Source organism: Brienomyrus brachyistius, chromosome 5 (genome assembly GCF_023856365.1).
Source record: "Brienomyrus brachyistius isolate T26 chromosome 5, BBRACH_0.4, whole genome shotgun sequence".
In the NCBI taxonomy this organism is placed as follows: domain Eukaryota; kingdom Metazoa; phylum Chordata; class Actinopteri; order Osteoglossiformes; family Mormyridae; genus Brienomyrus; species Brienomyrus brachyistius.
Genome location: NC_064537.1, coordinates 38,898,951 through 39,017,183, shown reverse-complemented (window position 1 = coordinate 39,017,183; position 118,233 = coordinate 38,898,951). Strand labels below are relative to the sequence as shown.

The following is a 118,233-nucleotide window of genomic DNA, read 5'->3' as shown; positions in this document are numbered from 1 at the left end:
AGTCTCTTGACTGTCATTTCTGTTACACTTGTTTGATCTCGCATTCTCACTTTCTCACTCTGGGGCTTACAGAGTGCTGTCCATCTTTCATCACAAATGTTCTGGACACTCTGAAACGTGACGACCTACCGTGGGATGGTGGGGGCACCAAGATGATTGTCCATTTACACCTTTAATTGGCCCTTTGGTTGGAGTACAACCCTTGTCAACCATTGGCCGATGATGCATAAATTAGCCAATGACAACTTAAGGTCTGCTGCTTTGATATAAATATACATACCATGGGGCAAACATACAGCCCATAGCTCAAAGTATCTTTATTGTCATCTCAGCTCTATGATGCATGAGTGAAATTTCTGTTGAATGTCTGTTTTTACATTACTCATTTAAATTCTGTTCTTAATTCTCAGTCATTCTCCTTGCCTCACATATCTCCTCTCATATAAACATTTAACATATGCTATAATGCATTATTGCTAACTTAATATCAGTTACTAATGGGAAAACACAGACTGAGTATTAGTATACATTTATTCTGACAACAGGGAAATTTGCTCTGATGCACAGATGCTTTCTGAAAGAATTATCCAGTGTAAAAGCTGACATGCTGTTTAACATAATGCATTAACAAAAAAATTCATAAACAAAAAAAAAACATGAACAAGTGATGTACAAACATGGCAATTAGCAAATTTTAGCACCACTGCCAAGTGGACAGCTCCCATTGCAGAGGGGAGGAGGGGTGAGGGAAATCGCTGTTTCCATGGCAACATTCCCACATGGAAAAAAAATCATTAAGTTGGAAAGATATTTCATTCAGCTCAGTGAGCTGCAAAAGAGATTCGGAGACTTGGGGGAATGTGTGTTGTGGGGAGGGAGTGGAGACATGGTAAACTGAGAAAGACAGGTGACAAATTTTGACGCTCACTGAAAAACACTTGATCATATTGATCGCCAGATGAATGTTAAAATGCATATGCTGCAGCCTCCCGATTGCCTGTTTGCTATCTTGAAAGCAGCCCACTAGATCAGAGACGGTAGATTGGAGTAGAAAGTCACCATCGCCGAAAGCCGGAAGCAGTGCAAACCGACTTCAATGAGCTGGAATGGGATGTCTGCCACAAAACACCAGATGGGAGCATTCTTGCTGCTCTACATCCGAAGTTAAGTAATTGGAAATGATAACATGCTTTAATAATGCCGAATGCTGTTGGAATCGTACAATGCAGAGTAATCTTAGCGTGACTGCGGGAGGCGTGTGCCCCGCACTGGCCCAGCATTTCACCCAGTGTTCCCCTGCTCCCCCCATATTGCACACCTAATATCCTTCCATAAAATATTGTTTTGAATCTCACCCATGTTTTGCAGCATAAGGTCACTCAACAGGTGTCTCTTCATAAATTTGACACATAAAGTGTCAAACATACATATTATGCAGGTTATGCACATGTTATTTATGTGTTATTATTTTGTATATTTCGTCCAATTCAGCAGGCTTATTATTTTATAGGCATTATTGTGTGAATCAGTGTATGTTAAAAATGAGTCCAAAAATATTTTTATCTTATAGCATATCCCAGCCATAGGTATTAATCAGCCACTGCTCAATTTCTGAACGCGGCTTTCGGAAACTATAGGCTTCGATCATTTTTGCATCGTTCTTGCCAGCGGGTGTTTGAGACATGGCTTGTTACCCTCCTTATATGGAAGGTGCGAGGTTTGTTTTTTTGCAGTTTCAAAACCACAAGCATATGTCTGCATTTACAGAGTATTTGTAGGATAATTCAGTTCAGCTAAAATTAAATGACGTGCATGTATGTATATAGTGCCCTCCTCAACATGCTTTCCCAGAGTGCTTAACACTGTAATATAAAAAACTGCACCTCGGATATAGCAGTAGCCGTAAATGACTATGATGTATTTGTAAATTTACGTGACAAAAAGCCAATGACAGACAGAATGGAGGTAAGTTTTCAGAAACAAAAAAGTAAAGGGAGGGAGTGGTCAACGGTGAATTGAGTCTCCGCCCCACAGGTCAGGCACGTTAAACTTCAATGTAAACTATGCGTTTGGGTGCCGTCGCAAATTTGGGAGTGGATTACTGGTTTCATTGGTGTTTTTCCTTTATTATGACAACCAGTGATGCTCAGCAGTTCAGTTTTTTAAGGTTATGGCCACTAAAAGGTGCTAAATTGTATAATGCTGCATTTGTAAGGTATAAGCAAGTGGAAATCCGGTGGATTTATTTATTGGATATCCCAATATCACAATTTGTTTGGTATAACCGGAAAAAAGTCCCACAATAAGGAACATCTTACATGTACAAGCAAAATGAAGTACATTTGAACCAAGGAGACCTGAATGGATAGTTGACACGAGTGTTTATTTGATTCAAGTTAAATGAGTATGAGAACAGTAATTTGGCAAAGCTATCTTGAACTATATTGTGATAATTATCAACATCGACTAACATAAAAAATGTTGGTCATCGGTTCCATCGACTTTGAAGCTGACAGATCTGGCTGGGCTACCAGGCTGGAGGCGAAGGAGCCAATCCCAGACCAGGACGGGGAGCCGAAGATGGTGGAGGGGAAGAGATGGGCAAACCGAATAGTTGTAACGGCAAAGTGGATTAGACTTACTCTTTACATAAAACCTTGATCAATGTGATTGGATTATTTGTCTACTTCATTCCTTTGGTCACCTTGTTTGAACTTTCGTATTCATTTTAATTTCATATATACACTGAACAAAAATATAAACGCAACACTTTTGTTTTTGCTCCCATTTTTCATGAGATGGACTTAAAGATCTACAATTCATTCCAGATACACAATATTACCATTTCTCTCAAACATTTCTCACAAATCAGTCTAAATGAGTGATAGTGAGCACTTCTGCTTTGCTGAGATAATCCATCCCACCTCACAGGTGTGCCACATCAAGATGCTGATCTGACATCATGGGTAGTGCACAGGTGTACCTTATACTGCCCACAATAAAAGGCCACCCTGGAATGTGCAGTTTTGTCTCACAGCAAAATGCCACAGATGCCACAAGCATTGAGGGAGCGTGCAATTGGCATGCTGACAGCAGGAATGTCAACCAGATCTGTTGCTCGTGCATTGAATGTTCATTTCTCAACCATAAGCCGTCTCCAAAGGCGTTTCAGAGAATATGGCAGTACATCCAACCGGCCTCACAACCGCAGACCACGTGTAACCACACCAGCCCAGGACCTCCACATCCAGCAGGTTCACCTCCAAGATCGTCTGAGACCAGCCACTCAGACAGATAATGCACGGCCCCATGTTGCAAGGATCTGTACACAGTTCTTGGAAGCTGAAAATGTCCCAGTTCTTGCATGGCCAGCATACTCACCGGACATGTCACCCGTTGAGCATGTTTGGGATGTGCTTGACCGGCGTATACGACAGCGTGTACCAGTTCCCACTAATATCCAACAACTTCGCACAGCCATTGAAGAGGAGTGGACCAACATTCCACAGGCCACAATTGACAATCTGATAAACTCTATGCGAAGAAGATGTGTTGCATTGCATGAGGCAAATGGTGGTCACACCAGATACTGACCGGTTCTGAGTCCCCAGACCCCCAATAAAGCAAAAAACTGCACATTCCAGGGTGGCCTTTTATTGTGGGCAGTATAAGGTACACCTGTGCACTACCCATGATGTCAGATCAGCATCTTGATGTGGCACACCTGTGAGGTGGGATGGATTATCTCAGCAAAGCAGAAGTGCTCACTATCACACATTTAGACTGATTTGTGAGAAATGTTTGAGAGAAATGGTAATATTGTGTATCTGGAATGAATTGTAGGTCTTTAAGTCCATCTCATGAAAAATGGGAGCAGAAACAAGAGTGTTGCGTTTATATTTTTGTTCAGTATATGATCATTACCGTTTCCGAAATTCATTCCTTGCCTTTCTCTCTCTCTAGCGGTTCATTTGAGACTATGCTGACATCACGTGGTCGTAAAGAACATTACACCTTAATATTACGATTCCGTTCACATTTATCCATTAACCACGTATTCAATCATAGCTCAATCCGTAGTCTGTCCCCGGAAGAAAGGATGTGTGTGTGTGTTTCCCAGAGTGCTTAACACTGTAATATCAAAAACTGCACACGCACACACACACACACACACACACACACACACACACACATATATATATATATATATATATATATATATATATATATTCATTCTACTGTTCACTAAGAATTATTCATTTTAAATGCAGAAAATGTCTATATATGCTTTTGTCGAGAAGTATGCTTTAAAAATCACTCATCAGGCAGGTCTGGGTAAAGTGTGTAACATATTATTCAACTGTGCACTAGGGTCGCTGGCACATCAAGTTGGCCCAATTTTAGCACCTGCATGTTTTCCTGAAGCTGCACTGTTCACTGAATCCAGGATTTTACCCTGAAAGAAAACAGTTACCTTAAAACCAAAGCATTTCAAAGTACATCAAATGTGGCTTTGATTCAATTCAATTTCGACCATGTTCAGCATATAAGTGAATAACTGATGAAAATCAAATACAAAATATAATATTTGCTCTTTTAAACAACATCACTGTTTCAGGACTTAATTTAAAAATATGAAACACGTTTTGGCAGACAGGAGTAGGAAAAAGAAATCGGATATGCAGCCCACCCCCAAAGGTGGCCCCGAAAGCTAGACGCTTCCTGATGAAAAAACATGAGGTACTGAGGTATCATTTTGTTCTCACTAAAAAGAGAATTATGTAATAATATTGGTCTGTGTATGTGGGGATTTGAAATGTGTTTGTGTAATGTGTGTCACTATGTTTCACATTTCTTTGAAAGCATTTGAGTTTTCAGGGTCTTGAATCTTAGTAATGACGGCGCTCTGGAGATATTCTAATGTAAACCTTTGGTTTTGCTTGTCTCCTAAAATACTTTTCTTCCTGCATTCTATAGCAGTATCTTCTAATTCTTTACCTACAGTATACCGCTTAGCCTCAAAGTCATTTCCAGGATGACAGCTTCCTTGTTGGCTCCTCACAGTATCAGTGTGACTATGGAATTATATTAATAATCTAAGTGACTTGGTGATAATTTGTTCCTCATACAATTCTGTCTTTCAGGCAAACCAAAAAAATCTGAATATTTTTTACAAATATACACCATGACTTCACAACCCTTCCAGCTATTGACCATCGTATTGACCTCCCAGGGGCATAAAATCCATCCATCCATTTTCCAAACCGCTTATCCTACTGGGTCGCAGGGGGTCCGGAGCCTATCCCGGAAGCAATGGGCACAAGGCAGGGAACAACCCAGGATGCGGGGCCAGCCCATCGCAGGGCACACTCACACACCATTCACACCTACGGGCAATTTAGCAAGTCCAATTAGCCTCAGCATGTCTTTGGACTGTGGGGGGAAACTAGAGTACCTGGAGGAAACCCCACGACGACATGGGGAGAACATGCAAACTCCGCACACATGTAACCCAGGTGGAGACTTGAACCTGGGTCCCAGAGGTGTGAGGCAATAGTGCTAACCACTGCACCACTATGTCGCCCTGGGGCATAAAATGTGGTATCAAATTATATCATGACATTTTTTTTGTTAGTCGATGTTGATAATCATCACAATAGTTCCCGTCATTATTTGTCTACTTCAAGGCTTCATTTTTGCTTACCGGTCCCTTTAAAATGTCCTTAAATAGATTCAGAAAGAGGGGACAAATTGAATGGACTGCAAACTGAAATAGAATTTTAATATCCCCGTTGTCTGATGAAAACCATGTGATCCACTTTCAGATAGTTTGTTGACAGATTGTTACTTTTTGCTATAAATGGAATACACCCATTCTTCTCTGTCTACCATGGGCATCGCCATCAATAAATCTGAGGGGGACGTGTCCCCCTCACATATCATATTTATTCGTTTGGACCCTAAGCCTAACCCCACCCCCACATTCAAAATGCTTCTGACGCCCCTGCTGTCTACTGATAACATTTAATATCTAATTGACCAATGAAAAGTTGATTTATAAAGTCATCCATTTAAGGAGAATCTCAACTCAATGCAATCAAAAATTGTGTATCTCTCACCACACTGACAGAGCATCAACTATGGCTGCAATATTCCGTGTAAAATATGAATTGTGTTTTTCTTTATTTCACTTATCATAAACCTTTTTATGAACCCACTTCCTGTCATGTGGTGTAACGCAGTTTTGTCATTTATTGATGCAGCTTTTATGGAGAAAAAAGGAGCACTTGGTTTGATCCAACGGATCTCCACACTAATGCAAACATGGCAGAATCATTGTCTTGTAAGAATGAGATCGCATAGGGATTGAGGAGGTAAGACCGCATAGGGGTATGAATCCAGATCACGATTCAGAAAGGATTAACTGCAGCCCAACTCAGAGCTGTCACTTGAAACCAGAAGAAAGTTTGTGCTGCAGTTTGCTTGTACTAGTTAACATTTACATTCATGACAGCCGTTTGTTTGAATTACGTTATATCGCAAATTTTAATAATTTAACATTGATGGCTAGATAAAATAGTAAGACAAAGCTCTGATTATATCCAAACATTTAGACTAGCCGTCGATAACCTACAGAGCTCTTAGAATATACTGTAGTGAACAGGGTGAGGAACCAACTTTGTGCCTTTGGAACACATGATAAAATCACGTAAGGTCAAGTTTGCTGACAGCAATCCACTTAAATCCATTGAAAACCTTAAACCCTTCACTAACCTCTGTGTAAAAGTAGATTAATTCTATTTGTGGTGTCAAGGGTGTATCAGTGAGTTTTTTGGTTTATCTCGTAAAACAGTTATAAAGAAAATGCGTTTTTTGCAATCTTGAAAGGTTACATTTCTGGAGATTCGTTGCTTTTATTGGATATATAAATCATACACACATACACACACACAAAAATAACACGTAGGGTGTAACACTAGTAATACGCACACAGTAAGGTTGCGTGCTGTAGGTTTTTTCTCTGACTGCCTCGCTGCTTGTTCATGGAATCAGGTTTGACGTTTCTGGTAGCGTTGTCACCCATCCCGAAAGTGAAAAAAAAAATTCTGCGTCTCATTTTTTATTAATATGGGACGTAATTTGTCCTGTATTTCTTCAGGTTGAAAGTGGAAATCCTAATTGCTGACGGCGCTGGGGGGTGGCATTCATATCAATTTATTATTGCTTGTTTTACATTCACCATGTATGTTTAGCATATTGCACCAGGATGTATAGAGTCCAGTTTTAGTTGGCACAAGTTTTCGACAGAGAATATACAGCACCAGTCTTGTGTATCCGACTTTAAACGGCAAAAAAATACAACACTACCACCATGTTTTTTTTCCTTGTTTATACATAATATCATTTATGTAGCTGCGTAGCTGCAGAGCTGCAGTTGTCTTCATCGACACTTGAAACTTCCTCTGAGGGATTGCGCATCTAGCCCATTATGTTACCAGAACAGCACAGTGGCGCACTTAACTTTTAGTTGTGTCTTGGTTGATTGATCTTAAAAGGGTACCGTATAATTGGTTGGAACTGTGTCAGTTTCTCTGATATGATAGCTTGATGTGTGCTCAAGCAATGTTCCTCATCAACAGTCTTATCGAAGTTTCTCATTTTCTTATTGCTTACATTTTATATGATGATAAGTTTATATATCATTTTATATTGCCCTGCCCTATACACTCAGTGAATTCTGCCACCCAGGGAATCTTTCTAGGTGTCACTTGAGTTGGAGTCCATGTATTGGCCCATTATGGATTGAACTGTATTTTGCTGCCACAGTTCCTGATCAAATGTATGGGCTGGTCTATACTTTGCCATCACTAAGCGATGTTGCTTCAGTTTTTAGTGCAATTTGTCTCACAGTTTGATCATGTCCAGATCTTCTCCCTTACAACATGTCTGCAAAGGTTGAACCAGATCTGTCAAATATTTTTTGAGTTATTATGCTAATGAGATAAAAGTACTGAAACTACCCTTTCTTTTTGCTATCACTGTGTGGTGCTCGTTCAGTTTTTGTGCAATCTGTCTTAAAATATGACCTGACCATTTTCAATTTGTCATCCCTACAATGTGCCTGCAAAGTTTGAAAAAGATTACTGCAAAACTTTTAGAGTTACTGTGTTCACAAGGCCAAAGGTCTTCTACAACTGCGGTGGTTTTCTTTTGTGCAACACAGCGCATATTTAAATGAAAACAGGTATAGATCTTCATATATATAATGGGTGCCACTTTACAACCCACATGAAGAGTTTATGAATGTTTCATAATCTGGTTATTAATTAGGTTGTAACATCCATCCATCCATCCGTTTTCCAAACCACTTATTCTACTGGTTCGCGGGGGGTCCGGAGCCTATCCCGAAAGCAATGGGCACGAGGCAGGGAACCACCCTGGATGGGGGGCCAGCCCATCGCAGGGCACACTCACACACCATTCACTCACACATGCACACCTACGGGCAATTTAGTAACTCCAATTAGCCTCAGCATGTTTTTGGACTGTGGGGGGAAACCGGAGTACCTGGAGGAAACCCCACGACGACATGGGGAGAACATGCAAACTACATGTGACCCAGGCAGAGAATCAAACTTGGGTCCCAGAAGTGTGAGGCAACAGTGCTAACCACTGCACCACCATGCTGCCCCTTTAGGTTGTAACACTTTGTAAATTATTAATAGACAATTTTAAAGAAGTTATAACACAGTTTTCTTTTTATTAATGAGTTACTACCATTTACAATTGGAGCCTTATTGTAAAGAGCTACCATATACTGTAATGTGTTTGTGAAGCAGTAATAAGATCCATCAAATATGTTTTGACTTTTGCGATGGTCTGGCCCCCTGTCCTAGGTTGTTCCCCGCCTTGTGCCCATAGCTTCCGGGATAGGCTCCGGACCCCCGTGACCCAGAAGGATAAGCAGTTGGAAAAATGGATAGATGGATGGATGGATGTTTTGACTTATCACATTCACAAGGTCAAATGTCTTATAATGTCTTACCCATATACTGTAATGCTGCTACAAAGTTTTAAAAAGATGCTTGAAAAACTTTCAGAGCTTTAACAATATGAATGCCTGTTTTGCTATCACTGTGGGACGTTCCTTCAATTTTGAGGCGATCTGTTTCAAAATTGAATCAGTTAGCAAAGTTGTAAAAAGATCTATCAAATGGTTTTTGAGTCATTGGCTTGCATACCAAAGTGTCTGGGGCATTAGTGGTGGACTGGTGCTAAAACCATATGTAGGCCTCTTCCTGGATGGCTGTCGGGAATACAATGAATTATTAGGCTTCTAGTGATTCTTATTATTTTGTCATATGTAATATGGCCATTGCTGCATTTTTACATACTCTGTAAAATGCTTTTTCACATTTAGAATAACATTCATCCATCCATTTTCCAAACCGCTTATCCTACTGGCTCGCGGGGGTCTGAAGCCCATCCCGGAAGCAATGGGCACGAGGCTTATATTAACATGATTTAAACAATTTTATCCATCAATCAACCCATCCATCCATCCAGTTTTCTCCCACTTATCTCAGTCAGCGTTATGGAGGGGACCTTCTGTCATGCCCGGCTCGTCCGCTCCTCCTGTGTGCCACGCCCCCTAATTACCCACGTGTGATTTCCTGATCCTGCCCAGTCGTGTCTTGTTTCCTGCTGCCTTGTTCAGTGTATTTAAGTCCTGGTCTCCCCAGTTTGCTTTGTCTGTCATTGATGTTTGTGAGTCAATGCCTGTTACCCGTCCTGTTCCCCGATTAAACCCCCGGTTTCCCGTATCCCGCTTGCCTGTCTGCTCCTTATCCGCACGATCGCCGCTCGGCTCGCGATCGCTGCCCACGACCCGTGACAGAATGACAGACCAAAAAGGGAAAACAGCTTCCGTAACTGAGGAAGATTACATCAGTTACGTTGAACAGCTGTTGTTTTGGATAGCCCAGCCCGGCATCCGGGAGGATTCCCCGGCGTGGGATCTCATTAGCCGGAGTTGGGATCTCCTGGACCGGATCTCCCTGGAAGAGGACGCGCACCTAGCGGAGGAGGTGTGCGCGAACTTCCAGCGAGTGGCTGAGCTCCGGACCGAGCAGTACGTCGCACCAAGCGAACCAGGGACTATCCTCCCGGCGTCCGCCTTTACGGACATAGCGCCGCCTCCCTCCACCACCGTGCGCCGGAGGAAGAGGAAGAAGAGACCGGCGATCGCCCCGACGATCGCCCTGGGGGCGTGCACCCTCGTCCCCACTTCTCTTCTTGGAGGTGATCGGGAGTACTTCCCAATCACTACAGAGGTCCCCAGCGCTACTAAGCTGCCTTCCCCAGCAGCTTCCCCCCGTCCGGAGAACACGCTGGGTCGCTGCGCAGCTAGAGCAGCCGTCTCTGCTGCTCGCTGCAGCCGTCGGACCTGAGGAGCTCCCTCCGCTCCTGCCACCTGCGGCTCCCGTGCGGCCGCCGCCGTTGCCGGCGGATCCAGCTCCCGTGCAGCCGCCATTGCCGGCGGACCCCGCTCCCGTGCAGCCGCCGCTGCCTGCGCAGCCGCCTTCGCTGCCTGCGCAGCCGCCGCCGCCTGCAGCTCCCGGGCAGGCGCCCCCACTGCAGCCAGCTCCTGTTCCTGACTGCGCTCCTGTTCCTGACCGCGTTCCAGTTCCTGCAGAGGCGCCCCCTCTGCAGCCGCCTGCTGCAGCTCCCGGGCAGGCGCCCCCTCTGCAGCCGCCTGCTGCAGCTCCCGGGCAGGCGCCCCCTCTGCAGCCGCCTGCTGCAGCTCCCGGGCAGGCGCCCCCTCTGCAGCCGCCTGCTGCAGCTCCCGGGCAGGCGCCCCCACTGCAGCCAGCTCCTGTTCCTGACCGCGCTCCTGTTCCTGACCGCGCTCCTGTTCCTGACCGCGCTCCTGTTCCTGTCCCGGCGCTCCCTCCGCCTGCTGCAGCTCCCGGGCCGGCGCCCCCACTGCAGCCACCTGCTGCAGCTCCCGGGCAGGCGCCCCCACTGCAGTCACCTGCAGCTCCTGTCAGCGCTCCAGTTCCTGACCGCGCTGCAGCAGCTCCCGAGGCGCCCCCTGTGACAGTTTCTCCCTCGCCCCGGCGAACTCGACCCCAACCTGGGGTCATGTCTGTGTCCCGTAGAGGGAGGGGACACAGACGCAGGGCTGGGGTCCCGCCCGCCCTGCCCCCTGGCTCGCCCTGCCTCGCCTGCGCTGGGGCTCGGTTGGCGCCTGCGGGTCCTGGCCCTCCGGGTCGGCTGTCGCCTGCGGGTCCCTCTCCGGTGCCTCGTCGCCCTGCCTCGCTCCCCTCTCCGGGTCCTGGTCGGTCGCCTGGGGGTTCTCCGACGGCGGCTCCTCGGTCGCCTGCGGGGCCCCTACCTCCGGCCCTCCCCCGGACATCGCCGCCTGCTGCGGCTCCCCCCTCCTCCGTGCCTTCGCCCTGGCCCCTTCCAGCTCCCTCGTCCCCTTCCCTGGTGCTCCCTCCTGCTCCCTCCCTGGCCCCTCCGCGGGTCCCTCGCCCTGTCTCCTCTGCCCCTTCTCGGTCCCCTTCGGCTCCGGCCTCCCGGCCGCCTGCGGCCCCTCCGGCTGCCGCCCGTCGCCCGCTGGGGCTCCCACGGGCTCCCCTTTGTTCCCCCGCCTTCTCTCCCTTCTCTCCTGCCCTGGTCCCTCCTTTGTTTGCTCCTCCTCCTGTCTTTCCTCCTTTCTCCGTTCCTCGTTCCTTTGTTCCTCCCGTCTCTGTTCCTTGTGCCCCGGTGTACCCGCCTTGCACTCCTGGCCCCTTTGTTCCGCCCGTTCCTTCTGTGTCTCCCTTCCTGGTTTGCCTGTCTGCCTTCCCGACCCTCTGTCAGGTTTTGTCTTTTGTCTTGTCCCTCGCTCTGTTTTGTACCTCGGTCCTGTTCCCTGTCCTGCGTTAATTCTGTTCTTGTTTTCCAGGTCCAGTTCTGCCTCGTCCCGTCCGTCGCCCCCTTCCTTGGCGCGCCCGGTGTAGCGCGCCTTTGGGGGGGGGTTCTGTCATGCCCGGCTCGTCCGCTCCTCCTGTGTGCCACGCCCCCTAATTACCCACGTGTGATTTCCTGATCCTGCCCAGTCGTGTCTTGTTTCCTGCTGCCTTGTTCAGTGTATTTAAGTCCTGGTCTCCCCAGTTTGCTTTGTCTGTCATTGATGTTTGTGAGTCAATGCCTGTTACCCGTCCTGTTCCCCGATTAAACCCCCGTTTTCCCGTATCCCGCTTGCCTGTCTGCTCCTTATCCGCACGATCGCCGCTCGGCTCGCGATCGCTGCCCACGACCCGTGACACCTTCAAATAATTTTCATAAAATTTTTTATTTAAATTTTGCTACAATGTTTGGTTTATTTTGGTCCAGTAGCTAAGAGATGTAGATCTGGAGACTACTTGTCAAAATCATGGCTTCTCATGCGCACAGTGTTAATCCAGTCCTATCAGCCCTGAATACTGTGTTAGCCAGCCTGGGGCTTCATCTGATCTAATATCATTTCTGAATTCAGAAAAAAATGAATGTACACGAAATGTGCGTATGATGCATCCCAGATGTGCAATCTATAAATGGCGAATGATCATTAAATTGTGCGCAGCTGAATGGTTTTAGAGCTCCACCTTGGAACTGCCCACTTAATAATATCATTAGCATATAAATTAGCTTGAATTAAAGTCCAAATCGTCTACTTGATAATGGCAAGCTGCAAAAAGTAGAATGTTAGCGAGACTGAAATCAAGGTCCCGTTGGCAGGGGTGCAGATACGTGCAGGACGCTGTTTGGGAGCCTTTCCAGAGGCGTTGCTACTAAAGATGTGATAATATCAGAAATTTGGTAGTCAGTACCAATACCAGCAAAATTCCACGATTTTCGATATCCAATTCAGTACCACGATAAAAAGCAAAACAATATATTCCATGTACTTCAGCATGTACTTACGAACATTATGATAACACGTTACCTTCAAGTATTTATACCAAACAATGCAAAAAGACATAAAAAACAAATAATAACTAAAATGAAACAACTATTGATATTATAAAATATGACACACAAGGACAACATTGGCATTGACAGTTATTGTTAATATTATGTGGAATCAGGCAGCAGATGACATGTTGGCTCTTGTACCCGAACATTGCCACAAGTAAAAGTGTGTACGCCAAGTCCGAACCCAACGTATTTTCTACATCAAAGACTATTTTTTTAAATCGGAACATTGGCAAGGATTTAACCGATTTAACACAATCTAAGACCAAGAACGTATTATAAATGAGGCCCGTGGCTTTCAACATCGAAAAACATGCAAATGCTGGCGCCTTAAAAAGTATTTTTAGCTTTCTTCGCTGCACAGTCCCAGCTAGATAAGGATGTCATGGAAAGGGCAGTCAGTCAGACAAGCTTATAATTATACCGGTGAAGCCGATAAATGCACCATATAAATAAAGAACTCACAGACTGGATACATGAGATTGAAAAAAGCAACATTTCAGTCGTTCACTTTATCAGACAATCAAAAATTAGAATACGGCATAATTTTTGAGCGCATATATGTATGTGTGCATCCTTGTATGTTTATATACATATAATAGTGGCTATACATACTAGAGCATATAATTTAATGCATCACAAGTGACTCCACCCCCCCCCCCCCCCACTCCACCACAATTTGGTTTAATTCAAATCAATTCCGGTTTAAATGTTTAATTATCATGAATTATAATTCTCTGTATATTATAGTCCTAATGTAGGCAGCAGGGAGTGGGAGGAGTTTTCTGCAGAAACGCTCAGTCTCTCACCCACGTGCATTTTGTGATTTTTTTTAATTATTGAAGATATGAGTTAGCGGCTACTCTCTCTCTCAAAAGCAGCCCTGGTTCCCGACTGATGTGTGCTGAAAGAATTTTCCCAGCTGTGCTGTAGAAAAAACACATCATGTTAGTCAAATCTATGGTTTTGCCCTACTTATAAAAAAGCTGAATCCCTTCTCCCCTCTCATACATCCTCTCTTTTTAGTCCCTCCCAAGGGCAGGCTTCACGGTTCTGCCTCAAACCTGCCCCGTCAGCACGTAATTCAATCTATAACCCAGCCTGAATGAGTAATGTAAGTGCACTGTTGTACAAGAATTTGCATGACTGCCTTGTGGATATATGCTATTTGAAACATTTTCTCATTTCAATTGTTGCAGTGAATTGAAAAAAAGAACCATGAGATCTTTACAAAAAATGTACGAGTAGTAAAATGAATTATTTTGTCTGATGACTAAATCCAATCATACTGCACCCTCCACATTACAAAATCCCAATGAGGGCTTCTTTCTCCTTGTACAGTAATTTCATAGACAGCTGGGATATTTAAACATAAATGCTGAAATTGAATGTACGAGCATTATCATGCCATGAAAAAAGTAACAAGTACGATCAAAGTAACAAGTTCAAAGTATCAAGTAAGATCTTATACTCTTAGATTACCAATTAATATATACAGTATATGTTTTTTTTCTCAGGAAGTCTGTATAAAATGAAGAACTGAACATGTTTGAGGACCTAGACTGACTTTGACTTTGAATTAGATAAACAGCATGTGCGATTGATGGATTGATGGGGAGATGAAAGAATATCTTACTAGTGAGGAATTAAATTGTGTATTTCCATTGCAGTCTGGTTTGCACTGCCTTTGTTTGGGGCTTTAGTTCATATCCTTCTGTTGTCCCACTTACTGTAGGATCATTGTCTAGCCAGAAGTGCGAAAGGCCGTGATGATTTTTTTTAAAGCATTTGTTTTACTGCCTGGGCTGGGCAGCTGTTTTGTAATGGGGCCTGTTGGGGGGGGCACTCATGTGTCTTTTTGACTGTGGTAAGGGGTTTCTGTACTTTTATCTTGTACCTCTTCTAAACCTAGTGTGTTGAGTTAGCATTTAATCAGTAATGAGTATTATTCAGTGCGATTACTAAGATACCGCTGGAAGACTATCATGAAGGAAAATGCTTCGACAGCATGGTGTGAAGAAGCCTTAACAACAATGAGATTACGATTCATTCGGCTAAATCACTTTTAACTGGATGACCACTTCAGTGTGTTATTGAATATTGATAATCCATGAAGCCAATGTTTAATCATCCCAAGACCTCAACCTAATCACCTGCATTGATTATTCCTCCTTGTTACTGTCATTGCAATTTATCAGAGGTAGGAGCTGTAAGTGGGATTGCCATTGAACTTTATGAAAAGATAATATTCCTCAATAGTTTGCTCAATAGAAAAGTATGACTGTGTTCCAAGGTATCCCAGGAATTTTATTCTCTTGATTATTTCCATTGTGTATATTCAATAATAATGTGCAAGGCAGAGCTCCACTGAGTCCTTCACGTATCTCTTTGTCTTTTTCATGACGAATATTTGGTAATAGTGATACTACTGCTGATGTTCTTGCATGCTTGATGGTGCCCGGAGAGTTTCTGAAGTCCTTTCCTTTACTTTTCAGCACCTGTCTTATATTATGAACAGGTTGAGTCGATCAGTCTTATTTATCACAGCCTCATTCCTCCTAGTGTCAGTAAAACCTCCCTGAACCTTTTGGAGATCTAACCCCTGGATAACACAGTACTTCACCAGATTCCTCAGAAAGTGTCTGTGGTAATTGCAAGAAACATTTCAATTAATCAAACTCATTATGAGGCGGGCTCAGGGAATGGCATGACAATGGCGAGGCTGTGATGCTGTTATGTTGGTTTGTGTCGTCAGTGTGGCCAGTGACTGTTGCCTTTAATTTTTAAAAGAAAAACCTTAACTCTTTTTTAAGCAAGGATAATATGGAAATGACATCATTTCATTAGGTGCTTCGTTTGGTAGTTAATGAATGACAGTTGATCATGGCGCCTACAGAAGTAGCCCTTCTGCCTGGCTGGTGTTCTCTGAGCACATAGATCTGGGGTCACATTCGCACCTGTGACCCTAGACTTATGCCTGCTGAGTCATCTCTTCACATTTTCTGAGGACAAAAGGCTGGAAACATGATACTTGCCCAGTCAGAACAAATGAGCATTATTACAAGTTTTGACACTGCAGTAGGAGAACATAAGCCAGATGTATCCTTATCTTCATTTGATGTTCTTAAGCATATTATCATGAATTGCTTTTACATCAGGCATTGCTAGGAAAGATCGCTAAGGTTACATGGGTCGTTATGCAGATCCGGGTCCATGGAACCTGGTCATGGTCTAACCTGCACCTTGCCTAATTCTTTCTCGCTAATATTTCTCAGGACCTGCTTTTGTGGTGTGACATTTCTTAAAGATATGTCCATTTATGCCATTTGTAGTCTTTACTGCCGCATTGTTTTTTTTACTAGCATGAGCAAGTTTATGAGCACTTACAGGACCAGAGCAGTGACTGACATGATGTATTATGAAATATATTTGTTATGGCACGAGTCACATTCATGCAGCTAGTTCTTTCATAGCGAAAATGAGAGTAAAACAAGCTGATTTTCATTTCTCGAATAGTCCGCTGTGTCATAGATTGAATAAATCGTTATCAATCGTTAGTAGCACTGCAGCCTGCATTTATTTTAAAATTTTGCCAAGCGTGACTTTAAGGTCAGAAAGCACATAAAGGGCAGATACAGTGTGTTGAAACAGTATGTCCTCAGTTGCACTTTTTTGTCATTCATGAGCTTTGGGACCCATGGTTTGTTGTCTATATTGCTTTCCTTCGGTTCTGTGCTTCAGGCCGTGACTTATGAAAAGCATGACTGCCCTCCTCTCTCGCTGGAAGGTCAGTCACTCTCCTGTCTGGTTCCTCTGGCTCTGCCCTCTACTACCCTCTGCATTTCCTTTGCTACACAAAGACTTTTTTGTTTACGGGCTTTCATTGATGCCTCTATTTATTTTATGTTGAGGGTTTTATTACTTCTTAGCATTGTTAACCGTACTCTCACGTCTGCCCTTCATCTCTTATTCCTAGAATCGCTGCCCTTCTCTCGATCATGGGCAAGAATAACCATGTTTTGAGCTTATTTTTATTTTCCTACACCAGGGTAATATATTTTAAGCGATACATGCATAACAAATAAAAATAAAACGCTAAGAAAATATGCGAAAAATTTTGAGGGTTTTATTTGATTTTTAGTCTTAAAAAACTAAAGTGGATTTTCAGTGTTTCTTTGTTCCTGCAGTCCTCTGTATTGCCTGCAGGTGGCAGCAAATCTGGTTAGGTAAAAATTTTTGTGAGACCCAGTTAAGTGACGGGAGGGGAGTCATGTGGCTGAAGATTACCGCAGCTGAGCTGCAGTGATGCTCTTCAGCCACTGTGGGGGGTGAAGTGCAGCGCTTTGATGCTCAGTGACTTGAGACTGTACCTGATAGCTACAGGAGACCCTGAAACAACTCAGTGCTCGGTGTGTCTCTGTCTTCCCCAGCAGTATACGGATATGCCATAATCATAACCATATCTTTCTGTGTCACTTCCTCAGAATCCCATTTCCAGACAGACGACAGAGTGCGGTTTGCGCAGTGTCTACAGCACCCAATAACAGTTTGCTGAAGTCTCTTCTCTCTCAAATGCACATTATATTTAGAGCAATAACAAAATATAAATAGGGTTGTACAGGCTTCTAAGGTAGGAAATGATTGTTGAATGATAAATCTTATAAATGTGTCCATCGTTTACTCTGGCACAGTTTGAAAGTGTTTATAATTCAGCAAATACTGCTATGATTTGCACACCTAATATTGACTTGTGGCTGCAAAAGAAGCCACAGTTAAAGACAACAGGAGAAACAATGTAAAAAGTCAATATGTTTACATTTGCATTTAGCTATTTAGTTTGGTCCAAAGCGAGATGCAGATGTGGCAGATCTCTGATACCTCACAAGCACACGGTTGTCATGGATCCAACTAGGTAAAAGTGCAACTAGGTTTCAGTTCCAAGGAGTGAAGTACCAAGTGCTAGCTAGAACTGGAGCAAGAGCTGCAATTCGTTACAAAACCTCACAAAAACCAGACAGTAGAGCTATTCAGATCAAAGACACCACGAGGACTAGGCTTCTATGAACTGAGAACAAAAATAAAAGAGGATCCAGTATTGACAATAGACCATAGACAGGAGATGGTAGATGTGGATAGAGCACGTCAGTGGTTGGATGAGCTGGTGAAGATGTTATTGGAAAAGATGGGTCTTCAAGTTATTCTTGAACGCTGAGAGTGACCAGATGTGGATGGGTAGCCTGGTCCACCATTGAGGAAACACACACAAGAGATGTGTGAAGTTACGCTGATTTTCATGTTGTGGAGGGGTCTTCAAGTGGAGTTGGCTTGCTGATCAAAGATGGGATGTTGGCAGCTCAGTGGAAGTGGTTGCCTGTAGGGAGTCAATGAAGAGAGACAGGGAGGGGGGCAACATGAGAGCCAACTGGGAATTTAATAGTATGCATTCTGTACAGTATTTAATATTAATCAACTATGTTTATATTTTTAAAGTCAAAACTAGAAAATTTCTCTCGTGGTCTATTAGAACGAGGTGTGTGTGTGTGTGTGTGGGGGGGGGGGTGGTTATATGTTATTTCATAAGCCCAGATCTGTGAGCTTTTACATAATGCTTTTACATAATGCAGTGGATGGTCCAAACCCATTATCAGATAAATCAGGCAGCCGGGGGGGGTCAAATTGCAGTGCCCCCGAAATGCGTATCGGTTTCTGCTGTGAGTAGTTTGTGTAAGTAGTAAATAACAATTGTTATTCAGTATAATGAAGAAGGAACTTTTTTTATTCCTTTTTCTCTCACTTCAACATTGGAGTGGAGCATTTTAAACATCTGCTCAAATCTTCCTGACATACCATGTTCAGACAGTACAAGAGTCCAGAAATTAGACTCATATTTAGATATATTTAAATCTTTCCCCTATCTACATTTTATTCACTACTGGACTTGACTATTCTAATGGTTCCCACAGAAACAGACGAACTGTCTGTCTCTCCTGTGCTTCTTTTTTAAGGGAGTCTTCTCTCCCTTAATAGACGGTTTATCTTTCCCCATGAGGGTGACTGTGTACATCTCACCCTGACTTGGTTTCTCCATGTGCTTCATGTTTTGACCAGAGTGGTGTCGGTCACATCCAGTGATGTCTCAGGCAGCCACAGGTCTGACAGCGACCAGGATGTTGGGAAAGGTTCCGAGGTTTGGCCCTCAGCTGCAAGTCGTCGGCAGGTCGCGGGCGGGCTAGGTTTGACGGGGACTGGAGTATTCTGGAGGAAAGAACTTAACAGAAATGGAAAACAGAGAGTACTTCCTCCCTTTCTCTGTTTTCTTTTTCTCTCTCACCCTCTCTTATGTCTATCAAGTCTCTCGACAGCCAGGCCATGGTGTGAGGAATAAGCATGGATTTGGGTTTTCAGCAGTCTTACAGCTATGCTGCAAAATTCAAGACTCGGGACCTTTGTTATGTACAATATCAGGTCATGAAACATCCTGTGCTTTTTGTTTTTTGTTTTTGTTTTTTGCACCGACCTACAACACGATGATTTGGCACAGCAAAAAATAAATAAATAAACAACCAAAAACTGGTCGGTGTTACTTTTGTCAAGCTCCATCATAAATTCTGCAGACACTCTACAGCAATTCCTCCTCACATATTGCATTTCCATAATATTTGTCTGATTTGTTTCAGCTTGCATGTAGATAATCCCACTTTAAGCTCATTTAACGCAGGTGATAGTAAACGCGAAGCATGATGTCATTTTCCACATTCTTGCCTGCGATTTCCTCAAACCCGCAGATTGCAGTGCTGGAAGGGGCTCGCAGTCTCTGCTGAGGCTGGCACTAATGAGGCAAAGCGTGAGGCTGAAGGCTCTCATTTCAACACCGTGTCTTTGGGCTCGTATGATGTCTGATTCCTTCATCTATCAAGATCCCCCGTCTCCTACATCAGGTGCTTTTAAATCTCCAAAGAATAAATGTTGACCAAAAACAAACCACTGAGGTGGTTATCAAACGAAAAGTGCCAGGAATGCTCATTGAATGACCTTTTCCCATCGGAAAGCAGACAGACACCTCCCTGCTGCAGGTACCTTTCCAGTACACTAAGGCTGGTCTTTCTTCTTCACTTCTCTGCAGATATTGCAGAATTGAGCACCGACTGCCACCACTGGCCTGCCTATGCCCTGCAGGGCGTCTGTGCTGCATCTCAATGTTTTGCTTAAGCGAGGTCTTATGCATCAGTCAGAGAGTCAAGTGTTAATTTTTGCAGCATGGAAGACCAGCAAAACTCACAACACAACTGAATTGAAGCCGAACCCACCAATACATTTGGTGTCTTACCCTTTTCTTATGCGGCAAATTGGGCTGTTTTGAAGAGGCGTACAACCTCATCTGGGTGTGACAGAAGGATAAATCCAACTCTGGCCCCTGAAATACTATCCAATTTTTCTCCTGTGAGCAGCACTTCAGTTTGGTAAGCGGTCTTCTTGATCATTGTCACTGTGGGAGAGCTGGCCAGTGAGAGTAAAAACTGCACAAGACCAGCAGATGAGCAACAACTCACTATTCACATCTCATATGCCTGCATTTAAGCAAACGTTGTCTTTACACTGAAGCGCACCAAATACCTGGCTGTCCGAAACACCAATATTACCATACAGTTATTATATTGTAAACAGTAGAGTCACCTACACAAGCTTAAATTCACTGTAAAGGAAGTTCCCAGGTTACAAATGAGATCTTGTAATCTTGTCTGTCTTTAAGTCAAATATGTAGATGAGTTGTGAAAAGAACAATACGGCACGAAATAATTAATGCTACTAATAATAATAATAAAAGTGACCACATACAGTACCGTACTGTTCCTTGAGCCAACAACCCGCTGAAGCTGCTCAATGTTTTCATAAGCATCACAAAGTAGCACATACATTCATTATTAGTTACCGTTATATTCAACTAAAATTTTTTATGTAATAGGCTTTATGACAATCCGTTTGTAAGTAAAAGTCTGTAAGTAGGACGTTCTTAACCCGGGGGCTGCCTGTATTATAAAATACGCCAGCATAACTCAATCAAAGCCATTAGCTAGGCCAGTACATTTAATCTGGATGGCACTGTACCTGTTTTATGGCTACCTGCTTGAACATATCCAACTTTGGAAGACGTGAAGCGTCCTAGTTGTTTAACAAACTAAAAATTTGCCATTAATGATATTCTACAACAATTTCTCTGATTGCCTTAACAATATATTTCTTTACTTTCCTTTTGGGCTGCAAGTCTTCTGCTTGGAGATTTGATGTTGAAGGATTTTGCTTTCCAGGGTCTGGACAGTATTTCTGCTGGCTCCCAGATGAGGCAGTCAGTCCATGGGGCAAATTTTTCCACTCGAAAGGTCAAAGTCATGCACAATTCCTCGCCAGTTGCAAAGTAAATACATTTGGTATCGCGGCTTCTTGTGCTTATTATGCATGTGCTTGAAGCTGCTGGCCCCTTTGAATGGGATCCTCTTCGGTGCAGAAATGTCATGCACTACTCAGCAACATGACAGCATGTCACAGCCTAAGGGACAGGAAATGACCGCAGGACCACAGCAGCAATACCAATGATAACAGAAATGATGTTTACACCTAAGGTTTTTGTTAAATATTAAGACAAAAATGTTTGCTCCCAACACCAAATGCTTTCTTTTATGTGTTTCATCAATACATATATTTTATAAAGCCAATGAAACCTATTGAACTGAAGAGGGAAGAATGAGTTGAATTGAAAGGGATCATTTGTTCATTCATACAGGGCTGTTCATCCTTGAGTAGGATTTTCTGTTGAGTGTGTCCAATTCCAGGAATGGCTTCAGTTTGAACAGGCGACCTTTGTTTTCTGTGGGACGGCTGTTTGTGTCCCCAGGGTCGTGTCACTGAAACTTAAATTCCTCCACCTTTCTGGGTCTCCCAAACACGAATGCCAGTGTGACGACCGGAGAATGACATGTGACATAACCGCTAATGAATTCCTCCCTTTTCTTGAAATATGGGTAAAAATGTAATAGGCTGTCCATCAATGCTTGGTGCACAACCAGTCATTGACATACTTTGAAAATAAATGTGAGGGAAGGTCCTGAGGAAGGCATTGCTCCTCATTGTCCTGTTTTCACTGCCACTGTTTGTGCTTGAAATCCTGTCGTGTGACATTGCCAGTGCTGCCCTCATCAAAAACACCTGAGCTATTTCCCTTTCTTCACCGCACTGAAAGTATTGCTCTCTCACCTTAAGTTACAGAAGATTTAACATACGGAATTCAGCACAAGTCTTTCATTCAAAAGGAACAATTTGTATTACTTTTTTAGATTAATGTAAAAGACCATTAAGCCTTTTATAAACAATGTATCATTTCTCAAACTTTAGGTAGAAAATATTACAAATTAAAACATACGCGCATTTCTGTCATGTAAAGTGACCTATATATTGTTGCACACACACACACACACACACACACTACAGGCTTTAAGATGAAATGCATACTGTTGCCTTTGCACTGCAACAGGAATCAGACAAAGTTACCCTGGATACCAGACAATTTGATAACTTGCCAAATAGTAAATGTGAATTGTAATACGATGATGCGAACCTACAGATACCAAATGCATCTATAAATGCTCGACATACCTGAGAAAAGAGGAAGCTGAGTTTTGTGTCATTTGTGCATCGTGGGGTTTTCTATCACAGTAGACAATTTGAAGACATGTCTATGTCACATTCATGCAGTGCTGGCCTTTGTGAATCTAAATATGTCTTCTTTGCCAAATAAGATCACTGCCAAACAGAGCCATCTGGTATAACTACTAGTGGGGAGACACTATCTGACACATTTGAGCATCTATGGTCACACAACATATGAGTATATTTAAAATGATCATGGGGCAACATTTTACAATAAGACATTTAATAATCGTTGGTCTTATCTATGCCTCTGATTTACTCTCATTGTCATCTAACAAGATCAATTAAAGAGAGTGCTAGATCCAAGTCCTCATTTTACGTGATATAACCCAACCCATGCCAAGACAATAATCTGCTTGTTTAATTTCAGTAAAAAATAATTTAATCTGACCATTCGATTTAATAGGAAGTCAGTCTATAAAAGATGCACAAATGGTGATAAACTCATCAATATATAATATCATCTTACTTAATAGTTAATGTGTAGCATACATCTTTCTGGCAGTTTATGCTGCTTGGTGTATCTGTGTGTGCACTGCCAGCCCCTCGCACTGCACACTGCTCTCAGACGAGCAGCTCTGCTCTCTCTGGTGTGTGTCCTTTGTGCAGGCTCTGCTTCGCACGTGGTGGTGGCTTTGCTCGGACTGTGCTGCGAATTGGAACCCGGTTTGAGCTACAGGGGCTTTCACACTTATAAACAAAGAGGAGACTGACACGCGTCGTTCTGGCTCACAGATCTGAAAGTGAAAATCAAAGTCTATTGACCCCGATGTTGGCAGTGCTCGCCGTGTGTTGCTTTGTGCTCCTGCTTGCTATGCATAGTCTCTTGCCCTCTCCCACCCCCCCCCCCCCCCCACACACATATTTTTACCTTTCCTGTGCCAAAGAAGCGAACCAACGGACCCTATTCAGAACCGCAAACAGCCCAAAGGCCAGGCTTGGTTCAGCACCACGGAGAGCGTCGGTGCTCGGCTCGGATCTTTAGATTCTGCTCAGGGGAGACAGAAGGATACACCGTGCTGAATTATATTCCATTGATCGCCTCCACCTCAACAGGCTGCAGCTCCCAGGCCTATTGGTGCCAGGTAGAATCCTGACCTTTGAGGAAAGAAAGAGTTCCAGAAACCGACTTCGGTTTATGGTCTGTTTAAAAAGGAGAACAGATCTTTTGGGCGGGGGGGTAAACAAAACAGATTGGCTAGCTCTCGGGAATGGCATCATGGTTGTGGTCTGGGTTGGGGGGTAAAAGGAAAAAGAACAAACAAATTCATGCATAATGAATGGAACAATGGGCAGGAGACTCCAATCGACATGGAAAAGCCGGACTGGACCCGATGGCAGCCAAGGCCCACCAGAAATCTCACAGACCAGGATGTGACATCACTGGGTTCTCACAGTACCTTTCATACACTGGAGCTACTCCAGGTCATTTCATTTCAGCAGAATGTCACCCCTGCATGTAATAGCAGAAGGGGAGCACCAGCCATATGATGCAAGATACTTCTCAAATTTTGTTGTACATCTCATCCAAAAAACCTTTCAGCATGGGGTGTTGATACCTCTCCACCTTCTAGAATGGCACTACCTGTCACCTTCTGTCTGATGTATCTGCAAAATGACTGATTTGGATACATCATGACTGATTTGGAAAAGTTAGGTAGCATAAAATGTGGGCTATCAGAAAATGCTACCTTTTTGGACAGGACCGCTGTGTGATGGGAGTATGTTCTGCAGATACTTTCTGGGTGTGATGTCTGTGGCAGGGCTGGCCAGGGATGAAGAAATGGGAAAAAAAACTGTAATTAGTCACCCAGACCAGGCTGGCTTTCCAAACTTAGGCTGTGGGCAGGCATGGATCACAGCTGTTTGAACTTTTCAAGGTTGAATCCACCCGCCATGCTTGAGAAATCCTAAATAAGCATACCTCCCGCCTTCGGGAAGTGGCGGCCGTGAGGTCTCTGCGTCTCCGCCTGACTGCACCATTCATTGCTGTACACAAAGATGTAATTGAGATGATATCAGCACAGGCAACACAAGGATGAAGAATGCTGCCCATTAATCAGCAAAATGTTCCCTGGCCCCATGCAAACCCAACAGAACTGTACTAAATATTTATAAACCAAAAGGAGTAAAGATGGTCGACTTTACAAGGCTGCCTCTGGCGATAAGAGAATCTGGTAAGAGCTGTGAGGAGTAAAATCAAGGCTGAGCCAAGCAATGTAGAAACCGAACAAAAGGAGGTGTGCGTTACGTAACCACACCTTGTTTATTGTTTAAAATCAAACAGGTCCATCTGGTTAAGATGCTAGCACATCGGACAGATGCACTCACTGTGAGATTATAAATTTACTCATAGTCAGGCATTTCAGCCAATGTCCTGCTGCTTAGATCTTCAGCTTGAGTAGATATAATGGGCAGCACTACAATGCCTGGTGGAGTCTGTATGTTGTGTTCTATGAAGTCTGTATGAACAAGGCAGTCCACGTACTGAATCTCCTGCTGGATAATAGTTTGTGCTTTTTTGCTCCAGAATAAACTAAGCCTTACAGGGGATTAGACAGGATTGGGTGTTTCTGGCGAATTTAGTAGCCACCCCTTCCAAGCTTTCTAGAGGTCAGCACAGAATATCTGAAGTGCATTTCAACAGTGTGTCGGCTGAATCTCATCTCCTCGATTTCCCTTAAAGGGCCCTCGCCATTTAGCGGGGAAACGTAGATACAGATGTAGAGACAAGCACATGCTTCTTGTTTTCTGATGTGGAAAAAAAAACAAACTTTTTTTTTCTCTAAATCTACTGTGCAGGTCTTGGTCCTGGAGCAAATGCTTTAACAATACAACCTCTAGGGAATGGATCAGGTGCAGCACATATCAAACCTTATTTTTAAATGCGCTTGGACCATCATCCCTTTGTTGTTTAATAAATCCTATGATTCACTATGACCATAATTCAAAAACCATGGGTGGACTGGGAAGCTCCCAAATAGAAACTCATAATGGGCTGATTTCTGCCCCAGGCTCCAGCCCAACGTGACCCTGTCCCGGATAGCAGTTGGAAGACAGATGGATAGATGAATAATTATTCCTAGTTTTCATATCGCACGGATCTTAAACTTTCGTTAAAGCTGACTGATTTATGTCTGCACCCATGTCCAGGGAAAGGAAATCGGCTATTAACCTTTCAAGTGCTTTGGTCTCCTCCAGTGTATCCAGCTAACAGGTTATGATGACTTGCTGGAGAAGCATTTCCCAACGGCTACTCAGAGCCAGCAACCATGCGCTGCTTCCATCACCTTCAGTTCGATCCTCGCTTATCTTTACCAATAAGAAATAAGTATACATCCAATAGGGAAAACCATAATCGATTCGACTGATGGGGCCCTGATGATTCTCCCCCTACAGGACAGCCAGGGTAATGCACACAATTATCCACCTATCCTTTTTCAAAGCCTGTTGTAACAGATGATGGAAGTTTGCTGTTTCTGTTACACATGGTTTTATGTTTTTTTCCATAGTGATTAACAGCAATCTAATAGACTCTATATAAGTGGTGTTATAAGAGTCATTCTTGGGTGGCTATTCGAGTATTTTTGGTGGGTTAGAATGTTTGAATTGAGTGGGAGGTTTGGGGGGGGGTCTCCTGAAGGATAACAGTTCTCAACCTGCGGGGGGGGGGGGGGGGGGGGGGCATTTTAAAAGAAGGAATGGTGAGTTCTTATGGGATGGGGTCTATTAAATCACTAATGAATGGTCACATTTAGTCTGTCTCTGTTGGGTGGGCAGACAATCGGTTTGGGGGGGCAGATGCACTGCCCACCTCCCTGCCCACCCACAGCCATGTCCATGCTTTCTGTCCTTACTCCTTGAAGAAACGGAATCCCCACAAACGTATGTACCCTTCAGCTGTATAACTCAGATATTGATGGATGAGAGATCATTCTCCCCCAAAACCCCAAGACAGAGCCCAAACAGCTTAGTACTTTCTAATTTTAAGCCCTGGCTAATGATGCCATCATAAATTGGGGGTGTTTCCTGCAGGACAGCGACCCGGGACATAGCATCACCACCATAGTGAGAGGGAGGTGTGAAATCACCCACCTTTCTTCTCGATGACAGCCATACACCTCCACCAAAGAAGAGTCACCAGAGGTGTAGGGGCCAGGGGGGTGGGGGGCGCAGATTTGCAACTCCCAATAATTATTTTTGCTTAATTAACTCCCCCCCCAGTTGCATTTAAATTATTAAGTTGTGTACCTTCCAATATCAGATTACCTGCAATGCCCTTGTGTGTAACTGCTACTTGTAACTGAAAATTGATTTAAAAAAAAAAAACAAAAAAAAACAACCTTTGTATGTAGTAGAATTTTTATTGTATATTTTTATTGTAAATATAAATTGTTCCTTTCTCAAATTTCAAATCTAAAAGTAAACTGATTTACTTTGAATTAAGAAAATACAAGGGGTTTTGCGTATGTTTTTCCTTGAGTTTTGCTAAGTGTCACTACACTGAAGAACAGTACTGTACCTTTCCCCGATGCTTCACTTGGCCTAGTTGTCAGTCAACCAGGACGAGTCGAGTAAAGAAAACAGCAGCGGTAAATATCAGAAAAAAGACTGAGGGAAGCCGAAGTCAAAGAAAAACAACTGTCAATAAAACTGCCGACAGGCTCCGAGGTGCAGTGTGAAGGTGTTATAATCTGCCTTCCTCAGAGCGCTGATATAGCAGAATTGCAAGGGCTTCGAAATGCAAAGCTCACAGTTTACAACATACAGAGCAGATTATAATTTATTCGGTGCAAGGAATATTCGGGCTGGATTCGGATCAAAGCGTCATGTTACCTCATGGGTGTGACACCCGGCAAGGAAAGTGTCTATGGAGTGACAAGGTCATTTTTATCGTTGATGGACATCTTTGGTATGAATTTTGTATACTATAGAATAGAATTCCTTCATATACATTGCTTATCTTCCTACAGATGCAGCCACTTCAATTTTCCCCTCCCAGCTGGCTGCCTGCCGGTTGCCAGCCAACTGCCAGCCGGCTGCCTGCCGGTTGCCTGCCAAAAGCCAGCCAAAGGGAGTAGCCCCCCTCCTTCTGGGGGTGTGCCTAAATTCTCGTCTAAACCTGCCCATTTATTCACTTGCAGGGTGTTACCATGAGATGGCGCTTTCTTTACAAAAACACATTTTAGTTGTGGTCACAAGTTTACATACACAAGTACAACAGGTATCAACCAGGATCTTTTGGTGGCCATTAGCAAGCCTCTGGCATAATTCTGGCTGAATATTTGACCACTCTTCTTTGCAGAAATTCTAGTTCATTTAAACTAGTTGGGTTCCTGGCACAGACCTGGCTTTTCAGCATAACCCACAACTGTTTTGATGCTTGGCATCCTGATCAGGAGTGACAATTTACATAAAAACATAAGAACATAAGATATTTACAAACGAGAGGAGGCCATTCAGCCCATCAAGCTCGTTTGAGGAGAACTTAACTAATAGCTCAGCAATAGCTCAGCAACTAATAGCTAACTAATTTGTTGTTCTAATATTCATTTATTGTTTTGTATTATTCCTGTAATATAATGTGATTGCATATTTTATACATCATCATTTAATCTGTTGCATGTTATAAGCTGCAAAAAGGGTAGTATTGTGTCTTTTCTTATAGTTTTGTTCAATTGCTAAGACAGAGTAGAATCTACGGTACTATCTCTTCACATACTCATTGCATTGCTCTGGAGAAATATCTTGGCATACAGCATTCATTGTTTGATCTTGTGTCAATTAACATAATTTGTTTATTTTATGTGGTTTTTACAATCTATTTTAGAAAGGGTCTTGTAATTTAGCAAAATGACATATTTCAGTTTTGACTGTTTTATTGGCAGTTTTAGGGTCAGTATGTACTTATGTGCAAAAGGTTTTTTGAAGCATTTAGTTATTGATTGCATTTTGTATGAAAGCAAAGCAAATGCTTAACAGTTTAGCCCACATAAGCTAATGTTGTGGTGACTGTATGAAGAGTTTTGAGAAAGCAACTTCAGTATTGCAGTATCTGTCTTAGCAATTGAAAAAAAACTGTAAAATTGACACTGCCTTTCCAAACTGGTGTGAGGAGCAGTGACAGACATTCCAGACTGATGGGCCACTGACAGTATGCAAAGGTGTGGTGACTCCAAAGTCACTTCAAAGTTGTAACACTTTAGTAATCAAACCTCACACAATTCTTTGAATGTCTCATTCACCTTTGTGTAGCCAGCCCCTATGTCTATAAGCTTCAGAGCTCAAACGTCTTGGCTAGAAATGTTTATAATGCGATTTTTCACAATTTGTCAGCACTACTGAAAATAGGTTTCGAAAAGTGTATGTTTAAAGTAGATTTTAACAAAAAAATAGAATAATCACATTAAAATGATCTCAGATTATTGGTGCTGAGTTTGTGCTGAATAAAAGCATTTGTGGCACTTTGGGATAAATATTGTTTAGATAAGTGAAATATTTTACAGTTTTTCTGAATTGCTGAAATATTAGAAATCATTTTGGGAACAAAACTGCATGCCAATTGCCAAAAGTCATTAAATCAATCACTTGGCAAAACTTTAACCCATGCTCACCTAGTTAGACACAATTTGCAGATCTCAGTCACCCTTTTTGCAAAACTCGAAACACATTCTCATTCATCAAAACACATTTTGACTTATGGTGAATTTTGATGCAAAATAGAAAACACAGGCCACAGAGGTTAAGCGCAGCGAGCACACAGTAGTCATTTAAACACAATGACTCAAAACTGTTCACACACATTTATAAACATTTGAAGAAGCCAAAGAGTGACTAGAACATGAATATGTGCCATAGGTGAATAGGAGCGGAATAGGAGCAGAATTTCAACGTCAAATTACAAATGGGTCACACAGAGGATTCTTTCTTTCCGTGAATCTGGCTAGGCAGTTGCACAACATTTTACTGTAATATGCCTCTCATTTGTTTATTTTTTGGACCAGCCAAGGTCCCATCATGGAAACAGGGGAAAATTCAAGCGGCTACATCTGTATATATGAAAATGGTATAATACTTGCAATATACAATGCTATTTCATTATAAATTTCATTTGAACAGTCCTTTCTAAACACAGTCGTCACCTGGATGAGTCAGAATACATACTGATGAATGAATAAATGACATGTTCACTGCTATAGTTATTTAAATCCTAACTGATCGCTATTCAAAAGTATCATGATAAAAATGAATTATTTTTAGACTTTTAGCATATAAAATTATACTCCCTGCTGGTTGTACTTCTAATATGTAAGAAGCCACATCCAGCAACGCTGCATAATGAAGAGATTCTCCATGTCCTTTGGCTCATACATAAACAGAAATCCCCAACATTTTCTTGCATATTACATACATGCATATACAAATTCACGCATCCAAACACAAATTGTAAACAAACAGATACATTCTCATACACATACGGGAAGTGATGTCAGTCCTTGTCTCCAAGGAGATGGAAACAGTTGCTAGGATACTGTGATACTGGAATCTCTTTCAGCCCTCTGTTTCTGTGTCCCTCACACAGTAAGAAACATTGTGCAGTCACACAATGAATTACTTCCTAAATCACGTCTGCATCTATTGATTATTATTTTAATCCCTCACTGTTAACAAAACAGGGTTTATTTCTGTTCATATGTCTGCAACTTTTATTTGATATTGTTTATAATGTCATATGCAATATAATTCTTCTTCTGATTATCCTGATTGCTGACCTGTTTGTATTAATTAAGTCACTTGTAAATTCCTGCCAAAAATCAGCCTTGTCTTGTGACTGCTACAGCATCATAAGCCATGCAAAAGAAGTTGCAGGTGTTGCTGGGCAACGCTCCAGAAGCAGGCAGGTAAGGGCTGTGGTCCATGTGGATCCGAGGCCATGCCCCACGCCTGCTGCCAGAAGGGCACGAAACTGCCACCGGTCCCACCGTTCCGGCTGCATTTACCCAGAGCTGTACTCACGCTCTCTGGCCAGCTGAGATGAGCCAGCAAGTGAAGTGGAGGAGAAAGTCATGGCGAGTCCCAGGGTCACAGCAGCCCCTGTTGCTTGTGTATGTACTGGCACTCAGAGGTTCACTGATCTTCATGTTCATGTCAGCACATGGTCTGCTCATCCAGTAATCTGTTTCGGAGCAGATGGTAGCATGCACACAATATTTAGTAACAAAAATGCAAGCATAATCAAAGGTGGCTGAAAATGACTCAATAAATGTCCCAAAACAGCAATAATTGGATTCTGAGTAACACGAAGATTCCCTAATTGGGCAAGCAGAAATGAATGATGAGCTCTGAGCCTATTGTGTCTGTTTGTTTACGGAATACTGCTGCCAGGTGTCCATCAGATCCGGTCCCTGTAGCTTTTAACTCAGTATGTTGTTAATGTCCTGCAGTTGGTGTATCACTGTATTCCTCACCCTCCCTCACAATGTCAGGATCAATGTCCTGCATTATCCATTGAGTCACATGAAGTATCCGTTTCAATGATAAGAGCGACCGAGGAAAGGGTTCTTATTCTGGTATGTTCACCTGGTGGAGACGCTGCAGTACACAAACACTGATACCAAGTGGAAACAGAAAGGCAGAAGAGATCAGGGTAGTGGGGGGGGGTATGAAGGGTTCTTTTAAAAAAGGAGAGAAATAAAGTGGGATGGACTCGAGGACAGAGAATTCCACAGAGGAGAAAGAAAAGATTGAGGAAGATTGAAAATTTAAAATGTGGTCTGTGAGGAGAAAAGCAGGAGGGAGGGAATGAGGGAGGGATATTCACTGCACCGTTGTGTGACTAGAAATTTAATGGAGGGAGGGAGGGAGAGAGAGAGGGAGAGACACTGGAAGCATAGGAATACAGAGGCAACTGACTTGAATATAATTCCTAGTCAAATTTTGAACACCGATTGTTACTGCATGCAAGAATAATTGAAAAGGGGAGTATAGAGAAGGAGATGAGGTGGGGGCAGGAAGGCAAGGCCCGAGCTAGGGGTGACTGCTTCAACATGAAGTTATCCTGCTGTCTCCTCTGCTGGGCACTGCAGTGAAAGGGCAACTCGAAAGGATTGGGGAGTGGTGGAGACAAACAGTCGAGGAGGCGAGGAGAAAGAGAGAGAGGCACACACAGACCCACTCAGTGTATGTGTGTGTTTGGAGGGGGGTCAGCTTGGAGGAGCGGATTCGGTCTCCAGTAGCAGTGGACTACGGCTATCTTCAAATCCAGGGGATTTAGTAATCAGGCTAGCAATAGTCATCACTGTCAAACTAGTATCACTACTACTGATAATAAGACTGTTGGATGAAGAAGTTTAAGGTTGCTTAGAATGACAAAAAAATATCAAAATCAGCTCTGAACTTACTCAGAATTCCTTTCACTGGTAAAAATGCAGATGTTCAGGTTTTCATTTCAGGGTGTAAAGTGTAAGATGAAGAGCAGGTCATGGATGTGCTTAAATGTGTCAGAAAGACAGAACGCGTGAGTGGGAATCAAAGAGTGACATAGCAGGGCTATGGACAGAAATAGTGAGCATGAAAAAAGAATGACTGATTCAGGCCTGAATATAGAAAACTATCAATGTACGATCAATCACTCTCATGCCCTATTTATATTTTACACTGTACTTTTACAGACTAGTTGCCTGTAATTCCCCCCAAAATGCTTCACTCCCAGTGTTCTATATCAGTACCTATCAGTATCACTTCCTCAAGCTTGCTGTGACTTTTAATTAATTTGGTCCAATTAAAAAGCCACCTTTGTTCCACTTCTGCAAATAAGGGGTATTCATTTCAGGGTATATCTGGACAGCTGCTTCTCTTCTTGCAGAAACTTGAGTGTCAGTCACTTGGCCATAGTGGATTCTTCTGTGCATGTCTGAGTTCTGAAAGATTACTACATCAGACATCTGGTGTATAAAACAAGGACTACACATTTCAGCTTCTCCTTGTAGTCGAGATCTGTTTGTTGAGCTGTGTCAAAACTCCCTTTTCAAATGCCTATGGGCAGTGTTTAAAATATAACCCCCCTATTCCTCTTAACAGTGTGTGTGCTCAAAAGTAAGCTGCCCTAGATTCTCAAAGACAATCCATTTCTGCTGTGGTCTCTGTCGTTAGCCCAATTTTACTCTCCTCCTGCTTTTAATGGAGACACTAATCAAAACAGTGCAGAAAATACTCGGTGTAGTTTTATTCAGGTGCTACAGATGACGTGGAACTGTGTTTTTACTCTCTATTGTGATTCTTTTTGTCCATGATGCAATTTTCACAGAAATAACTATTTGACATCAAGGGATACAAGTCTAGTTCACACTGTCTTAGCATAATATCTATGACTATGACAACTAGATATGCATTTCTATATTTTTTATTCAATCTCTTTATCATTTCATAATAATGAAAACAACTTCGCAAATCGCTCCATGTCTCTGCTGACCCCCAGTCATGTCGCTGCTGACTCCCAATCACGGTGAGTAAACACCCACAATAGAATTTCATATTTTCGCTGATACAGGGGACCTTTCAAAATGCAATAGTTCACGAGGTCTTGACATACGTCTGTTTATTATTTATGCTTATGCGACATCTCAGACGATGACGCCGATTAATATTGATGAGTTATTTCTGAATTTTTTTCACGTCTTTAGATGAGTCGTCCTGCTTAGTCTAATGGCTTTTTGCTGTCTTCAGCTTACCTTCGGATAGTTTAGTATATAAATAACAGTAATTTCGCAGTTAAAATACAATTACGGTACGCATTTACTTTTATGAGATGCAGCTGATGACAGACTGCATAATCCAAGCAGCGTCGTCGGGTGCTATCCGATTATAATATGGGTGTGAATTTCGTTTTCATGTTCGATTTATTCTGTATCGTGTACTTTTAATACTGGTGCGTGGTTATAAGGCAATGCAATGCTTTTGTTTTAGATTGCTAGCTCTTATTTGATCGTCACTTTGTTGCATGCTGCCAGTCCTAGTGGGTGTGCTGCGTCTCAGTGTCGCTCAGCGGCTCAGCATCGGCGGCGGCGAGAAGCCGCAGTTTATGTTCAAGCGACTCTTTTTATGTTTTTATTTCTTCCTCCTCCGACAGCGTTCGCATCTTCTTTACACACGTCTTTTGCCATCGTTTGTGGATATATTGCTGTTTTATCCGTCACCTTAGTTTGCATTTGGAGGGGGTGGGAAAAAAAACCGGCACGTCTTTTTTTCGCATCACCCTCGTTCTTATCATCTATAGATTACTTATATTTGACCGGTCCGTTTTCATCATGCCTACAGCGGACGACGAGAAAAAGCGTCGTGGTCCAAGCATTGCCGTAGAGTAGATCGATCTGGGAGCGAGAGAGGACGGAAAACTAAAGAGTGCGACTTAGAAAGCGAGGGAGAGGAGACATTAACTTCACGTCGCTTTCGTTGAAGGAAAAGACGGGGGAAAGAGGTAGGATAAATAGGAGATGGCGACAGACAATAAGAGCCACATCTTAATTTGTACAATGGCCTGCGTGTTGACGGCAACAATGCAGTTTGCTCATTAGCAAAATACATACGAGATCAATACATGATTACTTACAGTGTATCCTCATTAATTAGATTGCAGTATGTATTCATGTGCGGGCATCAATCATTATAACAAATTTTATGCGGCATCCTTTGATGTGTAAACGTGTTGATGTATCTAATGAATATTTGTCAATGCTGTACACGGTCACCTTTAAAAATGGGGAAAAAAAATCTCTTTTCTAAAGATGCACATACGCAAAGAGAAATGCATTTATTAGAAATTATGGGGATTAGAATGTATGTATATACCCTATTTAAACCCACGCAGTTATGCATATGATCATTATTACATGACATTTCCATTTTTTTCGCAGTTAGGTTTTATAGCGACCAAATCAACCATAACTTAAATGTATTTCTGCGCTGGTGGTGTGTGTCGGCTATACATAGTGTGCTCTCACCGTTGTTCAATATGTGACAAAATGCTCCAAGCTACGACAACACATGTTTTCTGGAGGAAGCGTATTCTTCCATATTGTGGTGAAGTTACCAGCGATGGTTACTTCTTGGCTGCTTTATTGCGCCGGTTGAATACTTTATGGTGGGAGAATGTGGGAGAATTTAAAAGCGTGCATATTTATAGGCACACAAAGGAAGCTGCGCCAGTGTGCGGCGGTCAACACGATCGCTTTTGCTTGTTTAGGTATTTGATCTAATTGGAAACGACGCATCCTACCTCCACCGCCGAAAATGCGGAGAAACGATATAAGCATCGCGGCCTGCACCCATTCCTTAAAGCGCAGAACTCAGTTTCCAGAGTTGACGGGGAAGGAGGTGGTCGTTTTTAGTTAGGTCATAAAAAAACCTCTTTCGTGTTTCGTCCTCAATCACCAATATATATTTATTCTACGTCGAACAGACCGTCGTTTATTAGCACACATTTAGCATGTTGAAGAGCCGGCGCATGCTATGCATTGCAAAATGGTGCATTTTTCATCAAGGGCTTCGAGTCGTTTCTTCTTGACGTTACACAATTTATGGGAAGTTATGAAAGAATTTTAAGTAGAAATGCATGTGCGTGCTTGGTGCATATGGAAATGTACCATGTTTCTTGGGTGGGCATTGTGGTTGCGCCCGTTATGGATGGCATACTCATCGTGGTTATTTTGTCATAAATAACGATAGTACTACTGGATTTGAACATTGATTAAAATGAGATTGTTTATCTGGACGGTTAAGAAAAAGTTGAAGGATGTATGTAAGCACTGAATAGGTGACGCGGCATGGCAGATCACGGCTAAAAGACTGATGCCTCGTTGTAATGTTAAGCTGGAAATCCAGCAGGTGATCGCCAGTCTTGATAGCAGACGATCATACCTCGTAATAATATCACTGGCTGTTTTTAAAACAGCTGCATACTTTTGCGGTTCACAAGTATTTTTAGATCACTGACAAACTTTAACGAGCCTAGACGTTTTAAGACTATATTATGTTATTGTGTCTATAAAGCAGCAGAGCTTCATTAACGTTTTATCTGTCTGTGTGTGTGAATATATCAATGTTAAAAAGCATATAAATGCGATACGTTGATGTACCGAAATGAAAATTGTTACAGTACTCTCAGCTCTCTCTGCTTTGATGACTGATATGAAAATTTAATCCTTATCTTGCTGTGGTTTAAAAAGTACTTTGTAATGATAATTTATTGCTTATATTTTGGGCAGGCATCCATGAATTTTAAATCTAAATAAATTAACGGCTTTGAAATTTATTTGGCAGTTCAGCATTGATGCTAATAAACATTTGTGCAATAAATGAATCATTTGTAATAGAATAAACAGGGCAGACACAACAGGATCTGACTGTTTTTTGAGAAATAGTTTCGTATAATTTTTTTTAAATACCTATTCTTGTATCCAGATATTTTCAGGTATTTGGAGTATGAAATGCTGCTTTATGCTTCGTAAAAATCACATTAGGTGAAATCCTTTCCAAAGACACATGGAAATGTTATTATGGGATGTAGTCTAAACAATTCTGTTTATCGAATGTGGCCTGAGGTCAACAGATCTCCGAAGTATTTAAATAGACTTATCATTCAAATATAATAATGAAAAAAAGCTAATTAGTGAAAAATAAAGAAAATGTGCATATATACACATTTGACATGATGACACAAGGTACAAGTTAAATGCATTTAACTTTAGCGTGTCTGTGATTCTTGGTATAGGATCTTTGAATTATTATAATAATAAGAATAGCAAGAATAATAGTAATAATATCAACATCAATGATAACAATAATGAAACACAAATGCTCTCTCAGAATCAATCATGTATGTTACTGTGTGTAATTGCCAACCATTGTCCAAAGCTCAACACATGCAGCATTCACTTGTTACCAGTATAGATTCATAGCTCTTTGTTTTTATGAGTTATTTGTCCTTTGAATTAGTGCTGGTGAAATGACATTAAAATTCAGTCCTTAACTGAAATGTCACTCTGTATCTCAGCTGTCTGGAGTCATGTGCTGGTGACTGAGAATGGGTATAGACTGGATATACGTATCTGCCTTATATGGATACTTGCCATGCTTCTCATGAAATGGGAAGTTCTTTGAGGTTGAGCAGGATTTTTTTGGGCATATTTTGCGTAACAGTAAGTTTTGCGTAAGTTACAGACATCTTATTTTAATCAATAGGTTCAACTAACATGTAGAACTTGACTATAAGTCCCCTACCATGATATTTTTACAGTGTATACAGAGCCGATATATTAAACAAATAGATGCTAACTGGCACAATACTAGTGCTGTCATTGCATCAGAAAAGTAGTATCAGACATATCTTGTGACATTTTTTCAGCTTTGTGGTATTCTAAGTGGATTATGATATGTATTGAATGCTTCCTTCTTTTCCATCAATGGGTCAAATGCCCCCCCCCCCCCATTCGGTCATTGCCTGATGCACAGATTTAAAAATTTGTTTCCCCATACAAATAAACTGAAAAATCAATCACAGGGAAGTTATCTAATGGAAATAATATACAGCATTGTTATTAGAAAGCATTACTTCTTTCACGGTAATGGTAAATCAGCATAGTATTCATAGCATATAATTTTGAATTCCAGAATTCTTGCACAGAGCAGCAATTTACAGTCTCCGGAACCTCCTTGTACAGTTACATGGCACAAAAATGGTCCAAGAGTTTAAGCTGATCATCTCGAGCACAGGAGAGCTGATTTCTGCTTCTGACATTCTTTACTGTAAGCAGCCTGCTGACATCAACGGACACCTGAGATGCCTGTAGGAGATGCTTGTGTGAAGACAAATTAAGCTGTCTGAAGCCAATACAATGTGTATGGGAAGCCATTTTTCAAAATTTAATGTGACTGCTTTGTTTCTGCTGTTTTAACCTTAAAGGAACTTTGCCGATCTAGAAATGTCATTGTTGTACTCTTATGCTTTGGGGCAAGATGTATTCATAATCTCTCCTCTTGAGTCTTGAGCTGAATACATGTGTTATTCATCTGGATGCTGGATTTTAGTTTAAGCTTTAATCCACTGCTTGAAACATTAGATGAAAATGAGTGCAACACGATGCCATACCGTGGTAAGGCTTGCAAAGAAACACAGGCTCTCTTCAGAGCAGAAAAGCTAAATTTGGCGAAAAAAGAGATTGCTCCTAGTCTAAATCTAGCAAGTGTGTATATAGACACACACATGCACGCACAGGGAGAAGCGTATGTTAAAAAGATTCTTTTCAGGAAAAAAGTGTTAGGAATCAGGAAGAATCAGAGTGCAGACTCTGGAAAAGAAAACAAAGTTTTAGTTTGTCATGTCATGTATGTCACCAGATATATTTTTGTAATGCAGTCACAAACAGCCTTCAGATTACATATGGGTATATGCACTTTGATTTGCTTCAATTTGCGCTAGCAGAACAACCTAAAATAGAGTAGAGAGGTATATGAAGAGGATGTGAGATCCTGGTATGAAAAACTTTGCGAGGGTAAGGAAATTTCTGGGCAGCTATTTTGCAACCTCTTGGCTAGTTAATGAGCGAGTGTGGGTGTCAGCCGGAGAAGTGTGAAAAGTTCTCTTTCCTACATTAAGACTTGGAAGCAAATTAAGACAGGAATTATATTTCATCAAGTGGATGATTGCTCTAATCATTTCCAAACGACAGCTTTTAGCTCTCGACCAAGTTGGAAAACAAAACTTAATTTCTGGTAGTGTTGGATGCGTTTTGTTCGGTTCACACATTCTCTCATACGTTGCCTTTGCTGTGGTACATGGTGAAGATCCAACATTACACTGGTACAAGGACATTTGGTAGCTTTTCAGAAGAGGGGGCAGTCTAGGGATCCTAGATCCACACGAAGAAAAGAATAAATCTGAGTGGTAGACTGTTATAACCCTAGTGTATACTCTGAAGGCTGCTTATGTATGTTGGAAGAGCTAGAGGTATGTACTTCAGGTAAAAATGGGGAGTTTGGCTGTTTCTATAATTTTGAGCACCAAGACAGTTCTTTTTCAGCTGCAGTCAAAACACGTTGGTCTCGACAGGCTTAAAATGGAATAGTGCAGAACTGATAAGCTGAAGAAGAGTGTGGCTTGTTAAAAAGAGAGTAAGGACAAGGAAGGAGGATAGACTTGTGAGTCAGGTCTGTAGTGAAGAATGGCTCTCACGGTATTCATTAAAGGTGACCTTATTAAGAGGGAGGTTGAGGTAGGCCAGTATTTAGTTGTAAAAACGATTTGCATATATGGTGGGGTGCAAGCGGGTGTATTGTGTGTGTACTTTGGTATTCTTTGGAGAGTGCAGTGGAGAGGTTGGCGTGTTGGGGAGCCGAGTGGCCAGCCAAAAAAATAAAAATAATCACCTTCATGAATAAATTAAACCACCACTAACCCACATTTATACGAGATTTTTCTTGGCCATAATGTTCTTTTTTTTTTTTTCAAAAGATAAACAATCAAGTTGGGGTGGCATGGTGACTCAGTGGGCCGCGCTGTCGCCTGACACCTCCAGGGTTGGGGTTCAGGCCTCGTATGCGCAGTTCTGGGCATCTTCTGAATGATCTCCCTGTGTCACATAGGTTTCCACCTGCAGTTAGGTGAATTGGTGTCTCTGCATTGCCTGTAGAGTATGACTGTCGGTGCCCGGCGATGGACTGGCATCCTGTCCAGCGTGTACTCCAGCCCTGTGCCCAGTGCTGCCTGGGACAGGCTCCAGACCTTGCAACCCTGACCAGCACAAGAGAATGGATAAACAACCAAAAGCTATATATACATATATTCGGATAGCAATCATCTGATAATAATGCTTATGCTGAAGTTTCTGACCAATCAACAATAAATACATCTCTCTCTGCTATGCTCTTTACTGACAAAGTAGGTCTCAGTCTAATTCTTTTTGTATGGCTGCATATAATGTCAAGTAATTGTGAGGTGTGTAGAACAGGTTAATGAGAAAGGGAAAGGACTTCCAGGAAAGGGTCACGGTTATGCAGTATCCATATTAAGGCTCATTAGGTGGCCGATTGAGCCTGCAGAATGCGATAAATCCCGAAGAATGAAACAGGAGGAGACAGAAGCTGGATGTGTGCTATGCAGCAGCCTCTGGACGTTACTGCAGCCAGTGCTGTCCCTGCTTAACACCAGTAAATTATATCTTGTTGAAGTACCGCACTTGAGTAACATCATCATGTTTTACTTTATTTACTTATTGCCCCCATGGGGAAAATGGGTTATTACCAGGCATGGAAGCAACAGATAACGAGTGATCAAAGTGAGACGACTGGGCTCTGGAACTTAATTAGCTCTATGGAAGCTGTCACTAAATTATAAGTCTTTAATACTGATTATGACACATCTAGATACTTGATTAGCAACTCGATGTTAATCTTGATTTGTGCTGCTCTCTGGTGTAGGTCACCCACCCGTCTGTCCATTTTCCACGAAGCACTTATGCAACGAGGGGTCAAGCCGGAAGCCTGTGCCAGGAATCACTGGGCAGCGTGTACCCAAGCAAAGATGCCAGATCATTCGAGGGCACGGGCGCAGCGGGCAATTCGAACGCACCAGTTCACCTAAACTGCCTATCTTTGGACTGTGGGAGGCAACCCACACAAGCACATGTAGAACATAGCATGGCGCCAAAGCGAGAATCAGTCCTCTAGCTATGGAGGGCTGAGGCCTCAATGCTAACTACTTAGCCACCACACTGCATTCTAGAACTGCTGAAATTTACATTTGATATATATGCATGGATGGACACGCAAGTACGCATTCACCTTTAAAAACGATACGTGCAACAATCGATTGTGGTAAGAGTATAAATGCGTACTTATTTTATGTGCATTTGCACTAATATGAAAACAAAATGTCCATCCATCCATCCATTTTCTAAACCGCTTATTTTACTGGGTCACGGGGGGTCCAGGCACGAGGCAGGGAACAACCCAGGATTGGGGAGTGTGCCGTCATAGGGCACACACACACCAGTCACTCAAACATGAACTCCTATGGGCAATTTAGCAACTCCAATTAGCCTCAGCATGTTTTTGGACTGTGGGGGGAAATCGGAGTACCCGGAGGAAACCCCACGACGACATGGGGAGAACATGCAAACTCCACACACATGTAACCCAGGCGGAGACTCGAACCCGGGTCCCAGAGGTGTGAGACAACAGTGCTAACCACTGCACCACCATGCCGCCCGAAAACAAAATGTAATACATTTTAATCTTTATATGCTAATTCTACTTCATTTGCGGTATATAGGTTAAAATTAAAGGTATTTTCTTGTCATAGCAGCACAAATGTATATAAATAAGTACGCTTTTACAAACAATTGATTGTCTCATGTATCGTTTTTAAAGGTGAATTCCTACTTACGTAACAGTTATGTCCATCCCTGTGTGTGTGTGTGTGTGTGTGTGTGTATATATATATATTGTATGCGTGTGTGTGGATTAGGTTTAAAAACCTGTTTTTTGACATTATGGGGACCATTTTTCAGGTTCCCACAAGGATCTGTGAATGCAATCAAAAAAGTATGTTGTTAAAGTCTCATATTTTGTTTTGTTACATATGGTTAAAGTTAGGGCTGGGTAGGGGTTAAAATTGTCATGTTACGATTAGAATTTTCCCTATGGAAATGAATGGAGAGTCCCCACAAAGATAATTACAAACATGCGTGTGTGTGTCTGTGTGTCTGTATAAAATGTGTGTGTGTGCAAAAGCCAAAGGGAAACATATTTAAAACTATTTATTCCTGGAGTAAGAATATATTTGAAATTCCAGTTTTCTTTAACTACTTATTGATATCTGTTGGATAGAAACACACAGCTTTGGTTCCCAGATCTCTCCTCTGAGGCACCCCAGCCATTCCAGATTTCACCACCACCTCACTTAATGAGTGAACTTCATTAGTAAATTAACTTCATGACGTGCTGGTTATGCAAACAAGGTGGGTGAGTTAGACAAATACATACACATGTCGAATTGTTACTGCGTTTAGTAACCATTCATTTAGGTTTTTGAAATGGCTAAAATGCTTCTACAGACATATAATCATAGATTACACCAGCATAAACATAATTTCAACATAATGTCCTCTTGCTGCCTAAGACTTTTGCATAGTACTGTATATGTACATATAGATAGTTTTGAGTATTTAAATAGTAATAATAATTTAAGCTTTTAACACAAATACATACACTGTATGTGGTATGTGCCCTATTAGTGCACCCACCTTACAGTGCTTCTAACAGTTTATGTTTACAGCTAGTCATCCAGTTTGTGTTTACAGTGGTCATTCATTCTGCGAAAACAATAGGTGGTAAATCAGGAAGTGAGAGGGAACAGAGTGTTCTTGCTCTCGTTAGCAGCACACTGTGCTTTTCCACGGAGGAACAAAGAATGCTGATCAATCTGCATCTTACTAGTGTATACATTCGCTCATTTGTCTGAGATGGCAACATGGTTCACGAGGTCAAATGTAAGGCTGTACAATTAATATTAAACGCCTGACCGAGTGCCCGGTTCCAAATAGCTAGTCAGGTATTAGCGTCTAACCCCCTGCCATGGGAGCTCGTCATTCCTTGTTATCTCGTTAAGGCCTCTAGTCCTGCCTCATATCTGATGGTTCTCACGCTCATTTTAACTGACAAGCCTCAGTACTGAGAGGGTAGGCTGAGTAAATTCAATTACGGACACAATTAAGGTTATTAAGTGCTCAGGTGCTCAGATTGATCACAAAAAACGACAATTACCATTGCCCCCAGGATCAAAGTGGGACCCCAATACAGCATTATTTATTCATTTTTTAGGCAATACTCAGCCTCTCAATAATGTATCTTGTTGCCCAATATTTAATTCATTAGAACAACAGCTACAAAAGACAATTCTCCCACCTTTTAATGCATGCAGTCTTAATTGTATCTATTTATTTTAAATAAGAAATAGGATTAGCCTGGATTGAGAACATGAATTCCTTTTGTTTTTTTTTTGGGTCTTACTGTTGTTGCTTTTTTATGCTTTACTGCTGCAGGCAAGCTGGTCAAAGCCATTAATTAATAACAATAAGGAATAGAAAAGTAATATTTGATTATATTCGGTCTGGTCAAACTAACAATTATACTTTTGATTCTGTAGTGCTGAGAGTTTCACTGGGTGGTGTGTAGATCAGAAAGATTCAGGAAAATCTTTTTTTTCATAGTAATTCCAAGTTTTATTTATATTGATTGACTAAAATCTAAAAACAATGTATATTGGCCTGGCATTTTATATGCTCCTAAAAGTGAAATCTCTACAGCAAATGAAACGTGAAATTCGATTACGGCTTGAGGTTGAAAATAAAATCAACCCTTCTGCACCAGTAACCACTGGAACATAAAGCCTCTTTATTTGTTGTTGAATTTTTTGTGCAGCTGTTCTTCCACCAATCTGTGTATAATATTCTCTGGTTAGAGTGTTGTTGCATTGAGAATCTGACTATTTCTGGTTAGAATCCAGGCATTTTAAGTATAGAACCTGAAGGCTGGTGGATGTGGAACGACAACCACTATTACTATACTTCATGCTACAGAAACACGGCGCAGTGTAATACAAAAGAAAGTTTATTTTTCAAGAAGCAATTTTTGATAAATAGTATGCTTTTGACATGCACCAAATAGGAACGTCAGCAAAAATATTCTCCCGAAGGCAGGGAATTTTGTTTTCTCTACACATTCATGAACAATGCCAGCTGAACATGATAAACGATTTACCTGCTTGTCTACCTTGTTGAGTTTGAGCGGAATATTTTGCCATCATTCCGCTGCATTTGATAACGAATTACCGTAAATTACCTGTAAACGAAACACAAGATGAAATTACAGTGCTATTAGTCATGGTTCTCACGGTGTGAAAACTCTGCCATTGTGTGTTCATCGAGCGATTTTTCTGAAGAAGACGGGGCCCTCGGGGCTGAGCATTTTGCTTATTATCTCACTCTCATTGTGAATGCTAAGCTTTGCCCGGAGAAGCCGCGAGGAAGGTCCCAAACCACGCAGTGTACGTCCTTTGTTGCTCATCCGATGTTGTGATGCCCAAAAGCCCAGAGAAGAAGCTCTGTCCAGTCTGCATGTTGTTTTAAACGTCACTTCACCAGTGAGAGGAGTAAAGCATCAACACAGCCCAATGATGCCAACTAAGGCTAATAGCCCTTTAGCTTATTTTTTCTTTTACGTTTGACCAAACTCTGCCTGTCTGTACGAATGTGTGACCTTTGTTCACTATTCTGTCCTGGTCCACTACAGGTAAAAGCACTGTATTTTTGCTACGAAGGATGGGAGGAGGGTGGCAGTGTGGGAGGGATGCAGTTAGAGGCAGAGAGTTTGGCGTAAATGTAGCCATGGTAACTGTCTTAGCAAAGATTTACATAGGGGAAAGTGAGAGGGAACTATGAAGATCACAGTGTGGTAGAAATATACGAGAACATTATTTATTTAGCCAGTGTTCATCGGCAATTTGTCACCAGACAGATCAATCTATTTGTTATTTATGTAATGCCGTATGGAACAGACAGGCTGTCTCACTGAGTATTCACTTAGAGAAATTGAGGCTGTGTAACACTATCATTTTTTAACTGTATATAACAACCACCACTTGTAAGTACAACATACATCATGTCGGGTTTCTTTGTGTTAAGATCAGCGATCCGGCCGGAAGGATGCCACATATAGACCACAAGATCTCATTATGTGGGTTTTATCTTTTTAAGAACTGTTTGGCTATTTCTGCTTCTCCACTAATGTTTTTTGGCCCCATTTCAGGGTGAGCGTTGTGAAAAGGCAGGTGCCCATTTAGAAACTGCCGCACATGTGCTGGAAGCTGCCGCAAATTGTGGTTCCCCCCCCCCCCCCCTTTTTAGGCAGATGTTCATTAAGTTAATGCAATTTAAAGTTGTGCCGTTTGATTGGTTATTAAGTATGTTTGAGTCCTGTAGCATTTTTTTAATTACACATGTGGTGGTGGAGTTGATTGCCTTCATAATTTCAGTCTCCTCTTTCTCACTTCGGTCTGAAGTTGGTTCCCTGTGAATTAAACATAAAGAGCCAGCATGAAAAGAAGTAGTGCAGGTATATGTAACAGGAAGGGAAGCGCTTTATGTCGTCTCGCCTTTACGCGAAGCAGGTGGCTGTACCCACGGGGGGAATGAAAACTCTGCATCTGTGCCAGGCTGGGCAGAAAGCTGAGGTTCTGGAACAATAAGCACATCACCTAGATTTGGGAAATATCCATTAAAGTAATGTAATACTACAACATCCATTTAATAAGCATTATTTAGTGCACAGTGGCTCAGTGGGTAGCACTGTCACCTCCCACATCTGGACCTGTGGGTTTGAATTTGCTGTTCTCTCCATTTTTGTACAGGATTCTATAAGTGCACTGGTTTCCATCTGCAGTCAAAGACAGGCACATTGGTGTCTTGATACATTACTGGGCTACTTCTCAATATGCTGTACAGCGTTACGGTACATTTTCTTTGCTACAGTTAATCCGCTAAATATCGCAGCCAAACTAGACCACACTCCTATGCCTTGCAGTCATGTTTCCCTTCACACATGGAGCCACTGGTTTTATAAACATGATGTTGGGGTTAAAACACAGCTGATGTCCTGCTCCTCGTAAGCTGTCCTTAGCTAAAGAGCTGGGTGACTCACAAGGTTGGAGGTCAGTGCTGGTGTGCTGAAGGGCCCTGGTTCATGGCTGGGGCTGGCCAAGTCATTTCTTTGGGTGGTGTTTGGCTCTGCAGGTTGGGTCTCTGTGGCCGTGATTGGAAGGTCGCTGCTTTTAATCCCATGCTCAGCAGAGTGTTACCACTGCTGGGCTCTTAAGTAAGGCCCTTCACCCCAATTGCCTCAGGGGCACTGCCAGGCACTGACCTCTGACCCCACACTTGCTCTCACCTGTCAGTGTGTTGAATCAAGAGCAAGAGTGGATAGGTGCAAAGGCAATTTTCCCATAGGGATGGCCAAAGTGCCTCTGTTTTATATTAGGGTTGCTGATCTAAGGTGACATTCAGTCTTGTTCATGTTAATATTTGTACATGCATTTAATTTGAGTTAAATTGCGAAACCTCTTAGCCCATGGTTCAAATTTCTGAACCATTTGGAATAAAGGTAACACTTGTTTGCTGAATATATCCTTTTTTAAATCAAACATCTCAGTTTAGAGAAAACCACCAATATCCAACAATATCTGGTATTAGCAGTGATGCGTAGCTATGTAAATAATATCATGGTAACTGTTTAATTTTCAGGCTTATAGAATGGTCTAAAATGGGTACCTTTTACAATCGAAATAATGTGAAAATGAGGTTAACAATTAGAAAATGAGATACATAAAAGCAAAATAAGCCCCTGATACAACTGGAGATTTTGTTAGCTTTTAGCGTGTGCTAATGTAAAGGTCACCATATGCATCTGTCACTCTTGTCTGTGCTGCTGTTTAGCTGCTTTGCAAAAGACATTTTTGACCATGATGTCATCTAGCATTAACTAAAATCTCTTAAATTGGCATTTTGTGTATATATTCAGGAATTAATATTTTAGTTCTAATTTAAAAGTGTTTCATAGATGCTACCAGTTTCTGAGGCGTCATGTAACACATATCAATCCCACTACTAAATAACTTAACCAAAACTAATACCAGATATTTACTATGCATAAGATACATGTAAACATATCGTTGTTGTGCTGGGAAGTGGTTGAAACTAAATATCAAGTCAGAACCTTCTTCATGGAACAAGAATTCTTAAGACCTCTGATCATTACAGGAAAACTAAGTACAGTCGTCCATTGACTTACGTCCTGTCAAGTAACATCCAATCGTACTTACTTCCTGGCCAGTAATGTCCAATCATACTTACTTCCTGGCCAGTAATGTCCAATCGTACTTACTTCCTGGCCAGTAATGTCCAATCATACTTACGTCCTGTCCAGTAATGTCCAATTTTACTTATGTCCTGTCCAGTAACGTCCAATCGTACTTACGTTCCATAAGAGCTTTTATAAAATTTATATCCTAAGCAGAAATTGTGGACTTCAGTGGACGTATTTTACCGTGTGTGGTGTGCACCAAGGAACAATTCTGCTGCCACTATAAGGGTTTAGTTAAATGTGTGTGATGTTGTATCTAATTGTTATTCAGTAACTTTGACCTCTTCCTTGTAATGATGGAGGTATGTCCAGATTGACTTACAGTACGTCCTCATTTTTTGTTATGAAATCTGGACATATCCCTGTGCTTGAAACTTGTACTGCCTACTGCAAAGCATGCACATTTTAATAGGGAGAGTAATATAAGTACACTGTATTCCTTAACATTGTATCATATTGCTTTCTATTGCATCAATATACCTGCTGTTTAACTTCTAATAATTACTGAATGTTACTTGGTTGTTTCTCACCCTTCTCTTCTACATAACCTTCCTTGACATTTTTATTAAACATGCAGCCTTCCTTTGCTATTTATCAGCATAACACAAACCTCCAAATGCAGCCGTTACCTGTTATCGCAGCTCTCCTGTGTGAAAGATTTGAAGGCTTTTGTCTTGGCCTCCCTTAATGTATCTGGCACTCTCCAGATTTCTTTGTTAATCTAAGAGTGTTATCCAGCATCGTCTGTCCCTGGCGTTGTTTCTGTTCCTTGTCCGTTCTTTTTATAGCATCATTGTCAATGCATGAGGTGACCATCAGTCACCGTGTCAGTATTTTATTAGTGGCTATAATGTAGTTATAATGGTTGATGCCCATGTCAATGATTAATTCACTATAAATAATCTGGAACCAAATTCTTCACTTAGTTTTGTGTTAATCTCCATCATTGTTCATGCTCTGCAGTGCCCAGTCTGCCAGTCAGCAGATAACAATAGATTTTGCTTGTCACAGAAAAATATGCTGTAGTGTCTGTATTTTGTGTGTGTAGACTAGCCCCTGTCTCTTCTTTTTACAGTGTCAAGTCGTATTCAGAAACGCTTTCCCCGAATACCGAAGAAGGAAGACATTCAACAAATACAGCAGCTATCAATACGCATTCTTTGAATGTGTAACATACAAGTAATTTTAACGGAGCAATGAACATTTCTTGCTGAAGGAAGACATCTAAGGACATTGGGAACCAAAAAGGGAACTCGGAAAATTTTGCGACGTAAAAAACGAAGATAAAATGAAGCTTTTTAAAAGGAAACATTAGGAAATACATAAAAACCAACTGCTTTAACGTTTCCTGAACAGAAGAAGGAGGTCAGTTTATGACTTAATAAAGTGTGGAGAGAAAGAAATAAATATCTACCGCCTGGAGTTGGCCAGTCATCACAGTGAGCAAAGGGGAGGGTCATGACCAAGTTGCCATGCGTGTCGCCACGGTGACCAACATTTGCAGCCCCTCCCCCCTCCTTTTTGTGCTAGTCCAGCTGCTCTTGCAGCTCCTCCCTCCTGGACCAGAGCTGGCTGTAGCCAGCTCTGCCTGTCCTGCTCCTTGCAGCTGCTCCAATCAGGCCAGTCGAGTGATCTGTACAAGGAGGAATTTGGAGGAGGTGCCTGAAAGTATATCTGTCAACACGCGATACCTCAACCTACAGGAGAACTCAATACAGGTAAATGCCATGTTTGTCTTGCTGCAGCTGTGTGCATCAATCCATTTTTGGTTGTTGAGATGAGACCACCTAAAGTCAGACTTCCCCATTAAATGTTACAGTACTGGGAACCAAAACTCACTCAGCCCTCATGCAGTCCAAGAAAGTTCCTTCCTTAAGGCCCATGAAAATTAATACTTACTTACACACCGGATTGAGAGAATTTTGGATTTTTTTTCTTTGGTGTACATTTATAGGTTGTCCATGACCATTCTGCTTAATTGTTGGGAGTTCATGTGAAATATAAGAATCTTTCAACAGTTAAAAGTTCCGTGAACTGAAATCGAAAGCTGACCATAAATGAATATTATGCTGATTACATATTGAGTAATACACATTTCAATAGGAGACTAAATCTAAAACATAGGAATGCATGGTCAGGTTTGGGTATGACAATGGGACAATGGGACCTTTAGATGTGTTGGACGTCTGTAGGCGTGTGTGGGTTGTCATTGAGTCCAACACTCTGTAGCATAGTTTGGATACTGTGTGTTTATGTTGTACTGGGATACTGTAATGTTTTGACATCATAAAGAGGCAATTAGTGGCTACATTTTTAATCAAGCTTAAAAAAGCTAATTTATGGCAACTCAGAATGATGATCACGTTAAGAAATAATTAAAAACGTCACTACATTTTACAAGTGGGTAAGTATAAATAATCTCTATGCACAACTCGACAAAGTCCAAAGTCAAGGAAGAGATAATCCACCAAGGAAGACTTCAGTAATTGAAAAAAAGGAGCAGATATATTTATAAATAGATTCATTTAAATATATATGACTATGTAAACTGAACTGCCATACACTAGGAATGTACTTTCTGACATTTTCCATCACAAAAAATATAGTACAGCAGCATATAGCAAATATAGCCAATAAATAAATAAATAGTAGTTAAATATATTTAGTTATTTACTTACTGACTTTTTTCAGCTGCATTTCTGCTCTATCGGCTAAGGAAGGTACTTTGCAGATATCTTTAATTTGCCCATTTCATTACTGAATGCTTCTTTGCTTTTTTTACCATCACTGCTACTGGTATCCTGTGCATCAAACATTTGTATATAAACCAGAGGAGGTTATTCTTGGCAAACAGCTGATTTTTATATTATTGTTATTACACTGACATGTTTCATTACCATCTAGCACCTAGTATATAAATGAAAGTGACCATGTCACCATTAGTGACTATTAACAGATTAGGAATGTCAGAGCTACTGGTACTCAAACGTTTAGGAAAGTATCAGTACTGAATCTGTTAAATTACTCTTAGTCTCTTATTATGTTGACTTCTTTTGTTTTATAATATGTAATAAACAGTATCTGTTGATATGTTGAAATCAGCTACAGTACTTGATTATTGTATGAATGTAGAGGATAAAATGAACCACAGATAAAATGTAAGATTCTATGTTCTGTTCTCATATTATCTGTCTAAAAACAGCATCTAACAGAACAAAAACACAAGATTGTATTGAAAGTGTACATTGCGTCACATCACATTCTGATTGTCACCAGTGGTTTTATGGTTTATAGCTATAATTTGAGAGGATGAAATTTGCTGGTAAATATCTTCTAGCTGTATATATGTTTATACTTTCCATTCTAAGGTCTTAAATAAACCATGCACGACGTTTCGATCAATGATGGACCACATATGTGACCCGTCGCCACGAAATGAGTCTTAAGTCGCACTGGTAGAACTGCACCCACAAGACTCATTTCATGGTGATGGGTCACATATATGACAGTGGTCCTGTAAGATTATAACGGAGCTGAAAAATTCTTCTGGTGATGCTGGTGTCAACAAACCCACTGCTGTCAGTCATGTAAAAGTATAGCACATATTAAATAAGTATTACATAAGTAATACTTAATAATGATAAACATGTTACTGGTGTATATATTTTCTATACTCCACTTTTTATTATTATTTCAAAGTGTGCACATAATCTGCTTTTATATATATATATATATATATATATATATATATATATATATATATATATATATATATATATATATATAACACACACACACACACATATATATATATATATATATATATATATATTTAGCGACACATGACTGTAAAGAGAGTGTTTTACTGGAGAGAATATCCACTCTTAGAGTAACAATAGTCTTGCTAATGTCAATAATTATTTTTATTCAGATATTTGGAGGTTTGACTAAAAATGTGACACACACCCTATTATTATTGCAGGACATTTTCTGAACTGCCAGTTTGCTGTATTGTTTCATGGTCTCGAAATGTTTATCATATATCACAACTGTCAAACATGAAGAATATGTGAGTAATAAGGGGAGGATTCAGGTTTTTTTTTCAAAGTCGTAGTCCTGCAGTGGTAATGTGAGACACAGGTAGTATATTGTGGAGTAGGTAACATGAAGAAAATCCAAATCCCCAGTCCAAATCATTAACCAAAAATCGGTAGTCAAACACAGGCAGGGGACTGTAGTTCTGCTCTGAGCTAAACAGGGAAAGTTACCGAATAAAAGATGCAAGACCGAGAACAAGAAGATCGAGGTGATCAGGGTGAAAGTTATACACGCAAACAGGGTAGACAAGAAATGAATGTTTAGGGTGGTGGAGATATGCAATACCTCGCAAAGAAATGAATAAAAACAAGGTCCTAAAATATCACACCGGTAAAGGAATTCATGAGCCGCAAGTGTAGCGAAACTCTGTAGACGGAGTGTGGCGGAGCAGAGGTTTGGCTGGGTGCGCGTCTCTTCATAAAGGGCTCATTCGGTCCACTGTCCTTCTAGAAAACTAGGTTTACCTATAAAGTGAAGACCAAAATGCCTCTCCATTTGTTTACTGTCGATAGATTCCCATTTACTGTAGGTACAGATGAATTAAATTTATTTTGTGGAGAATGATGCATGTATTCATTTATATGTGCATTATAACAAATTATAAACGATGATCTTCCACAGCACAATTTCCATATTGAAGAAGCTGTTGATACGCATATTGTTGAACAGGCATATGTACTTCACATAAATGTAAATGATGCATATTTAAGGTCAGATTTATTGCATCCAGAAGAAATAATTGTCCTACTGCGAATAATGTAAGAGAGCCTTAAGGGGTTTCTGATTAGCTGGCTTATTTAGCAGAATGCCCTGTGAGTATCCTCTGCATAAATGTCACCCTCCTGTGCCTGTTATTCCCCAGTCTTGCTTATTCATGCCTTTGGGGTGTTATTTGATGTGTTAGGTCAAGTCAGCCAGAGTGAAGTTCTCATTCATCAATGACCAATCAGGGTCATTTGGCCAGAAGGGAGTGTGGCACGACGTGGGTGAAATGATATGTTGCTTGCTAAACATTATCTAATATAGTCAAAAAATAATGGTAACGGTGTTATGAGATTTCTAAACAGCTGTGGATGTAATTGAAGCACGGATTAAATCCATTTATATTAAAATGCTATATACTGCACACTGCCCAGGTAGAGTTTCGAGGTCAACAGCAAACACAACAGTCTGTGTTGTATTGTAAAGCTCATAGACAGAAATTGTGATCAAATGGAATGGAAAAAATACACTGTGCCATAGTGACAACATAGGAGTCAGAATCTTTGGAGAGGAATGTTGTGTAATTTCTCCAGGAGAGATTGCTTCAGTTGTGATTTACTGAGCGAGAAAAGTCTGGTGAAACGGCTCTGCAGAAGAGACATTCCAGCAATTCTGCAAGGGATTCACATCCCGCGATCAAAGCAGTCAGAGAGGCTGGGCAACCTTCTGTTTTTGCTTCTTAAGCAGCCCAGTGACAACATGCACTTTTAGGATCAAGGATCCTTACCCGAGAATTTCTCATCAGCGGCGAAATGCTGCATAATGATATGCAAATGATCAGTTATCATGCGCCTGCAACACGCTGCATGCAGCCCCGAGCTGAAACGAGCACAGCCATGGCTGTATATGGAAAAATGGATTTCACATCATTATGAAACAGCCTCGGTACACCTGCACACATCCCTCTTTGCATGCACAGGGTAAGATGATGTGTCAGATTGCACCACATTCTTCCTCTGTGACATCCCCAGCTAGATTCATGGCAATGAAAGTGCACAGTCCCTATTGCCATCCTGTTAGAGGTTAATGTGCTGCCTCTTAAATATTCTTCCAGTGAATATTGAAATCGGTCGTTTTTTCTTCTTTGCCCATCTTGACAATGCCTGTGCCAGAGATTTTTATAACCATTGTGACTAAATGCCCACTAAATGTGCAGTAACAATGACATGCTGCTCAGAATTATTGAAGGCTTATTATGTCATCTCTGTCCTATTTTTTAGAGTTAAGATATTGACATCAGGATTCCTACATCATAGTAAAAATGTGCTTACACTCTTACCGAAACAACATTATAAGTGTAAACCACACAGCCAAAGGTTGATCTGACATTGACAATAAATGTAAAGGAAAGATAGTGGATAGTTTTTTGACTATCCACTTTAAAAACCAATCTACAGATCATTGGTGAAGGCAAGAAATAGTTTTCTGGCTGAATATCTAAGTGCCCAATTAGTATTAATATCAATATCTCGCATGTGTTTGCAAAAAATGTATTTTAATTTAATAAATGTTATAAAGCCAGTCAAGCTGAATAATGACCATATGGTAAAAAAAATGCAGCATAAAACACATTGAAGTCAAAACTGATCGCACATCAGACTAGAGAATGAAACAAAAGTAAAAAGAGTCTATCCAGGTAATTCGTAGCATGTCCGAATGTGAACTTATGCAATAAAAGACATAAAAACTTAATAGATTCATAAAAGGGAGGTCATGCCCTTAACATAGATTTCCCTTACGATAATGAATTTCTGTTCTTATTCCAGTGAGTAACAGGAGTACATACTAGGTACCTGACTGATCATAGATTGCCAGCAAGGCTTTGAATTTCAATTTGTAGGAACCAACACATAAACCCAAAATAATACTATGTAGATTCTGCTGCATGTCGTCCAAGAAGCTATTGTGAATATTAAGAGAACTTTATATGCTTACAAATGATTTTGTCTGCTTATGTAGTTATGATTTAACAAACGTCGCAGAATTATTGAAATCCTTGCTTAAAATTTAAATGGTATTTATAACATTGGTAGAATTATAAATTACAGTAGCGAGATGTATATATGGTACATAAACGTCTCATTTAAGTGCTATTTCATTGTAGTGTACAAAGGTGTGCAGTAGATAAAGTAGTGTGTTAATGGATACAGTATACAAGTATGTTATAACATCCACTATTTGTCTTTTTGTTTGTTTTCACAGGTGATAAAGTCTGACACGTTCAAGCACCTGCGGCATCTGGAGATTCTGCAGCTCTCTAAAAACCAGATACGTCAAATTGAGGTAGGGGCCTTCAATGGCCTCCCTAACCTCAACACTCTTGAGCTGTTTGACAACCGCCTCACGCTAGTCCCCTCCCAGGCATTTGAGTACCTCAGCAAGCTGAGGGAACTGTGGCTGCGGAATAATCCCATTGAGACCCTGCCTGCGTATGCGTTCCACCGCGTGCCCTCCTTGAGGCGGCTGGACTTAGGGGAACTGAAAAAGTTGGACTACATCTCCGAAGCTGCCTTTGAGGGACTCATCAACCTGCGTTACCTGAATCTGGGCATGTGTGGACTTAAGGACATACCTAATCTCACACCATTGGAGCGCCTTGAGGAGCTGGAGCTTTCGGGGAACCGGCTGGAAATCATCCGGCCGGGTTCCTTCCAAGGGCTCGTGTCACTGCGCAAGCTTTGGCTCATGCACTCTCAAGTGTCGGTCATCGAGCGGAATGCCTTCGACGACCTCAAAAACCTCGAAGAGTTGAATCTTTCTCACAACTCTCTTCACTCTCTTCCCCATGACCTCTTCACCCCACTTCACCAACTGGAACGGGTGCATCTTAATCACAACCCCTGGGTGTGCAACTGTGACGTTCTGTGGTTGAGCTGGTGGCTGAAAGAGACGGTACCCAGCAACACTACCTGTTGTGCCCGCTGTCATGCTCCACCAGGGCTAAAGGGCAGGTATATTGGGGAGCTAGACCAAAGCCACTTCACCTGCTACGCCCCTGTAATTGTTGAGCCCCCGACAGACCTGAATGTCACTGAGGGGATGGCAGCGGAGTTGAAGTGTAGAACCGGTACATCCATGACCTCAGTCAACTGGCTTACCCCCAACGGCACCCTCATGACCCATGGATCTTACAGGGTTCGAATCTCAGTGCTGCATGATGGCACGTTGAATTTCACCAACGTCACAGTCCAAGATACAGGCCAATACACTTGCATGGTGACCAACTCTGCGGGCAACACCACGGCAACAGCAGTGCTCAACGTGTCCGCCTCAGACGCCAGCAACAGTTACAGTTATTTCACGACTGTCACAGTGGAAACGACGGAGACCGGTCAAGAGGAACATTCCGCCCGCCAGTACATCAATGAAACCTTTGTTGGAATTCCTGGTCCCACAATGCCAGGGGAAGTTTGGGGTATGACCACAACCCTGTCCACCACCTCTTCTGTTTCGTCACCCTCGAGGTCCTCATCCCAAGCCACCGTGTCACCCGAAAAGGCTTTTACAGTGCCAATAACTAATATCCCTAATATATCTGGTCTGGATGATGTGATGAAGACCACAAAAATCATCATCGGCTGTTTTGTTGCCATTACGTTCATGGCAGCAGTCATGTTGGTCGTCTTCTACAAGCTGAGAAAGCAGCACCAGCTTCACAAACACCACGGCCCAGCACGGGCCATTGAGATTATCAATGTTGAGGATGAAATTGCAACCGGAGGAGGAAACGGAGTTGGTGGCAGTGGGATTTCTGGGGGCTCTACTGTACATGGAGGTGGTGGAAGCAGTGGAGGAGGGCAAAGTTTAAGATTGCACCATCCAGAAATCGTCAACCTTCCCAATTTAGTGAGAGCAGAGCATCTTAACCATTACTACAAGGCACATCATTTTAACAATAATGTCATGGGAATGGGAATTGGGACAGGGACTGGTGGCGGAGTTTCTGGGCCTGGAGGAATTCTCAACAATAATAACAATCCGGCGTCTCTTTCTTTGCCTTCTCAGACCCCAATTTCATGTACACAAGTCCCGATCTCCTCGGCTAATTTGCAGACCACATCTGGGAGCAACATTAACCCCAATTCCAACACCATGTCATCCCCCCTCCCTCTGCCCCTCCCCTTTCCACCTTTGAGTTTACACGCATCTCTAAAGGGTTTAATGGGTCAGAGCCAAAACCCGCAAATTGAACCACTTCTGTTTAAGAATAGCTCCAAGGAAAATGTACAAGAGACTCAAATATGAGTAGCATGTGCAGAAAGCGAGAAAGGATTTTAAGGGCCGTGTTTGTTTTAAACCCTAGGCTGTATTCTGAAATCAGAAAGCACACACAAATGATTAGACAACATTGTCCATTACATTTAATTACATGATACTAAGAATGAGACAGTTGTCAAGGAAAAAAAAACTATAAAGAGGAGTGAACAAAGGATGCAGACATTAAGTGGACAGTTCCGTACACATTAAACTATACCAAGCCAAGAATTATCACAGATATACTTAATGTAAAAAGGTTTCTGTTTTAATTAATGGCAATGGACGTGAAGTATGTAATGGGAACTGCTACAGCAAAATCTGTGCCAAAGCAAAACCTTCCTCATCAATTTTGTATCGATATCCAAACATACAGATTATAGATATTGATATTAAGTTTTCTCCACTGTGTTTTTGCCACAGTTAAGATGTGCAGAGTACACAACAGTAGTACCAATACAGTATTTATTTTCTTAACTGTTGCAGGAGCAAATAAGAATTTACAAAGCAATTGAAGGTTACTTTTCTCAAGTGCATAATAGCAGGCCCTCTCCTGGGATTTACACAGTGTAAGTTTTTGGGGTTGCATTTGTTGTAGGATCCCAGCATCTTAAAGGCTATACAAACTGCGGGCCAGCATCATTTAGAGCCATGGTTTGGTACTGCGATACAGTGCAGGTATTGTATAATCTAGAAATCTTATTGTACAGTGCAAATAAAAACTGTGCAGTGAGACTATAGATATCTTTCATATTTTCCGAGGGAAGATTTGCTTCGAGTGTAACATCTCCCTTTTTTTATTCATGAAGGACGGATGGAAAAAATAAGCGAAACAGCAGAGGATCTTATGAAAATACATAAGATGTATAATATATTTTATTTGTAGGAAGAATTTGATAATACAGTGCAATCACTGAAGGATGTTAGATACACAATGTTTAGTTAATATTATTATGGTTATGATGGACAGAAGCAGAATCTTGACAAATTTCTCTTTATTGTTGTTGTTGGGACAACAGATGAGAGATGGGGAAGTTGACTGGACCATGGAGTTCAAAGGAATCATATATAGGAAAAAGAAAAATTATTCCAGTTATGTTGACTTTAATACAGGGCATTTGTTAACAGTGGTCAGTCATCACCCAGTTCCCTAACATAACAGCCAACAGTATTTATATTTGGGGCCATTGCATTGGCAGTGTGAACATGCTGCTTAGTTGTTCTCCTCTGAATTCTTCAACCGCTTGAGTTTTAAAGTAGCCATCTATCTATATACAATTTGTGCATTTGTAATAATAATAATAATAATAATAATAATAATAATTGTCATCATCATCATCATCATCATCATCGGCAATGCTTTTTATTATTCTAAGTCTTTGTGACATACTAATATCTTTGACTTGCCACTCCCTTGAGCTTGTACGTGCATGTCATTATAAGTTATCCATTGTGGACCTGCTGGAGCAAATATTTTACAATTGATTTAAATAATTATACTTGCATTCTCAAGGATTTTGTGCCAAATAACTAACCACAGTAATTCTGTGAGAATCGCAGATAAACTTACATGAAGTGCAGTAAGTATATTTAAATCATCCTATGCATCAATAGCTTAACAGTAACTTCACAGTCGCTTTCATGTCACCAGTATCCATTAGATGGTCCATGGGTTTTCTTTTATTTTTTTAATTAAACATTCTGTGTTAACCATCCAACTAACATTATATATTTTTAAAAGCAAAAAATTATATTTGTACCTTAAATGATTGGTCTGTACATTTTCTCGGATCATAAAAGTCTGATGTTAGGTTCACATTTGCATTTTATTTCAAACAATGATGCAAATTATTATTTTTTTTTTGCTTCATGTACTTATATTGTGCAATATGCTTATGTATTGTCCATGTTGCAATTATGATTGTATATTAATATGTTTAGCTTTCGTTATGAATAATAATATCCACAGCAGTTCTGTGCATTAGTTTCCATCTGATAGACACTTTGAGCCTCTACTTGAGCCGGTTATAAGGGCTACCTCTCTCACCACCCATTCCGTTAAAGCTTTGTTTGATTAATATATCGACTAATTAGCTAACCATTATGAAATTCAGGAGATATACTTCATTTTGTGAAAACCTGTTTTCGTATTAATTCTCTATTGATTCTTTAGTATTTTGCTTCTGTCTGCAACAAATTACAAAGAGCAGTGCATCACCACTTCATAAACGTACAGTCGGCCTATTTCCCCCCGAAAGCCTTTTGCGAACTTTTTTTAGTAGCTGGAACTCTTATATACCATCACCGACATCACTGATCCACACATTACACATGCAGATTGAAAACAGTCTGCAGTATTATTATTATTAATATTATTATTATTATTATTATATAAAAATACAAGAGCTGTACAATCTTTTTTTCAAATGCCCTAAATTAACTTTTGTAGTTGAATAAGGTGGAAATGTATGTTTAAATAAATATTAAGACAAAACACAACAGAAATGGCATAACATCTGATGTGTCATATATGTCAACAACAGAAAAGTGAAAAAAAAACAAGATTGACAGAAGCTACAATGAAAGCAAGAAGAATCACCAAACGGAGGAAAAGGTCCTTGTATTGACAGGAAGGAAATGGAGCGTGCTATCAAAACGGACACCCCCTCCTTGTGCGCCCCTCCCCTGTTTTGTACAACACAGAACTCAGCCTGTCAAGACACTTTTCCTGCTTGTTTAAAACAAAATAAACTTGATGGATTATAGTGGATTATGATGAAACTTTAATGCCACGTTAGTATGAAAAACGCCGTGAACAGAAAAAGGGGACAGCTTTTTCACATTTTAAAAGGTAAGCGAATCCATTTAATAGAAGAGACAGAGACTGGATTAAAATGATGTTTGTTGAGTTTTTTTAATGAAAAAGGACAAATAAATGAAAAATCTAGAAAGTTATAGATAAAATAAGTGTTTCTTTGTGTTTATTCAGTTTTATTTTTTCCTTTTTTAAAATCAAGTGTTGTTATCTCAATTGTAATATTGTTAATGTTATTATTATAATTATGGTTATTGTTACAAAATTGTTCTGTTAGCAGAAGTCACGTCAAAATTAAAAACTTGGCACATAAAATGGTGAGCGTACTCTAAAACAAGTGGCAATTAGATTTTTTTTTCTTTTTCTGAATTAATGTTGAGCTTGACACTGTGTACTGTGTGTATGTGTGGGTATGCGCGTGTGTCCAATGACCAAACACGATCCTACAAAGATCATGACATTCAATCAAGCTATAATTCTCTTCCACTTGCAGTCGTCTCATTTCTTAATGTTACAGCTCTGTTCCTTAAGTGGCACCACAATGTCAACATCATTGCCCTGTTTCCATGGAAATATCTTGCCCAAATATTTCAACATCTAGCACTGAATAATCCAGTGTCAACCGATCAAAATCCAGTCTAGCGCCTTCCAAGAAGCCCAATCAATTTATGTCAATAAAAATATACAATATAAAAAGGAAAAGGAACCTTCGTCTTTAGTCAAACGTATGTGTTGGCTTTATTCTGTCTGTTTTAAACAAGCCTAATACACAATTAATGTTACTGTGCAAATGGCTTGTTTTTTTTTGTGAGGAGTTGAGGGAAGTGACAGACAACAATCAAAACAATCAAATAATCAGATATAATTTAGTGAACTCAACAACCTCAAGAACTCAGCAACAACTGTTCATTGTTGCTACTACAATTTGAATTATTTATAAATGTGCTAATAGCTAAATCCAGCTAGTTGTACTGTACTATAAAAACATAACCATACTCATTAATTAAAAGACCCGTGGAATAGTGTTCAGTCATGCAGAAATAAAGAGAGAGTAAGAAACACTGATACTTGTTGGATGGGTTTTATTTAAAATATGACTTTGAAGGATACAAAAATCCTCAAAAAAGCAGTTCTTATCTTTCTGCACAAGTATTATCAGTTGCATTTTGCAATCTATCAGACTTTCACAGATGATACCAGACTAACTTAGGAGCCTCTGTAGACAATATGCTAGTTTTGTGCCAGTTTATTATGGCCATTGTTAAAATAGAACTAAAGAAATAATTTTTACTTTGACTTGTCACCCATTTGAACTCAGAACATACTCTTAGGCAAATTTATAATATGTGTGCCTCAACTTAAACATGTTATATTGGGTATTTCTATATTTCCGTTTATTGTTTAACAGAAGAACCAGTTATTACAAATTCATTTCATTACCAGGGTAAGTAGAATTTTCAACAGTGGCAAACCTGCATTTTTGCTTAAAATTTGGTAAATAATTTCTGAAAAATGCATTATATTGTAATGATTATATGGAGATGCTAGTGCGGGAGCAACAGCTTCAGTTTCAGAATCTTACACACAAAGGCAAATGAAATCTGATCGTTTTCCGAATCTGCAGTCCAAGCAAAGCCAGAAAGTCGCAAAATAGTTCCAAACCCCAAGATGAACAGCAAGAAGATCAGGAGGGCAGGAGGGAGTCACAGTCAAACACCGGAAAATGAAGCAAACACTCAGAATGGCAGGACACTCAATTCTTTGGAAGGAATTAAACTCGGGCCTTTTAATCCTTGCCAATTAACTGGGTTGATGAGCTTTAGGTGAGCCTGGTATTCAGGTAAGGCAGAGCTGCAGCCAACTAGGCGGAGCCAAATGGACGTTCTGCTGGATGGCGCATGTTACAGTTTGTCTTTTGCCAATAGCTGCTGATGCACTGTAGCATGTTCCTAAGCATTGTGGTTATTTTAAAAATCCACGTATCTTTGATCAGATGAGCGATAAAACAAAAGGAAAATGTGCTGCTCTAAATTGACTGAGTCACCCCAGGCAGAGTACCTCACTTAAAGTAAAATTAGAATTAGAATAAAATCACATAAATCTGATTTGGTATCAGTTGAGAGTGATTTAAGTGCATAACTGATGTTTTCTTGGTCTACTGCTTCCTACTGAGTCCATGAGCTTTGAGGCATATCCTCCTTTGCTCAGTGTTGTGGTAATTTAACTTGTTGTTAAAATCCTTACAGATAATAAATTATCAATGGTAAATTATACTGTAATCTTCTCCAGGTAAATAACTGAATGAATACCATATCTGCAGATCAGTTACACGAAGAAGTGGGTAAATGCATAGCATATTAACCAAAGAGATACTCTTATAATGAAGAACGAATCACATTTTCCCCACTGTTTGCCATTATGCAATGAACCCAAGTTAAAATGTTATAAATAACTGTACATACATGAGTTAAGGACATTGGTTGTGGTCATTTATGTCTTAAACAGGTCTGGGAAATTGTGCCGTGAGGAGAAAATGATATACAATACAATTATCAATCTTGCTATATTATTCCTTTGTTTTTCCATATTCTATAAATATGTGTAAAGATTTTCAGTTCTTGGTATAATCATTAGCATCTTACATTGTTGCAGAAATACTCCAAACTGGTTTTACATGCATGTGACATCAACTATTATGAATAATGGATTATATTAAGAATATTAGGCAAACATAATCTTTAACAATGAACAATTATGGAAAACAATAGGCGGTTCTTGTTTCAACATTGAACATATATTTTAAAAAGCCCTCTTTGCTCAAATGAGAGCACAGAATTGCTAAATCTGAAGAAAATGGGTCTACCATTAGTGTAATTACCTGTATGAAGTAACTGGAAAGTGAACAAATGCAGTAAAATCTAAAGGTGAGAGCCGAACTGCATTATAACTTCATTAGTTAAAAAAAATTCACTGCCAACTTGGCGAAACAGTAATAAGACACATTAGCCCATGTTTCATCTTTAAATATAATAATATGTTTCAGCAATTTTACATTTTATACATTGTTTAAGATGTGGGGTGACCATTGATATATGATACACTGTCCCTTAAGTGCTCCATTCCTTGAGACTCCTCAGCCTCTTTCATGTATCGCTCTTCACTTACTGTCACACTCTTCTTGCCATTAGCACCCTGTTCACCTAGTTAACAGAGTGCACAATAGTGCTGTCTGTTCAGACTCTAACAGGGTGCTTGCTCCATTTGACGCCTGCTTTGTGGCCTCTGCCAAGACGAGAATGGCCCCAGCACAGAGTATCTCACAGTCTGCAAACGTTAGATAGTAGAACCTAAGATGAAGAAAGGATCCGGGGAGCTTAATCAGCCCCCCCCCCACCCCCCACCCCCCCCCCCGTGTATATAACAGGCCTGTGACCAGGCACAGCCCACTGCCTGTGGAATTTACTTGCATTTGTTTACCGGCATTTCAAAATTAATTGCTAATAGTAAATTTTGGCTCCTAATCTTCGTCCCTTTTTTTTCCCCTCCTCTGTATTTGGTAATGTACATATGCTAAAAATGTATATTATTTTAATGTAATTAATTAATAAGTAACTGATTTGCAGAGGGGAAGAAGGGGGTGAAACTGAGATAATTTTTTTTTTTCATTTCATACTGAAGAGAAACATTTTGATTTATATTTTTAGAATAAAGACTATATTTGTATATTAAAGTTGCCTAATATATATGGATTATATGTATAAATCATCTATCTAGAGAGAAATGTAAGTATATTGTTATATATAGTACTTTTGTTGAGTTTTATCCAGTATAAGATGTATTTACATTTCTCTACACATATATGATTGTATTGTTTCTGTATCTATTCAGCTCATTTCGATTCCCTTCTTTCTAAAATGTATTCCAGTATTAGGTATATAATCTATGTGTTTTTCTCCCAGTTTAAGTTTGAAGACATATAATGGTGGAACAAACTTGTTGTTGCCCTTCAGAGTTCCATGTGCTGTTCTTCTTGGTCGTTAGCATCCACCTAATTGCATGACGCTCCCCGGATCATTACCTCCATCTGCTGCTTTAAGGTATTTGTTTGCAATGATTTAAAGAACTGCTGTTGCTGTAACTGGGTTTCAAATGAATAAATGACAAATGTTAATATGCATATATATGTATATGCATATACATATATATTTGTATAAATCAGAAGCCGAAGGACATGTGCCAGTTTTTTGATAACCAAATTTGTTCTGATAATGAGCTGTCTAGGATAATAAAAACATTCAAAAAGACGTCTGTTTCTACATAACAGTCCTGTATTTTCCTAAATATCAAAACGGTGTAAGCATATGTCTACTGGAAGAAGCACTAATCCCAAAACCAGCCTTCTGGGTCTTAAATAACCCAATCAGCCTAATAATTCTGCACCTACAGTATAACATGCAGCCAGAAATGGTGGTGGTGGGAGAATGAATCCATTTAATTAATCTTGTGCCAGGCTGTTCTCAGAGCACTGTGACAGCCCAGAAATTGTTAACATGAAGACTTTGAGAGAAGAGAAATTATGCTGACCATTAGTTATATAGAATGCATATACACAGGCAACATGAATTTCATTGTTTTGAATCCATAGGGTGAATATTTTGCCTGTGGTCGAAATTTCACCATGCGAGTGTGTGTGGGTTATCCCCCAGTTAGAAATGTGTCAATTTCTCTTCCTTCTGTTTCCTCTGACTGTGTATGCTTGTAATTGTATTTGTATATGCATTTCAGAACCATACAGTGAATTAAACCTGATAATCTATCTATCTATCTATCTATCTATCTATCTATCTATCTATCTATCTATCTATCTATCTATCTATCTATCTATCTATCTATCTATCTAATAATTCCTAGACACAAATGGCAAGACAGATCTGGAGTAAAAATAAGACAGTAAGAGATCTGTCATCCTATTTCACTGTGCAGTACTATGTCATGTTTCACTGTAGTTACACTGTAATTATGCTGTTGTCACTAATCAGTGACTCTAGTTCAGTCCCTGATTTGATCCATCTTTCAATATCATTTAATGTTGATGTGCAGTGATGTCACCATTCATGCCTTTCGGCTCAGCTGTGATTCAGTCATTAAGAATAACCGTTGACCTGGGGGTTAATCAATCACCTCGTAATAATACTCTTATACTCTGCTCACTCTCTCCTACCTTCTCCTCTGTTCTTACACTCCATTTACACCTCCTTTCTCACCTTTGTCCTCATATTTCTTTCTGTTCTGAAGAAAGGCATTTGTTTTCTTTGGGAGGAAAAAGCAAAGTGACATTATGAGATGAGTTATTGATCTCAAAGCTGAGAGAATAGCAGATTGTGATGACCTGCATATTCCTAAACACACGACATTGGCCAATTTATTAATATGTTTGCTTGAAAGGATCACAATTGTCCACACTTTTAACCAACGTGTTACCGCAATGAGTAAAGTATTGGAATCAAGAAGGTCTGATGTCTTCTGCCTTTTGCTGTTGTTGATGGCTCAGATGCTGAAGTGTCCACCCTTCTGCGAATACCGAGATCAGTGTGGGTTTCAAAGCAATCAGAAAAAAATGGATATCCTTCATCATTATGTCTTCATAAATGGTGATTTTGTAAAAATGCTCACAAAACGTAATTTTTGGAAAATACACTCTGGAATGTGCATTTGGTGTTTGTAGAAAGCTAGATTGTTTAGTTCCTCATTATACGATTTTATCAGAGGGTGCCTACATGATTGCAATGTCCCTTCATTTATAACAATTAGTGGCCATTAATTCAAATGAATTTTTTACCAAGGCAATTCAGGTCAAGCTCTTGCCCAAGAACTTTTGAAAGATAACTAGGTATTTCCTGGGATATGAACCTGTGCCCATTTTGACTGTAAATCCAGTTCAACATAAATCAGCTCAGATTACAATATCTCACGCTCTGAGTTTGATGTACCACATTATTCCAAAGTCGACATTCCAAGCTGTATAATTAGATGAATATACCATGTGAGATAGACACAATTTCATTGGGTGGGGCCCAATTAATTAATACTGCATCTGCAATACATGAATTCATTACTGCACATGGAAAACACAAATGTAGGTAGTCAAGGCGATATCAAAATGTGTCACAGCACTGCATGATTGAAACTAAATTACAAGTTAACTGCTGTCATCCACTAGGTGGTGATGTGAGCTATGAAAAAAGATGCTTAAACATTGCAAAATGTTTCATTGCTCTACTAAAAAAAAAAAAAAAAACTGAAAATAGAAAATCTAATTGGCTGTGCAAACTCAAATGTAAACTCGCTAAAAATGTAAGTTCAAGAATAAAGGTCTGCCACAGAAAGATCAAACAGCAATGAGATAAATAGTCCAGCAACAGCCTAAATAAACAATTGATGATGTTTGGTGAGTGACATTAGCATTGTTCACAGATGCCTTCGCTTCCCCCCCCCACCCCTTTTCGCTTGTGCCCCGCTTCGTGCTGAAGCATTGCCATGGCGACTGAGAAATGTGGGAATACCTCTGTCCTTCGGAAAGCGAGAGAAGGAGGCAACTAATGGCGATAATTAAAATACATAGGCCGACTTACTGACTCAAAAAAGCACTATGACATTTCAGCTGTGGTACTGCATCGAAGGAAAGTATTTATATATCGAATATGCAGACAAAAAATGTTATCAATCACACCAAGATGAGAATAGATATGAGTTGCCAGTCAGAATAGTTATATATGTATGAATTCTAGTAATTGGTTTATTAGTCTATCAATGTGTTTTCAGAATTTCCAATCTGTAGACAGACTGCAGTCACCATGACAACCAGCAGCTTAAAATAGCCCTCACTCTTCTTGCGTCTCTCCTTCCTTTGCCCAATATTTTCACTCAATCCCCTTATCACCTACACCCAAAAGTAGCGCAATGGATGTGTACTGTTATGTTCAATTACTCTGTGTTTCCACAAGTACTCTCTTACCCTGTTCCTCCATGTAAAAATTATGCTCAAATATATTTCATTGGTTGCTTGTGTTTCCATGGAAACCATCTTGAAACCATGGCAACTGTTTGAACTGAGCCAAACGTTTTCTCTAAACTGCTGCATTCATCCTCTCTCCCCCCCTTGTTTTTTTTCTCATTGCAGTGTTGGTGTAAGACTATGGACTGTCTGCGGCTCTGTCCACGTGCTCGCCAACTGATCGGAGTTCCCCCTTCTAGAATAAAACATTTGGAAAATATAGTGATGCCTACACCTGTTCATTTGTTGATATTAGTGCCAGAGATGTGACTGTGCTGTCTGCTGTTGTATCACCGTTGTTCCTCCATTGCCAGTAACAGTACTGAAATACAACCACAACTGGTAATCCTTCGACAAGAATTACACTATGTCTGCATAAGAATCACACCAACTGCGGGAAGAAAAAAATAAAAGGAAAAATATTTCTTGTAAGCTGGCAGTAAAGAGAAATAAAAAAACACAGAAATTGTCAAATTAACAATTAATGTGGTAGAGTGCCTTGTTAAATAAGGTACAATTTTCGCTGTCTGCAGTGTGAAAAGTGCCTTTGTTTTTCACAGGTGCTTTGTGATCAACTTACCTAACAGTTTGTTCTATTTATAATGTAAGATGCTTTACTTTAGCTTACCTACAACTTCAGGACACTGATGGCTGAACCTGCATGTCCTCTTTCTGAATTAATAAGCATCTTGAATCTATAGAACAGAAAATGATGTTATTAGTATCCATTTACTTCTTTTCCAAGCTGGCTCACAATAGTTTATTTGCAAAAGTGGGAATACCTGCAAGCAACTCACTTCATTAAAGAAATCTAAATCATTTCACAGAGGATTTTTTTACCCTGTTAAGTGGAAAGAATAGCATGCTAATGTCTAGCCTCAGGTTAGAGGGCAAATTCTTTCCATGGCAAAATACTTAGGGCTAGCTAACTTTTTTTTGTAGCACAGAGATATAAAGTATTGTTATCTGAAAATGCCCAATCCTCACACACCCAGAATCCAGACAGGGTTAGTAATGTGACAGACACAAACAAGCTAAGGTCAAGCATAATTTGAAGCTTATTTTAAATCTGATGTCACCCAAACACCGTAATGTAATTCATACTTGCTTCTTGTTTTTCTTTTCCCTTCAAATGTCGATTTAATCCATTGATACAAACAGCAGTCTATCTGTTCGTAAAAGGCACTGTAATTGCCAGAAAAGGTAATAAGGGTTTGCGATGCGCAGGTGATGAAAGGCGGGATCTTCAGGTAAATGCGATATAAGGCAGGATCTGCGGTACAGGATTTAGCACTGTGTCACGGAAAAAGAGACTGCAGAGGGGCATTTGTGGTACATAAAGTGTTTAAAGGTAAATGCGTTTAAAGGGATGGGATAAGGGAGATACAGTAGGAGGACTCATCAATTTCGTAGAACAGTTAAAAAAAGTAGGAAGGCTATTAAGTTAATTTTTCTGTTTTGCCTATTTATTTATTTAACAAAACTGAGGAAAAATGTTAGATGTTAGAATTTATTCAGATCAGCAAAAATAATTTGGGTCGGAAAACAAAGGTACATGATAATTCAAGTCATATTTGTAGTTTTAAGTACATTAAAGTTCAATGGTATACTTGCATATCACCTGAATGAGAACTAAAAAATAACTAATTATTGTAGGTGACATTGAATAATGGGGTAATTTTCAAGACAATGGACGCCTCAATGCATTCATTTGGTTACAAAGTAAGGACATTGATCACTTATTATAATCATTTCCTATACCATGTCGATACAGACAGAAAGCAGACAGGAATGTGGAGCTGTCTCTGGTGTCTGGGATGCATCTTCGTCTTCTTCTGGGTCTCCTCGGAATCTCGTGTCTTAAAGTTTGTGGCGGTTGTAAGTCTGCAAACAGTCTCTGTCGGTGCACTGGTCCCTGACACACTGTGTGTCAGTATTAATGTGTGCCTTTTTCCAGGTGTTTCGCCATGGGGATCGCTCTCCTATTGAGTCATTTCCCAGCGATCCTCACAAAGAGGAGGTATGGGCACAAGGATTCGGGCAGCTGACAGAGGTACAGCCTGGGGCAGTGACTCTGACTGAAGCTCTATGCGGGAAGTAATCAATGTAAAATCTGAGCATTATTTAATCTCAAAACCTGTACATTCACTCTCCGTGGAACATTCTTTTTATGGTATGCTGGCATGCGTTTGTTTGCTCAACAAAATGCATTGTATTATAGTACTAAGAAAAATAATAGACTTTTCACTGAGTGCATTATAAACAGAAAGGAAGGCGGGGTCAGCTTGCAAATAATCGCACATTTACATTGAGTAACTGTTGTGAATTTGTAAAGCAGCCTGAAGGCTTTTTATACCTCTTCTAAAATGAGAAAGCAATAATGGAATCATGCTTTACCCTATATTTTAAATGGCTTTTAAAATAGAAAATAAGAAATAGAACTTCTTTCCAAAGATGCAGAGCTATATTTACCTGCAAACTTTACCAAATGGAAAAACTAGTTTCCCTAAGAGGTTCCAGACAAATTAGGTTTGTCACGTAATCATTTGAATCACCAGCCCACCTTAAAAAAAAAAGTCTTTTCTGTGTCATTTTTTTGTTAAGGCCTGTTATTGCCCATGACGCTATACAATGACATGATGCATTTCTATTTCCAGTTAGGCATGAGGCAGCAGTATGAATTAGGGCGGTTTTTAAGGAAGCGCTACGCCGGCTTCCTTAACGACGACTATGACGTGCGAGAGGTGAGTGTTCGCACCCCTGACAGATGTGCTTGTGAGTGACGGTGGTCTGTGGCCAGCATTACATGTCATGTATGATGACACTTTGGCCCTCCTCACTGTGTCCCACAAGGTGTCTATACTATAATTACACAGATCACATTCTGCACGCTGCTTCTGACCTCTCTGTTCTCTTTCTGCGAAGCAACATGTAATTACCACTGTAATTATAATTCTCTCCATCCCACTGTTGCTGACTCTCTGTCTCTTTAACTCCGTATTCGTCTCTTTCTGTGGTTCCTCCTCCTCACTGTTTGTCTCCTTCCTCCCTTCCCCTGTTATTTTATTTATTTATTTTTTTTACTGTGCCACCGAAACATTCGCTATCGTCCGCTTATCCTTTACTATTCTCCTGCTCCACTTTCTATTTTGATTGTAAGAATAGAAAAATTAAATTTCATGAGCAGTCTGCATGCCGGCTTCTCTGAGACAGAGATGTTTGTCAGAATTTCCGTCGACGTTGGTAGGTTTCAAGTGATCTAGCAAGAGGTCTGGTTCTGACCCACCTCCTCTTAGGTCTATGTGCAAAGCACCGACTACGACCGTACATTGATGAGCGCCCAAGCTAACCTGGCCGGGCTCTTCCCCCCCAATCGGCAGCCCCCGCCCATCAGCCCCCAACTGCCTTGGCGTCCCATTCCTGTGCACACCATTCCCAAGTCCCAGGACAAGGTGAGGGGCACTGGAACTATTAGTGGAATTATAGCATCTTCTCGGACTGTCCAGCAAGCCATGGCAGGCTGATAATTATGCAATTCCTGGCAAATCTGCCTGTGTTGGTGTCTGTAGGGAGCTTTGGGTAGTTTTTATAAGAATGCAAAGAGTGTGTGACGTCAGGTACTACATGCTGAAATGAAAGGAATCCTCCACTTTTGTCACTGTGGGAATATTTACTTATTTTAATGAGCAATATTTATATGCAAACCTAGAATTGGTATTTTATGTTTAAGGTCTATGCATTCCTACAACCCTTACAAATTAGCAGCATTTAATCACATCTTTCCAGTTTATCCTTCAGTAGTACCATTACCTTGAGTTCTCATACAGTCATTACGATTGTATCACATTCACTGCAGTTTTCGCACAGGCACAGGAAGTCAGCATGTGTTCACCATTCCAGCCTCACCCTCCTCATGAAGCTCCAACAAACAGTAATAGGCATTTTCATAGAATCTTCTCATACAAAGCACATTTGCTAAATCTGTGGTATAAATTAGTGGCCTGGGTAAACATACCAATTCAGACAGTCCCCAGGTTATGAACGAAATCCATTCTCTAAGTCTGTCTTTAAGTTGAATATGTAGGTAAGTTGGAAAAAGAATAATACAGCACATAATAATAATAATTATAGGGTAATCATAAAAGTGACTACATACAGTAATGTACTGTGCCCGGAGCTGACAAACTGCTGAAGCCGCAGTGTTTTCACGAGTGTCACAAAGCAGTGTGTGCATTCATTATTACCTCCCGTTGTGTCTAATTTGGATTTTTAATGTAATAGACTTTGTGCCAGTCTGTTCTTAAGTCTCTGCTGCCTGTAAGTCGGACGTTCTTAAACTCAGCACTGCCTGTAGGCTAGTATAAAAATTGGTTGAATTGTTAGATTATTTTAAGGATGTCGTCCATTCTTTGAAACCCTCCGTGAAATGCTGGTGCACTGTTCATTTTTAATGAGTGCAAATACTCGTTTGGAAGCTGAGAATTCGTAAAGATGGGTGAATACTCTTTTATTACAACTGGCAGACTTTCATTATGTCAAGTTCACTTAAACCATGTTTTACAATTGTGTTCAAGTAAACTATATTTAGCCATTTGACAGAACCTGGACAGGAACTGTAATATTTATATAAAAAAATCTTAATTATCCTGTCACTCTACTGAAGCCTTTTACTGTAGCATTTCAAGAACAATTAATTCATAAGACATTAACATGCAGTCTGCTTTTCTCTCAGCTGTTAAAAACACCTGGAAAACATTGTCCCAGATTCAGGGAGCTGATGACGGAAACATTTTCCAGTGCAGAGTATCAGAGAGCACTGAAGACTTATAAGGTCGGCACAGAAACCTTCAAATATTATTCTTGTTCCTTTGAGTCTGACACTTGACCTAATGTTCCTTTCTTTACCTTTATGTCTGTGTCAGACTTTGTTATTCTGTTTCTTTATCGGTTTGTTTCTGTCATTCTTTCCCACATCTTCTGCATCTATTATTGATTTTTTTTTTGCCAAAATGTATTTTAAATTCTCACCCTCTTTTATATTTAAAATTCAACAAAAGATTAAATTACAGGAAAAAATTAAAGTGAAAAACTTTAATTAAACAGACTATTAGGAGTCTCATTAAACAAGTAAATGGATTCTTGAGAGCCCTGTACAGTACCTCAATCGGATAGATTAAGTGAAAGTCATTGCCCTCTTGTGGCAGATCTGAAAAATTGCAGTTATAATACCTCCATGTCACATCTCCACTGTGCTGTGTCGCTTATGATTGTCCGTTCGATATTGTATTATACTGTAATAAGTTAGACTAAGTTTGGAATGAGTTAAAAATTGCCCAGTGTCCTGCAGTGTAACCTTTCTGTTCAACAATTAACTTAGACTTAGACGGAAGCTCTACTGAAACCAGCTTAGTTAATTTGAATTGCTTCAGAGTGATGTGTGTACAAACTTGAACAATTGGAAAGTGTGAAGCTGAAACTCATTTAACATGCATTGTGTGAAAGACTCGCCGAAGTAGCTGAATATTAAGTAGCTATTTATACTGTATAGTTCAGCTAACATCGGCATTATCTTCCCTGTATAATTTCAATGTAATGGGTGGTATTTTCTCAAGGCTCTTCTTATTCTTTCCTCTCTTTTGCATAAATGTATTCTTCAACAGGACTTCATCCAGGAAATTTCAAATAACACTGGTTACCCGGTAAACAGGCTGGTTATGAGGAAAATCTGGAGGGTGTATGACACACTGAACTGTCAGGTAATTACTTTTAAATGGGAGAGGCATACAAATTGTTAAATTAAATTCTAATTTAGAATGTAATCATTTAAAATTTAATTGATAACTGATTTCATTGACTAATACATAATGCTTATTAAATTAACTGCACATCGACCTAACAAATTAAATAACAAAAAAAAGCTGTAATGACTTCTAATGCATTAGCATCAGATGCCTTAATTATGATTGAAAAAATTGAAATAAGTCAATGTACCTCAGCAGCATTGCTACTTAAAGTGTTACTCCAATATCCCAATTGCAATGAATTAATGTATTTTTATTTATTTATTAAATAGAGAATTCATAACCTCACCCTGCCTGGCTGGGCAACCCAGCACGTGTTTAATACCTTGGAGGAAATTGCTTCTTTTGAGGTCATGTACAGTGTGTTCACCTACAAGCGGAAAGACAAAGCCAGACTGGCTGGGGGTGAGAGTCACTAGTGACATCGAATGGCTCCTTTCTTTCCATCTTTCTGTTATTGCTGCAGATTTTGATTTTGTTCCGCTGACTGGCTCTGCTTTGTGTTTTATGCTTTCTAATTACACTCTTATCAGCGCAAATCCTCTGTGCTCTACCATGTTTGTAAATAGACAATACTGCCAAAAATAGGTAATACATCAGCAATGTAGCCAAAGGCCATGCACTCGTTGGTGGATTGCTTGATTCGGAATTACAATGTGATGATCCCCAAAGATAACTTCAGCCATGACCATTTTACTCAAACAGAATAAGTGAAAATAAACCAAAATGCATTAAACGTGTGATAGCTAAGGTGCATTGCAGTTGGCAGTTCTTTCTGACGAGTAAGAGTTTGTTTCTAAGGAGTATGATACATAGTGACTATGACTGACGGCGTTCGCTGAACACAGTTGGAATGATACGCTCGTGTAATGTTAAGGGAGGTTAATAAGGTTGGGCTTCAATGGGGTAGATCAAGTCTTGGTGATGTTGTGGAATCGAAGGTCCAAAATGAAACAAATGGGGAAATTTAAAATGCCTTATATGTTAACATTACAGCTTGTATCTTATTTGCATAGTAGCAGCCATTAAGCAAAGGCAGTTTTTAGACTTTTGTAGCAAATTCAATTTGCAAATCCAAGCGCAGGGGAGTTTTCTGTTTTTTGCTATTTTTGCGTGAATTGGAGCCTGCACTCGAAAATGTATGAACAAGTTTTAAATGTGACCCGGCACCTTTTCAGACTGAAACCAAAGCCTCATATGAAGGTTGCTAAATCACACCATTTTTTTGGCAATCAAGCATATATAAAGTATGCTGTTTGTCCTCTGGCACAAGCAGGCGAAGATTGGTGTAAGGTAAGAGATACACAGACACCTCTTGTGTGTGAATCAAGGGAGCAGCATCTTGGAATCAGGTGCGTTTTTAAGCAGGTAAAAATGAGGCTGAACAGCATCTCCTGTTAGATTACGAATAAGTGTACTACGGTTATTCAAAATTAAGTTTTTTAAAAATGTATTTTCAAGCTTCTTCTACTAATATAGATTTTTAAACAAATTGTCGATTTCGGGGTTTATTGTTTAATTAATCATCAAGTACTATAAATTAATAAAAACTACAAATTACAGTTTTAAAATTATTATGATGTTTTATTTTTCACCACCTGTGTTTCGTTTTCCTGAGAAAAACATTTGGTTTAAAATGATCATGACCTTACAAAATCAACAATTTTGTTCACTTTCTGTATATTAACTAAATATGTGGTTCCCTTTCCTAGTAAGAAATCACAGTTTCAAGACAGCAATGTTTCATCACGAAAGATTCTGCTGAACTCCAATTTCATATGTATATCATTCTAACATGTTATTTCTGTTGGACAGAATTTACAGTCTCAGTGCTTTGAAAGGTCAAAGGTGCAAGCTTACTGGGAGAAGTTTTTCTTAATTTTATTAAAATGTTAAAGTCCTCATTAGAATAGAAGTTTTACATTTGGGAGATGAAGGGTAGTGTCTAAAGTAAACTTCATTCTTGTTCTATTTTCTGATTGTAAAATTCTGATTTGAGGCATTACACAATTTTTATCACTCTTTTCAGAAGTAACACATTTTAGGAAGGCTGACATACATGCAGCAAGTTACATAGCAACACATAAAAAGATGATGTTTGTATATGATTAAAATGGAATAGTACTGCAAAGGTTATCATTATGTTTCATATTATTCATTTGATTGCCCAGACAAAAGTTCCCAGGGCACAGGGTTTGAGTGTTACAATGTTTCTGGGGATGCAGTCATCACTGCCTTGTAACAGTGAAGCCTGGCCTTGCAAACTCCATTGTGACTGCATGTCCATGAGAAGCTGTAACAGGGCAACAATGCTCACACTTAATTCCCTTCTAAGCCATACAGTCTTATTGTCTCTGGCTCCTGATCCTTGCCTGTTCCCTTTCTGCCGTGTAGAAGTATGATTCTGACTTGCTTGTCTTACTAACCTGGCTAATGGCCATTGATGTCGAATTCTGGTTCCCTTGCTTGTTCTCTGCTCCTCCAGGTCCTGATTCCTGGTTCTTTAACTTGTCAGACTGGCCCTTCACTTTTTCTCCTAATGTCCTTCTCAGAACACAGATAAGACCATCCTGGACTGCAGTGGCTATTAAGCACTTTGGTGTTAGTCCAAACAGAAGACTAAGCTTCAGCAACAATTACAGAATTACCAATTAGATGACAACATTTTCATAATTTTACAACAATAACAGTTTTACAGTTTTAATATTACATAACTGGAAGCCAAAAGGGGTGTTTGAATGAGGGGTGAATCCAAATAAATACACTCACCGTGGAAACCACTCAAAAATGTGAAATTAAGCATTTAAAATTACGTTTAACAAGCATAATGCATCGTTAATTTCAGGAGTATTGTTGAATGCCATCCTTGGGAATTTCACGAGCACTGTGAAGAGGGAGAACGAATTGAAGTTTGTTATGTATTCTGCGGTACGTTGAGCCCTTCTCCCAATGCTAACGTGCTAATGTGCCTGGTGCTGTTAGCCGGCTTGCCTGCTGATGGTTCCCCTCTTCCTTTCAGCATGACTCCACGCTCATCACCCTCCAGGCCGCCCTTGACATCTACAGCGGCCGCCTGCCGCCTTACGCCGCCTGTCAGCTCTTTGAGTTTTACCAGGAGAAAAATGGGTTTGTAATGTCACAAGAAAACGGAAATACGCTACTGGAGTTATGGGTGCATGTGTAGCTTTATTATTTAATACATTATCCATCAATTTTCTGTAACCACTTATCCAGTACAGGGTTGTCTTGAGCTTAGAGCCAACGTTGGGCAATGTAGAACGTGGGCAAGAAACACTTTATGGCACGGCAGCCCATTGTAGATTTATTATATTACCTGCTATGTTTTATCGTTATTATGCATTATTAGCATATGGGCCCCAGTTTCTGTCTCATTGTGTTTCGGGAAACTTTCTACTCGCTCTTCACACAAAGCTTGTGGTATTGTGCCCCACTGTGAATCACTGCAAATCACGTAGCTGCTCATGGTATCACAGTGTGGCTCGCTTTAGAACTCCATCTCGGCCTTTGCTCACGTGATGCTAGTGGAAGAAAATGTTTCATGACTCACTCCTCCAAAATATCCCAAAGTGGCTCAATAATATTCAGATCTGGTGACTGTGCAGACTCTGGGAGATGTTCGACTTCAATTTCATATTCATCAAACCACTCTGTCACCAGGTAAGCTGTGTGTATTGGTGCATTGTCATCGTCATGACCCCTTCAGGGTCCAATGTTTGAACCAGTGGGTGAACATGGTCCATCAGAATGATTCGGTAGTCCTTTGCAGTGTCTATCTAGAAGAAGTAGCTTGCCTCGGAAATGCCATGATATTGCAGCCCAAATCATCACTGATCCATGTCCATGCTGCACTCAGGGTACGCACAGTCCAGTTGGTAAGCAATTTGTTTGGGGCTTCCCCACACCATAACTCTCACTGGTATGGGAAAGACAGTGAAGGTGGACACATCAGAGAACAATGCATGTTTCACATTGTCCACAACCAAAGATTTGCACTCCTGGCACTAATGAGATGAACGTTGGGCATTGGCACAAGTGACTAAAGTTTTGGCTCTGGAGCTCCCGACGAACAGTAGAAACAGGAGAGTCAAGATGCGCATTTAATTCTGCTTTGAGTTGGGCAGCTGTGATTTTACGTTTCTTGGATACAATTCGGGTTAGTACACGAACATCCCTTTCAGACAGCGTGAAACCTCAAACACGATTGGCCAGTGTTTCAGTTTCATTGTCCAACTCCTGTGTTTGTTGTATTTTAACAAAACACCTACTGTGTCTCCTCTGTTACTAGGATGTACTCCATCTCCTTGTTTTACCGAAATGACTCAGCCCATGACCCCTACCCAACCCCTGTGCCCGGCTGTCCTGTAAACCCATGTCCACTCATCAGCTTCACTGAGGTTATCAACGATGTCATTGCCCCAGACTGGGATTCAGAATGTGGACTGAAACAGACTGATTCTCACTCAGGTGAGACATAAATTGTGAATAACATAGTAAAGATATTAAAGTAAAGATTAATATCTATTTTTTTTTAACAATTGTGGTTTTATTTCAAACACTCGTAAATATAATTTTTTTGGGGCTTTTTCCAGGAATCGTTGCAGTTATGTCCGCTGTAGTGGCTGTCCTCATCATGGCACTGCTAGCTACCATAGTTTTTTCTATCTACAGGAGAAGATGTTGAGGTTCTAAGTGAACAGCTACCAACCGGTATCTTCTTCTGTGCTGTCATGACACTGTAACTTTTGATTGTATCATTACAGATTAATGGCAATGTTATGTAAATAATTCTGCTGACTAATGCAGTCCGATTTTGAGTAATTCGTAGAGAAATGAGCCAGGGTTAGGGAAGAAATTAGATGTTATCACTGTGAATGTAGAGAGTCTTACTCCTGGCATCATGGTGTGGGGAGCCATAGGGTATGACATCATGGTGCGGGGAGCCATAGGGTATGACAGCATGGTGTGGCGAGCCATAGAGTATGACATCATGGTGTGGGGATGCATAGTGTATTACTTCAGGTCATCGCTGGTAGTGATTTGGGGGACACTGATGGCACAGCGCTATGTCAGTGACATCCTGTGTCTGCATGTCTTACCCCTCCTGAGACAGCACCCTGGTACAGTCTTTCAACAAGACAACACCTGTCCACATATGGTACGTGTGTCTTTTGACTGCTTGCGTCATGCTGAGGCCATCTGTGGCCAGTCAGGTCCCCTGATCTTTCCCCAATCAAACGTGTTGATACGTCAATTTGGACGTCAACTCAGACCCAGCACCAGTGTGCAGGATCTCGAGGGCCAGCTCAACAGCTGTGGGCCGACTTGCCGCAGAAGAGGATAAAAGGGCTCTACGACTCCCTTCGGCACCATATTGCTGCACGTATCCAGGCCTGGGGGGTGGGGGTGGGAGCCACACTCTACTGACATGGGACCATCAGTGTGCCCGTACTGCCAACTCTGTTGTCCATTTCATTTGATATAATAATAATTGTGATACAGTCACATTACCTTTCACCATGTGCAGATTGAGTTCATTTCCATCACTCTGGGTGCTTCATTTTTTGTTACTGAGTGTATTTCAAATATTTAACAATTAGATTGTTCAGTTAAACGCTTATATTCAAAATAAGACATAACATTAATTTTTCAGTTCTGATTTGTTCCTCTGCTGAACTCTTTCACATGAACCAAAAATAAAAAATAAAAACTGGCTGAAATGTAAATAGTATTTGTTGTTATTGTTGTTCAAAGATAAATGTATGGAACCAAATTACAGACAGCGCTGCAAACAAGCGTGTGTACTGTAAGCAAAAGCACATATGTATTGCAAACAAAACTAATGTATTGAGAATTTTTTTCTTTGCCATATTTTGTAATAGTTATTTTTTTCTTTACATTTCACTTTTTCAGTGCTCATTATTCTATACGGTGCACATGTTGCATTTTGCAATACTTCTCTTTGTGCTGTATTTTCCCTTGTGTTTCACTATCTGGCCTCTCTTTGACCATGGTAAGGGTGGGTGGGGCTTTGTAGGGGTGCTTGTCACTACCTGCTCTGTGCCACCTGCCTGTCTGCACATGTGAACATATATACACTGCGTTACATTTTCTGGCATCACTTGTTTTGTTTGTCTTGCCATTTTACAGCAAGCGAAATCGTACACATTTATGTCAACATTCATCTACAATAAATAAAGTCTATATAGCGAAACATTATCACACCATGTCGTATGTAAAAATGCATGAAATATAAGATAAAAATTTGATATCACCCAGTCCTAGTATGGTATATGATGGCGTAACTGACTGTTTATTGTGATTATAATGATAAAGTCTTGAATCCGCTGTTAGCCGAAATATTTTGGGATGACAATCTGAATATCAGTTTTTAAGGATGGGAGAACAATTAATTTGATACAACTAATTCATTGAAATGGTCACTTGATGTATTTAATTGATTTGACTTTTTGGGATGGAGCCTGGCTCAGAGGGTAACCCTTTTGCTTCATACATCTTGGTTTGTGGGTTTGACTCCCACACCGGCTCTGAGCATGTAGATACTCCATGTTCACGCCATAGATGTGTGGGCCTCTTCCAGATACCATGGTTAACTCCCACAGCTTAAATACAGGGGTGTTTTGGTAAATAGGCACCCCTAAACTGCCCATAGTGTATGAGTGTGTGCCCTGTGTTGGATTGGCATCCAGGACAAGCCTGGCCCTGCGCTGGGAAGTACTCCAAGCTCGCTGTAACCCTCTGCTGGATAAGTATTTAGGAGAAATGGATGGATTTCTTATTGTGGAAATCTTTTATTCCTAATGGTGCTAACTTTTTAATCTATTTGCCTGCATGTGTACTCTGGTAGAAAGGGATTAAAAGAGCTTACCGAAAGTAATACAAACACAAAAAGTTAAGATTTGAATAACAATTTATTTTATTTATTCTTTTTCGTGTTGTAAATTAGCATTTAAAGTGAAGTCCGCCTTGTGTTTCCTTCATCTTTTTCTCCAGGTTTATCTTTCGTATTTTCTTTCACTTTTTCTCTATGGGGATAGCTGGAGATAAAAGAGAAAAAGAAATACTTATTTAATATTACAACATCTGATTTAGCAGAATTTGTTTGCTCATTAGACCTGGTTTTCATGCAGCTGTACTATAAAACATGAAATATCACGGCAACCATAATAACTGATAAATTAATGTAAAAAAATATTATTCTGTATCAGTTTTGTACACTGTTGTGTATTTATTCATACTGAGGCTCACCCTTAATAACTGCGCATCATGATGTTTCATATGCAGATTTTACTTTTATAAATTTTACTAAGCCTTTATGTATCAATTTAGGCTGAGCAGCAAGTCTAAGCCGAATAGCTAAGAAACAAATAAATGTTGCTTATTTAAGGGATAAACCATGATGAGGTCTGTGGTTATATGAAAATAATCAAAGACAACTTGCTGTAATGTTAACCAAGTTGATTATTTTTGTATAAACGCACACCTTGAAGCGGATTATTTCGCTTATAGCATGGTTAACAAACAAAATATAAATATAATAGAATAAACCAGTCAGTTAATTTTCAGAAGAAAATGATCAAAGTTAGGATTTAAATAATGTTCAATGTGCTCAATGTAACAATATTCCTCTAATAAGCGCTGGGAAGTGCAACTGCTGCACCAGTGATATTAGACAGAAGTATATCAGTTATCGATTGAAGTTTCTGAAGCAGAAATATGGAGATGCAAACAAAAAGGGTGGCCATTAATGTAAACGAGGAACAAAAATAATTCCATCTGCTCGGTTTTTGCTCTTTTTCCCACACTTCCACGTAACTGGTATTCTCTGAGGAATCCATGTTATTAGGGTCGTAATCACATGATCAGAGGCTAGTTGACATCAAGTTTAAAGTGGCATTGCAGAGCAGTAAAGTTGACTTGTCAACTAGTCAACTAGTATTTGCAACCCCTAATGGGTAGAACATCTGCTCAGGCTACTCCCTGGAAGCGGCAGGTCTGTTAAGTTACCATAGAAACAGTCAACGGTACTTCCATTTAGAAAACCAAGGAATATTATGCTGATACGAATGACTGCTTATTTATGAGTAAAAAGTCACGCTGTATTTTATATTAATGTGTGCATAGTGCACATTAAGATAGAACAGTTATTAGGCTGCCGGAATTACCTGTGTGGATACATGAATATAATCAACGCCCACCCACCCATCTTGGGAAAATGGTGTTTACCAAGGCCATGATATAAGATACTATTGTCAGTAAGTCACTATCTAAAGTGAATATAAGTGGGTTGTGCTTCAAGTGGAATGCGCTCTACTCCCAAATAACAGGACCATCATGATGGTCACAGCAGTACCTCGGATCTCCAGCTTGCACTCCACCTCATCCTGGCCAAGCTCATTGACAGCCCTGCAGCTGTACCTCCCCCCATCGAATGTGCTCGGCTTCCTGATGTTAAGGGTCAGCACACCCTGGTTGTTCTGCATGATATATTTGGGGTCTTCTCCGATGATCATGTTGTTCTTCATCCACATGATCTTGGGCTGGGAGAGGATAAAGATTGCGGATACAAGATCTGTTTTTTTCAGTGCTTTGCGGTTTGGAGTGAGCGAGTGGCCAAGCCCGAACATTCACTCTAGTCCCCTGTGTCATGGGTTTTTAGTTTTCATGAAGAATGAAATAAATACAGGGTATTTAATATGTCTGGTGTGTTTTTGACAGAATTCAGTAATTAACATCTATTTCTCCAAGACACATGTAAATGATTCCCCCAAATCGAAAAATCCACAGTGGGCCAGATTAATTTATGCCAATTCCAAATGGTTTAGGCCAGGCAGTGATTTACAGTATATGCTTGACCCCACCCACTATAGTTGATAAAGTTAATTCAATACTATTCAACTGGAGAATTTTACGTGATTGTGAAGCCACCATCTCAGGTTAGTATAAAGGCCACTACTGGTTAAGACTTGTGCCTGAAATTGGAAGGTTGCCAATTAAATCCCATAGCAGACTGACGCTTTGGACTGAAGCATCTGCTAAGGAATTAAATGTAAGTTAAAAGACTTGGAATATCAGTAGTGCGCTGGAGATAGATTTGTTTAATAAATAAAAGCAAACAGATCCAATGCAGGCAATTCTCACCTTGGGGTATCCACGCACAGAGCAGCTGATGGCAGTGCTGTAGCCTGCAATCACGGATCGATCCATAAGGGGTTGTGTAAACTTAGGCGAGCAGTTCATGTCTTTTTCCTTGAAGGAGACTGGGTGGTATTCCAAACCTATAAAAGAAGCCAGGACGGTCAACTGCAAACCAGTGCGATGGTTCCTTAAACACATTACCCGATACAATACGTGCATATAAATGAGCTGCGTACCTGTCTTGGCAATGACGGCAGAGCCCTTGCTTATTCCGGCCGATTCGCTAAGTCCACAGTAGTTCTCGCTAAAGACACGGAAGATGTACTCATTTCCCATGACGAGGTCAGACACGGTGCAGTTGGCGCGTCGGTTATGCTCATAGACGGTGAACCACTCCTGGAGAGTACAGAATTAAAACGAAGTGAACGACATACTTCCAGGCTTAAGGTCAGTTGACACGTCCCTTCTGCGCTCACATACGGAATATCCATCAATGTTTTATTACTCTTTATTTAATTTATGTCTCTGAATGAGCTTCATTATCACGACATTCTCTTTTCGTTAGTGGGAAACTGTTAGCGGCAGCATGGACTCCCCCACCCCCAATCTGAACGAATTGGGGGGGCATAGGGGGCCATGGGAGCAAATAAAGTCACATCTACACGTCTGTTTGCTTCTGAAAAACTCAGATGTAATCTTTCATCCCTTTTTTTCTAAATTGTTGAAGCCTGCTCACCTCACAATACACTTTAATGCCATTATGTAGATATAAAACTGCCTACAGTGTATCTAAGGTTCACATTTTTGCTTTAAAAACATGAATATCATTCAGGCTTTTATTATGGAATTTTATTGGTTTGCATTACAACTTTTGTAGGTAATTTGTGTTATGATTTTTCATCCCTGCATTCTTAAGGCTGCCCCCCCCCCGATTCCGCAGTTCATGAACGGCTGCCATATTACAATAATGCTGAGATCTCACCATGGTCTTTTTGTCGGCTTTCTGTATCGTGTAGCCAGTGATCTCACAGTTGCCATTATCTTTGGGGGGCTGCCATTCCAGTGCAGCGTTAAAACCCCAAACATCCAAGATCTTCACTGCCATGGGTGGACCAGGCTTGTCTGAGGGTTAATGGTGAGCACAACATATGAGCTACTGCTGAGACTCTCACAGCATCACAACGAGTCCATACATCTGCTGCATCTTTGCTTCCACCATTAATCATTCAAGCAGAGATACTTACCTACTATCTGTATTTCAATGCCGGCCGAGTCCTGCATGTTCTCAATCTGCAGGCAGAGCGTGTATTTCCCTGTGTGATCCCGCTCAGCGGCGCGGATGAAGAGGATGGAGTCAACAAAGGAATTGCGGACGCTGACCTTCTTCACATCTATGGGTTGACCATCTTTAGTCCATACTGCCACTGGGCGAGGCTTCCCCTGGAATGCAGAGCACAGAGACAGTGACCGTCTGAAAGGCTGCACTGGCTGTGCTCTATTATTACTCACCAGAGAAGCCACACACCTGGAAGGGAATCACTAGGTTGATAGTCTCACCCACTTTACGAATGTACTTGGTTCTCAGTTGACGTGGGAGCCGGATCCTGGGATGCTCTGTAGCAGAGAATGATACTGGATGATTTACATTTCTAATGAGATTAAGCTTAATTTGTCATTTGCAAGTACATTAAAATGTTTATTATGTGCTTATTAGAATGTGCAAATCTAAACGTTTGAGACAAACACACACAGACACAGATAAAGGCGAAAGTGACACTTGGGGTCCAACCACAGGGTCAGGCCACGTGTCCCCGGGGCATTACAGAGGGGGGAGGGGCGGGGGGGGGGGGGGGGGGTAAGAGTCTAATGGAGATGACTGTATTGCCGGTTCTCAAACCTGCAACTTTCCAGTCACAGAGGCCTCATCAGTGGAGTCAGCACCAAAACTACCACCCATGACACAATGCGAGCAAACAGTACTGTAACACACAAAAGGAAGTGCCTGAAAAAATTCACCCATAATCTCTCGGATGGTGACAGGCTGATCGAGCAGTGCGGGTGGGCTCTGGCCTGCCATGTTAACAGCCACCACCCTGAAGTTCATCCTCTCTCCCGTCGTCAGGCCCCGCACTGTGTAGCTGTTCTTCACCACTAGGTCCTTATTGGCTCGCACCCACTCGGTTTCTAAGAGACCAGGCAGGCAGACATGAGACAGATGATTTGACACCATGGAAACAGAGGATACAGTAGCAACTGCTGAATAAAGGCATGGAATAGAGAAGTGAAAGTCACCTGTGAAAGTAACAGACTGCACAGTTTGAAAGCAGCCATATCTGTACTAAAGCAGCATCTTAATGACACAAATGCATCTTTGGTTGATCATACCATAGCAAGCACTGGAGGAGACTGTATTCATGCGTTAATGCTGAAGAATATTATTTCCTGGAGCTCAATATAAACTCACAGTGAATCTCAAAAACACAAAGATTTCTTGCCATCTTTGACATTCCATCCATCTGTTCATCTTACATCTTTCATTATATGTCTTTGGGCCACATTGCTTTTTCATCATAGGTCCATGGTATAATATGTTAAAACACACACGGAACATATCGGGACCTGAATCCTCAATTACATAATATTCCTGTTCCATATTGACTGGGATGTTTTTTGCTGCTTGTTTGGTCTGTATTTCTTAAGAATAGTTAAGAACATCTGCAAAATCATGCAAGATAATTTGTGCATTTAATTTTTTCAGGACCACTGTACTTTAAAAGCTTAGAGTTTAGATGCTTATGTTACTTTATGTCTATTCTGAATTTACTGACTAAATTATCATATTAATTTTACAATGAATTATCATCTAATCATTTATTGCAGGTTAGTAATTTATAATATATATATATAGCAACAATGAATTTGTTGCACACTAGGTATGGGCATTATAAATCAGTTTTTTTTCCTTGAGAAATTATGCGGAATAGCTATTATGACCGGGGTAAAAATACTTCATTTTGCTGCATTTTGGGTTCACATTTTATTCAGAGCACAGTGATTGCCGTGATTTTTCAAACCTGCCACCCACTTACCATAATCAATGTATTTTCTGAAACAACATGCACTGGGAACACAAATAGTAAAACTAGCTCATATTATGAATGCTTCCAAATGGCAATGAAAAGAATTAAATATCAAAAGAAAGCTATAAAAAGGTATGGCAATATCACAGGAAAGGTAGAATTTTTTTTATAAATGGTACATGTTTGAATATGGAATAAAACTGGAAATGTGTCACTTTCAAATGAAAACCTAGATATGTCACGTATCTCAAAACAGCAGGAAGTGTCTCATTCTATACCATGCAGCCATAAAATAGAAACAGTATTTTCTAGCAGAGTACAAGCTGCAAATTAAACAGTTCTTTAAACTGAATAATTGTAAAATTTATAATCAGCACTTATTTAAATGTGTCCCTTGCCAGTGATGATGTGCTTAAACTAATAGTCAAAAGAACTGCATATTTTTTTCACCTCATTTTCACTGAACAAATCCGGCTCTCATCAGGCACTTGGGATTGAGAAGTTAATGTTATTTACAGTCATACGTGTTTCTCTGTTTTGTGGTATTAGCTGGTTTGTTTTCTCTCTCTGTAATGTCTTCCCTTCTCCCAAGATTGTGAGCGGTGCTGTGTTTGTGTGGACTGAGTACTGTCGACAGGAGGTGCATTAATGGGTGCTTACCTTCTGCGCTAACGCCTCCCTTGCTGTGCATAATAATGTATAGTAGGGTGGTCTGTGCTAATGTCTTCTATACTGTATTGGGGTGCTATGTATCGTGACCTCATTGCCAGGAGGAAAGCACCATTTCTGCCAATCTCCTGTATCTCCCCTCTTAGCCAGTGTTTGTGATTGGTGTTGATGCTCGATATTGGTTATTGCATTGGCCTGGCTTGCCTTTGAAAAATGGTGTATTTGACCTCACCTGCATCTGTGCATACATGTACATATTGTAAATAGTTATTTAAATATTCCACTAAGTGACAGCAAACTCGGAGGGAAAATGACTGGAGTTTTCTTCCCAGACTGTAAATGTGCCATGAATCATACAAAGTGGAAGTTTTCACCATTCCACCAAAGAAACCAGAATCTCAGTTTCAGTTTCTCTGTTTACTGATGCAAACTTTCTTCATTTAAATAGGATGAGTTTTGTTCAGTCCTGCTCAATGTATCACCTTGCGTCTTGTTGTTAGTCCTAGTCAGTTTATTCAGTGCTGCAAATGACATATTTACTCATGACAGCGATTGCCAAAACAAAGTCCTGATTGTTAGCTATCCATGGAAGCATGGCCCTGATGCTGTCTGCAGATGTTTGCCTAGTATGAAGAACATATCTTGCAGACTTCTTATTTAGCATTCGATTCAGATTTGTTCAAAGAGATTTATTCATTTGCAAAGTGCACACCATTAACAGAGCTAGAGGACAGATCAAACATGGAGGATGTGATTAAACCCATCACTGAAAGTTAGGAGCATATCTGTATGCGAAGGAGAAGGAAATGCTGGTTTTCATGGCTATTTGACGTTAACAAATTTGTAACTATTAACTAGTACAAAAAATTGATATTCACATATTTAACTTTTAAATCCCTCTAGTGGAGATAAAAATGATGTTCCTATGACTCTCGTACTTTAAACACTCAGTTACACGCACCATGAATTTTATCAATTTATATTTTAACAGAGCTAGTTTTGTGCTTTGTGGGATGGCTCCGGGCTCATTGTGATTCTGTTCTGCAGAAGCAGTTATGGAAGACGAATGGATATTTGCCTGTCTATATTTATGACTCACAACTGTGCTTCCATGCACCAAGTAATGTGCTTGAAGATGAACAAATCACATGCATGCAGACTAATCATTGATTTGCCATTGTAATAAATGAATCAACCAGCTCGTCCAATCACACGACAGCTGACCTCCTTACCTCCTTCCTTGCAGTACTCGATGATGTATCCGTCAAGCCCGCCTGCTCCTATTCTCTCTGGAGGAAGCCACTTCAAAGAGCAGGTACTGTCTGCAACATCGTCCACTAAAAGGCGAGTGGGTTCACTGGTGGGAGCTGAGGTAGAGAAAGAGAAGCTAGCACTTCATATGAAACTGAAATCCAATGATCACCTGTGTTTCTATGTAACTGGCATAGATGAACATGGAGGAATAGCAGAGGCACCCCCGTACCGATGGGCATGAAGGGCTTGGAGTTGAGACTCGGTGGAGACATGCCAATCTCATTGATAGCAAACACTCTCATTTCATACAGCACTCCCTCAATCATCCTCTTGGCCTCAAATGTAGTAGATTTGTAGATGTCGAAATTCAGCTTTGTCCATCTTGACGACCCCTTCTTCTTCCTCTCCATCAAATAGCCTGAACAAAAATGCAAAAACGCCCCAAAGACAGATGAAAAGCACATGATGCCAAGAGACTACTTCAGTTAGTTTGACTGACATTCATCCCCCCATAACTCCTCCGTGATTGTGGTCCCACGAGCACACACACACATATATATATATATATATGTGTGTGTGTGTGTGTTTTCACATACTGTATAAACAGCCAGTTACATGTGAGTGTGTATATATATAAATATATGTATATGTGTGTGTGACTGGCTGTAAACTTGTATGAGCCTGCTGGAGTTCATTGGGTTCTCATGACTTCATGACTGATGGAGGAAATGTGATGGAAGACTCCCATAAAATACACATACTTAATAGAAGAGTGATTTATTGGCAATGACTAGAAATTATGTCTTTAAATATAGGAGGCCTGCTGCTGAAATTAGCTGATGTGGATTGCTGCAGGAAAGGGTGCGCAATTTAATGTGGTTTTTATTAGGCATTAACATCAATCATGACACTTTCTTTATAACTCTGCCAATATCCCCATATGCGATACACAAAACTTTAGTGATTTTAATGAAGGGAATAGACTTTATGCAAGTAAAAAAAATGGATATTGTTTATGTCTTAATCTGAGAGGAGAATGTGCAAAATTTCTTTGTTTTCTTATCTAAATTAATAATTGCCACCTTTGTTAAAATTTCTTTCACCCAAGCAATGATGTTTAGAATTTAACAATACGCAGAATGTTGCCTTAGTCACAGTCTACCCACTAAGTGCAATGCTGAAGGAAATAACAGAGAGAAAAACTTTTACCTTTAATTGGGACACCCCCATCAAATTTGGGTGGCTCCCAGGTAACAGTGGCACAGTCCTCTCCTACTGATAAACACTTCACACCTTCTGGGGGGTCCGGCACATCTGGAGGTGGGAACGGTGTCACAACATTAGGCACTTATGTGTGTGAAACAGGCACAGGTGGAGGCAGAGCACATTAAAAAGAGGCAGCATTTTACATTTGGAAAGGCCTTCTAATGGCGGACAACTTCAGCAAGGGGTTTAGAACAGTGTTTCCCAATGTGGTCCTCCGGGAACCCCTAGACAGTCCACATTTTTGCTCCACCCCAAGAAGCAAAAAATTTGGACTTGTCGGGCTAGGAGCTTGGAGGGAGCAAAAATGTGGACCGTCTGTGGGTCCCCAGGGACCGGGTTGGGAAATACTGGTTTAGTGACCTGATACAGACCCACAATGCGGATGTTGAGTGAGGCTTTGTCCTCTCCAGCCGGGTTGGTGACAGTGATGGTGTAGCATCCCGCATCTTCCCTCTCAGCTCCCTCTATCACGAAGCTGCTGAGGTTTGTCCTGCTCTCCACCCTTACCCTTCCTTCAGTTGCTGTGATAGGCTAAGACACCATTATACCAAATCATAAGTTCAATGTACAGAACACATCGGTGTACTTATTATCACATTCTGTTGCCGATCATGTGTCTCTTTCAGTCAATGGCTCATTCCATAGTATGGATAGTAAAGCCAACTGGTCACTCTACAGATTGACACTAATTGTTGTTGCAGTTCCTTCCTCACATTGTCCCCTTTCATCCAGCAGATCGTGGGAGCAGGTTCCCCGGTTATTTCCACATCCAGGCGAAGCTTGTTACCAGCCACAACAATGATAGTGTTCTGAGAAACTACGTTCCCGGTGGTATCCAGGTGGATTTTTGGAGGGTCTGAGAAAAAAGAAGAGAGACAGTGAATATAACAATACAGTCATCCTGCATCACTTCGTGCTTCGACTTTCGCGGCTTCATTCTATCGTGGTTTTTTGTATATTCATTAAAAAGTTGATCGAGACAGTGAAAATGATACAACGCTACGCATCGGAAGCATCTTTGCTCTTTGTAATTAAATTTACAATAATAATAATATGATATACGTAACATCTAATATGACTTATTTTCTCTTATTTGGTCTAATATATTGGGTAATACGAGTGTAATTGTCATGACCTGCCAGTATGATGCTCTTGTGTGCCACGCCCCCTTATTAGCCACGCCCCCTTATTAACCACGTGTGCAGCCCCGATCGTTACCAGCTGTTTCCTGTCAGTCTGATTCCTCCAGTGTATTTAAGTCCACGTCAGGGTCTGTAACCCCAGTTCTGTCATTGACGTTTTGATGTTACATGTTCCTGTGTCCTGCATTTGGAGTGATTCCTCGTCTCCCCATTCCCGCTTCCGTATCCAGGAATCATAACAGTAATGGTGACTAAAGGGTTTTATTTCATATCTAATAATCTTAAAACCCGTATTTAGAATGCTGTAAATAGGTTTTCTATGCTCTATAGTATATAAAAAATATTCGATTTATAAAGAAAGAATCCTACTTTGCGGAAATTCACTTATTGCGGTAGAGTCTGGAACAAATTAACCGCAATAAACGAAGGCCGACTGTATTCACATTTTATAGACACACACACACACACACACACACACACACACAAGTTGGTGTACCTATCTAAATGGGGACCATCCATTTATCTCTATTGGAAAAACCCTAATCCCAATCCCAACACCCCTAACCCCTACCCATCTCTAACCTTAACCATAAGTAGCCAACCCAAATACAAGACTTTTGGCATTTTTACTTTTTTGATTGCATTCACAGATCTTTGTGGGGACCTGAAAAATGCTCCCCACAATGTAATATAAACCTAATACACACACAGACACAGACACACACACAGGGCCAGGTTACTTGGTTCACCTACTTATTAACACAAACTGCCTGCTCTTCCAAGGAACAAATCATATGTCTGCACCTGAATACATGCAGCACACAGACAGGGTCAAAAGGTTCAGCTGCTGTTTAGAATAAGAATGACTAAGGTGCCATGCATAAGTGAATCTGAATACGGTGTTTTTATGGGTAGTAGATCGGCTGGCTCAGGCATCTCCAGAAGAGGCACCTCCCTGTGAATGTCAACACACTGCAGTGTGCAGAGCTCACAGAGAACCATATGCCGAATGGAAAACACCCAGTCAATGGCATTTCTGTGGCCGGAAGCACTTTGTTAATGAGAAAGATCAGAGGAGAATGGCCAAGCTCGTTAACAAAAATGACAAACAAGGGCGGTGTGAAGAGAGGGCTTTCTGAATGCACAATTCATCTACCCTTCAAAGAGTTCTGGGTAAATAGCAGTTCCTAATGAGGTGACCACTGACTCTATATACAGCATGCCTGTCGTGGATATTTAGCAACACTGACCTTGACGGGGTACGTAGTCAATCTTGATTTCTGAACAAAGAGAAACACAAAATTCGTTTGCATTGCATTTTGTTTGTTTTTATATTTAATTGCTAATTTTTCATATATAATATGACTGATATATGAAGTTATTTAAATATTAACTGAAAATAATACTTTATATTTAGCATGTCAGGAATGCACTATGATTGTAATGGGAAATGAGTTATGGATGGATGGATGGATGGATGCTGAAGCTTCTTTATTACAGTATTAAGCTTACTGCAACCTCTTTATGATGATAATTAGTATAGCAGGTTTTAATAAAAATACTTATTTCTGCAGTTATTTTGTTCTTAGCTTCTGCAGCTCACTCACCAAGGAAGTTGAGCTTGGCAGAGAGGGAGAGGGCATAGCCGTCGGGGACAAAAGTGTAATCGCCAGCATCCTCTGCCTTTACATTATCGATGGTCAGCTTGTGGATTCTGAAAAAACAGAAGACACAAGAGTAGAGTTATAAGTTAAAAAACAGACACACATTTGTATTCATATCTGTATAATCTCTTAAACGTAGAGGACGGAATTTGGAGAAACAAAGACATCACGTCATTCTAATTACATCATTATTCAAAATTTCAAAGCTTTATTTGTCACATACACAATTACATTGAGTGCAATGTGCAATGAAATGCATTGCCTAGCTTTAGAATATGGGAAAAAAGGGACATAATTTTGAGACACAAGACAGAGACAAGACATCAGGTGTTACAGACATTAGACATTGAATATAATCATGAAAATCTATATAGTGTGCAAAGTGGGCTATATGTAATGAAGCAAGGGAAGGTAGTGCAAGAGTGAAGGTAATGCAAGAGTGCATAAACAGGTAACTATTTATATATGTACATGTGTGCATTAAGTTGGCTGTAGGGCATGGTGGTGTGTGGGTCTAAAACACTGTCCTCATTAAGGACCTGTTTTGCCTGAGGAGAGAAGCACTACCCCAGCCTTCCAGTGCTGGCCTTCAGGCAGAGGCAGTACATGCCTGACGCCAGCACAAAGAGCCCATTGCTGGGGAAGGTGGGATCCTTAATGGCCCTGGGCCTGGACTGTATGGTTTATAAGTTCAGGGTGTTGGAAGTGCAGGTCCAATTGCATGCTCGCTTGGCCACACAATCCTCTGCGGAGCCTTTATGGTCCTGCCCTGTACTGCTTCTTAACCAGGCGGTAATGTTCCCTGTCAGGATGTTTTTGGTGGTGGTAGTGTATGAATGATGCTTAGCTTCAGATGGATTACATAGTCTGAAGTGCAGGTGGCATGGTTACCAACAGTAGAAGCTTCTTAATATTGATTGGGGCAGCCAAACCTCTAAGGTGGTAGAGGAATTTGTGAGCCTTCCTCACTAAGGAGCCAGCGTGCACTGGCCAGCTTGTTATCGTTGATCAGGCCTACCACAGGTGCATCGTTTGCAAAATTGACAATGGGATTAGAGTGGAATGCGGCCCTGCAATTGTAGGTATACAGGGAGTACAGAAGAGGCCTCAGGATGCAGCCCCAAGGGGGTCCATGTAGGGGGTGAGGATGGCCGAGGAGTTGCGGCCCACTTGTACTACCTGGGGTTTGTTTGTTAAGCCTCTGGAGTCAACGGCATCATCAATCACGTATCTTTCTCGTGTATTTCAGTTCATAACTCGCTGAAATCTTATTGTAGAAACATGAAAAATGATTTAATTAAATCATATTTATTAAATAAATAATTAAATCTGATGAAATCTGCAATCGGTCTTCTTTTCATAACGTCCATTGTTGGAAGTATTAAAGTTTTTAAAATTAAGTTAAATGAAGTTAAACCATGTCACCTTACTTTGTTTTACCTGCATCGGGGGCGTGTAGCACCGCCCTCACCTAAAGATCGCTATTCGCATTCTAAATATCCGCATTACCACATATTCAAATTGCATTTGCATGGTAATTTGATGAACAACACAAGGGTGAAACGCGATCCAGATACATCCCCATTAGCACCATAAAAGGGGGGGAGAGATGTGCCCAGGTGTGAATGGCTCAATCACACACATGAAAGTTGCTACATATTCAATGAAAGGAGCCCAGAAATAGTGACATGAGTTAGGTTCTTCTTATTTATTTTTCCATCTGAATGTTGCAACTACACCATTTAGTCATCTTCATGTAGCCAAGACTTTGGTGATCAGATATCTGGGATCAAAACAAACTGCCATCATTGCTTACTATGTAATTTAATAATGTTTCTGCAAGTGTTCCAAACTGCATTTTGCAATGTCTATACTTTAATGTCAAATTACAAACTTCACATAAATCTGACATATTTACAAAGTGCACTAAGATTAAGATGAGTTTAATGCCAAAAGAAATATATAAGAAATAATTTATTTGCCATGAATTAAGTTTATGATATTGAATGAAATGTGTGACCATGCCCCAGTCAGTGAAAGTATGTTCCCTACCCCTGGACCCCAGAGGGTTAAATAAGTTATGTATCCAGTTACACAAGGAAACATTCAGTCCAAGGTCACTGAGTGTAGTGACGAGTCTGAAGGGGTTTAAGATGTTCAATGCTGAGCTGTAATCGGTGAACAGCATTCTCCTGTTCCAGGTGTGCCAGTACTGCATGAAGTAGGAAGGTGATGACATCATCACTGTGTCTGTTTGGTTGTTATGCGGATTGTTTTGGGTCCAGGTCTTTGGATAGAGATGTGCATATGAGATTTTTCACAAGTCTCTCAAAGCACTTCATTGCCATTGAAAATAGTGTCACAGGGCTGTGATCCTTCAGACAGTGTGTGGCATCTCTGGTGCCGGTACTTACGTTCCAACGTGTGTCATTTTGATGCGGTCACTGGCCTGGACCTCCACTCCATCCTTAAACCACTTTCCTGTCACCTTCTCATCAGAGACCTCACACTTGAAGACGGCCTGCTCTGCCGACCTCACTGTCAGGTCTGCGATGTTCTGCAACACCTGCAGCTCTTTTTCTAGGGGATTTTGGGAAAGAGGGACCGTGAGGCTGCAATTCAAACTAACTCCAAAAAATGCAAGCATTTCAGGCAATATATCTGCAAACTTGAAATAAGTGGAGGATATTTGGAAATACACAAAAGGAACGAATGGTTCTCAAAATGTTTGCTCAAAAGTGCACATCAGATTTTTGCTCAAAACGTCAGTGGTCCAGAACAATTTTCAGTAACAAAACAGAACTTTAATGAATTAACAATAGCCTTCGACATAGACATCAACAAATAATAAACATGGGAACCTTTTTGAGGCTCAACTCTCCGTCAATGGGGTGAGATTGCATATATGTGTGCGAAATTTGGTGATTCTATTTTGAATTTTTGTACTAAGCCTTTTTATGTTAACCATATTGATTCTTAAGGTGCATTTTTGGCTGGGTCCAGATTAACTTGTGGTTCAGTCTGCATCCGGACCGTGGTTTGGACTTCCAGAACCCATGCTATAGAGAATTTAAATACTGTACAGTATTTAAAATACTCAACAATCTTTGTGGTAGCATTCAAAAGAAGGAAACATTTAATGTAACAAATCATAATAAGCATTGTTTATTTCAAGAATTAATATTGACAGTGATTAATGAGTAACTCACATTGTGTCATGATCATCTCTCGTAGGAGTTTTGGATTGACACAGGGTAATTTTCATCTAATAAGTGGCACAGAAGGAGTGACAGTGACACGCCTCACTAGCTATGACTGCCATAGCCTTCGCTGATGTTTGGTTTAACATTCATTTGCTTCCTGCATGCTTGGTAGCACCAGACCTGCATTAAAATGTATTTATATCTCATCCTTGCATTCTCAAGGATCAACATGACTGCATCAACACAATTTGACCAAGTATAATTTCTGCCTCGAAACCTAAATTGGCATTTAAAGGTATGCCTTTTGGAAATATAGTTTACTTTACAGATATCTATAAATCTATAAATTATTTCACAATCTCTAAATTTAATTAATAATCTGAAATGCAGGGATATCTTTAAGTTAACATACAAAATGTGACAGTGTTTTATTTTTTTGCATCCAAGCCATATCAAGGTATATTTAATCTCCTTAAAATAATATTAAACACACCCTCTACATTTTTAAAGTATCCTACTTTTTATCAAGTAAATTCATGTCTCACTGTTTTCCGTCTTCAATCAGAAGTAAGTCAGGTTCCTTTGAAGTAGCCACATAAATCAGTAACTAAGTTTCAAATACTTTGCATTACCTTCATTTCATATCTAAAGTAACCTGAAGATGAGGTAGCATCACAGGAAAGGAGAGAACATAATGATGAAAAGAAACATGGGATGGAAATGAAATCTTGGCCACTGAAACAATACCTTCCACTTCCAGTTCTCCCTTGGAATGTCCACCATTGGTGTAGACATGATATATTCCTGCATCTTCCAGTGTTGCTTCATTAATGATTAACCAGTGCTTCTTCCCATCTTTCTTGAAGCGATATTTTTGAGTATTATCCCTTGATAATTCCTCGTCTTCCTTCGTCCTGAGATAAAGAGAATTAGAAAAAGTCAACTGAGAAACAGTCAATATCATGTTCTGCTATCTATGTTTTTAATAATCATCACACATATTTAGTGCTTTTGACTGCAATGTTTTGCCGGACTGCTGCATTATTTTAATAGATGTTAATTATCAAGCTTCACAGTAAAGCAGTAGAGGTGTGCAGGTGAAGCTGGTTGCACTGACCATTTAACGTGGGCACCTTCTTCTGACACCTCCACCTCAAATTCCACCCTTTCTCCAACCACAACATGATAATCATCCAGTAGCTTGGTGATGGTCACAGGAGGTTCTTAGGAAACAAGGTTTGACAACGGAGGCACATGTCAGTCTAACACAGCATTCAGACTGACAGTCAGCACGCAAATGATTATGTGCGGCTCAGTGGGTTTGGCCTCTGTGTTCGTAATCAGGTTGCTGGTTTGAGAGCAGGACAAGATACACAAAAAGAAGCATTTCAATGTACTTGTGAAAATGATAAAAAAATACATAATTTTTATAATAAACTCTTGTTGTTTTTAATAATAAGTGACTTCACACCATAGTAGTCACCTTTTTAAATTAGCCATAATCCATATTGAAATGCTGGGCCAAATACTTATCTCTGAAAAATCAAAGTTAATACAAATTAGAGATTTGCTTTTTTTCCCCTTTCTTTTTTACTCATCTTTTTTATCAACTTTGGGTAAGTGGGAAGCACATATTATTTCATGGTCTTGGTACACAAATGAAAATCTGTGCTTGTTTTTTTATTTGTGCTTGGTGTAGTGTTACATAAAGTCACTGACCGATCTGCATATCATTTGTAGAAGCAGATCAGTTTGCATTAGTTTGAATCAATGTGAAAGGGGCATTACTTATAACGTGATTCGGCGAGAAGATGGAATTTGACAAATTCTTAATAAATTAAACTATTTATGTCAACAAGCACTCTGTGCTGTCTAAGACCAAAAATGTTGCGTGAGCATTTCATGTGTGGATTATTTACATCCATACTGCTATTTTGCTCTTTTGTAATTTACTATCATGTAAGGAAGTTCTTAAAGTGTAGTGCATTGCCTATAAATGCGTTCCTAGTAAAATAGTCTGTGCACACTTTGTTTCTTTGGAATCTCAGTGATTGTGAATATATCTAACCATGCCAGTGAATGAAAATGTGATTGTATAATACTCTAGATTACGAATCCAAATCTCAATCCATTTATTAGTTGAAGTACACAGTGTTCTTGATTGAATCCCACTCTGGGTTTCAAATTAAAAAATATAGATGTTCTGTGCATATTTCAGCTATCATACTTATGACTAATGTGTTTTCTGATGATTCATAATTTGCTAAATAATCAAAAATTCTTGTGATTATGTTGCAGTGTTTTTATGTAGTTCTGACTAAACTACAATATAGTCATGCACACACACACACACACACACATATGTAATATATATATATATATATATATATATATATATATTAGCATTTTCTGTTTTCTTTTTAGGCATATTTTCTTAAAAATAGCTGTGGAGTAAAACAACGATTGCTCGATTCATGCTTTCTCTGAAGTGCCCATAAATTCAGCTATGGGATTTTGCATATTTCAATTTAAGGATGTCTAATGATGGGGGTGGTGTGCTGCTCAGCAGGTCAGGATGCTTTGGGTCCCACGGTTGGCAGAGTGATTACAGCCTTGAGCCCTGAATAAGGCCCTTAACTCCAAATGCTCCAGGAACTGGCCGACCCTGCTTTCTCTCTGGATAAAAACCATCTGCTACATAAATAAAATGTAAGGATGTGGCCATTTTTCTTAGTATTTGAAGAGCATCAGGAAACACAGGTAAGCTACGTATGTCAATTTCACCACTCTGAGTTGTTTTCATTTAGTGCTGTGTTTCGCTCTGCGGTCCTCAGGAACCTGCAAACAGTCCATACCCCAGTAGGGAGCTGGAAGGAAGCAAAAATGTGGAGGGTCTGGCAAGGAGTTCAGAGGGAGAGAAACATGGACCAATCGCGGGTCCCCGAGGAGCGAATTGGGAAACACTGATTTAGCGTAATTACCCTTAACAAAGACCTCCGTGAAGCACTTGTCCTCCCCAATGACACACTCATAAGCTGCGTCGTCTGCAAGGGTGCACTTGTTGATGATGAGTGTTCTCTTGTTCCCCACACTTTCAAACACGTATCTGATGACCAGAAAAGTGACAATCCACATAAGAAGATACAGAACCCAGCTGCATGCAAGCGAAAGATAAAAAGTATTATCAGAGTAACACTTTACCTGACGGGGTACAAATAATGTAGTATTATACTATTACTTATGTATTTACTAAACATAAACTAAGTCTTATTTACATACTGATGTCATGCTAATTCATAAATAATAAATAGTGAAGCATGTTCTACCTCAAGCAGTTACTATATTTGGTACTATATCTGTTAATTCTGTAAACCTTTGTGAACTATTGAAGGAACAAGTCATGAATAACACAAGTGAAATACTGATCTCATGTTAGTTCATCATTAATGAATCATGATGCATCTTTTATGTCCAGTAACAATTATATCCATCCATCTATCCATTTTCCAAACTGCTTCTCCTGCTGAGTCGCGGGGGGTCCGGAGCCTAGTAACAATTATATTTGTTCATGATTGGTTGATAATTTGTACATCAGTATTTATGCCCATCTGGTAAAGTGTCACTAGTCCATTTCAGCCCTCCATCTCTCCATACTTGGCTGACGGTTTGATCTCCTGTCCATTCTTTAGCCACTTGACTTGCGCATTCGGGTCAACCACTTCCACCTCCAGAACAATCTTCTTGTCCTTATCCACTGAATATGCAGGTTCCAGCTTTTTCAGGAAAGCTGCAAATTAGAGATTGAATGTTGTGTACATCCTGCACTATGTGTGCTACTCGAAGCATACAGACCAGTCAACATTGTCAAATATTTGAATATTGGAGAATGTGCAGAATATCATCTTTGTCCTTTCTCACTCAGAGTGCAGTGCCCCTAGAGACGAAATTGAGCAAAAGCAAGTGATTTTTCAGATCGGTTTTGTGTCTGACGGCACAACTCAGGGCAGCAAGTATAAGAGAATCTGATAATACTGCTGCCGTTAATGTTTTACGTATGTTTACATTGGCATGGTTGTCATTAAAAATGTCATTCAGATTCTGTGAAATTTATTAATAATAAAATTAGAGTGAATTTTCAGTGTACCAGTAGACTTCAGATTGTGAATTACTGTCTTGCCTGTCCCAGTAAATACAGACTTTCTTGGTTCCTTAACCAAGAAATAAAATAAACTTTGGTTATAGTTTATTTTGGCTAATTTTTTATAAGCATCAGTATATTTATTGCAACCAGTTCAAATATTGCAATGTGAATTTTTCCATTATTGTTCAGCCCTAGTTTCAATCATTTAAGTTGTCCATCTGCAGCAAAAACTGATGTCTCATTTTGTATGGAGATAAATTAATGGAGCAGCCTGTAAGCTACAGATGTATTGTTAGGATTGTGTTGTTAAAAATAAAGAAATCCCTATTTCCCGTCACTGCCGAGTGCACAGGCTATTAAATGTCACTGTATGCAACTGCATTTGAACTGTTTAAGTTTAATTTAATTACAGTTTCAATTTAATTAATTTAAGCCACTTTTCAAGGTTTTCTGTTATCCTTGCAGCAATAAGTAATATGTCAGTTTGAATTGAATGAAATCCATACTCCATAAACATTGTGCGGGGGGGGGGGGGGGGGGGGGGGGGGGATGGGAGATGGGGGCATCGTTAGAATTCAGAATTCAGAATATTATCTGAATAATGTCTGGGGAAATCTGACTAGTAATTCTGCCTGCAACTCCCATCCTAGTACAGACATTGTTGGAAAACTGTTACCACTGACATTTTTCAGCAAGTTGTACTGTCGTTTTATGAAAAAGTTGTACTTTGTCACAGATTCAATTGTGAGCCCCTTTACAGACCAAAGTGAACAATACCTATTTCCTGATGTCCTACTATTACTCTCACCATCACTTGACGTGGGCTCTGCCGCCTTCATCTTCTTGAGACGTTTCAGCATGCCCCGCAGATCTGTAATACCGTACTGGAAGGCGATCTTCTCGTATTCACTCGGGTGCGCATTTTTGAGAATGGCCCAAACATCAACTTCCTCTTTCACCTGTTCCTTCTTCTTCCTAAGAGTAGGAGGAAAGAGGGAGAGAAAATGATTAACTATAATCATCCAGGGAAAACTTCACATCTAGAACAATGTTTCCCAACCCAGTCCTCAGGGACCCCAGACAGTCCACCTTTTTGCTCCTCCCAGCTCTTGGTATGTGGACTGTCTGGCAGGGAGCAAAAACATGGACTGGGTTGGGAAACACTGATCTAGAGCACAGAAAGACAAACTGTAGGTAATAATTTAAGTATTATATGAGCCAATCTTGGAAAATTACACAGTCAGGAACCTGTTTTGGAAAATGACGCAATGAGATATACAAAAATAGTACACCAGACCTAAAATCTTTTTTGGTAGCTCTTTTAGCTAATATGCACTTATGTTTGATTTTAGTATAAATCAGCATTGTTAATCTTTACTGCAATAGAAATCAATCGTGCAATATGGCAGTGGAACATCAGTTTTATCTAATGGAACATGCCAGCTATCATGATTGTCTTGGACAAAGTAGCACTTACACTGTACTTGTCATTCATTTTGTCCATTTGTAATGTTCTGCTACATGTGCCTTGGAAATAGCTTTTAAATGACTGGCTGCAGCATTTTTCTTGATTTGTTATAACTTTGCATTTTAACTCTAAGACTATAAAGGCTTGATCCTTCAATGAATGTTCTCCAATTAGTAAGAACTTGCCATATATAACCAAATAAGGTATCTCTTACCTTTTGGTTGCTTTTAAGAGAGCACTGAAATCTAGTTCACCTTCGTCTTCCCCTGCATCCCTGCAGAAATTACATTGTGGTGTTGGCAAAGAAATTAACGTGCTTTAAAAAAGTTGTGCAGATGGCTTGTCCAACACATAAAATCATGCCTGGGTAAACATGTTTAGACTTTACACACAGATACACACACACTTACGCTCTTTTAAATGCTTCAAGAATGTTTTTTTGTCCCTCCTGCTGTGCAGCTGAAAAAGGAAAATATATGTTAGCATATTTGAGATGCACAAATTTTTATAGACATTTTTCCTGATCACAGGTATGACATTCAGCCAGTCCTCTTTTGTACCAATAATTATAGTGCTGTTTCTTCAAGTGGGCTCTTCTATTATAGCCACAAGATAATCATAGACTCCTTTAATTTAATTTCACTAGATTAAAATTTCTTTTCAGCATAAATCTTGTTTACTTTTCTTATATGCTGCAGTATAACATAGGAAAAGAAAGATTGAGACTATAATAAAGGTGGAGAATTCAGAACACAGACAAACATACACACACCCACACAGATACAGCATACAACATTACCCACACGGATACAGCATTACCCACACAGATACAGTGTTACCCACACGGATACAGCGTTACCCATATGGATACAGCTTTACCTACACAGATTCAGCGTTACCCACATGGATGCAGCGTTACTCACACATATACAGCGTTACCCACACAGATACAGTGTTACCCACACGGATACAGCGTTACCCATATGGATACAGCTTTACCTACACAGATTCAGCGTTACCCACATGGATGCAGCGTTACTCACACATATACAGCGTTACCCACACAGATACAATGTTACCCACATAGATACAGCTTTACCTACACAGATACAGTGTTACCCACACGGATACAGGGTTACCCACACGTATACAGCATTACCCACAGGGATACAGCATTACCTACACAGATACAGCGTTACCCACATGGATACAGCGTTACCTACACAAATACAGCGTTAATCACACGGATACAGCGTTACCTACATGGATACAGCGTTACCTACACAGATACTGCACAGCTGAAAATACATGAATAGGGAGTTACCTACACAGATACAGCATTACCTTGATAGATACAGACTTATGTTTATGGATAGAGTGTAACCTATACAATATGGAACTACCTACGTAGAAAAAGAATTACATTCTGTTCATCATGGTAAGTAACATGGGGGGAACCTGGACTCTATGCCAGGCAGCACAGGGCCTGCTTGGTACACGGTCCATTCCAGGAATAGGGATGTGTTGCGGTTCTCATCTCTCCAGAGAGACTTTTTTAATGCAGGTTATGAGCACATACAGTTCTATAACATGATCTATAACAGCGTTTGTTAATCAAGTTCTTGGGGACCCTCAAATGATCCACGATTTTGCTCCTTCCCAATTCCCTGCCAAACATTCTACATTTATATTCCCTACCAGGAGCTGGGAGAGAGCAAACACGCGGACTGTCTGTGGGTCCCTGAGGACCGGATTGAGAAATACTGTTCTATAACATCTATACCATATTTCTACCGGTAATATTTGTATTTGTTCTGTGGACAGAAATCAACCCCGTAAGGGTCGAAGGGAAGCCCTACTGTAGAAGAGAAGGCACTTCCTGGGAGAGTTAGGGAGAGAACCGGTGACTCCCATTACTGAAAGACAGTAATGCTTTCTTGCACATCAGCCAGTTCATACTCCAACAAAAGGGGATGAAAGGAAAAGGCAGTAACTCTGTACCCCAAAACCAGTAAAATATGCGACAAATGTACTAAACACACTAGGAAGGCATATGTCATCATTAGCACACACTACCAGTCATGTGCATGCACACACACTCAAACAAGACTGTTCATTTCACCTTGCAATTTGTGATGTCAAATGGTCATTTGAACATATTTTTTCCTCTCTTTTCTTTGTAGATAAAATTTCACACAACAAAAATAAGTATGTGGCACCTTTTGGCCAAACTCTGACACATTACAGTCTTCGATAATCACACACCCCCCTCCCCCCCTCCACCATGCACTGCACTGTAGTGTAATAACACACATATTTGCTTATTTTACTCAAAATTCATGTGCATGAAATTTCTTAAAAGTGCAAAACTTGTGCTGCTACGTAGGAAGGATGTTGGTTAAACAATATAGCAAGAACAACAATAGGTGGTAAAATATGGTTTCTGATTGCTTTAATCAGCCACCCAATTTTAGACATTAATTTCAAACATGGAACTCTGTGTCTTACGTCGTTTGAGAGTAATCTGCTGAAAGTAATTTGTCTATAATTTGCCTGTGTTATAGCACAGCAAGCCTGTCCATCCATTTTCCTTAACTGCTGCTCATTTTCAGTGTCACAGGGGGCCTCAGAGGCTACAGGTGCAAGTGAAGAGCCCAGGATGGAGCACCAACCAATTACAGGGCACATTCATACACACCATTGGGCAATTTGGCAACTACAATTAAACTTGGCATGTTTTTGGACTGTGGGAGACAAGACCAACCAGAAGACACCTTATGACAACAGAGAGAACATGCAAACTCCACACAAACACAACAGTGCTAACTACTACACCACCATGTCACCCACATGAAACCATGCAATTATTAACTTGTTTGTTTGTCTTGATGACTTGATAACTACATTGTTGCCTGTTTTATTAGTTATTGTTTTTACTCTCTAAAATGAATCCTAGCTGATTGTCTGTGGTAACTTCTGTCAAACTCTTCAGAGTGTGAGGTCGCTTTATGAGCATAATTATCTTACCTTCCACACTGATCTCAAATGTACTGCTATCGCACTTGTCTTTGGCACTGATCTCACACCTGTAACCACCAGCATCGCCAGGCACCACTTTGATGATCGTCATCTCATATGTGTAGATCTGAGGGCAGCAGAAGCTTTGCAGCAGTTTTCCTCCCACAGGCAGTCACTCAATGTAATGACGTTGCTATTAAACCGTATCGCGGGAAGAGGACATTGTAAATGTCACATAACTTCTGTTTAATGACCCACGTCCCAGTGAGGGAGTATGTGATAGAAAGCCACACATGCTTCAGACCAGGGTTAACTGCATAATTATATTGAATATTAATTTACAACATGTCACTTATGTGGCTCAGTTTACATGCATTTAAAATGTTATTGGTCAATAAGAGGTTACCTTAGTGCTGTTTATAAAATGTAGCTGGAATATCACTACAGTGTATGAGAAGAATATTTAGTAACACTTTCTATGAATGCCATGTCATTAACAACCTATGAATACATCCATAATACATTATAATACATCCATAAAGTATTATAAACATGACTATAAATACACAAAAACAAATCTTTAAATATAAAAAGCAATAACCTATTATAGTGTTATTAAATGTTTTATGAAGCTGACATCTATAATGCACTACAGATACCTTCATAATGCAGTCCTTAATTTTTATACCAACCGTTATAATGCATTATGAAGGTATCTATAATGCATTATAAATGACAGCTTTAATTAACGTGTTACCAAAGACTCCTTGAATATTTCTAACCAGTATGACCCGCACCCCCATTAGTACTGTGTTCCTTGGGCAGTGATTGGTTGAGGAGCATCGCCACAGCTCTGAGCTACATTGACTGGTTGTGGTGAATGAGATCTGGGTTGCCATGTCAAACTGCCAAATCATATGTCATGTGAAATGGCATCTGGCTGTATTCTGTTCATTTAATTGTGGCCAGACCTTGGTGTTCCTATCGTAGGTCTCCTTGAACTGTAGGTGCTTGCCAGCCTTGCTGCCCAGGTCCATCCACTTTCCCTTCATCCACTTCAACACGGGCTTCCTCTGCAGGCTGGAGGAGTCCACCTTCGCCGTGAATGTAATGTCGCTCCCTGGCAGTACAGCCGCTTGTTAATGGCTCATGCGGCGAACAGTCCATCCTCAATTGGCTGATTAGAAACATTAAGATGTTGATTGGGTGGGACTGGTTACTGACCTGCAACTGCGCAGACCGTCTCTGGCTTCTGCACAAAGAGCCCAGACTGTTCTGTTGCCTCCTGGGCAGGTGCTGTAGGGGACGAGTGACAGCCAGAGGTGTTACTCACTATGACAGGATTATTAGGAAAGAGAGGCCACACATCCAGTGACTCCTCTTTCTGCAAGAACTTATATATCCAGCTAAAAATGAAGTGGAGGAACAAATGTATGTCACCAGATCTGTGAATACAGAATGTACAATGATGAGTTCAGTTTTCCATATCCAAATTAGACACCATGTGATCACTTCATGTGGAGCGAAATACATTCACCTTAACAAAAAATGCACTACGCCAAAACTGAAACAGGACAGCATATAACAGTAATAAAAACCACTATTGTGTGCCTTACTGTACTGTTCAGTCATGATTCTGTAGACCTTACAATAATGTGTTTATATCATACTTACCCTTTCTCTCATCTGTTATTTCAGATCGCAGTCAAATTGGAGAAAATACTGTATAATCTTGTATAATCTAGGGAATTGGGCAGAATTATAGCTCATTTTACCTGGGGGCAGCCATTTAGTGCAGCCTGAGGCATAAGGGCAAAGTATTTACATGTCTGACATTTTGATCAGCTGAGAGGGCAGAAAAGCTTTTTTTGGTTCAGTAACTGATTCTAGTGCCAAATGCAACAAAAAATGAAAATAGGAAACTGGGGCAGCGTGCAGCTGAACAGGTGAGGGAGCTGAGCCCGTGTCCAGAGGCTCCCGAGGCTGAAGGGAACATTCCTGTCAGTGGAGGTGGGGCCCTAAATCCCGAGGCTGTTCACCTGAGCTGCCCCGAGGAAACTCGTTGAGCCTAGATGTCATCGCTCCTTCGTCACTCTGCACGAAGCCATCAGCTAAACAAATGCAACTGAATGTTTTATCGCCGATTATAAAAAAGTGTCAATTACACACTTCTATTGAATAGTTATTTCAGTAAGAGACAACTGTGTGTTTTGTCTTCAAAATAAAAAAAAAAAAATCCCTGTGAGCCAGTTTATTTTAAGGTGATGGATGTTGTAGTGTACTTGTTAGTGTATGACCTGACCTCATTATGTCTCCACTGCTCTCCTGGCATTCCTACTCGTTTGTTGACACTTTTATTTTTTGTAACAATCATTTTCTTTTGTTTTTTTCTGAGGCCTTTAACCACAGTGCTAATGTATAAGTTCTGTAGAGCTGCAATCCATAGCTCAAACACATACTACACAGATACGCACACCGATTCAGACACAGACAAGTATGTGCGCATAACAATACCTACAGTATGCAGAGAGCTCTATGCCTCCTGTCACCGAATGTTTCGATTCTGACATGTGTAACAATGCAGTACGCAGCAGGTAGATCGGAGTGATGAGCTCACAGATATAAACAGGAATGCAGACGCATACATGCACACGTCTTTCTGAGCCTGCAGAAACTGCTTATAGATGCCGTGCAGTGGCAGGCATAGTGATTCAGACATTTTTTGTCAGTTTGTGTCACTCTGGAAGACAAGCAACCTTCATGAAAATGCACACAAATGGCGTGAGGGGGAGTGTATGTGGAGAGGAAGGTAGTCTCATGCATTAATGGTCCCTCAGCTGAAAGGTCATGCAGAGTTCAATTCCAAAACATAACCTGAGACTACAGAAGCTCATGACCTCTCATCATTACAACTTTCCCACATCCTGGTGATTCCAAGCCCAAACATTATCCACATACTGTGGTTCTACCCAAAAACATAGATTTCTCTAGAGTTATAGAAGATGACTCGTAGCACCTGACCCCGTAGCAACTGGGTCACTGAGCTTTGGGTTCCCACAGTATCAGGCTAGAGGTCGAGATATATAGCATGCAAGAGTCAGACTGTGAAGCTCACTCTGGACTATTTTCCCATACAGGTTCCTTACACACAGTCTTACACGGCTATACCATATCTTACTTGTCTTATTAGGATGACTAGATAATCCATCTCAGGAAGGACACTTTGGGCTACCTCAGGTTTTACAAGCCACTTTAAATCTGAAAGGTTTCTATGCTCGGCTAAATAGTTCAGTTCTTCTTGTATTTTGACTAGTTTGCTTACTTGATTGAAAGACTCATCCAGCTGTTTCACATTAACATTAGAAACACATGTATGACTATAGCAGACTGACCAATCAATACACAGCAAGGAGTCAGTGCTTAAGCGAAATCCATGTCCTTTTGATTGAAATGGTAGTTTATAAATCCTGTCCCGACTCAAAGTGTCCTCCCTGACATGGATTATCTGGTCACCCCATGTATTTTCGCCCTCTGAAAATGAAGGGAACCTGCTTTTAGGAAAGGAGTGGATATAGTACAAGTATGGAGGTTAAATGGACATGCTGGTGAGAAAACACATAAAACCTTCAAGTGCAATACAAAGCAAAAAGCATTTCCATTTGTGTCAAGACACAGATGTCTTATTTTGAGCACATTATGAGAAGACCCAGTGCACCGAAAAAGACAATAATGCATGGAAAAATTGACGGTACAAGAGGAAGGGGATGATCAACAAAAAATAGATGGACTCTATCATCACAACAATGAGCATGCAGTGGGGAAGGCTGAGGACCCAGCAGAAGGCAGGTCATTCTGCATGAGGCAACATTAATGTGACAGACACCCAAATAACAATGACAATACTGTACACAAACATCAAAATTTGGGGCATCTAACTTTAGTGTTATAAATGCAATTAAAAACATTCAACACACTCCCAAAACACCCATGTAATAAAAACAGTAAGATCCTATGGTAAGGATCTTATTTTCACGGTACCTGATGGAATGCTTTCATAAGCCATAAATAAATAAAATCTCAGCATTCGCACACATACAAACAAATGCCCCAAAGAACTCATGCAAAGGATTATGTCATCCTCCTCTGTAAGTTCTGTAAGATCCACACAAACTTCCATTCCAAAAATGAAGGGCCGGTAGGCTACTTGCATCAGTTAATATCTCTTCACACGCCAACAAACTTTATTGCTATTGGTGTGTATTGTTTTGCCTCAATGACACTATAAAAAACATTAATGAGGAAATACATATTTATCATGCACTTTGGTATGTATTGCATGGTGAACACTTGTCCAGTAATCACCATAATAGTCATAATCTTTATTTCCAGTTATTCATATTCACGTTCTCTCTTCTTCACCATCTTATACATTAACTCGGCCCTTCAGTTTGCTTCCAGTCGTTAATAAAACTGAACAGACTTGTATCTAAAGAGTTGTTAGGGGATGCCGCAGCATGTTGCAATATGTGTAGAAATTAAATATCACCGTGTTTGATAGTACAGCATGAATGTGAAAGTAGTGACTAGCAGAGGCTGCACACAGATGCCTCCAGCAGTGTGAAATTATGGCCTGTAGGACAGTTTTAAAAATAAAGACCACCGTGTGTCGACTCTGCAGGCACAGACACAGGAACCCTGTAAAATATAGACAGACAGCCATGCCCTCTCTCGTCTGCCTTACCATCACCCTCTGGTACATTCTCTGAAAAAGAAAGAAAATAGTAATGATCACTCCAAAATGCAAAAGATAATGTTGCAATCTTAATTATAAGTGTAATCTTCAGGGTACATTCATACTTTCTCTCTTCATAACCACTTACTTAAATAATTATATATTTAAATATTCCGTTATATAACACTTGGTACACCCCGTGAACAGAGTTCATTAAGGCCGATTCACAGTCCCTGGGTTAATCAGCTGCATGTCTTTGGATGGTGGGAGAAAAAGACCTGAAGGAATTCATGCCAGACTGGCCCACATACGTAGGAAGGCATGACCCTGGGAATAGAGTATCTCCAAGGGCCACCTCACAAAAGTACCATAATGCACCACTGCATTTTACACTGCATTTTACAGAGATGACTATTCATTGCACAATATGCAAATACTGTATGTGCAATAAGGGGCGGCATGGTGGTACAGTGGTTAGCACTTTTGCCTCACACCTCTGGGTCCCAGGTTCGAGTCTCCGCCTGGGTCACATGTGTGTGGAGTTTGCATGTTCTCCCCATGTCTTCGTGGGGTTTCCTCCGGGTACTCCGGTTTCCCCCCACAGTCCAAAAACATGCTGAGGCCAATTGGACTTGCTAAATTGCCCCTAGGTGTGCATGTGTGAATTAATGGTGTGTGAGTGTGCCCTGTGATGGGCTGGCCCCCCATCCTGGGTTGTTCTCTGCCTCGTGCCCATTGCTGATAGGCTCCGGACCCCCAGCGACCCAGTAAGATAAGCGGTGTGGAAAATGGATGGATGGATGCATGTGCAATAGCCTATGACATATTGCCACTTATCCCCCCTGCACTTTACGTTATGTTATTGTTACATAGTCTGTCTCTTTATCATTTAATTCAATCAGGATATATTGTTTGCTTCTGTACATTGCTTACCTTTTGTATTTATTGTTTGCTTTGTGTTCTTGATTGCATCGGCTTTGAAAGTCACTACCATGATCTTATTGTGCGGAACACAATGACAGTGACACCTTTGAATATGAATCTTTGGATCTGGAGTCTGAGCCACTAAGTTACCCTGTTCTTCCTGAAAGGATCGGAAATGAGGTTAAGTAGTACAGACAGGTAAATAGGAATCCAGCTGAGATGTGAAGTGATGGAGCAGAACCTCATTTTGTTTTTTAGCCTATTTAAAATGTAATTATTTATATAATACCCCAAATATGCAATGTTTCACTAGCAGAGTTATTGCGCTTATTAGCCAATTTAAAAAATTTATTTCAATTGTAGTTACTTGTCAATTTCTGTTTTATTTAATGTGTCATACACACCTAAAACCTCAATACACTTCAATACTATCCTATGGATGCTAGCAGGGGTTTAGTTGTCTATTCATCCACTATATTTCATCCACTACATTGTCCTTCTGTTATTTACTTGGGTGTTTCCATATTAATCATATAAAGGAAACTTGCCTTTCTAGTCTCACCTTCAACGTCTTGGGTTTACCTCAGCATACTATTTTATGACACATTTTGAATATATTTCAATCAATTGTGTAAGTAAAACTTAAAGGTTAGTAGATACAGCACAAATGATGATTGCAGAGACAAAGAACTGAATATACATTTTAAAAATAGCAATTTCGCAACCAGGTTATTTCATTGCTCATTTAGATCTTTGGAAACGGAAAAATTGCCAAATATACAGTATAGTGTTATTCGGAACCGTGCTCCATTGCAACAGAAGCATCAGTTTTTTCAAAGCATCTGTTTCTCCTTCAGTCGTCATATTCTCTCTTGAGCACACAGAATAGGACCCCTGCTGGACAGGGTGATGCACATATGTATGAGCTAACGTCAGCATGCAGGAAGCATGATGATGACAAACACTGAACCTTCTGCAAATGCTACATATAAATAGAAAATTGAGAATATAAATGTAAATATTACGTTGAAATATTATTTTAATAAAAACTTAATATTACAGGTAAGAGATAAGTAATAATTTGAAAAATATGTCATAATTTGATTCATTTTGGATTGAATTTCAATTTTGACATATCTCATTTTTAAATAGCCATAAATTTGCTTCATTCTGAGACCCTCTGTATACCTATTTTGACAGTATTAAAAATAAAGGACCATCTGTGCCCCTCAACGATTTTCAACTTCTTTAATAACAACTAAATAAACAAAATGTCTTCAGCAGGGCATTGTTGACAATCACAATGCACATACAGGTAGATTTATTCAGGTGAAACGGTGGCTGTATATTACCATTATTTCGTAAACATGCGTGTGTGTTTGTGCCGTTACGTACTTATGTCCCCTCTGAGGTCGCTGTTGGCTGCAATCCCAGCCGAATAAAGAGATCAATGGAAATGTAAACGTGAAGTAAAGTTAAAAATGGGAGTCGCACCCGACTGCTCTGTGACACAATGCAATACAGTCAGGAGATGAAGCCTAATTTAGCACTGCATGCCTCGGGACGGGGAAACCTCATGTCATGCGCTCAGGACACCGCTGTCCCGATGCTCTGACGCAGGCCTCTGAAACCGATGCAGTCAGCTGTGAAATTTTGTTGATACCAGACAATCTGCCTTCGGACAAATTCAGCTTGGCTGACATAGGTACGCTTTTCACGGATTTTCACTTATGTAGGGAGAAGATCGCGGCTAATTTGTCGTGCTAAGATTGCGGAGCCTTTTGCGATGGTGAAAATCTGTGATTCCACGATCGAAGCTTGAAGGTATGAGAGCAAAAAAAAAAAAAAACACTTCCTGCTAACCAGTACTAAACTAATTAGTATTAATTAAACAGCAAAATATTTGCAAGAAACCTTACAGCTTAAAAACATAATATATGGATAACCTATATTATATTTAAAATATAGTATTGTTATATATGCTATTTAGCATTATTTATTATAAAAATCATCACATGAATAGGACCATTTCAGAATCAGGTTGATCAGAAATTGCTATGAGGGTAAAAAAAAAAAACACACTTATTTGATGTAGCTGTGCAATTGTGACAAAGCATGTAAATGAAAATCCAAGTTCATGTCATTGCGAAGAGCAGAAAAGCTGCCGTCCAAATGTCAGTGCTGACTTAGCAGTCAGGGATAAGGGCAGGAGGGCAGGACATTAGCTGGCTTCCTGTCAGTATTCTGCACGCCGTTATAAGACACCATTCCTAGACTGTTACTTATATTTAGCAGCCTAATGACACCTCTCATTATGAGAAGCTTTACAACTAGCTTTACATTTTTTAGCTAATCTAAAACCCTTAGTTGTCCTGAACATTAAAGAGCCTCTTTTTAAATTTGGTATTTACTGTGAGGTCCCTGGCTGCATCCTCCAGGTCAGTGTCGTAAGAACATTTGCAGAAAACGCCAGTGACCACATGGTTTATTCCTGAGGGCTCAAGGACTATCTGTGTGCAAAGTGATAATCTGCTGTGATTGGATCATATTCCATGGTGTTGCACTTCTGTCATGTTACGGTTATCTACATAAATATCTTTTTTTGGAAGTAAGAGACTCTTCCTAATGTGTAGAGTGTGATCAATATCTGGAAGTTGTATTAAATTCCCATTTGCTGTTGTGTCATCCTTACGAACTCATGTCATTAAGACTTCACCGGAAGTGAAGGATAAAGCATAAGAACTTCAACACGCAGAAGCTAGATGAACTGTGCCGTTGTTTTAAGCATCATTTTATCATTTTCTGACATGCTGAGTGGTCTCAGTTTTCCCCAATGACTTTGTGGTTAGTTTCTTAAATAGCCTACAGTCACATGACAGCAGTGCATGAATGAAAGCCATTAAAAAACACAACAGTCCTGTGCACAACATCTGAATTCAAACAAGCATTTTTACATGTCAAAATTCAGAAAAATATAGGAAATGCAGTTAAAGCAATTTTTTTTTTAGTTTTCCCAAAACTCACATAACCCTATGCTGCATGGCGACCCAGATGATGGTATCATGAGTGATGTGTTAATTAACTGTCCAGTGTCCAATTTCAAGATATTGGCATATATCACCCACACTTAGCCAACTCGGAATCAGTCACAAGTAGTTTTACGCTTTTATATTATTTTATTATATATCATTTTATATTATTCTGTGAAGCAGAACCATTATTGTGGAACTTCCGCTAAAAAAAAAAAAAACTGAAAAAAGTTCAATATTTGTAGAAGTTTATGCTGTCATACATGAAGACATGCATAAACTTTCAGACAGAGATTAACATTTTTCTTTTTAGAATTTTGGATTTAAAAATTTTCGGATTGCGGATGAAATACATTACTATGTGAATACTTTGCTATACATGCAATGAGGTCATTTTTTATCCATGCAATATGAGTTTGCATGATTCTGACAGGTCTTGACAGGTGTCTATGAAGGAGCAATACTTGGACAGTGATTCCATGGGTGTGTTTTGGCAGCACTAGATGGTACGGTTAAGCTGTCCATTAAATCACTAGATGGATTTACAGTTGTGCGGATAAGATTTACAAGGCTAATGTAAAGCAATCCAGGCAGACTTCAAAAACAAACTAAAAAGGAGATGGATGTTTAAAGAAAGAAATGAGAGCAATTGCAAAGATAAGACAGTACTGATGTCTGCAAAGTAAAAGAGATCAAGGCAGTTTTTATGAAATTCCCAATGAAAGGTACTTAATAATAGTGAAAAACCACTGATTAAATAAATAGGAGTTAAGACTGAAATTTCAGAAGAGACAGAAATGTAACATAAGACAGTGGTGAGGTGCAGACTGTCACCTTGTTATTACAGATTGTCGAAATGATGATACAGGTTATGACCGGGAGACATTTCTCCTTAACAGCTACCAATGCTTAGAGGAAGGTGGAGAGATGCAGCAAATTGGGCAGAATGCTCAAGGTGACAGGCTGAGCACCAGAGGTCACATTTGTTGTGAAACGTTATTCTCCATATCCAAACTGCGGCTAAAAGTGGAGAGTGCAGGAATGAATTATTACCATTATTAAATAAGGAAAACAGATAGACAAGCGACAGACCTGGAATAAATATACTTGCTGGAGCAGAGACGTTTCAAATTTATTACTGATGGGGATGCATGTGATATTGGAATAAAACCTGATATCCTAGGATATAAAATTACATCAGGCAAGGTGCCTGGATGTGACACCAAGGAAAGATGCGAGGTGAGTGAGAAGGGTTAGAGGGCAAAGGTCAAAGGAGCAGATGGATGCCAAAAAAGTTCCTTTGAAACGGAAAGCAAGGGAAGGGCAAAGCAGGGGAAAATTAATGGAGGTCAGGCTGCTGGCAAATACCATGAAAACGAGAAGATGTGAATGGGGAGAGTCAGGTGCTATCATTAGCTTACGAGGCTAACTGTGTTATGTTCTTTGCCATACATACATGGAAATAATAAAATAGCATAGCACATACTTTAATATGCAATGTGTTAAATATATAGGTTCATTTAAAATGTCGAGATGCTTTCAGCTTAGAGTATTATTCAGCAGCCCAAATGTACAGTAAGAAAGACTTGTATTATGCTAATGAGTCATTCGGTTTCATTTTCATTAAAATGAAAATGCTGTCTTCTGAAGAGTGTTGGAACATGGCTGCATGATAGATTTGGAGTCAATGGACCACAGTGCTATACGAGAGCTATGTGCCACTTCAGGCTAAGGTTAGCGTGAGCTTGAAGGTCATAGCAGGAACGTAATGGGTGGGTGCGGTGGAACAGTAAGGTAATATAATAGCTAGGAGGGCGAAGTGGAGAAGACACGCGACCATTTGACTGTCAAGGAAAAAGGAGGAAAAAGAAATTAGCTTGCAAAGTTTTATTCAATGACTGAGAGAACGACTTTGGTAACCGTTAGGCAGTATAGAAGTATGCAATGGCAATTTAGAAGGACTTAATACGCTTGACTATTCCTGGTATTAAAGTCAAGAGGACTGTTAGAAAACTTTCGTATTATATTGTAACATGAATGTGTGTTTGTGACGATCAGGTGCATGATGGGAAACGGTAGGGCAGGGATAAAAGGCAGCCCCGATGCTGTAGGAAAAAAGAGAAAGAGGGATGGTCACACCCAGTGCAGCAGAGCCCTTGTTTAACGGACAGCCGCCTCATTCCTTCCATATGCCCTCACATTCGCTCCGCCCGCCATTCTCAGGTTTCCGTCAGCGTGCTGATTTACAGTGACATCAGATCTCTGCAGTTAAAAAGGAGCAGATGGCTCATCGGGGGAGGAAGCCAGTCATATTTTTCCCTTTCTGATGTAAACATTTCTATAAAAAGCCATTCAATTTGTATTAAACGTTACGTCGTTTCCATCACAGGTTTTAGTGAATGTATTACACTGAATATGGTGTCAATGTACATTGAAATATGGATCTCGGAATGTATGCTTTTAATATTCTACACTGAAAAAAATTTTAATAAAAAAACCTCAAAATACTTCATCTAAAAGTATTCACCCCTTAATATTAGCAATGGTAAAGGAATCTCTACCTTTGCACATCATTCACCTTCAGAATTTGTATCATCTTGATTGAAATCCACCTGTTTGTACCACCTGATTAAAGTTTCAGTTAAAGGACCATTCATATTGAATACACTTGTCTATGTTGAATAATACACATATATATCAGAAGGTCCCATCATTGAGCATTTGATATGCTGTCATGTGAAGCAAAAAAGCCTTTCCAATGTGAGTGTGAGTGGACAAACACTCACCGCTCTGTGGCCATCAAATATCAAGACACAGAAGGCACATAAACCTACCCAGAATCTTCACCAAACAAATCCTTCAAAGTACTAAGAAAAATCAGCACACATTAGAAAAAGCCAAACCTCCAACATCTACATGTATCTATCTAATGACTCACATGGATGAAATTGTGAAAAAGCCAATTAAATTCAAGTTCAGATACCATATATACCTAACCATTAATCAAAAGTTCCCTGGAGGACACTGTTTGACAAAAATTAATTTGAATTTCTCTGTCATTATTATGCAAAACGTAGGAGACTCTCAAACAATGTGGGAAAAAAAACTGTAGGCTAATCAAACACAATTAGAGTTCTATTTTTTTCCTTTACCAAATGTTACATCTAGCAAGATCTTATCTGACAACCTCAGTGCCATTCTTATATGTAGTGGTGGCAGAATCATGAGCAGGAGCTGCTTGAATGGAAGGAATTGAAGGGTTGGTGGATGGAGCAAACACCACACTACCAATAGACCATTAAGTAAACAAGGTCAAAGTGGAACACTATTCAAAGGTCTTGTGGGAACAAAGATTTGCTTGCAGCAGGACAATGACACCATAGAGTTTGGAAAGACCAAGACAATGGCCAGAATTGAGTGCCAGGAATTTTCTTGCTGCAGAACCTTTAAAACAAAACCTAAATTTTTGTGAATCACTCCATCCATGGTAATGCTAACACTCTAACCTCTTGATGAAGGTCAAGGCTTGCATGAGGAGAGGTTGCAGTCCTTCCCCGGCAGCACAGGCAGGTCAGTACATTGTAGATCACATATAAGCACATGCAAATTGTAGATATCAATTAGCTTAACTTGCATGCCTTTGGACTGCAGGAAGAAACCAGCAAATCTGGATGAAACCCAAATGACATGGGGAGAGCAGGTAGGCTCCACCCACTCAGAGAGAAGCCATCATTTAAGAAAACACAATATTACAATTTCCAGCAATAGGACATGTTGACTTGTTAGGAAATAATCTAATAATGCCGGTGATTCAAGATGTTTTATTGACCGTGTGCAAAAAGTGCATTGGGGTGCTTATTTGTTCAATCACATCCAACACATTGAACAACTAACAGTCTACAAATAAAAAAACATAAACAGACAATAGGTGTAATAGCACAGTGAGAACATGTGAACTAGTAAGAACTTCATTGCTGCTATTTGTCTAAGCTTATGCTAAAAAGTGGCTTTTGGGTGATATACAATGTACAAGCTCCAAGCAATGAAAGTCCCAAGAATAGTGCATTGCCTCTGGTGTAAGTGAAACTGTTGAAATGCCGCAGTGAGTGACCCCCCACCCGCCAGTGCTGGGTGCTGATAGTGCATTCCAGTGCTGGCCAGGAGCCTCAATGTGTTTGCAGTCTACCCAAATGAACCAGACAATTCAAATTAGCGCTTGACAGAACGTATCGATTTTCTGTTGCATTTCAGTCAATTGTTGTTACATTGAACAACCAAGTACCTAAAGACTTGTTCGAATTAAATTCAATTTATATATGTGTTTTCTAAATAACTGAAGAAGACCATGTATTCTAATACAGTTTTAACTATATGCCTTTTCTAAGTGCATGCATAGTCTAAGTGTTATTTTATCCATGTTCCACAATATTGTAACTTAGCCCAAACATCATGTTATAACAGTATATTTCTTCAGATGTAATATAATTCTGCCAAAACCTAGCAACCGTCGCCAGGCTGTAAAAAATATTCACACCCTCAAAACGAATGAAATATGAACCAATCATGCGGCAGCTGCAGATTAGAACAGACTTCTACTGGATTTCTCGCAGAATGTTTTCCGGAATTGTCCTCTTTTGATACTAATGGAAAGATGGAATGAAACTCTTCTCCTACTTGACACAGAGTAAGTCAGATTTGTCACGACATCATAATTCTATTAACCCTGTCATTCTATTAAGTTTCGCGGCAACCATTTATGAATTTTAGCAAAAGACAATGACCACACCTCAAAATACAGCTTGGTAGGTGTTGTGTTTTAGCACAGATACAGTATGTTATTTTGTTAAGTGTCTATAATTGCTTTTGAAGCTGTAAATATATTTCCCTTCCAACACCTTGCAGCGAGTTGTAAAACGCTGTGATACTTCCCACTTGCCAGTATTTCCTTACTTAGCACAGCTTGCTTTGCAATAAGTAAGCAGACTTTGCACCATCCCAAATATCTCACTTACTAAAGCCCTACTAAACAGAAAGTTCTTCTGCAAGTAACACAGCATTTCTCCCCGATTTTCTAAATACTTCATAGTTAGAGGAGAACTGGGTAAGCACTTTGATACCCTGTACTGTCAAGTGATGTGGATTTAACACTTAATTTTGACATGATGCTTAGACATTTGTATTGCTCATCTCCTAATCCTTGACCTAATCCTTATATAGATTAGAATACCATACTGATTAACTATTAGGGGAAGGCAGTCTACTGTATTTTTTTTCCAGAAAACCCACACAAATGGTGTATAGATACATAGAAACAGCATATTAACATTATTTTGGCCGAACCTCAATATACAAGACTCACTGATTCATTTGCCAACTCACAGCTGATTAATGGGCTTGCTGTCACTGGAACACTGTCCATCACACCTTAAAATGACACACTCCAAAAAAACTGGCAAAAATGAACACTTAGTAATACTATGAACATGCCAGCACTAACAAAAGTCTGTTTCTAGTATATTCCATTGCTGTAAATGACACCTCTGCATGAGCTGGCAAACAGTGAAGGCTCCTATATAATTGAGATTACTGCAAAGTATATATAAAAAACAAATTCTAGCATAAATGAGTATGTTTTAGGAGCTTTTACTAAAAAAAATGATTGCTAAGCAGTTTTTGAGGGGAAAATGAAAAAGCTACCCAGTGAACAGGAAGCAAAAAGTGGATATATTATCAAACTCACAAATTCCAACACTGATATGCACTGCAAATTCATGAGTGTAATAGTATCCATTTCCAGAATGTAGCAGGTATTATCAACAGGTATTTTGCCAGTCACTTCAAAGAAATTAATCTTATTTTTCTAAGTGATGTTTCTGTATTCTCATCAAAACAATGTCCTGTACTTTTTTCAATTATATCAATGTTTGCTAACAAATACAAATGTATTTTTTTTTCTATTTTTATCAGTAAAAAAAACATTGGTCATTATTACTCAAGTTATGAAGTCGGTTAGAGTGTTGAATAGTCTTCCTTTAATTTAAAGTTTCCTTTAAATCATAGCTTGATAAGATTTTAACAACTCAAAATAAAGATAAGGGGCTTATAGTTGAGCTATAAGTTGAGTTCTCCCCAGACGAGCTTGGCCAAATGGCCTCCTCTCGTTTGTAAATGTCTTAGGTTCCTATGTTCTTGAATTAAAACAACTTTTAAAATCTTATAGAATTACAAGTATTTCAAAATTCTAAGTATAATACGCCTTTATACATAACAGCATATGAGAATAAGTCAGCTCGTTTAATATCTGTCATAACTTATGTGCTGTATAATAATGAAATGACAGGCAACAAATGTGATTTTCGCAGTCTCCTGCCGTACAGCAGCTTATGACAGTTGTCACAAGTGTCATGACAGCTGCCACTATCTCTGCTAAGGCAAACAATAAGCTTATTGAAATGGTTTGGGACGAAAATAACGCAAAAATAACTTTTTGAACAAAATCTGAATGGTTGCATGATTATTATTATCATTTTTGTTATTACGGGATTCGTCTATGTGTTTGTAAATGATTTGGCAGCCTAAGAATGTAACCCTACCTGCTTTCTTCGCTTCTGGCATGGCTGCGTATGTCTCTCCTTTGCTTCCCCTTCCTCCTCTCCTCTGTGTATCTGGGCTTCCTTCGCTTTTCCCTTTTATTACTGTCACTTGTTTCCCCCTTGACACACGCCCTTCCGCCCTTCCCGCCCTCCCTCCCTCCCTCACTCATCCCCCACCCAAAAAAAAAAAAAAAAAACTTTTGGTTTCTTGCCCCCCTAAGGCATGGTGGAAGGTGTCACTTGAAACTCATACAAGCTTTCCAAAAAAAGAGGGAAAGAGGCAGGATTATGCGATGGCAAAAGAGTGAGGGAGTGGGTGAATGAGAGCATCACTGTCATATGGAGAGGAGCAGACTGCCAAACACTGGTGAATAGCCTGACTGTAGATTTGGCATTTGGTCCCACATAATGACACTGAATCACAGAAAGTTGTTTTTTTTCCATGAGGACCTTTATTCGGTTTTAAAATGCTTTAAAAATGCATAAAGATAAAATCGAAGCCATTAATTCACCTTGAGAAGGAACATGGATCACTTGGAAATAAGGTCCCTTTCACAAAGACTTGACCTCAGTCTGCTAGGCATTACATATGACATACATACAGTATGCAAGTAGGACCCCTACTGGTTTGCCTGGAGTCACCTCATAGAGGATGCCTGTGTATCAGATTAATGCGCAAGGATTTAAAGAGCCGCTTAGTCTTAGCAACATATTTGCTTGGATACAATAGAAGTGACAAATATCTCTCAATAATGGAATCTAGCCTCTAAAAATAGAGCAGAGTGGAACCAAAATTAACCTCCTCAGTCTATAAATAAATATGGGGGCTCCTGCTGCTGTACCAGCTGGCTGCCTTTGCTCAGACTGTGTATTTATTCAGAAGCGGTGCGGCCCTTAAGGGGCACTTTGGCAAGAGCGACTATCTCTTACTGCACATTAATTAATTGGCATGTCCGCAAGGTTCACGGATTTACACGTTCAGAGAATAGCAGGGGGATATTTTAACATGGAGAGTCACAGTCTGATCGCTCAGGGAGATGGCGACAACCTGGGGGGGGCGGGGGGGTCCACAGGGTCACATTTTTCAAACTCTGCACTATCACAAAGTCTCAAAGCTGCTCACATGGCTTAACTCCTTTTTTAAATCCAGTAACTATTTTAAATATAGCCAGACACTTTATGCAAATTCTTTATACATATGAACATAGTAAATTCCCGATTGTAAGGGAATACTCATCATAATTTCTATTTTAAGAAACATACTTTTGTCCAAAGCGTTGCACAAGTGAGGCAAATGGTACATTACAAATATACATGTTGTAGAGAAGTTGCTAAGGCATAAGTGCAGTCAGGCTGAGCTTCCAATGAATTCCCAGGTAATAAACAGTATTGGAGAAAGAGTTGCACAACAT

At 40.2% G+C, this 118,233-nt stretch overlaps 2 protein-coding genes across 6 annotated transcripts; one reads left to right on the top strand and one right to left on the bottom strand.

Annotated features, from left to right (window-relative positions):
• Window positions 1–55,791: 55,791 nt before the first annotated feature.
• Window positions 55,792–77,471, top strand: LOC125742067 (testicular acid phosphatase homolog). 5 transcript variants are annotated; one of them, XM_049013702.1, is made up of 14 exons: window positions 55,792–58,642; window positions 62,617–62,703; window positions 65,787–66,002; window positions 67,435–67,538; window positions 67,618–67,713; window positions 68,318–68,404; window positions 68,957–69,112; window positions 70,393–70,491; window positions 71,321–71,416; window positions 71,734–71,866; window positions 74,307–74,389; window positions 74,481–74,587; window positions 75,768–75,946; window positions 76,072–77,471. In XM_049013702.1, the coding sequence occupies exons 4-14, from the start codon at window positions 67,452–67,454 to the stop codon at window positions 76,161–76,163; spliced, it is 1,215 nt and encodes a 404-aa protein (XP_048869659.1). In that variant the 5' UTR covers window positions 55,792–58,642; window positions 62,617–62,703; window positions 65,787–66,002; window positions 67,435–67,451; the 3' UTR covers window positions 76,164–77,471. The 5 variants fall into 5 exon arrangements, with proteins under 5 accessions (XP_048869659.1, XP_048869660.1, XP_048869658.1 ...); XM_049013703.1 differs by lacking the exon at window positions 67,435–67,538; XM_049013701.1 differs by having other exon boundaries at window positions 65,787–67,538; window positions 76,151–77,471.
• A 921-nt stretch (window positions 77,472–78,392) lies between these two features.
• On the bottom strand, window positions 78,393–116,955 carry LOC125742064 (myosin-binding protein C, fast-type-like). Its single transcript, XM_049013690.1, has 28 exons — window positions 116,822–116,955; window positions 106,285–106,305; window positions 102,768–102,839; window positions 102,515–102,663; window positions 101,553–101,670; window positions 98,936–98,984; window positions 98,740–98,799; window positions 97,866–98,032; window positions 96,571–96,703; window positions 95,898–96,022; window positions 94,034–94,139; window positions 93,664–93,830; window positions 92,128–92,293; window positions 89,657–89,763; window positions 89,300–89,329; window positions 87,621–87,763; window positions 87,279–87,438; window positions 86,851–86,955; window positions 85,871–86,059; window positions 85,620–85,754; window positions 82,655–82,822; window positions 82,164–82,252; window positions 81,883–82,078; window positions 81,621–81,760; window positions 80,875–81,034; window positions 80,642–80,778; window positions 79,854–80,040; window positions 78,393–78,537 (listed from the first exon to the last, which is right to left on the bottom strand). The coding sequence occupies exons 1-28, from the start codon at window positions 116,841–116,843 to the stop codon at window positions 78,515–78,517; spliced, it is 3,324 nt and encodes a 1,107-aa protein (XP_048869647.1). The 5' UTR covers window positions 116,844–116,955; the 3' UTR covers window positions 78,393–78,514.
• Between the last annotated feature and the right edge of the window lie 1,278 nt (window positions 116,956–118,233).

Excerpts from the sequence above, each read along its gene's own strand:
- LOC125742067 (XM_049013699.1), top strand. The coding sequence starts at position 67,350 with ATGGACGCCTCAATGCATTCATTTGGTTACAAAGTAAGGACATTGATC. Across the intron at positions 71,867-74,306 it reads CAAAGCCAGACTGGCTGGGG|GAGTATTGTTGAATGCCATC; the intron begins GTGAGAGTCACT and ends CGTTAATTTCAG. Across the intron at positions 74,390-74,480 it reads AGTTTGTTATGTATTCTGCG|CATGACTCCACGCTCATCAC; the intron begins GTACGTTGAGCC and ends TCTTCCTTTCAG.
- LOC125742064 (XM_049013690.1), bottom strand. The coding sequence starts at position 116,843 with ATGCCAGAAGCGAAGAAAGCAG. Across the intron at positions 96,023-96,570 it reads GAGATCAAACCGTCAGCCAA|ATACGTGTTTGAAAGTGTGG; the intron begins GTATGGAGAGAT and ends TCTGGTCATCAG. Across the intron at positions 86,060-86,850 it reads TGGGGGTGTCCCAATTAAAG|GCTATTTGATGGAGAGGAAG; the intron begins GTAAAAGTTTTT and ends ATTTTTGTTCAG.